At 44.0% G+C, this 110,678-nt stretch overlaps 2 protein-coding genes and 1 long non-coding RNA gene across 3 annotated transcripts in view; 1 reads left to right on the top strand and 2 right to left on the bottom strand.

Moving 5' to 3' along the window:
* LOC142663931 (heparan-alpha-glucosaminide N-acetyltransferase-like) overlaps positions 1 to 33,902 on the bottom strand; it is a 422,230-nt gene extending 388,328 nt beyond the window's left edge. Inside the window, exons 1-4 of the mRNA XM_075842774.1 lie at positions 33,803 to 33,902; positions 32,760 to 32,854; positions 31,117 to 31,253; positions 22,182 to 22,294 (exon numbers count right to left, since the gene is read on the bottom strand). Coding sequence (XP_075698889.1) covers positions 22,182 to 22,294; positions 31,117 to 31,253; positions 32,760 to 32,854; positions 33,803 to 33,869 — 412 coding nt within the window. The 5' untranslated portion in view covers positions 33,870 to 33,902. The remainder of the gene's footprint in view (positions 1 to 22,181; positions 22,295 to 31,116; positions 31,254 to 32,759; positions 32,855 to 33,802) is intronic.
* Positions 33,903 to 48,661: 14,759 nt separating this feature from the next.
* Positions 48,662 to 97,100, bottom strand: BMS1 (BMS1 ribosome biogenesis factor). The gene is made up of 23 exons (XM_075841723.1): positions 96,996 to 97,100; positions 93,774 to 93,977; positions 91,244 to 91,434; positions 89,522 to 89,601; positions 84,447 to 84,635; positions 83,983 to 84,125; positions 80,194 to 80,315; positions 79,827 to 80,023; positions 78,077 to 78,216; positions 69,799 to 70,538; positions 69,095 to 69,196; positions 67,297 to 67,457; positions 65,187 to 65,268; positions 64,974 to 65,050; positions 64,524 to 64,715; positions 61,847 to 62,035; positions 61,491 to 61,671; positions 60,483 to 60,541; positions 57,753 to 57,875; positions 57,415 to 57,562; positions 55,792 to 55,967; positions 55,523 to 55,684; positions 48,662 to 49,745 (listed from the first exon to the last, which is right to left on the bottom strand). The coding sequence occupies exons 2-23, from the start codon at positions 93,947 to 93,949 to the stop codon at positions 49,521 to 49,523; spliced, it is 3,855 nt and encodes a 1,284-aa protein (XP_075697838.1). The 5' UTR covers positions 93,950 to 93,977; positions 96,996 to 97,100; the 3' UTR covers positions 48,662 to 49,520.
* Positions 97,101 to 98,286: 1,186 nt separating this feature from the next.
* Positions 98,287 to 104,327, top strand: LOC142663928 (uncharacterized). The gene is made up of 3 exons (XR_012851166.1): positions 98,287 to 98,500; positions 98,708 to 98,775; positions 104,238 to 104,327. It is a non-coding gene; the product is annotated as an uncharacterized LOC142663928 (long non-coding RNA).
* The last annotated feature ends 6,351 nt before the right edge of the window (positions 104,328 to 110,678 follow it).

Genomic DNA, 110,678 nt, shown 5'->3' with positions numbered 1-110,678 from the left:
GGGTGAGTCAGAGTTCGGTAGGGGGCGTTAGGGGAGGAGAAGGGGTGGGCTTAGGGTAATGAGAGAAGGTATATAGGGGCTGGTTACCTGTAGTGCGGCCTCTTTGAAAGGATTTTTCTTCTGGACATGGATCGCACACAGCTTCTTCAGGCACTGCGCACCACTATCACCGCAGAAGGGAGCGACTGGCTGCAATCCCTGCTGAGGGAGTCAGCTGAGTCTGCTCCTGCTCCTTCGGCCGGGCAGCGTCGTTCGGCGTGGGCCTCTCGTCCGCCGGTCCGGCTCTCTCCCTCCACTTCCGGTGGGGTGTGGCCGGCGACGAGGGCTGTGAGCGCGGCACGTGTGCCGGCCCCTCCCCCGTCGGTAATGCTGCCTCCTCCGGCGCCGGTGCTCCCGGGAACGGGGGTGTCGGCGGCCATTGTGGGGGATGTGGTTCCCCTGACACGGGACCAGGGGAGCCTCGGGTGTGCTGGGCCTTAGGCCCCGCCCACTGGACGGGAGGGGATTCGTGGGGCAGGCCCTGGCGTCGGCTTCTATTTTGGCAGCTGCAGCTGCTTCCCCGGCTGGGAGCGTGCCGCTGCTCCTGGCATCGGAGGGACGGGAGGTGGGGGGTTTTGAAGGGGAGGGGGAGCAGTGGGTGGACGAGTCGAGTGATGATGGCTCCTTTGAGGGGTCGGAGCTCTTCTTTTCGGGCCGGTCAGCTAGGCGGGTGGCACGTCAGGTGGTGGCCCCTCCCACTAATGTGGTGCCGGTGCTGCCTGGGCCGGTGGCGGTGGCAATTGTGTCGGCAGCAAGTATCAGTGAAGAGTGCCGGGATCGGTCTCATAGCAGGCATGGGGCGAGTAGGGCTCGGTCGGGGCGGCGCCACGTGTCCGGTCGCAGTCGGTTGAGGAGATATCGGCATCATCATTATCATCGGTATAGGCGGTCTCCGTCTGACTCCTTGTCGCCCGGGATAGTTGGCGGGCCGCACGGAGCGGTAGCGGGAGTATTCGCGCTGCGTAGGGTCGCGCCCCCTACGCCAGAGGTGGTTTCGGTGGTTCCAGTTGCCACACCGGCTGAAGTGGATCCGTCCGCGCCAGGAGGTGCGTCTGCTGCTGGACACGGTGAGTATGCCTGCCTTCGGGCTTGGAATGCTGATAACATGTCTGCCACTGATTTACTGTCTGCGGTGCCCAGGGGACCGTCGTCGCAGGCCGTGGGGGCGAGGTCCACGGTGGAGGCGTCCACATCTATGTCCACTCCGTCGGTCCCTGCTTTCAGAGATTCTTATTTTTGTAGTGTGTCTCCCTTAGGGGCTCATGTGTCTGTTGAGGTGCGCGAGAAAATTGGGAAGAATGCTTATATTGATATTTGGTCTCTTTTGTCGGTCGATTCGTCGACAGTGGATAAGGAGCGTAGACTTGAAAGGGGTGTAAGCCTAGGGCCGTGCGGGCAGTTGTTTGTGTATTTGCATACGATTTTTAGTGCCTATAAATCGCACGGTGGCACGGCCTGGTGGCGGTACGATGAGGAGTTCCGTCGGCGTCTGGCGCAGAGGCCGGAGGTGGGGTGGGATACGAAAGCGACTGATGTTTGGTTGCGCTTGATGATGGTGCAGCGGCCCTTTCAGCCCGCCGCCCCCGCCTCTTCCCCTTCCGGTGGGGGTGGGGTTGGCAGGGGGTTGGGGGTGTCCGTCGAGCAGGAGCCTGTTGGCTCTTTAACGAGGGACACTGTAGATTTTATGCCTCTTGTACATTCCGGCACGAATGCTCCTCGTGCGGAGGTTCCCATGCAGCGGTCAGGTGCTCCCGTCGAGTGGCGGCGGTCGCCCGCCCTGCGGGTGTTGGTCGAGGGGAGGACGCCGGTGCGCGTGTCCGCGATGCTCCCGTGGTTAAGCCGGTATCCCAAGATGGCGGAAGCCGCCCTGCTTAAGGTGGGTTTTTGTTTTGGGTTCTTTATTCCGTTCACAGCTCAGGCGGACCCGGTTATGTCACGGAATTTGAAGTCGGCGGAGGATTTTCCAGACATCATTAGGGAAAAGGTGGAAAAGGAAGTGGAGCTTGGCCGGATGGCCGGCCCATTTTTTGCATTGCCCTTCCCGAATCTTCGGGTGTCGGCCCTGGCGTTGGTTCCTAAGAAGGAGCCTGTATAGATGTCAGGTGGTATTTTTATTCCTTCCACCAAAGGTTTTTTATAGTATAAATACTCTATTTTAGAAGGGAGAAGGCATAACACTATTTGCCTGGACACACATAAAAGGAAAATAGGAGGTTTCCCAGTCCCCAGCTACAGGATCAAGATGGACTTGGACACACTATAGAATGGGTAGGGGGGTGGATTACCCCAAAATATACCTTTTGAAAAACCTCCTCCTTATGCAGTAATATTTGGAGCTTTGCATTTACTCTGCACAAAACGTACAGAATGTCAGTTTTCTCTCACAAAAGAGAGCACATTTTTAGCTTATAAATTTGTCCTGTGTGTATGTTTTTGCACATTTTTAAACAAATAAGAAGTAAAAGTTATATTTTATAAGCTCTATCTTTATTCCAGTGATTCTTTAAGAAGGAGCCTGGTAAGTTCCGTCTGAGTCACCATCTGTCCCATCCTAAGGGGCGGTCGGTGAATGACGGGATTGACAGTGATTTGGCAACGGTCTCGTATGTTTCGTTTGATGGGGCAGTCGAATTGGTGTGCCGGGCGGGGGCGGGCGCCCTTATAGCCAAGTCGGATATTGCGTCCGCTTTCCGTTTGTTGCCTGTTCATGCGGATTGTTTTAATCTATTTGGCTGTGCGTTTTTGGAGGGGTTTTTCTATTATGACATGTGTTTTCTATTATGACTGTTCGATTTCTCGGGGCAGTGTCAGTTTTTGTTGAGGTCCTTTAAATTTATCGCTCAGCGTTTCGGGGTTCCCCTTTCTGAGGAAAAGACGGAGGGACCGGTGTCGGTGTTGTGTTTTCTGGGCATTGAAATCGACTCGGTTGCTATGGTCTTTCGCCTCCCCGCGGACAAGGTGGTGAAATTGCGTGCCGCATTGGACATGGCTTTGGCTGCGCGGAAGTTGGAGTTGCGGCAGATTCAATCGTTGTTGTGTTTGTTGGTCTTTGCGGGTCATATTATGCCCATGGGGCGGGTGTTTGCCAGGAGGTTGTCCCTAGCTACAGTGGGAGTTTCGGTGCCTTCTCATCATGTTCATATTTCTAGGTCTGTTAAGGCGGATTTGCGCGTCTGGCGCACTTTCTTGGAGGACTACAATGGGCGTACGTGTTGGAGGGCGCCTTCCGTTTCCAGCATGGACTTGGAATGGTTTACGGACGCAGCTGGTGCGGTGGGTTTTTGGGCGTTGCTGGGTTCGGCGTGGTGCGCAGAAGCTTGGCCCGATTCCTGGAGGGACAAGGGTTGGTGAGAAAATTTGATGTTGTTGGAACTTTTTCCCATAGTGGTCGCCGTTGAATTGTGGGGGGTGCGCCTCTCCAACAGGTCTGTGGTGTTTTGGACGGATAATATGAGTGTTGTTTTTGCTGTTAACCAACTTACTTCTTCCTCAGGTCCGGTTTTGGCTTTGCTCCGTCATTTGGTGTTGCAGTGTAACATCAGTTTTCGTGCTCGCCATATTCCAGGTGTTCATAATGTGGTTGCTGACGCCTTATCTCGTTTTCATTGGCAGGTTTTTTGCTTTCTTTGCCCGCAGGCGGAGCAGGAGGGGACCAGCTGCCCGGAGTTTTTGTGGAGGCTGCTGGATCGGAGTTAGTGCCGTTGGTGAGGTCGTTCCTGGCGCCCTCTACCTGGGCTACTTACGGTAATGCGTGGAAGGAATGGTTGAGTACTGCGGGGGATAGACGGGTGGGGGATGGTCCGGTGCTGCACACGACTGTGACATTGGAGTATTTAACAGCTTTGCGCGAGCGTGGTGTTTCGGGGGGGGGGGGGGTAGCTCAGCAGCGTCTGGCCGGGGTTGCTTTCTTTTCCAAGTTAAGGGGGTGGTCGGACGTGTCCAAGTCCTTTTTTATTTTGTAAGCCTTGAAGGGTTGGAAGAAGTTGGCCTCCAGGAGGGAGTTTCATCGTCCGGTGTCCTTTTCTTTATTGCAGGAACTGATAGGGGCGCTGCCGGTGGTTTGTTCTTCTCTGTATGGCTCCGTGTTGTTTTCAGTGGCTTTCTCGTTATGTTTTTTCGGGGCTTTGCGGATTTCGGAGCTAGTTCCAATGGGGGCGGCTCGGCCGGGGGGGTTGCTTTTTGAGGATGTAGTGGTTTCATCGGTGGGGGTTCGCTTGCGTATTCGTCGCTCTAAGACGGATGTGTTTGGTCGGAGTTGTTGGGTTTTGCTTCGGCCTGTTCCGGGTTCGGCTTGTCCGGTGGCGGAGGTGTCGACTTTCTTGGGGGTGTGTAGTGGAGGGGTCCAATTTTTGTCGCATTCGGATGGGCGGCAGCTTACCAGGTTCCAGTTTTCTGCTATTTTCCGTAAGTTGTTGGTCCGGGTCAGTAAACCGCCGGGTGAGTACGGTACTCATTCGTTCCGTATTGGGGCGGCTACGATGGCCAGCAAATTGGGGTTATCAGATGCGGCAGTGAGGCGCATTGGTAGGTGGAAGTCGGACTGTTTTGCTGGTTACTTTCGTCCGGATCTTATTTTGCATTAATTCAGTTTTTGTTTTAGGTTCCAGACCATCGGTGTGTATTGTCAGGCACACCTATGTGTTCTGGGCGGAAAGGAGGGCTGCCATACGCCCTGGTGGAAGATCGTTGGGCTTTGCAAGTGCCGAAATCCATTGGAGGGGCCTCCGGGGCCTGCGCTGGTTGCAGGCACTGCCCGAAGTGGTCGACATCAACCGGCATCGGCTGGTACCAACTGTTTTGGTTGTGCATTTGGGAGGCAATGATCTGTGTTCGGTTAGGTTGGGGGAGTTGATCTCGCTGATACAGTCGGACTTAGAGAGGTTAGCTTCCTTTTTTCCCCGGTTGGTGTTAGTCTGGTCGGAAATAGTTCCTAGGTTGGTGTGGCATGGGGTGCGGGATGTGAATTCCATTGAGCGGGTGAGGCGCCTCTTGAATACCAGGGTGTCCCGGTTCGTACGAGCTAGGGGAGGTGTGGTGGTTCGTCATCGGGAGTTGGAAGGTGACAGCAGGGGATTGTTGCTGCCAGATGGGGTGCACCTGACGGACATTGGGCTCGATATTTTCTTGTCGGGGTTGCAGGATGGATGTAGCTAAGGAGTACACGGTCACCTGGTGGCGGTAGTAGAAGGGGATTTACCTACATGTCCTTGGTTTAGGAAGGCATACAGGTTGTTTATTGTTTTTTTCCCTCCCTCCCTCCCTTAGGTATGGTTATATAAAGGTTTGAGTTGGTTGGTGGGTGGTGGAATTGTGTGTGTATTTAAAAAAAAGGAAAAAAAAAAGAACAAGAGGCCTCAAACTTTACGGTTATTTGGAAGGTGTTGTTTAAAAAAAAAAAAAAACACAAACGAGAGGTGAAAAGATTGTCCTCATGGTGGTCAACAAGTTGGTTACTGGTTTGTTCTGGGCACAATGGTGTCTTGCTGGGATATTTTGTATTATGGTGTTTTATGTCACAGCGGGCGGTAGTAGAAGGGGATTTACCTACATGTCCTTGGTTTAGGCAGGCATACAGGTTGATTATTGACCTATGTTAAGGTCATTGTGTTTATATATTTTGTAAATATGTTATTTACATGTTTATTGTATTTATAAAGCTGTGGCCGATCCCCGGGTCAACCCCACTTTAAAAGAGAATTACGTGTCGGTTGTTGTATTATTTTAGTATGGGAGACGCATGGGTTAAATGGTGCTATATGCATACAGTCTGTTCTTTCCAGGTTCACGCCCCGTGATATGGATCCTCGGGCACTCGTACGTTTTCTGGGAAGAACGAAGAGCAGCCATACGACCGGGAGGTCTCTCGCTGGGTCTGTTGGGAGCTGACGTTCACTGGCGCGGTCTTCGAGACCTGAGATAGTTAGAGCTATTGCCCAAGGTAGTTGCCATCAGTAGGCATCGAGTCGGTACCACGGTGCTAGTGATCCATGTCGAGGGGAACGACCTATGTTCCGCTCGTTTAGGTGAACTGATTGCATTAATTCAGTCCGAGCTGGAAAGGTTTACTTTCTTTTTTCATGAGTAAGGCCTCATGCACACGACCGTGCTCGTAATTACGACTCGTAATTACGAGCACGGCCGGGCACGGCCGGCCACGGGCATCCGGCCGCTTTTGCGAGCCGTGCTCCCATTATAAAGCATAGCAGCACGGCCCGTAAAATGAAAAAATAGAACATGTTCTATTTTTTTAACGGCACGGGCACCTTCCCGTGAGAAAACGGGAAGGTACCCGTGACTAACAGAAGTCTATGGGCCCGTTATTGCGGGTCGTAATTACGATCCGCAATAACGGGTGCTTTTACGGTCTTGTGCATGAGGCCTTAGTTCTAGTTTGGTCTGAGGTGATTCCTAGGGCGGTATGGCAAGGGGCCCGTGATGTAAACGCAATTGAAAGGGGTAGGCATCTGCTAAACACAAGGGTCTCCAGCTACGTCAGGGGCGGTGAAGGTGTGGTTATCAGGCACAGGCAGTTGGAGGGTGACAACAGGTGTCTGCTTTTGCAGGACAGGGTGCACCTCACGGACATAGGTTTGGACATATTTTTATCAGGACTCCAGGATGGTATGGAGGAGGCTTTGTTCCGGTTGACCGGGGGTCGGGGGAGAGGAGGTGTGTGCAGTTGAGGATGCCCACCCTCCTCGTGGCGGTATTGTCTGGTATTGTCTGGTAAAAAGTTTGACCCACATGCCCTTCCTTAGGTGGGCTGGCATTCGGGTAATAATGTAAAACAAATTGTTATGGTTAATTGGTTTATTGGTAAATATGCAAATAAATAAATATTACTAAAGCTGTGGTCGACCCTCGTGTCAAACCACGTTTAATATTCTAATTGGTTTTCGGTCGGGTTATTTACATTAATGGTGTCATAATCCACACTAGCCCGATAATACAGTGTTTGCATGCACACAGTCATGGTGTTACCTTTATCCTGTCCTTGATGACAATGACATGACAGCTGACCCTGCCCCCAGTGTACACAGCACAAGATGAAACTTTGCTGTCACTTCGTGAGTGGTCAGTGTGGAAAATATAGTGAGATGGAAAATGACAAAACATTTTTTTAGATGTGTTGTCATGCCTCAGACCTGTTCCTATTCCTTTGAAAAGTAATCAGATGTACATGATGATATAGATTGCAGAAGTTAGTTAAAAATGAATAAATATTCCTCAAAAGCAAATAAAAATCATGCATATTTGTAATATAGCTTCACGTATTTAAAAGTTTGTTTTTACTCTGCAGTAAATGAATAAAAAATAATTCTACCTGGAAACCATTAACAAGTAGATTTTTATTATGGTATTGAAAAGTCATTCACCACAGTGTCTCCCTCTTGACTTTCATCATTCTTAGCCTTTTACCAGCTGCCATTGTAAGGGTATGTGCACACACACTAATTACGTCCGTAATTGACGGACGTATTTCGGCCGCAAGTCCCGGACCGAACACAGTGCAGGGAGCCGGGCTCCTAGCATCATACTTATGTACGATGCTAGGAGTCTCTGCCTCGCTGCAGGACAGCTGTCCCTTACTGTAATCATGTTTTCAGTACGTGACAGTTGTCCTGCAGCGAGGCAGGGACTCCTAGCATCGTACATAAGTATGATGCTAGGAGCCCGGCTCCCTGCACTGTGTTCGGTCCGGGACTTGCGGCCGAAATACGTCCGTCAATTACGGACGTAATTAGTGTGTGTGCACATACCCTAAGAACTATCCCAAAACGGAGCTAGACAATGCTTAGCAATTTCAAGACACCTTTTCCTGGCTTGTATCCAAAAATAGGGAGGGGGTGAATGCCCCTCCCACATTTATATCAGCAGTAAGTCAGGTTGCTTTGCCTGATTCACCTTGCTGTAATTCAGGGAATTGACCCCTCTAGTGGCCAACATAGGAAAACATGTAAAATTATTATTTAATTTTTAATACATTCCACCTTGTGGAAGAAAAAAAAAAGCTGCAAAAAAACGTAAAAAATTTAATTAATCTAAGTAACTTACTTAAAAAATAAAAATGTTTTCATTCTAGACACATTCCCTTTAATGACCAGCTACATTTTTCTGATTTTGCCTCTCTGCCTTTCAGCAGCCATAACTTTTTTATTTTTTCATTGATGTGTCCGTATGAGGCCCTGTTTTATGAGGGAGAAATTGTATTTTTTTTTCCGCAGCTTGGGAGTAGACAAATATTATTTTTACGACATGAATATAGGAAAAAGCGATTCTCAGCATAGTCTTTCTTCTTTATTTTTTATCTCGTTCATGTTTCACGCTATATAACCTGGTAAATGAATTCTTCAGGTTATTACGGTCGTGTAGATACCGAATACGTGTGGGTTTTTTGTTTTTATGTAATGTAGGGGCAATAAAATACGTTTTATGCAAAATAATGACTTTTTTTTAAAAAAATTATAATTTTTGTTTTTTGTTACTTTTTTTTAAATCCCATTAAGTGAGAACTTTACTTACAACTTTATCTTTTACGTGTAATGTAGTAGCATACTCTTCTTTGTTAATACATTATACTGTGTCACTATGACACAGGCTGCTGTTAGGGCAGCACATAGTGTGCCCTAACAGCAGGCAAACTGAACAGACAGCCCTGGGGTCCTTTCTAGGTCACCAGGGCTGACTGAAGAGGGATTCCCCGGTCTTTGATAGTGTCACCTGGTTTCCGATGACGCGATCAAGGAAGGGAGTTCTCTTTGATCATGCCGACCACAGCTGTATTCAGCAGGCTGCTCTAAGATCAGGAGCTGGAAGTTACAGTTCCTGCTTAGAGAATGAGCTCACATCAGCCTCTTCTACAGCGACACCAAAAGACGTCACTGTAGACGAAGCACCTGCGTCACCTGCCATTCAAAGACGGTGGGCAGTCATTAAGGAGTTAGATTTAATTTAAAAAAAATCAATGTTAATCATAGGTGAGGTTGCACTTTAAAGGGTTCAGCAGAAATAATGTAACTGGCATTTAAACCTCATTCAGTACACAGAAGAGATTTACATGGGACATTTGTAGTGTTTGCAGAGGGTGAGTTGCACTTTATCTGCTATTCACTGTTCTGTCTCTATGTGATTAGGAAAACATTATAAAGCGTGCACATGCAGTACTCATAGCACTCACAGTGTGGTTAGGACTTCATATCCTCATCTTTCTGATTTCCCTGCAGTATGAGATACCCACTACGGGATGGAAAAGTAAGCAAGTGCAAGCTGATGATTCAGACAGAGCAAACAGTAGAACATCCTGTGAGGAGTCCACCGTCCTAGCCACTGAGAATCTGTATTTTCTTAAAAGAACCTTTCAGGTTTATTGTTCATGTACAAATCATGGGCTTTTTAAACTCATAATACACGAGGTATAACAGTAGATCGATATTTGTCACTTTGACTTTAAAGTGCAGCTAAACGTTTAACAAACTTCTGACATGTCATAGTGACATGTCAGAAGTTTTGATTGGTGGGGGTCTGAGCACTGAGACCCCCACCAATCGCTAGAACTTTTCAGCTGAAGCGCTCGTGTGAGCGCTCAGCCGCTTCGTTTCCATTCGGCTTTATCCGGAAAGCCGATGTATCGGCGTATGGCTCATAGACTTTCTATTGAGCCTGTCCTCAAATACAATGATTTTCGGAAAAGCCGAAAAGAAATGAAGCGGCTGAGCACTCACACGAGACCATTAGCTGCTTAGTTTTAGCGATTGGTGGGGGTCTCAGTGCTCGGACCCCCACCAATCAAAACTTCTGACATGTCACTATGACATGTCAGAAGTTTGTTAAACGTTTAGCTACACTTTAAATAGTTTTTCTCTATTGATCGGTGCAACAATTGTTTAATTGGGGGGATTGGAGAGCTAAAAAATATGAACGAGTCAGCTTACAGTGTTATCATTGATCACTAGTCAGTGACAGAGTCATAAGCCTTAAAGAGGCTCTGTCACCAGATTTTGCAACCCCTATCTCCTATTGCAGCAGATAGGCGCTGCAATGTAGATTACAGTAACGTTTTTGTTTTTTTTAAAACGAGCATTTTTGGCCAAGTTATGACCGTTTTTATGTTTATGTAAATGAGGCTTTCTAAAGTACAACTGGGCGTGTTTAAAGTAAAAGTACAACTGGGCGTGTATTATGTGCGTACATCGGGGCGTTTTTACTTATTTTACTAGCTGGGCGTTGTGTATAGAAGTATCATCCACTTCTCTTCAGAACGCCCAGCTCCTGGCAGTGCACAGACACACAGCGTGTTCTCGAGAGATCACGCTGTGACGTCACTTCCTGCCCCAGGTCCTGCATCGTGTCGGACGAGCGAGGACACATCGGCACCAGAGGCTACAGTTGATTCTGGAGCAGCATCAGCGTTTGCAGGTAAGTAGCTACATCGACTTACCTGCAAACGCTGATGCTGCTGCAGAATCAACTGTAGCCTCTGGTGCCGATGTGTCCTCGCTGGTCCGACACGATGCAGGACCTGGGGCAGGAAGTGAGTGATGTCACAGCGTGATCTCTCGAGAACACACTGTCTTTGCACTGCCAGAAGCTGGGCGTTCTGAAGAGAAGTGGATGATACTTCTCGTCAGAACGCCCAGCTAGTAAAAGAAGTAAAAACGCCCCGATGTAACGAACACAATACACGCCCAGTTGTACTTTTACTTTAAACACGCCCAGTTGTACTTTAGAAAGCCTCATTTACATAAATATAAAAACGGTCATAACTTGGCCAAAAATGCTCGTTTTTAAAAAAAACAAAAAACGTTACTCCTATCTCCATTGCAGCGCCGATCTGCTGCAATAGGAGATAGGGGTTGCAAAATCTGGTGACAGAGCCTCTTTAACGGTGTTGTCCCAGAATCAACAATTATCAACTATACATATGATAGTGATTATTGCCTCTTCACTGGGACTCCAACCGATCATGAGAACGAGAGTCCTGATCTCCCAGATCCCTCTCGCTGCATTCCCTGCACTGAGGAGGAGCATGAATGGAGCGGTGGGCCAGCATGCTTCTGCCACTGCATTCACAGTAAATGGGACCGGTGGAAACAGCCGAGCGCTGTACTAGGCACACATTCACAACCACTGCTCCATTCAATGTCCTCCTCGCTTCGGTTCAGCAGTGATAAGATCCAAGGGGGTTCTGGACCCCTGTTCTCACGAACGATGGGGGACCTTGCAATGTGGTCCCCAGCAATCAGAAAATTATCAACTATTTTATGGATAGGTGATAATTGTTGATTCTGGAAAAAACCCTTACTTACTAATATCACTTTGCTTACCTGATCTGATTTCAGTGCTGTAGTGCGAGGCCAGATAGAAACACTTTCTGCTGCTTCATCATAAAAATGGAAGTCACATTATGTACTCATGTTATTCATTTGTCCAGAGCACCCCACAATCATGAATGCTCATATACGTGGAAGAATTTGCTAATTTTTTTCCGTATTTCTGCCAACAAAAGTCTTTGATTCTTTAGCCGTGATTTTGCAATTTTAACTATCGAGCTACAGTTGCAGTCTAGTGGATTACATTGAGTTGCATGCAGTTCAGCGCACTTATGCACTGGGCTCACACGGAACAAAAATGCTGCGGATTTTCCGCTGCATTTCAGCAGCAATTTTGCTTCACATTTCACCCCTTCTACATTGAAAGGGGTCAAATCTGCAGTGAACATACAGAACAGAATGAGCATGATGCAGATTTGAAAAGTCGAACATGCTTTGATTCCGTTCAGCGGAATGTGAATGAGATTTGTTCAAATCCCATCCACATGGCTAGGACTATAATCCACTGTGGATTCTCCGCACCGAAAATCCGCAGCATTTCCACCCTGTGTGGATCATCTAGCCTCACTCTGTAAGGGGTGTAAATTTTGCTCCAATTTGGTATCATGTCCATATGTGTATTTCTTTACACCTGCACATGGATGTGATGTGTACATACACTTCTATATATGCAGCTCATACATAGACTCAATGTATAAATGTGCATATTTAAAGTGTAGCTAAACGTTTGACAAGCCTCTGACATGTCATAGTGACATGTCAGAAGTTTGGATTGGTGGGGGTCCGAGCACTGAGACCCCCACCAATCGCTAGAACGAAGCAGCTGAAGTGCTCGTGTGAGGGCTCAGCCGCTTCGTGTCTGTTCGGCTTTTTTAAGAAATAAATGTATCGGTGTATGGACTCAATAGAAAGTCTATGAGCCCGTACTCCGCTACATCGACTTTCCGAAAAAAGCCGAACAGACACGAAGCGGCTGAGCGCTCACACGAGCGTTTCAGCTGCTTCGTTTAAGCGATTGGTGGGGGTCTCAGTGCTCGGACCCCCACCAATCCAAACTTCTGACATGTTAATCGTTTAGCTACACTTTAAGGTTCTGTCCACACTTGTGTTTATAGGTATCTGTCAAGCTTTCCAGTTTTTTTGTCTGCAAAAATAGCGCAGTCTGATGCAATATTCTTGCCATTCAAGATACCGTAAGTCCGACTGACCCATTATAGTGGATGGGTTCCGTTAGTATCAGTTTGGATATGTATTAGAATGGATCTGTCACAGTGTTGTGGTATCTGTTGGAAACTGAAGCCATGACGTTAGTACGATCAGAAGCTAAACATGCTCAGTGATACTAAACAAAGCAGAAAATGGAAAAGTCAAATAAAGGCCTTTTTTGAGTCCCGGGAAACATTTTACTGATTTATGGATTTATTTAATAAAACACCCTTAGGCTTCATTCACATCTCCGTCAGGGCTCCGTTCAAGGGTTCAGTCGGAGCTTTCCGTCAGGGGAACCCATGAACGGAACCCTGACTGAAACAAACGGAAACCATAGGGTTCCGTTGGCATTACTATTGATTTCAATGGTGACCGATCCGGTGAAAATGGTTTCCGTTTGTCATCGTTGTTTAAGGGTTCCATAGTTTTCACGGAATCAATACTGTAGTCGACTGCGTTATTCATTCCGTCAAAACGGCGGAACCCTTAAACAACGATGACAAACGGAAACCATTTTCACCGGATCCGTCACCATTGAAATCAATGGTGATACAAACAGAAGCAAATGGTTTCCCTTTGTTTCAGACAGGGTTACGTTCATAAGTGCCCCTGATGGAACGCTCTGACGGAACCCTTGAACGGAGCCCCTACGCAGATGTGAACGAAGCCTAATATGGACACTTCTGATCACAATAAACTGGCAGATTTCAGAGGTCGAAGATGTGTTCTTGTGAATTAAATAGTATCATCTGTGACAGGACACTTTTGTACTGTGTCACTGGGCTCTAGATAAATACTACTAAGTAAAGTCTGTTTATCTTGCTTTTGCTGTATCTTCTGACAAGCCTAGTACTAAATCAACACACTCAGCCTGAGCAGAGACTTTCATCCATCCCCGTTACTTGCTCTATGGTTACAGTGACGTAGAAAAGAGCTCAGCGCACATTTTACAGCATCATTTTACATGAGCAGCAAAGGTTATGGCCTGTTATCTCATAGGCAGTAGTCTTCTATTACATTTCATAAAGTTAAATGCTGGGTAGACTAGACCTTTTTACGTAGTTACCTGGAAATATTACATTTTTCGAAGTAGATTACTACTAAGGCCGCATAGGGTACATTCAGGGGACAGTGTAAGATTAGTGGCTCAGCAATAGCACTGCGTCTACATCTTGCCGTGTAGTCCGTGTGTTACTTTTACTTTTAGGGCAGGTGTAATTCTTTATAAGGAATTCTCACCTATGTCTACAAACAAATTGGTTTAATTTTTCTGCTGTCAAGTCCCCTGTCTTTGTTGATTCACTGGTTAGTATGGACTATTGAGTTCTTGCTGGCACAAGCAGCGAGGAGTAGGATCAGGATCACTTTTGCCTAACTTGAAAGACGGGCTGAGCAGCGCACATTGGGAGGTTGTATTTCCATGTCACCAGTGCTGAAATAAATGTGCACAATTAAAAGAGAGTGTGTCCTGATGCAGAATCTGTACCGGTCCCCCCCCCCCCCCTACCCAATCATTAGGTTCCTTCTATATTATAGTGTTGTACTTTGTCGCAGAGACCGATCCAGTGCACCAGGGCCCTCGAATGACTGAAAACGCTGCCCCCTATAGCCCCTGACCGTAAACAGCTACTAGGACCTACTCATAAAATGTTATTTTGAAGCTTGACAAAAACTCTATAATAATATGTTTTTCTCTTTGAACTTTCAGCTGAAAATAACCTATTGCATGTATAGCATGACACATTATTCACGGTTTGTAATACGGTTACATTAGGTTATACTTTGAGCTGAAGGCTGAAATTGCACCTTTCTATATTAGTTGTACCTGTGCATCACATATATGAAAGTAAATATGTTGTACTTCCTATAACAGGCAAGCTATGAGGGGGTCTTCATTATTTTATTAAAAAATAAAATATTAGCAGGCTTTAGTAGACTCCAATCATATATATTCCTAACCTTATATTCATCCCAGTGGGACGGGGCATTGACTTATCTGAAGACTGAAGTAAAAGGATATTTGTCATCTTTAGAACCCTGGTGGAGCTGACTTAGAGATGCCTCGGCATATTGCCCCCCCCCCCCCCTCACCTGTGATAAAGGGTCTCTTAGTAATGCCAGACCCGCATAAACTTGGCTTTTAAATAACATCAATTCTTCAGTTAAGTGGCATCTTAATGCACTTTAAATTATGGTCCAGCCTCTCCGGTACAAGATAAGCAGAAATTGAGTGATATATGCTCATTCCCTTTCCCTCAATCTAGATTATAAACATCATGTCAACAGTTCCTCGCACACCATGTTTGCCGCATACTTCAAGCAAGTGTTTCCTGATCATTATTTACACCTTTTTGTTCCACAACCTGTCTGATACTGAGCTTCATATTTTATCGGTTAGTAACCTGTTGGTCAATCTGTTTGTTGAAAGATTATGTTTTAGAAAAGTAAATATACGGCTGGACGGAGGAAATGAATATTAAATATAACGTCATTATTCCAGAAACCTCCTGGGACAGATGAATTTGGGTAGATGGTATGTATCCAAAGATTGGGATGACGTGGATGATACAGCTCCCTTCCTAAATCACGGAGCGTATTGAAATTCACCCAACCAATGAAAACGTTGCCTGTGCTGACATAGTCCTCTTGGAGACTGTTACTTTGTTACGGATTGAACATGCTAAGGCCCAGTTCACACCGTTTTTTTTTGCAGGCAGAAAAAAATATGCCTCAGAATTCCTTTAGGAATTTTGAGGCAGATTTTGAACTGCCTGCACTTATTTTTCCGCTGCGTTTTTCGCCCATAGCAATTCAAGGTAATGCAAGGACCGCAGGCAAAAAACGCAGTGAAAAACGCTCAGAAACTAGCGCTGCCGTTTTTTTTCTGGCTCCCATTGATTCAATGGGAGGTCAGAGGCGGAAACCGCAGCAAGAAAGAACATGCCGTTCAGTTCTATGCAGGACAGACCCCCGGATGTTTTATTGATACACGTGGGGGGTAATGATTTGGGTATTCTGCCTTCTAGAGAAATCGTTAGGGACATCAAGTTGTATCTGCTGAGGCTTTTTTCTGCTTTCCCAGATGTCATATATTGGTATGGTCTGATATAGTTGCTAGGCGGGCCTGACATCAAGTGTGGTCCGAGACAGTTTGAATAAGGCGCGGGCGAAAATCAATAAAGAGGTTGCCCGCTTTGTTAGAAGGAATGGTGGTTTTGTGGTTCGACATCAGGACCTGGAGAATCCTGCTCCGGAATTCAGGAGGAGCGATTAGTGTGCACCTTAATGTCATCGGCATTGACAAATAAAGTTCTGGTTTGCAGGATGGTCTGGAACTTGCCCTGCAGGCGTGGCGAGATGGACAACAGTAAGGTGTCACGGTAGTCCGTCTGACGGGGAGAAGGGGTCCATGGAGGCAGAAAGTTATGGACAAGTGCACATAAATGGGTCGTGCATCTGAATTGTTGTGAATATACAACAAGTGGAGTTCCTGGGGAGATGGAGTCCACAGGAGCAGTTTTTCATAAAACTGTACTTGGCATTCTTGGGTCAGGTGTGGATGACCAAGGGTAATGTGATTTACCTCACATACCATATTTTTCGGACTATAAGACACAGTTTTTAGCAGGAATAAATCTTGCTAAATAGTCCCTGCGTTTTATAGTCCGCAGTCAAGGGCCCCTGACCGCTTCATTACTTAACCCCTTCCCGACCCATCATGTGCCGGCACATCATGGAGCGGGGGGGGGTGATGTATGTAGCGGGCTCACGCGCTGAGCCCGCCCCATATACTGCAGATGTCAGCAGTGTTTTACAGGGGACACGCTGCTCTAACGGCCAGGAACAGCAATTTCTCTGTTCCTGGACGTTTAAAGGGGTTGTGCCATAAAACACATGTATCCCCTATCCACAGGATAGGGGATACATGTGTGATCGATAAGGAGTACCAAGAGCACTACATGAGAAGCTTTGACTTCCACGTTCTGTGTCTGGCAGTGTCTTCTGCACATGCGCGAGCGACTCTCCATTGATCTCTATGGAGCTGCGGAACAGAAAAGCTGGACACAGAACCCGGAAGTCCAGGCTTCTCATGTAGCAAAAACTTAGAATAGGAAAAGGGGGGGGGGTCCACCAGCTCACCGTTAGTAGTGTCTGTGAACAGACGGCGCCCGGAATTCTGCACGACCAGCGGCAAACAGTAGATTAAGAAGTAGAACCGAAATCCAGCGCTTGAGGTAAGTAAAAGGAACCAATGTTCCACTTTTATTAATAATAAATCAAGTTTAAAAATGAAGAAATAGTGGATGATGTAACAGAGTGATCAAAAAAATCGTATGTACCAAAAAATGGTGCCAATAAAACTACAGCTCGTCCCGCAAAAAATAAGCCCTCACACCTCTCAATCGATGAAAAAAATATAAAAAATGTTGGCGCTCAGAATGTGGTGAAACAGAATAAATTATTTTTTAACAAATATTTTTTTTCCTATTTTCTGTTGTCTAAAACCTGGGCGCGTCTTATGTTCAGGTGCGTCTTATAGTCCGAAAAATATGGTAACAAGTCGGGCGAGAATTTTCCATTTAAGGCCTTCAATGCATATGTTATTTATATGTTATAAATTGTGTTCTAATATTATGGAAATATTGTTTAATAAATGCGGCTGCTATGGCTTTCACCACAACAAGAGTTTGATTTTTATTATATTGAAGAAAGGGTGGTGGGCATGGTAAGCCGAATGACAGTCTTCTATCCTTAAAGTCATGGGCAGTATGGCGAGGTACATTCTAAAACCTTGATCACCGAAAGAGCTTGTGTCGCCCTGTAGACAGGTACATGTCGATCTATATTTTCTAATGTAGGCCAGTAACAATAGGGCATAAACAAGCTGGTATGGAAAACGGAAGATATTTCATCATTTGTTTTCTATTACCTATGTGAGTACAACTAGGACAGTCGCCCAAGTTAATAAGTAAGAGGAATAATTTGTTTGTAGTCCTAAGAAATATCTTTAGTATTTGATGTCTAGACTCCATCATGTGAATTTTATAAATGAAAGGGTCAAATTAGGTCTTCCAAGCCGTTCTCCATTGGGACAGCCCATCTTCATATTTCAGTTTGGTCTGACAGCCTCAGGTTAGGGACAGTGAAAGGCCCCCTACAGAAGTCAGAAGTTTTGGATCATATCACAGACTTGTCATGGTGTTTGACAGTATATTTTGAGTATTGGTATTCAGTCTGCCTTTGCTTTAAAACTCACACCTATCTAATTCAATTCTATTTGTTTTACAAAACTTTATATCTTCATATTTTTCTACAGTTTAAAGTTTACTTAAACCTCTTTATTAAAAAAAAAAAAGAAATTACTCATTTGGATTCATTTTGTCATGATTATTTTCATATAGGAATGTCAGAAGAGGACACTGGTCAAACGTTTTTTTTTTTGGCAGGTTGCTATGGATTGATCGCCGTGGGTCTGACTTCTAAAACCACCAGCAAAAATCTGATATCACAAGGGGAAGGAATATCAACCATACATATATCAACATTATAAATAATCCCAAAATATTTATTTTCATTTGCATGTAATGTTTGTTTTGTCCCTTATTGGAGAAACCAGTACCCAATGAAACTCAATCCATCATCCATATATCTATGCTACATCCTTGGAATATATTATTTTGTGTCTAATGTCAGATTCTGATATGAAGACATTGTAATGTGCTGTCTCCACCTAATGTATTTTGTCTCATTGTTTGTTGCTTCCTCGATAGTAAAGCGCTGCAGATTATGTTGGCGCTATATACATAGACATGATTATACATGTACCATATCACTAGAAATCTTCAATACTTGCCCAATCAACCAGCCATGGGAATACAATGAGAATATCAATTAACTGAGTTCTGCATTTAAACCACAAATAACAGTTAAGAGCATTATGACTCTGTGCATGAGGCGTATATATTTAGTGCCAAGGGTGAGATGGGATACCAGACTGTTAGTTCAAGAAAACCTTTCCCAAAAGAAAAGGCCTTAGGCTTCGTTCACATCTGCGTCAGGGCTCCGTTCATGGGTTCCGTCTGAGCTTTCCGTCAGGGGAACACATGAACGGAAGCCAAACAGAAACGCATCACCATTGATTTCATTGGTGACGGATCCGGTGCAAATGGTTTCCGTTTGTCACTGTTGTGTAAGGGCTGTGTTGTTTTGACGGAATTAATACTATAGTCGACAGCGCTATTCATTCCATCAAAACAACAGAACCCTTACACAAAGGTGAAAAATGGAAACCATTTGCACCGGATCCGTCACCATTGAAATTAATGGTGCTGAAAACGGGAACCTATGGTTTCCATTTCTTTCAGTTTGGAATCCGTTCATGGGTTCCCCTGACAGAACCCATGAACGGAGGAGCCCTGTCACAGATGTGAACGAAGCCTTAGGAAAAGCTTTTCTGATCTAACATGATTCTACTAAATATACGGCTCGCGCATGGAGCCATAATATGGCCATGGGTATGAGCTATTAGAAAAGCTCACATAAGGCAGATTAACTTGGTCATATCTATATGTCACTATTCTTTTCAAGAAGTCAATTAACCCCTTCACAACTGCACTACGGCTATATACGTTCCAACTGCCGATGCCCTGTGTAGTTACCACATGTATAAACGTTGACATCGTTGAACAGGGTTTAATTCGTTAGTGACCGGCCCATAGTGTTTTTACATCGGTCACTAACGGGCCTTATTCCGATGCCATAGACTTTTTACATCGCGGCATCGGAATAAGTAAACAGAGCAGGGAGCTGTCAAATCACCCTGCTCTCAGCTGCCAGAGGCAGCTGAGGGCTGGGAGCGTCCCTGCTCTGCCGGGTGAGATCGATATTAGTATCGATCTCACCCGTTTAACCGCTCAGATGCGGTGCTCAATAGCGTGCAACGCATCTGAGTGGTTTTGGACACAGGGAGGGAGCTCCCTCTCATCCCACTGACACCTGGCGATAAGATCGCTGAGTGTCAGTGTCTCCGATGGCAGCCGGGGGCCTAATAAAGGCCCCCAGGTCTGCCTGTAATGAATGCCTGCTAGATCATGCCGCAGCCATGACCTAGCAGATGCCTGTCCGTTTTAAACGGACAGGCAGTAATACACTGCAATACAGAAGTATATTAAAGTCCCCTAGTGGGACTTGTACAAAAGTTTAAAAAAAAGTTTAATAAAGTTAATTTAAAAAAAAGTGGAAAAAAATGAAAAATCCACTTTTTCCCCTTACAAACTGCTTTACTATTAAAAAAGCAAAATAAAAGTAAAAAAGTTACACATATTTGGTATCACCGCGTCCGTAACAACCCCGACTATAAAGCTATTACATTACTTAACCCGCACGGTGAACGCCGTAAAAAATTAAATAAAAAACGACGGAAAAATTGCTTTTCTGTGAATCCTGACTTTAAAAAATGAGATTAAAAAGTGATCAAAAAATCGCATCTACTCCAAAATGGAACCAATAAAAACTACAAGTCGTCCCGCAAATAAAAAGCCCTCATGCAACTGCATCGGCGAAAAAATAAAAACGTTACGGCTCTTAAAATATGGAGACACAAAAACAAATAATTTTGAAAAAAAAGCGGTTTTACTGTGTAAAAGTAGTAAAACATACAAAAACTATACAAATTTGGTATCGTTGCAATTGTAATAACCCGCTGAATAAAGTTATTGTGTTATTTATACCACACGGTAAACGGTGTAGATTTGGGACGCAAAAAAGTGTGGCGAAATTTCATATTTTTTTCTATTCCCCCCCAAAAAAATGTTAATAAACGTTAATCAATAAATAATATGTACCTCAAAATGGTGCTATTAAAAAATACAACTTGTCCCGCAAAAAACAAGACCTTATACAGCTATGTCGATGCAAAAATAAAAAAGTTATAGCTCTTGGAATGCAATGATGGAAAAACGTAAAAAATAGCTTGGTCATTAAGGCCTAAAATAGGCTGGTCATTAAGGGGTTAATGAGTGCAGTGCTGTTTCAGTGCCACACACAACCCCCTGTAGATAGCCCAAAACCCCCTGCAGAGAGTGCTACCTAAGCTCCCTCTAGGAGCAGAATCCCCGGCCAGATTTCTGGCTGGGGATTCCCCTCCTAAAGGTAGCCCAGTCAACTCTCCATTCCTGCTGTAAACAGTGCCCCCCCCCTGTACATAGCAACGCCTAAACTCTCACTAGGAGCGGAATTCCCGGTGTCAGATCGCTCTGTGTTGGTGATTCCGCTTCTAGAGAGTGCCCCTGATGTCACTGTCCACCGTCTGGGGCTCTCTCTAGGAGCAGACTCCCAGGCCGACACTTTGACCGGGGATTCCGCTACTGGAGAAGCCCCTGGAGTCACTATCCATATATGGATTGTGATGCCAGTGGCTTCTCTAGGAGCAGAATCCCCGGTGTCAGACAGCTCTGTGCTGGGGATTCCGCTTCTAGAGATTGCCCCTGGCGTCACTGTCCATTTGGAATCCCCGGCCAGATGGATTCCGCTGCTACAGGGTGCTACAGTGGTGCTATTTACAGGAAGGGGGAGCCTATTACAGGGGGGGGGGGGCTGGTGCTGATACATACAGGGGGAGTGGCACTATCTACAGGGGAAGTGGAGCTATCTGCAGGGGGTGGCGCTATCAGAGGGGATGTTGCTATCTGCAGGTGGGTGGCCCTATCTGCAGGGGGTGTGGTGCTGTCTACAGGGGTGCTATATACAGGGTGTGTGGCACTATTTACATGGGCACTGTGGCATTACATGGGCACTACCTACAGGGTACACTGTGGCGCTATCTACATGGGCACTGTGTGTGGCACTATGTGGGCACTATCTACTGTGGGATCTGTGGCACTATGTGGGCACTGTGGCACTATTTACAGTGGGCACTATCTATGTGGGCAATGTGGCACTATCTACAGTGGGCAATGTGAAACTATCTACAGTGGTATTGCGTCACTATCTACATGGGCACTGTGGTGTTTTCAGGTGGCTGCGACAAAAAACCCTAACTAATAAAATTCATCCATTTTTTTAACGTCCATGAAGAATAGATGGCAAATGCCGGTGAAAAACGGTCAGACGGCCGGGAAATGGATTCAATTTTTGTGACACATTGTTGCAAAACAGCCATGAAAAACTGACAGTTGATACATTGTTAACAGCCTTTTTTTCCCTCGTCGTGTGAATGTAGTCTTACAGCCCTCTTATCCGCTCACAGTGATCCACACACACACACACACACACACACACACACACACATAATATAGAGAAATATATATAAAAAATTACAAAAGTGTTTTTTTTTAACATTTTTAGTGATTTGTCTGCTCATAATAAAAATTAAAAACATGGAGCTTATTAAACTAATCTAAATCTAGAAAATGAAAGCCTCATAGGTAAAAAAAAAAAAAAAAAAGTTAAAATAGTTGTGATATTCAAAGCGGTTGCAAAGATATTATCATTTAAAGAAGTGCATATCAAAAATGAAAAATTTGACCTGGACACAGAGGCATCAATAACCCTTGGTCATGAAAGGGTTAACTTAGAGATCACGGACAAATCAGACACACTTACGCAAAAGACAGTTTGAGGGAGATCTGCTCACAAGGTTGTGGCACTGCACGGTCCCATTATTCGACTGAACGGAAATGAAGTAGTGGCCGTGTTCTCCATATAACTGCTTCCAGCTGTCAGGTTTAAAACACAAAGGAGTTAATCAGTAATTAAACTAATTAGCAGCAACTTAATGATTTCCCCAAGTTCAGACATATAACGAGAAGCAACTAAGCATGACTTTAATGAGATACAAATCCTTAGAGTAATCAATGATTGTGCGGCCGCCAGGTCAACCACCTAAGATCAAACACACGTGAAATTGCAATATATTGATATACATAGAACAAGAATGTATATAAATTAAAGAAAGTCTCCTGGCCGATAAACTGTGCAGGGCGGGCCTAAGGGGGGGGGGGTGCACGACACAAGGATACTCCCTTTGGTTTTTAGTGTAATGTGCCGCCCCTCAGTGTATCAGTTTTGCTGGAAGTTTTTGTGTATTTATGTCATACAAGCCTAGTCTCCAGGATTGTCTGGGTGTTTCCTAACATAAGGGAGATCTATGGGACTTTTGTGACAGTAGGCAAGTCTCCCACAAAGTCTACTAGCAGCTGTGTGGACGCTGCTCCCATTCACCTCTATGGAAGCCTTATAAATATGTATGCAGTGAGCTCCCACTTGCGGCTGCAGGTATGGAGAATTTGGTGAAGCACTATGCTTGCATCGTTTATGAAATGGCACTTTGCTAGCAGTATTATTTATTGTGCCATTTTATTAGCATGTAGCAATCCTTATCTTTACTATGAGAACTTGCTGCTGTGTGAGAACATCACTTTTCAAGCCATTGAAATAGGTTTCTTGAGACTGTGTATTTACCACATTGAAAGACAAGTTCAATGTAATGACGGGGAAGGGAGACAGACAGGTGAGCCCTAATCTACCCGCCACTCAGTCCCTGCCTACTTGCAATGGCCCGTCCTAGGCGACGGCGTACAACTGGGCGACGGTCCCTACGCTCAATAAGTGCACGACAGACAAACAGACAAGGGTACACAGAAGCTAAGGGAAATGGGGCAGTTGCCCACGGCAACACAGTGAGCAACAAGAGTAGTGAACAAGCCGAGTCAAACAGGAGTGTACGAGGTACCAAACGCAGAGCAGGAGAGTAGTCAGTAAGCCAGGGTCAATATGAAGCAGGGACAAATAGTTCAAGCAGCAGCAGCAGAGCCAGGAAACAGGAGAATCACAGGCAAAGGAGGAGCAGGAAGTGAAGGTATAAATAGACAGAGGGCGGGAGCTAGCTCCGTCTGGCCAGGCTGTGATAGGCTCTCCCACTCCTCAGCCTCCCAGCCTGATTGGTAGAAGGAGGGGGTCACTCGATCAGACTTAGGAGCAGGTGCAGACTGACTAACCACGGACGTCGACACAGAAGCTGTGTCTGGCAGATCCTTTACATTCAATTTGCTGCCTTTGTAGGTAGAATTAAATCAAAATTCAAAAACCATTCATAATCATTAAATTGACGACAGAATATGAAAACAGTGGTGGATAACCCGACAAACTGTGGGCGCTTTATATGGGGTCTTTGAAAAGGCCACATATCATATTCAGCTAGGGTTAGGTCAACGCTACTTTTGCAGATGGGAAAGATACCACATTGCCCGCATAACAGAGGAGCAAACGATGTAGCTCTTGGTTGGGCAGAGCACTCAGAATATAGGAGCCTGAGCACTCTATGGAGTTGCCTCACACTAAGCACATGAGGAACCTGCCGCCCATTGGACATCATTGATCTAGACCAAAGCCAAAACCACAATGCAATGAATGTACTGAAGCACTGATGGATACAATACAATGGGGCCGGCTATTTAAATTAAAAGCAATAGAACATTGATGCTCGGGTATTAATAAGTGTTTTCAGTGAAAAAAATAGTAGATCTTTCCAAATAAATAATGAATAATTGCAAGTCAGAATAAGATGAAAGACTTTTCCAAGGTAATAAAGCTAAACTTAAGAAATAGTTTCTCTCTATATATCAGACGGCAAAAGCAAGTTGAACTCTGAGGCAGCCTCTATTCAATGAACAAAGAGGCCTAGCCTGGGAATAAGTTGCATGCATAGAGGAAGGGGCTCATTGTATGATTATCGCGGGGTGTCCATTGTATTCCATTTTTATTCCTGGGCAGTGACCTTTCACCCGTTTCAGCACAATGGTCCCTTTGAGTTGAGGTTCAACTTTTGAACAGAGAGCCCTATCTAGATCTGTGAAGCCTGGGTCAGTTACGGGCACACTGGCTGACCACCTGCATATTTTTCTTTAAAGAAAATAGCCATGACATCGGTTTTCCAGCTTAAGTCACTAGAGCATAGATGTGTCGTTTCTGAAGAAGGAGGTTTTCATTTTAACATCCATCTACCAGGCCTTGTTGGCATGACCTTGCTTTTTCAACCATAACTGTGGTGACATGAATGTCATGCACCCAAACTCTGAAAACTGGCCAAAATGAGAAGTTATTACCAAATTTACTATATTAAAATGAATGGTTTAGTTGATAATTTTCTTATTAGATGCATTAAATAAAATGGTGTATTCTACAAATTGTTAATACATGGAGCATTATTTTAGCCCAATGAAACAATTGTGCCATTGTACATGGACATGTGCCCTGGTTCTGCCCCGCTTCTCCTTATCACAAATCTAGGGCCCAGCAGGAAGTACCATAACCATGACCGGCGTCAGCACCTGGCGAACCCGGGCAAGTGCCGGGGCCCATTGCTCTTGTAGGGGCCCACTCGGCCGCCGGGGGCTTTACGCCGCCCACCTGCTTAAATTAACTATAGCCATCCGTGGTAGATTGCAGAGAGGAGCAGATAAAAATAATTTAAAAAAAACTCACCTAACCCATTCACACAATCAGCTGAACGGTTCGGTCACTGCCTTCTTACTGGTACTTGGCGCCGCTCGCATCCACAATAATAATGTAATGCGGCGCAGATAACGTAATCATGCCACGCTGACATGATTACGTCATCTGCGCCCACCGCTTTGTTATTGTGGATGCGAGCTGCGCCAAGTACCAGTAAGAAGGCAGTGACGGGACCGTTCAGCTCGTCGTGGGAACGTGATAGGTGAGTTTTTTTAAATTATTTTTATTGGAGCAAAGGCACCAAACTGGGAGATTAGGGGTATTAGCTTTTATATGGGAGCACAGGCAACAGACTAACTTCTGTATAGGGGCATATATGTATGGCCATATATGATACTGTCTAAGCCTACCGCATCTAAGCCTACCACATGTTACGCTTAGATACAGGGCCCCAGCAGACAGTAATCTTATACAGTATAAGATTACTGTCTGCTGGAGCCCTGTATCTAAGCCTAACATGTGGTAGGCTTAGATACATGGCCTAACAGACCGTATCACACATGGGCCATGTATCTAAGCCTACCACATGTGTTAGTAATTGTTGTTTTTTTTACAGGTTCGGTCGGATTTGAGGACCTCTTCGATGACGACTTTTCTATTTTCATTAAAATGGTTAACTTGCGTTGTGTGGGGGGTGTTTATTTCAATAAAATATTTTTTCTATGTCCTTGTATTTTCTTTTAAACTTTTATTACTATCACTTTAGTAATGGCCGCTAGCTGATTGACAGCGGCCATTACTAAGGCGGGGCTAATGTTAGCAAGTAAAAACGTTAACACTAACTAACCCCTATTATTACCCCGGTACACACCACCGTCGGGAAGAGCCGGGTACGATCCAGTACCCGACCATCTGTGGCGATGGTCGGTCATTAGGGCGGCCGCAGGCTGATATCATTAGGCTGCGGAAGCTCAAAAACAGTGGTCCTTCTCACCCTGGTAATGCTAGCCCTCTGCTGCAGTGTTGTATCTGGTTGGTTATGAAAAATAGTGGAGACCCCGCGTCATTTTCTTTCTATTTTTATATTTTTTTATTTTTTTTAAATAATCGGAAAAAACGACGTGGGGTTCCCCCCAATTTTTCATAACCAGGCAGTTACAACACTGCAGCAGTAGGCTAGCATTACCAGGATGGGAAGGGCCCAATGTTTTTGTTTTTTTCCCAGTCTAATAATACCAGCCTGCGGCCGCCCCAGTTCCCAAACCATCGCTACAGCTAGTCGGGTACTGGATCGTACTCGGCTCTTCTCGGCAACCTTGGTGGCGGTGGGTACCGGGGTAAGAATTGGGGTTAGGGTTAGCCTCTGCATTGGCTAACGCTAAGCCCGCCTTAGTAATGGACACTGTCAATCAGTCAGCGGCCATTACTAAGGCGGTAGTAATAAAGTTTAAAAAAATATAAGGACAAGGAAGAAATATTTTATTGAAATAAAACATCCCACACAACCGTCGTTAACTATTTTATTGAGAATAAGAAGACGCCATCAACGAAGTAGTCATCGAATCCGAAGTAGTCCAACATCTGAACCTGTAAAAAAACACACACACAAAAAAAAATTGTAACACATAAAAAAAGCAAAACAATTCTTATACTTACCTTTCTTGGGTCAAGCGCAGGAGTCGCAATATCAGCGAGCTGAGTCCTATATCTAAGCCTATCATGTGTGATACTGTCTGCTGAGCCATTGTATCGAATCCTGTCCATAGCTATAGGGTCGTAGTGCTATAGATATGCTGTCTCATATATATATATATATATATATATATATATATATATATATATATATATATATATATACACACACACATACACACACACGCATATACATACACACAAATTTTTTCAGGGGGTGGACATATGTTAGTGCAAGGATACTTACTGCTGGGGCCCTGTATATAAGTCTATCATGTGTGATACTGTCTGCTGGGCCATGTATCTAAGCCTATCATGTGCGATACGGTCTGCTGGGGCCATGTATCTAAGCCTATCATGTATGATACTGTCTGCTGAGACAATGCATCCAATTCTATCCAGCGGTGTAGCTATAGGAGCCTTAGTCTTATAGATATGCTATCTCCGATATGAATGTAAAATTTTATTTATTTTTCGGGGGGTAAATACATGTCTCAGGGCTTGTGCCCCTAATCATTTAAGACCCTAGCAACGCCCCTGGGTCTAACTAATATAAGGGGGCACAAAGGAGACCTAAAAATATATATAGGGAAACAAGAGGCACCTTACTAATATATAGGGACACAACTAATATATGGGGGCACGAAAGAGAACTACTATACTTTAGGGGCAAAAATGGGACATTACTACTGTGTGGGAGCGCATAGGGAGGTATTACTGTGTAGGGAGTAGAAAGGTGGCCTTTTATGGGGGGTTTGTGCCCTGTAAGGGACAGTATAGGTGGTATTGGTAGAGGCAGTTTATCAACATCACGTTTTCCACTAATTCCTCCAGGTACTGAAATACTCAAGCCTGCAGAAACCAGGTCTTACGAAAATCACAACATCCATGTAACAGGTACATCAAGATTCACACATCGCAGAAACTGCACTATCTGGATTCATTGGCCCATGACTTACATGTGAATGGTAAGTGATCCATGGTTACATCCTTCTGGCATTATGTTTCTGCCTTTATACTGCCGCCGCTCGAGTTGCACCGCAAAGGGGCCCACTAAGGATCTGTCTCCCAAGGGCCCACATAAACATGGAGTCGGGCCTGACCATAACTTATCACCTTGGGGACAAACAGAGTTTAACCTTCTGACCAATATTGGCCAAACGAACGTTGGCCCATATGGCTAGAGCAACTTAAAGGTAAGTTCACAATACTCTGCGTTATGGTACACAGTGCATCTGCCCTGTTGCCCGCAGGGAATTCCGGACGAAAAAACGCACTAAAATTCTGGTGCAGTTTTTCAACGGAATGTCTGCTGCGGAATTGGCTGTGATTGGCTGCAGCGGTCACATGGGATAAAATGTAATGGTGGCGAATTGCTGGAAGCAGGCCGGTGCCGGATCGCTGGAAACAGGCTGGTGCCGGATCGCTGGAAGCAGGCTAGTGGGGGACTACTGGAAGCAGGCTGGTGCCGGATTACTGGCAACGGACACAGGATACAGGATACTGACTGGTCACGGACAAAGGATACCGCCTGGACACAGACACAGGATACCGACTGGTCACGGACACTGGATACAGGATAACGACTGAAAACTGACACAGGATACGGAACTTTCTCAGGATATCACTAGGCTAGTACACCATTGCTCAGGCACTGGGATATAGGACAGACTTCCTTTAATAGTCCAGGATATGCAGGGATAGGCTGGGGGCACTACGGACAGATAGTGCTCTGCCTCACCTAGCTCAGAGCTCGCTGGCGTCCCGAAGGAGGCGGGCGACGGCGAGCACCGTTCAGCTGGCGACTGTCGGCGGAGGGGAACGTCAGGGGTCAGCAGCCACCAGCGCTACAGGCAGTGGACAGGAGAATAGGGGCAAAATACAGGAGGACAGGAGTATAGAGGCAGTTTAAAGGACAGGAGTATAGAGGCAGTTTAAAGGAGGACGGGAGTATAGAGGCCGAATACAGCTAAAAAGCAGCCTAGCGTCCTGGGATGACGTTTTATCCCTTGTGACCACTGTAGCCTGTGATTGGTTACACGGTCACTTGGGATGAACGTCATCTCAGGATGCCGGCCTGGACGAAGAAGCACAGTTCTGGGTAAGTATAAGATATATTTATTTTTACAGCCTTTCAGCCACAATAATCGCAACATCTGCTATTTGTTACGGGTTTAATTTCCCCATTGAATTCAATGGGGAAAACCCGCAACAAAAAAGCAGCGATTACGCAAATATAATTGACATGCTGTGGATTTAAAAAAACGCACCGCAGGTCAAATTGAGTGTTTTTTTTTCCGCTTATGGTTTACGCAGCGTGTGGATAAGATTTTTTCAAAGAAGGGAAAGTGAATGACTAAAATCAGAGAAAACATCACCTGTTGTGATGGTCTACAGAGTTCCTGTGTATAACTGGCATCTACCACTATATGGTCACTACATGGTGGTAATATTGGTCTTTGTTTAGTGGTATTTATTCAGTAACAATATGGTGGTATTATTCAGTCACTATATGGTTGTGGTGTGGAGATGTTATTCAGTAACAGTATACGTGCAATATTTAATCTGATATAGTGGTATATATATATATATATATATATATATATATATATATATATATATATATATGTATATATATATATATATAATTTTTTGGTGTGAGAGGGGGACATATGCTTTGGGTTTTACAACACACAAGTCCTTTCACTATAACACTAAATTTAACTTTTATAAATAAGGAATTCTGAGACTATGTGTATATTTTACCATGAAGGTGGTGGCTAGACTTTGTTGTTCAGTGTAAATCACTATTGTAATACTATGAACAGCAGCTTCAGAGCGCCACCATGTGGTCATTTGCAATAAGGTTATTGGCTTGCTTTGTCTGGTACCCTCTATATCATTTTCTACAGTATATCTGAAACAAATACATTGTATTGATTACCCAGAGAGCATCTAGAAAGTAATCAGTTTGGAGATGGCCCTTTGCAATAATATAATCAATAGTCACTGGAATTGGCTGCAGATTTAATGTAGTAAAGTCAAGTAAAATGTTTGCTTTGAATATTGCTAATATGTTTCATCTGCAGTTCAATCATGCATCTCATTTTAATATCCTTCCATATTAATGATGTTTACAAAGCTTAATAGTACAAATATAACATGCCCAAATGATCTATAACTGGGATAAACTATTAATGATGTGTGAAGATCCAAAAGAAACAATTACATAAACTACACAGTAGTATAACCTGATACACTGACCCACATGCCTTATAGCCTTTTTCTAATGCATCAGATTCTATAGACATATATTCAATACTCATCTTGAACTCACCACTGATATAACTATATATATATACATATATATATATATATATATATATATATATATATATATATATACATATATTATTTTTATATATATATATATATATATATATATATATATATATATGCTCCAAACCAAGGATCCAGGGTTAGATGTCAAGGCATCACTGTCCATATATGGAGAGTGATGTCGGAGGGAGAGAAAGAGTCCCAGGCAGAGAGCTAGCGGCTCTGCTCCGGAACTCTGTCTCTGTGGAAGCCCCTGACATCACTGTCCAAATATGGACAGTGCTGTCAGGGGCAGAGCAGTGTCCCAGGCACTGGCTAGCGCTCTTCCCGGGACTTTGGCTCTGGGGTTGCCCCTGACATCACTAGCCATATATGGACAGTGATGTCAGGAGCTTCCCCAGAGCTGGTGTAGCGCTGGTGTAGCGCTCTGCCTGGGACTTCAGCTCTGCTCCAGACATCACTATCCATATACGGACAGTGATATCAGGAGCAGAGCAGGAGTCCCAGGCAGAGTGCTAGTGGTGCTCTGCCCGGGACTATGGCTCTGGGGTCGCCCCTGAGAACACTGTCCATATATGGACAGTGACGTCAGGGGTTTCTCCTGAAGCAGAATCCGAGAGGGAACCCCAAAGGGCTACCTACAGGGAGGGAGGCTCTGTGGCACTACCAGGGAGGGTGGCTGTGTGGCACTACCAAGGAGGGGGCTTGTGGCACTAATGGGGAGGAGGGGGCTGTGTGGCACTACCTGGGAGGTGGGGGCTGTGTGGCGCTAACTGGGTGGGGGGGCAGTTTGGCACTACCTGGGAGGCGGGCTGTGTGGCACTACCAGGGAGGGGGGGCTGTGTGGCACTATCTACAGTGGGCACTAAATTTATGGGGGTACAAACTGGGGGCCTAACTTCTATATGGGGGCATGAACAAAGTGATGTTTTTTGCCATTTTACTGCCGCCGTGAGTTTCCCCGCAAAGGGGCCTAAGTCTGTGTCAAACCAAGAGCCCACATAAACCTGGAGCCGGCCCTGCAAGGATCAATGACATTTGCTGTGAAAATTACCTGCACACTGGCTCCTCATTTCTATTCCCTCTTAACACATGGAAAGTGAGTGCAAAGCGTGTGTTGATAATGACTGTATGGTTTGTAGGCTGGAGGTTTTGGGCAGCTGGTAGAGTCATAAGTTGCTGTAAAAGACACTGGAAAATAAATCATAAATGGGTTATTTAGGTGGCAAAAAATTATACAGCAAGACATAAAGGGTGAATTTAAGAAGACTGCCATTTCATATGCCAGCTTAAGACTGAAGTGCGCTGCTGTACAATGGGCCAGTCTTATTTAGTATATTTAGTGCATTTTGGCTATCCGGAAACTAAAATCTATGCCTGCTGTGACTGCGCGTAGACTTATGCCATATCTTATCCCGCATTTCTGGCGTAAGTGATGGTAAATCTGTTGGTCTGTGGTCCCCTCCCACTCCTGAGAATACTCTCTCCCATTTCACGCCACTTTCAAAAAGCGGCAAGATGTGTAAAAAATAATTGCAAATTACAGAGCAAATATGGCATGCGCCATAACTTGCAACTTTTCTACGCCATAAAATGGCGTAAAGGCTTTGATCAATTTCCCCCCAAAGTGGGTAAATAAGAAATATATAGGAGTAAAGTATTCACTACTTTTACAATTTAAGCCAGTCTGGAGATCAGCTGATCACCATGGGTCCAACTTCAGAAACCCCCAGCCATCATATATTATCTAGGGGGGGGGGAAGGAAACGATGCAGGTGAATCGACGTATCACATAGCAGCCATTCTGATAAATTACTGACCATGTAATACGAGCGCAATCTGGATTGGACTGAGCAAGAGCCACACTTTGTGAGTAGCTCTTTGCTTAGCCACATAGAAGGGGGTCCTGAGCGATGAAATCCCTCTATGACATCCATATGACCTGTTTCATCTCCACCTACCATAACTCGGCATGATTCCGAATCCCACTGCTACTAATGGAAAAGTAAATACGTGAAAATATATCCGCTCCGCCATGTGCAATGTGATGATGTCATTCTGTACAGGATCTATACATAGTAGCCTTCTGCGCCCCCCTGTCTGTCCTTTCCTCATATAGAGGCCTAGCTGTCAATAAAAGGAAACTGAGTCCTACTGTTCTGGTACTAAACAACGTTGTGTGCGCCTTTTCTGCCTCTTATTTTTTTTCCCTTTGAATAATGTGTAGTCAGCTAAAAGCGTAATGGTGATTTTACTCTGAAAACCTTCCCCCATGTACTGAGTAGGAGCACCCAGGGTGGGTTACACCTGTTATGTCCCTTATTTCAGTTCTACGGATTGTGGGATTCTCAGCACTCTTGGCCTATGTGCATAATTCCACGCATCCTCAAACTACGTTCTTCCATTATTATTATTATTGCCTCATAGAATCGGTTGTGACATAATTCACATTTGCCTTATTTAAAGTAATAGCTTAGGTGCTCTTTAGTTACACTCCATTACCCGCTAATGTTGTATTCTCCGCACCTGTACATGGGTGGAAACGTTTGTTTGGGTCGGTGTAATTGGCAGGTTGTAGGCTACTGATCACATGAAGGCGTTAACATGGATAAACCCACAGTGAGTCATCTTTGTGTGATAGAATATGTGGTGAGATTATAGATGCAATCTGAGGAGCATCACAGTATAATCTCTTACCTTATAGCAGTAATCCGATGCATAAAGCAAAGTTATGGTTTCGAGAACATGATTGTTCACCGTTAATAAGGCTTCATCATACTTCAGTTCATTAGCTATGATAGAGGAGGACAACAAGGTCAGGACATCCACACAACTTTAATACATTCATTTCAATAATTCCCTAAAGGGGTTTTCAACTAATAACAAGCTTAAATGTAAAGAGAGCGTTATTTACATATAGATGGACGCTCTGGCGGTCGGATGCACCATTCCACCCTTTTCTACCGTTATCAGTGCCTGTCACCTGATCATTGAAATCCGTTCTTTCAGGGGGCATTTTCAAAACGGCCGTGTAAAAAAACGCCACGTCGGAACAGAACGCTGTTTTTCCCATTGAAATCAATGGGCAGATGTTTGGAGGCGTTCTGCTTCCAATTATTCAGCCGTTTACGGCCCAAAAACCAGCCGTGTGAACATACCCTAATCGTATATGTTTTTGTACTCTTTGAAGTTTAGAAAAGAAAATTTAACGTATTCATAGACTTGTATTGGTGCAACGTAGACAAGCGTATACCAAAAGATGTCTATGTTTGTCTTTGTTGCACTAGTTTATGTATCGTGTAACGTAATTAACTAAACTATTCTGTATAGCAAAAAAAAGGTATGCGTAAATTTTTACCATACTGTTGACATGTCCGTCACAGGAAAAAAAAAACGGATACATAAAATCTGCGCCCACCCCTTGTTATCACACCCTCTACGGCGGCGCCACAGTTTTTATTCTAAATAGGGGCCATTTTAGACTGACAAATAGATAGGAGGTTCAGCACCAGTCCAGGGAAAAATTGTGCAAATGTCATCAAACTAGGATCAGTATTGTGGAGTTTACTAGTACTAATGCCCTCAGCCACATCCATATACTTCATGTAATTGATTTGCACAAACAATAACTGGTAATATCTTTCACAACGAAGCTTTTCATTAATTACTTGCAGCGTTTGCAGCAACATAAACATTATCTGGGACACATAAATATATGGAGGTAAATGAATAAGCCATACCTGTTGCATGACACAGTGTAGATACCCCAAGAGAGAGAACTATGCTGGCAATGAGTCCGACAGCCATTCTGACATTGACTGAGCTTTGCACCCTCTGCTTCTGCCTTGATCACAGTTATACAAAAAAACTAAATGATCGTCTGGCATATCAAGGGGCAGCTGACGCATGATAATCACTGGTTGAAGTCCAGTAACTAGTGTATGAATACTCTGCCAAGTTCACGTAATATTCTGCATTGTTCCCATATTCACATGGTTTACCATTAGCGGCACAAGTGATTAGTCAATGACCACTACCTGTATCTTTTCCCATAACATATTCCACTCCCCTCCATTCCCCAAGTTGTACCCATGGGGGTCCAGGGAGCTGCGATACTGGGGACTTGCTGGCTAAAGGGGCTGTCACAGAAGAAAAGTCTCTCAGAAAAGGCTTTCTCCTGAAAATGTGGCATGGAAGGAACAAGATGGTCAATATTGAACCAAGGCTAATATTTTTGGAATGTATCATCAAAATATCCTGAAATAAACAGTGCAGCAGTAACGTCCATACATGATTGTATGTAATTAGAAATACATGGCGGACATCTTCAAGAAACAGTGTTGTTTAAGGGCTTTGTGTGATGTTGCAGCCCCCCCCCACCCCAAAATACCAGAAGAAATACTAAAAGAAGGCAGTCGGAATTTTCTAATCTCATACATTGTACTCGTTTGTACCATAAACAAACACTAAATATATTACAGCCGGTACCCGCTGCTAACGGCATCGGCACAACACCTGTGCTATCCACTGGACCGACCATTACCTTTATACATTAGGACATATTGGTCTGTCTATTTGTGGGAAAGGGTTACTGTATAAGTGTTTTATGTAATAAAATGTATTTTATTTAATGTATTTTGTGTATTTATTTTGCTAATTTTTTTATTTTTCATCCCATAAATGAATTTATATTTAACACAATTTTTTTTAAATGACAATATACTGGCATACTTATGTATGCTAGTATATTGTGCCCGAGCATAGATATGCACAGGCATAAGTTAGGATTTTGCAAGAGACCTTGGGTAATGCCAGTAATCACAGGTTTCATCATGGCACTGTATTGGTTAATTACCTTGATCGGTATTACATCCATTCTGTGATCGCGTGGCCACAATAGCAGTGTCTGCACCGTCACTTTGAGGGAGTAGTACATCGAGGTACCTCAGCTTTCTGAGCCCCTTGAAATACTATTACATGAAGGTGCTAGAAGTGGTTAAAAGGGTTTTCCAGTCTAATATAAAAAATATATATAATGGCTATGATCATCTCCGATTCAATTTTTTTAATGAAAATGTATGTAGTGAAAATAAACACTTTTCTAATGTACTTTTTCCTAATGTAATTTTCCTTCATTTCTCTTCTAGTTACTATATATTTCTACTGTACATGAAGCTGTAGAACGACACTGTCAGCCGAATCAATCAATGATATGGACTGTGTGTCCCTGATGCCTCATCTAACCCTAAGGCCTTGTTCATACAGTGCAATGGGCTGCAGATTCTACATGCATTATTTAAGTCCAAACCAATTAAATCCAGGAGAACAGACGTACTGTATAAGGACTTCTTTAATATATTTCTTCTATCTAGGTTCCGTTCCTGGTTTTGGCTTCAAAAATACAGTCAACATCTGCAGCTTATCTGCACTATGTAAGGCCTAATACTGACAAAAATCTGAGTTGATATTTAAAGTCTATATTGAAATATCAGACTGCCTACATACATACGAGCAGATTTATGAAGAGTGGCATTTCCTTGAGCAGTCTAAGGGTATGTTCACACGGCCAAATTTCAGACGTATACGAGGCGTATTATGCCTCGTTTTACGTCTGAAAATAGGGCTGCAATACGTCGGCAAACATCTGCCCATTCATTTGAATGGGTTTGCCGACGTATTGTGCAGACGACCTGTAATTTACGCGTCGTCGTTTGACAGCTGTCAAACGACGACGCGTAAATTTACTGCCTCGGCAAAGAAGTGCAGGGCACTTCTTTGCCACGTAATTTGAGCCGTTCTTCATTGAAATCAATGAAGCACGGCTCAAGGTTTACGAGCGTCTCAGACGCCTCATAAATTACGAGGAGCTTTTACGTGTGAAACGAGGCAGCTGTTAACAGTCTGTCTTTTCACACGTAACTGCCTCTCAGCGTGTGAACATACCCTTAGTATGAAGCCCGTAGGGGTTAGATGCGACTAATTTAATGAGAGGTGCACCCCTCTTAATATATTTGTTTAATCTTCTGCTGTCCACGCACCAGGAAGGGAAATATGCACCAGCTACGCTGGCGTAGATTTGCGCTATAATTTTGCCAAATTTCTGGTGTAAATTATAGTGATGACAATAGGGAACAGGGTAAAGAAAGGGGGGAAAGCTAGGAAAAGATTCTACTGTTTTACTTCCTTCAGGATTGATTGTGTACACCTTGATCTCCCAGTCAGCCATTTGGGATCCAATTGATGAGTCTTTCTCTGATTAAGGCCTCATTTACACGAGCGTATGCGTTTTGCGCGCGCAAAAAACGCTGCGTTTTGCGCGCGTATGCATGGCGTATGCACTGCGTATACGCAGCCTTGTTGCGTTTTAAACGCGCAAAAGGCATTTGACAGCTCCGTGTGTCATGATGCGCGGCTGCGTGATTTTCACGCAGCCGCCATCATAGAGATGAGGTAGTCGAGGCCCGTCACTGTCCAAGGTGCTGAAAGAGCTAACTGATCGGCAGTAACTCTTTCAGCACCCTCGACAGTGAATGCCGATCACAATATACACCAACCTGTGAAAATAAAAAGACTTTCATACTTACCAAGAACTTCCTGCTTCCCCCAGTCCGGGCTCCCGGCCGTTGCCTTGGTGACGCGTCCCTCTCTTGCCATCCGGCCCCACCTCCCAGGATGACACCGCAGTCCATGAGACCGCTGCAGCCTGTGATTGGCTGCAGCCTGTGCTTGGCCTGTGATTGGCTGCAGCCTGTGCTTGGCCTGTGATTGGCTGCAGCTGTCATTTGGACTTAACTGTCATCCCGGGAGGTCGGACCGGAGTTATCGGTAAGTCAGAACGTCTTTTTTTTTTTACAGGTTCATGGATTTTCGGAGCGGAAGTCACTGTGACTGTCTCCTGACGTCGCGTACCCGAACATTTTTTACCGGTTTCGGTCAAAACGAGTTTGGCCGAACCCGGTGAAGTTCGGTGCGCTCATCTCGAATTTGACACTCCGTTTGGATGTTTGTAACCAGAAAAGCACGTGGTGCTTTTCTGTTTACATTCATCCTTTTGACAGCTCTTGCGTGATTTTCGCGCATGCAACGCAGGACCGTCAGTGTGGCATGCGTTGTTTTCACGCACCCATTGAAGTCAATGGGTGCGTGTTGCGTGAAAAACGCAAGAATATAGAACATGTCGTGAGTTTTACGCAACGCACTCACGCAGCGCAAAATTCACGCATCGTCTAAACAGCCCCATAGACTATTATAGGTGCGTACGACACGCGTGAAAAGCACGCGCGTCGCACGCGCGTATAATACGCTCGTGTAAATGAGGCCTTAATGAATTGTTTATAGCGATAATTGATGTACATGACCATAGTTTTCATCCGTAATTACTGATCCGTAATTATGAATGAACTTGTGGACCCATTCATTTCTATGGGCCACGGAAACCTTTCCATATATTTATGGACGGGTGTCTGTGCTGTAGAAATGATCAGCAAATTATAGAATACGTCCTATTTTTGTCCGCAATAGCGGCACGGACTCCTCCATAGAAGTATATGTGGGAGTCTAAATTGCAGATGGCTATGGAGGTGCATCCGAAGCCGTCCGTAATTAAGGTAGTGTTGCTATACAACGTCAGGGGATTTCCCAGGTTGTTTTCAAGCTATCCAGGACCACCCAGTCATATGGGACAAATGGCTAGAAGACTACAAGGACACCTTATTGAAGGACCAGGCATGGACAGAGATGGTCCAAGAACACGCAGAAGAGTGGGAAACTGCGTCAAGAAAGCAGCGGTCCACGTTCTGTAAGTTGACACCCTGCCCCAAACTTTCTAACTTAAACTGATTTTTTTTTTTTTTACACAGGCAATGAGGCAAAATCGCGGTTGAATACCTGCTGCAATCAATATAGGAGGGAGCTAAATATGAAGGGGAAGAGCGGTGATGGAAGTAGAATAAAAAACCTATTTCTACACGGAGCATCTGAGCAGGACCAGCCTTAGGATAGATGGTGCCCCTTGCAAAAAATTATCTTTCGTTGCCTCACCCCATCATAAAAAACATGTCCCATAAAAAAGTATAATGCCCCTTTAGTGCCACCATACAGTATAATAATAATAATAATAAGAATAATAATAATATAATATATTACAACCCCTTCAAGGACACAGTATTTTGTCCTCTAATTGTGCCCAAACTGTATTATGTCCCCTAAGTGCCACACACAGTATATTGCCCCCCTGTAGTGCTCCTACACAGTATAATGTCCGCTTAGTGGCCTCCACACAGTATAATGCTGTCCTCCCCTGGCTGCCACACACAGCCCTCTTGTAGATAGTGCCTTCCTGTAGACAGTGCCATAATCCCCCACCTCCTCCCTGTAGACAGTGCCATAATCCCCCACCTCCCCATGTAGACAGTGACATACAGCCCCCCACCACCCCCATATAAAGCGACGCCACTGGGAGAAGAAGCGTCCGGGCGGAAAGGCAGCTGCTGAGACGCCAGGCCTGGGTGCTTCTGAAACACAAGCAGGGGAAAGGAGCCAGCGCAGCACCCCCTTCCACTTGCTTGAGTTATACGCCCTGTGCAATGGCACAGGTCGCACACCCCTAAGGTGTGTGACATAGAATGATTTGATGTTGATCGCTGTGTAGCTAAGGCTCCTGTGTACACATGGGGCTGTGCTATGTCGCACAGATACCTGCGCGACATAGCATACTCCCATTGGTCACATATGCATAGCAAGGTGTATCACTAGGGCTAGCAATTTTTTTTTTGAGTTGGTAGTAATATTTTCTCTGTATTCAATCATAAAACTAGAAATAGTCTTCATGCTGAGGACGACTCCGATGAGACCCAGATAGATTCTCCAGTTGCTGGACCCTCCCAGTCTGTTCAACAGCCTCTGGCACGGGATCTAGAAGTTCCTGTGGACCCGACAAGTGACCCTAATTCCATGCAGATCCAGGGACCGCAAGTGGGGTCGCAGACAGCAGGAGACGGGGGACCTAATGATTGCCCGGGTGCAGGCACACCTGTCCTGAAGATCTGAGGAGACGGTGTAGGATACTTTTGGACAAGTGGTGGCCATGCACTTGAAGCAGGTGCCCAGTGACCACATATTTCATTGTGAGTTGGCCATAATTGGGGTTCCTGCGCCGATGGAACTCTATAATGCCATAGAGTTCCATCGGAGCAGGCTGGGTGGGCAAAAGCAGTCGACAAAACAGCAAACTCCACCACCACTACAGTACAATTGTTACTACCATTCTTTTCAGCCCCTGTAAAAAGAGAAGCTGGGGGTTTGAAAGATGGGCCTATCCTAATATGCCCATCTTTCAGACCCCCAGCTCCTCTTATTCTGGTAAGCAATTTTTTAATTACCCCCATCAACACAAGGGCAGGGTGGTGACCATCATGGACCTAGTGTTCCTGGTGAAGGATCCCAGGCTTCTGTTTGAAATACATTTACATTTTACAAAAATGTAGTTTGAAAAAATGTTGATAATTTTTTAAAAAATGCTTCTATATAATTTTTTTCTTTTATATGTATGTATACTAGAATGTTTGTTTATATGTGCGCTGTGCATGAAATGTATGGGTACATGTTCTGTATGTATAATGTATGGGTATGTGTGCTGTATGTAGAATGTGTACAGGACATAAAGTGTGTATCCATCTTGGACATTTATGGCATTTGTCCAAGATGGACAAACGAAATTCAACACCACACCACACCACACCGACCACACTAAAAACCATATTTTCAACATATTTTTAAGTGTATTAGAATAGCGTTCAGGGGTGTAGACCTTCAAGTCCTCTAGTGGGACAAAAAAAATAAAAAAAAAGTTAAAGTTAAAAACTTTAAAAAAAAAAAGTTAGAAAAAAAAATCAAATTGCCTTTTTTCCCCTAATAACTATAATTGGAAAAAAACATAAAAAGTAAAAAAAAATAAAAAAAATATATATATAATAATAGGTATCGCCGCGTCCGTAACGACTCAAACTCTAAAAGTATTACGTAATTTATCCTGCATAGTGAACGCCATAAAAGAAAAAGTGAAAAACAAAACGCAAAATCACTGTTTTCAGGTCACATCTCACAAAAAATAGAATAAAAAAATGATCAAAAAGTCACATTTACCCCAAAATGGTACCAATAAAAACGACAGCCCCTCCCCCCCAAAAAAAAAACCTTGATGCAGCTTCGTCGATATTGGTCTTAAAATATGGCGACACAAAAAACAAATGATTTTATTATTTTTTTTAAAAAAGGGATTTTATTGTGCAAAAGCTGCAATACATGAAAAAAAATATATATATATATAAATTTGGTATTGCCGTAATTGTATCAACCCGCAGAATAAAGTTAACTATGGCGCATGATCAATGCAGAAACAAAACAGACAAAAATAATTCCGGAATTGCTAGTTTTTGGTCATTTCCTCTTCCAAAAAATGAAATAAAAAGTAATTAAAAGTCGTATGTGTCCCAAAATGGTACCGATTAAATCTACAGCTTGTCTCACAAAAAACGAGCACACACACTGCTCCATGAAGCGAAAAATAAAAAAGTTATGGCATTAGTAATGCGGTGATGAAAAAGCATCCCGATGTGCAGGCCGGAGGGGAACATTCCCTCAGTTTCAGGGCCCTAGCATTTAGGAACTAGGAAGGGACATAGCACATCTGCTGGAAGCGGGGGCGTCCGTATTATACCAGCGCAAAACTTTCCAAGCAAAATTTCTCAAACTACAAAGGAGAAAAAGTCCCCAAAAGGTGCAGAGCGTTACAAAAGGGGGATAAGAAAGAAAAACGTTTATTAGTGCGACACCGGCCTGCGCATAACGGATTGCTTCACAGCGTACCACACATCTATGTATAATTGTAATATTATACCCTCTTATTATGCCCTGATGTTCGCCGCACAGATTACATATGCCCAGAGGCGTAACTAGGAAAGACTGGGCCCCATAGCAAAGTTTTAACTGGGCCCCCCCTTGTAGATCGTGCCTTTTTTTTACAGCCCCCCCTGTAGATAACGCCATACAGCCCCCTGTAGATAACGGCATACAGCCCCCCCTGTAGATAGCGCCATACAACCCCCCCTGTAGATAGCGCCATACAGCCCCCCCTGTAGATAGCGCCATACAGCCCCCCCTGTAGATCGCGCCATACAGCCCCCCCCTGTAGATAGCGCCATACAGCCCCGTCTGTAGATAGCGCCATACAGCTCCCTCTGTAGTTCGCTCCATACAGCCCCCTTTGTAGGGCTGTATGGCTTTATCTACAGGGGGGACTGTATGGCGTTATCTACAGAGGGGGCTGTATGGCGCTAACGCCATACAGCGACCCCAACCCCCCAAAAAAATGCGACCTACAGTGTGTCCTACAAAAGACATGTATCCCCTATCCACAGGATAGGGGATACATGTGTGATCGCTGGCAGCGATAGGGAGAACGGGGGACCGAAAGTCCCCTGAAGTTCTCCATGACTAACCTCTGACTTCCGGCGTCTGTGCAGCTCAATAAAAATGAAAGGAGCACTGGTCACGCATGCGCACAAGCGCGACCAGCGCTCCATTAATTTCTACGGAGCTGCCGACACAGACCCTAGAAGTCCGAGGTTTGTGATGGAGAACTTCAGGGGACTTTCAGTCCCCCGTTCTCCCTATCAATGCCAGCGATCACACATGTATCGCCTATCCTGTGGCTAGGGGATACATGTCTTTTGTTTAATGGCAGAGCGGGGAGATACCTCCCTGCTCTGCCGTAGTGTCCAGTGGCGTCGCGCTGTAGCAGCCATAGCGGCTGCTAGCGGAGCCTCCGGCCATGGTGGGGGCCCGTGCCGGCGGGCCCCGTAGCAGCCGCTACGGCGGTAGTTACGCCACTGCACATGCCCCCACATTATAAACTGAAATACTAGTAATACTCAAACAAAACCACTACCAAGCAAAATCCATGCTCCAAATGGCGCTCCTTCCATTCTTAGACCTACAGTGTGCCCAAACAGCAGTTTATGTCCACATGTAAGGCATACCCGGGAAAACCCACTTAACAACTTATGGGCTAAGATTCTCCAGTTGCACAAGCTGGGCACAACATATTGTGTGGTAAATAGGCAGATCAGTGGAAAAATTGCAATTTCATTGCGTATTGTCAGGGTAGCTTCCTTCTCCCTGTTATCTTACACCGAATAACCACCTCTAAATTGAAAACTGAAAGCATGCATGCATGGAAAAAGTACACCACACAGACAATTGTTGGTAGACATCTTTCCCTCGGTCAAGTAGGAAGTGAACTGAAACTTTATTTGACCAAAGAAACACAAAGAAATCTTCTCTGTAGGAAGGTGGGACGTGCTTAAGCCCCATTGGCTCTATTCAGCTGTAAGTTCTTCTGTACACTCCTCTTGCATTCCAGGGGCGGTGTCTCCACAGGCGTGCCCCTGATACATTCTCCATTTTATTAGATTCCAGTTCTTTGTGTAATATACTGATATATACATACATATATGAGAGGATAATATATGAGAGGATAATATTTTTGCAAACAATATACATGGTAATGATCCCTGACAGTATTAATTTCTGAAAAACACCTGTGGGGTCTAAATTCTCACTACACCCCTTAATAAATTCCTTTAGGGGTGTAGCTTCTAAAATGGGGTCACTTTTTTTTGGTACATCAGGAGTTTTGCAACTGCTACATGGCGTCGACAAACCATTCCAGCAAAAGAGTGAGGACCCTGCTCGCAAGAGCTTACACTCTATGAGGAAATAAGGGAGACACAAAGTGCCATTTTCATACACATGCTGTGGTAACATAAAGCTGCATGAGCCGGTCACCAGCCAGTATCCGTGTATGACGGACATGAAGAGAAGGAGTGTGAGGGAATCTTATTCTGATGACTAATCTAAAAGGAGGGCCATGGAAAGGAGTCAGATTAGGGAATGTTATAGGCCTGTCTAAATAGATGTGTTTTCAGGGCACGTTTAAAACTGTGGATATTGGGAATTAATCGGATTGTCTGGGGTAGCGCATTCCAGAGGATGGGTGCTGCACGAGAGAAATCTTGGAGATGGGAGTGGGAGGTTCGGATTATGGAGGATTTTAATGTTCATGACCACATATGGGGTGTTACCATACTCGGGAGAGATTGTTTGACAAATGTTGGGGGGCTTTTTCTTCTTCATTCCTTATCAAAATAGTTGATCTAAAACTACATCTTTTTGGAAGAAAAAAAAAAGTCATAACTTACTTCTAACTAATTCAGCAAAAAAAACTTTGGGGTCAAAATTCTCATTATACCCCTAGATGATTCCTCAAGGGGTGTAGTTTCCCAAATGGAGTAACTTTTTGGGCGTTTCCACTAAACTACTACTACAGGGGCCAGGGACGGCGTCAGCACCCGGCGAACCCTGGCAAGTGCCAGACCTATTACCCTTGGGGGGCCCACTTGGCTGACGCTGCAGTCATGGCTCCTCCAGGAGTGGAATCCCCGGCCAGCGCGTTGCCGATGCTCTGGTCGGTAATTCTGCTCCTGGACGAGCCCCAGACAGTGGCATAGCTGAAGCTAGGGGGCCCACAGCCGTTTCCCCACCACACTGGCGCAGTAGCACCATATTAAAGGAAGGACTACAGCAAGAAGTCACTGTGCGCGTGTCTGCTCCTCCCACGCAGTACGAGCCGCAGTGTCCCGCGGTTACAGAGCTCAGGAATCCTACTCCTGCTGCTCTCTGACCCCTACACCAGATGTATGTAAGTAGCAACTAGTAATGCAGCTATTAACTCCTTCATTGTTTATGTCAGTCATGCTGAGCAGTCACCCCAGAGCTGACTGTTTAGCATAACAGAAAAAGTATAAATAAATATCTATCTAATATCTCTCTATCTATCTATCTCATATCTATCAACATATTTATGTATTTATTTTCTATCTTTTTAAATGTGTGTGTGTGTGTATATATATATATATATATATATATATATATATATATATACATATACACACACACATGCACACACATCAATATATCTACAGGACCACGTGTTTAAAAAGAAAAAAAAAAAAAGTACACTGCGCAGTATACGCAGTGGCCAACTATATAGAAAAACCACAACAAACAATGCATTCCTATATAGTGAAGACCGTGGCACCTCCTGGAGCTGAATTCCCAGCCAGAGCGTTGCCGACGCTCTGGCCGGGGATTCCTCTACTGAAGAAGCCCCTGACGTCACTACCCATACATTGACAGTGACATCGGGCTCCTCTTGGAGAGGAATCCCCAGCCAGAGCGTCGGCAATGCTCTGACTGGGCATTCCACTCCTAGAGGAAGCCCCAATGGCGCTATCTACAAGGAGAGGGGGGGGGGGGGTTGTGGAACCACCAAGGAGAGGGGATCTACAGAGGGAACTAAGTATATAGGGGCACAAAATGGGGGCCTAACTTCTATACGGGGGCACAACATTTTCTGCCATTGTACGGCCATGAGTTCCCCTGCAAAGGAGCCCACTAAGTCTGTGTCGCCCAAGGGCCCACATAAACCTGGAGCAGGCCCTGACAGGGGCTCAGTAAATGTGACATGGCGCCCAGAAACCATTCCAAAATCCAAATGGCACTCCTTCCCTTCTTAGCCCTACCATTGTGTCCAAACAGCACTTTATATCCACATATCAGGTACTGTTTTACTCGGGAGAAATTTCTTTACAAATGTTGTGGTGCTTTTTCTCCTTAAGTCCTTGTGGAAATAAATAAAAAAAAATTAGGTAATCCTACATTTTCTTTGAAAAAAATTTAGATTTTCATTTTTACTGCCTACTTTCAATACTTTCTGCAACAAACCTGTGGGGTCAAAATGCACACTATACCCCTAGATAATTTCCTTCAGGGGTGTAGTTTCCAAAATAAAGTCACTTGTGGGTGGTTTCGACTGTTTTGTCCCCTCCGGGGCTTTGCAAATGCGACATGGCCTCCTCAAACCATTCCTGCTAAATTTGAGCTCCAAAAGCCAAATGGTGCTCTCTCTCTCTCTCTATTCTGAGACCTGCCCTGGGTCCAATCAGCCATTTAGGATCACAAGTGGGGTATTGTTGCACTCAGGAGTAATTGCTTTACAAATTTTGTGGTGTTTATTCTCTTTTAGTCCTTGTGAAAATGAAAAAAAAATTGATAAACCACCATTTTCTGTGAAAATTTTTTGATTTTCATTTTCACGGCCTACTCCCAGTAATTTCCGCAAACAAACTGTGGTGTCAAAATTCTCACTATACCCCTAGATAATTTCCTCAAGGGGTTTAGTTTCCAAAATGGAGTCACTTTTGGGGGATTTTCACTGTTTTGGCACAAGACCTCTTCAAGCATGCCTAAAATATATTCTAATAAAAAGGAGGCCCCAAAATCTACTAGGCGCTCCTTTGCTACGGAGGCATGTGTTTCAGTCCATTAGCACACACGGGTCACATGTAGGATATTTCCTAAATCTGCAGAATCTGGGCAATAAATATTAAGTTGTGCTTCTCTGGTAAAACCCGTGTTCCAAATTTTTGTTATGAAAAATTAATTTCTGCAAAAAAAACTGACATTTGTAAATTTCACCTTTAATTTGCTTTAATTCCTGTGAAACGTCGAACGAGTTAAGAAACTTTCTAAATGCTGTTTTGAATACTTTGAGGGGTGCAGTTTTTAAAATGGGGTGACTTATTGGGGGGCTTCTAATATATAAGGCCCTCAAAGCTACTTCACATATGAACTGGCAAACTGTAACAGGCTTTTAAAATTTTCTTGAAAATGTGAGAAATTGCTGCTGAAGTTCTAAGCCTTGAAACGTCCTAGAAAAATAAAAGGATGTTTAAAAAAAATGATGCCAATCTAAAGTACACATATGGGAAATGTTTATTAGGAACTATTTTGTGTGGTATAACTGCCTGTCTTACAAGCAGAAACATTTAAATTTAGAAAAATGCTAAGTTTTGCAATTTATCGCTACATTTTGTTTTTCACAATTAAATACTGAATGTATCAAGCTAATTTTGCCAGTAACATAAAGTCCAATGTGTCACTAGAAAACAATCTTAGAATCGCTTGGATAGGTAAAAGCATTCTGAAGTTATTACCACATACGTGAAACATGTCAGATTTAAAAAATGAGGCTCGGTCAGGAAGGTCAAAAGATGCCACAGCGGGAAGGGGTTATGTTTTATGATCACCCAGAACAGCCAGTGTGTTTGTTTCTCTGCATAGCTTTTTCACCTCATGTGTCTGGCTTATTTGATTAACAGCTGAACGAGCTTAATTAGGCCTAGATGTGAGCATCTTCTCCCCTATAAATTTAGGTGTAGCATAAGGGGAAGGTACTCTTACAGGGGTGGCAGGAGTGCAGAACTGAATCTCTATATAAGGGCTTATTCAGACGAACGGGATATACGCCCATGCAAAGCGCGTGATTTTCACACGCGTCGCACGGACTTATATTAGTCTATGGGGCAGTGCAGACAGTTGCGTTCACAAATTCCAGAAGTCTAGCAAGCAAAATGGGGGAGCTGGAGGCCTTGGTACTGCAGGAACAGATTGATATAGTTGGTGTTGCTGAAACTTGGCTAGACTTCACATGACTGGGCTGTAAATCTACAGGGTTTTACACCGTTTCAGAAAGACAGGACAAATAGGAAAGGCGGTGGTGTATGTCTGTATGTGAGAAGTGATATGGAGGCGGTGGTGTATGTCTGTATGTGAGAAGTGATATGAAGGCGAGTGTGAAAGAGACAGAGGGTGAAGATTGTGAGGAGATTGAAACCTTGTGGGTGGAATTATAAAGGGAGGTAAACACTGAAAAATTTACATTTGGTGTAATCTATAGACCCCGAATATAACTGAGGAGATGGAATATCAGCTATATAAACAGATGGAGCGGGCTGCACAGGCGGGTACAGTAGTGATAATGGGAGATTTTAATTACCGGGATATTATTTGGTACCAAAAACTTAAGGACAACATCCGTATAGCAAAATAGTAAAAGGTTTTTATGAACACATCCCAATAATGAAGTGCTGCGTTTCGACTCCGCAGGAGTCTGTCAAGCATTGGTGTCATGGTTCGGCTTCAACTGCAAAGGGGAGACATTTCCTGAACCTGTTGCAGGAAAATGTTATGGGCCAGTTTGTGGAAGACCCGACTAGAGGTGAAGCTCTGTTGGATATGGTCATATGGATATGGTTGGATATGGTCATTTCTAATAATGCAGAGCTTGTTGGGAACGTCAATGTTCGTGAAAACCTCGGTAACAGTGATCACAATATAGTTATATTTTACCTAAACTGTAAAAAACAAAACACAGGCTGGGAGGGCAAAAACACTTAATTTTAAGGGCAATTTCCCCAGGATGAGGGCTGCAATTCAGGACAGACTGGGAAAAACTAATGTCTAATAATGGTTCAAATGATAAATGCGAGATCTTTAAAATCTACTTTGGGTAATTATAGTGCAAAATTATAACAAAAAGTATAAACGACTAAAATTACACCCCACATGGCTTACACCTTCTGTAAAAAGGGCAATACATGACAAAAAAAGGGCATTTCAAAAATACAAATCTGAGGGTACAGCTGTAGCCTTTGTAAATTATAAAGAGCTTAATAAAATTTGTAAAAAGATAATAAAATTAGCAAAAATACAAAATGAAAGGCAGGTGGCCAAGGATAGTAAAGCAAATCCCCAAAAATTCTTCAAGTATATAAATGCAAAAAAGCCAAGGTCTGAACATGTAGGACCCCTAGATATAACAATTCTAAAAAAAATATTTTGTAGTTCAGGCCGTTACGGATGTGGCAATACCAATTATGTATAGTTTGTTTATTTTTAATCATAAAAGGACCGATAAGGGAAAAAGGGGGATTATTACTGTTAAACTTTTCTTTATCTTTACACAACTTTTTTTTAACTTTTTTATAGTACGGGACTTGAAGGCAGGAGGCCCTGATCGCAATTCTAATACACTGCACTACATGCGTAGTGCAGTGTATTAGAGCCGTCAGATACTCGCAGACAGCAAGCAGTGGGTCCTGAGTTTGTGGGTCCTGACATAGTGCGGCCTAACAATGGCCTCCGGCTATGCCATAGCAACCATCGCCGCCTGCTATCATGTAGCGGGCCATCGATGGTGGCTTAACCCCTAAGAAGCCGCGATCGCTATTGAACGCAGCTTCTAAGGGGGTTAATCAGCGGGGACACCGCGATCGGTACCCGCTGAAGGAGCTGCGGCAACTGCTGTACGAGACCGCGGCTGTCACAGCTCCTGTATGTGTCGGTAGGATGGCCGAAATTGACGATCCTCCGGTGACGTACTATAGTACATCAAGGAGCGGGAAGGGGTTAAACCCAATCATCTGTGCCAAGATGTCTGTCTCTCGTAGAAAAATTATTGTGAGATGTGTAATAGCCCCCTAACACAGCAAAGGCATTAGAGGCTGTCTGATATCTTCTTAGGGTTAGAGCTGCACAAAGAAAAAGTCAAACGTATGTCTTGGTCAAAATACGACGTCTACAATTCCCCATGGGGATAAAAGTCTTTCAGCAAAATGAAGGGGACACAATGCTGAAAATTCAACCATATAACAGCATGTCTTTATTTAATGGTTACAATGGTGGAACAGAGAAACAAGAATACAGGGAGGCTAGAGAGAAGTTTTCTCTCACTGCTGTCCATATGGATCTACAGGTCTTTACAAGTTACGGCTACTTTAAACTATATTGGCCACCTTCCAAGCCTCAAGGACAACTTCAAGAGTTATTTAAAGGGTACCTCCAGTTAGTGAAAAGATTATAGTGCAAGAGTGTGCACAAGTATGTTGTTTTTTCTTTTGTAACTTGCATAGCAGATTTGGTCTCTAAATAGCAGCACTTACCGGCCGCGATCCGTGCTGTGGGCTGCTCATGACTATGCAGTAGAGGGCTGTTTCCGGCTTTATTTCCTTGGCTCTTGTCTTTAATAGAGGAGCTAGCAGTGTAGGATGTATAGTGACTCTACAGAGCTGGCTCCTGTACTACAGACAAGAGCCCAGGAGCAGTGTACTGTGTCCTACTGCATAGTTATGAATAGACCACAGCACGGATCGCAGCCAGTCCATGCTGATTTTTAGAGACAGAATCTTTTTTTTTTTAAAAACAAAAAAAATAAAACAATTATTGTGCACAGTCCAGAATTGTAATAGTTTCTCTACAGAACTGGAGGTACTATTTAACAAAGGCCAAGATACAGATTTTGTTATATACAAACATTATATGCCCAAATACTTTGACACTATCTTGGGTTTAAAAAGTACTTGTATTAAAAACAGAAACGTTAAATACACGGTTTCAGGATGGTCCCAAGCTTTAAAGACTTTGGAGAGAGGTCTAAAATGTCCAAGTAGCGGGCCACCATATTTACATAGATCTGTACACCTCGAGAGATCAAGGTTTTCAATTTGGCTGTGTGCCTCGGAGGCTTGACTTTTGGTTCTTTTTCTCTTTTTGTCCAATTGTACGGAAAAGCTTTTTCCTGGCCACTTTCTGTTTCTTCAGCTTTTTCTCGTCTTCCTTTCCCTTGTGATGCAGAAACTCCTTCCTCTGCAGCTTATTCTTTGTCTTGGCCTTTAGTTTCTTATAATTCGTCACTGTGCCCAGAGCAGACAGAAGGGCCATTATCTGTGGGGGGAAAAGATCATTCACACATTTATTACTTGTTAGCCAAATTCTTTAGTTGAGAGACCGCTTAGTGACCAGACATAGTGCCCACTACAACTATCTAATAAAACACTGAACCGAACATTAAAGAAACACCCTTATGGCATAATCTGGTGATTCACCCCTTACTAGAGTCGTAAAACACCAGATTTTGGATAATACAGTGTGGCTAGATTGGAACAGATGTACTCAGATAGTGTGTTTAGAAACTTAGATCACAATTTGATAACCCCCATACTCTTATCTATGCCTATGCCAGCAGTAGGGGCCGAGAGGAAAATTTCAGCATTATTTAGGTTCATTCACATCTGCGTCGGGACTCAGTTCATGGGTTCCATCTGAGCTTTCCGTCATGGGAACCCATGAACTGAATCCAAATTGAAACAAACTAAAATCATACATTTCCGTTTGCATTACCATTGATTTCAATTGTGACGGATCCGGTGCAAATGTTTTCAGTTTGATACCGTTGTGTAAGGGTTCCGTCGTTTTAATTAATGGAATGAATAGCGAGCGAAGTCACCTACTGTAATGATTCCGTCAAAAAGACGGAACCGTTGCACAACAGCGACAAACGAAAACTATTTGCACCGGATCTGTCACCATTGAAATCTATGGTGATGCAAACGGAAACGTATGGTTTCCTTTTGGATTCCGTTCCGGACGGAAAGGTCCAACGGAATTCATGAACAGAGTCCCGAGGCAGATGTGAACGAAGCCTAACACATCTCATTACTATAGAGCTACAGGAACTGAATTAGCAGTGGAAGATAAATGGAGACACAATGAGTGCACAGGAGTAGTGAGGGTCTGGTCCCATTTATACACTCCAACATTGAAATTGCAAAACCAAGAAGGGCAGGCTGTAAGGTTATGCAAATTGAGGAAGTAGCAGACGTCACTAAGATCTGCATATTATCAAATTTCCAAGTGCCTAGCTCCAATCTGCGGCATGTGGGAGAAGCATAAAAGCCAGATAAAAAGCAACGTTTTTTAGCGACATGAAACCTCAAAAATCGGATCAAGTGGTGTGGGATGATTGAGTGATGACGCGCCAGTTATCGCCACTTGTAAACTAAGAGGGACAGAATTCTTAAACTGAGAGACCCTGGTTTATCCCTCCGGAAGATCACTACCCACCTAGGCTGTGATGTCATCAGCAATGTTCAACGTTGCGTGTCCTAGACTTTGGGAGAACAACACTGAACGGTATGACAGCAAGAGGTGGGCAGAAGCGAACCTCTGCACGGACCGATTTTCTTATAGGAAGAATGGAGCGTAGTGATCCATTCTGTACTGCAAGTGAAATGTGACGTCACATCCCAAGCCTAGGGTGGCAACCAGTGTCGACACAAACCATAAGAATGCCTTTGCACGACATTGGGCTACGAGCCAGACGTCCAGCTACAGGTGTTCCATTGACCACACACGCCACCGCTCTTAAAGACCATGATGGTGCACAGAAAGGTCTATCTTCTTCAGCGATGAGTCCCGCTTTTGTCTCGAATGCAAGGATAGCCGAAAAATTGGTCTGGAGACCACGTGGGCAAAGCCATGAAAAGACCTTCACATGGGAACGTCACAGCGGTCCTACTCCTGGGACTATGGTGTGGGGTGGCATAATGTACAGTAGCCGAACCGCTCTAGTCTTCATTTCAGGTACACTAACAGCTCGGTGTTACATTGATTTGGTTGTGGAACCAGTGGTACAGCCATTTCTCCAGTGTCCCAGAAGCAGTTTTTCAACAGAACAACGCCAGGCCGCACGTTGCTTGTGTTTCTGTAGGCAGCCTGAATGGCCTAAACGTGCTACCATGGCCTGCAGCGTCTCTGAACTTATCTCCCATCAAGCACATCTGGGACGTGATTGGTCGGCAATTGAAAAGGGAGCTGCCAGCAGGCAATCTTGATGATTTGCGTACCCAAATGCATTTAGTGTGGCATAACATGAATCAGACAACCATTAATGACCTTATTGAAAGCATGCCAAGGCGCGTAAGTGTGTGTATTTCTGCGCGTGGCTCTCACTCAATACTGAATAAATCAAGATGTTGGAAATATTTTGTTTCCATTTTTTTTATCATTTGCATGTCTATTGATCCTGTAATTTCCACAATTCCGAAACTATTCCTTCTTGGTGCAGCAATTTCAATGTTGAGGAGTGTATTTATCCCTTGCCGCAAAAATCAAACTTATACAATTATTCATAATCCATCAGTGTAACTTGGCAGCAGTAAGACTGCATAAAAGATCGGTAGGTTGACAGAATTTTTGCCATGTGCAATAGAGCAGATTTTCACCAACTTATGTGATTATTCCCCTCAATTCAGAAATTTTGGGTAAACATTATTGGTAAACTGATGGAGGTCCTCAAAGCTCCTGTTCTATTAATGTTAGAAGTACAGTAGTGTTAAAAAAGAAAAAAAATAGCAGAAAGTTAAAAAAAAACAAAGAACAAATAAAGCGCAAAATCATTCTAATATCTTTCTTTGCCTAAATGCAAATGCACTGGAAACCCTACACATTCAATTTCAAATCAAAACAGCAACAACATTTATCCAGTTTGTGTTAATCCTTTACATAAAAGAAAAAGGATTATTATTAGGCTGTTCCTGACGTAGGTTGCGAAACGCGCGTCAAGGTGTCTCCTCAGGTGCATCCTCCATCTGCCACCATGTCCACCACAGGTAACTAATTAGTCTCATCAACACCTTTTACTTTTGTAATTTGCCACTTGATTGTTTGGAACCAAGGTACAAATAGTAGGATAATCCTAGGTATTTCCTGCCTCCTGTTGTGCTATTAGTTAAATACTACAGTAGTGACTTTGGCATTGACTTTTTGAATGATGTGACTTGTTTTCACCGGAGACCGTTTTTACTTATGTTTTTTAACAGTTTTTGTACTATGTCTAATAATTGTAGGGGGATATCTTTGTCCTCAGAAAGGGGACTAATAAAGTTTATTTTTATATAATTTTTTTAGTTATTTATTATTGATTAGTTTCATTAGACAATATTGGTTTTATGACTATAATTCTTTTGTCTTATGCTATAGATATATGCTCGGGATATATATAAAGGTTATAATTTGTTAAAAAAAATAGCAGTACCAGCATTTTTCTTTAAAAGCTCAAAAAAGTAATGTATGAAAAAATGTTTCAGATTTCACTTTACGGAACTAATGTTTGGTGGCATAACCATTGTTTCTGAGAACCGCTTGACATCTGTGTTGCATGGAGTCGACCAGCTTCTGTCCCCTTTGAGAAGGTATTCCAGTCCAGAAAGATTGGACTACATTCCACAGTTCTTCTACATTTTTGGGTTTTAGCTGATAAACTGTATTTTTGATGTCACCCCACAAGTTCTCTATGGGATTGAGGTCGGGGGATGGGGCAGGCCACTCCATTACCTCAATCCTGTTTGTCTGTAACCAAGATGTTGTTCGCCTACTGGTGTAATTTGGGTCCTTGTCGTGTTGAAACACCCATTTCAAGGGCATTTCTTCTTCGGCATAGGGCAACATGATCTCAATTATTTTGATATAGTCAAACTGATCCATGATCCCTTGTATGCAATAAATAGGCACAACACCATGTTATGAGAAACATCCCCATATCATGATTTTTGCAGCACCATGCTTTACTGTCTTCACAGTTTACTGTGGCTTGTATCAAATGCTCGGGGGTCGTCTGACATACGGTCTGTGGCTGCCAGACCCAAAATGAACAATTGTACTTCCATCAGTCCACAAAATGTTGCATCATTTCTCTTTGGGCCAGTCAATGCGTTCCTTGGCAAATTCTAACCTATTCAGTACAAGTTTTTTTTTAGTTTTTTTAACGGGACATTGCGGGGGGTTCTTGCTGGTAACTAGACTTCACTTAATGGTCTTCTGACTGTAGCAGAACTCACTGGTAACTTCAGATCATCTTTGATCATTCTGGAGGTGATCATTGGCTGAGCCTTTGCCATTTTGGCTATTCTTCAATCCATTCGAACAGTAGTTCCCTGCAGGTTTCCGCACATTTCAGGTTTCGGTTGCCACTTAAAGGCATTTCAGATAATTTTAGCTCAGCAACCTATAATTTTGCTGCACTTCTCTATATGTTTTTCACTCTCCAATCAATTTTTTTAATCAAAGTAAGTTTTTCATCAGAACAATGTCATTTTCCCCAGTATTTCAGAAGGAAATGCAATACACCCAACATTTGCCACCCTCCTACCTACAATAGGGGCCAAACTTGACACCTGTTATTCCACAGAATTAATGACTTCGCCAATTTAACTCCTCACTGCTATCATTTCGAACAAGCCCCTTTCAATTAATGTCTCAATTCCTCAGAATGAGCGGCACGTCCTAATCGTTGGCTCTATTTTTTTACTGCTACTACTCCACTTCACAAGTAAATTAGCTATAGCCATAAGATGGACGGGAGCCCGTCTTAGTGGTAGATTGTGGTCAATACCACCTCACTCTGAGAAAATTATATAGATAGAAACCAGAAATGGCGCGTTAGGTTTCAACACGTTTGGGGTTTATGGTGCTCTTCGGCCCTCACACTTTTCCACCACGCATACAATTCCCCGGAACAATTACCACAACTACAAATGCCTGTTCATCTCACCATTTTTATTTACGGATTTGGAGAAATGTGTTGATATTGTACTGAAAAATAAGGCCATGGATTTTATTTGAGAGAATCTGCTGCTGAAACTTTGATTTCTGCTGTGGATTGGCCACCGGATCCACACTGGAATTAGCCCGCAGGCTTTTCAGTGCAGAATCCACGGCAATAATTAACATGCTTTGGATTGCAAAATCTACTGTGCGTTCATTAGGGCTCATTCAGACGAGCATGTGCTGTCCATGCAAATAACTCACTGCACATGCAAGTCAATAAGGCATTCAGACATGCGTGATTTTTCATGCAGCAAACGTCCGTTGCGAGAAAATCACTGCATGTCCTATTTAGGTCCATTTTTGCGGACCTTGTCGCCCATTGAAGTCAGTGGGTGAACGAAAAACAGACAGCACACGGACGACATCAGTGTGATGTCCATGTCTCACGTATCAGTTGCTGAAGAAATTCAGAGAAATAAAATAAGGAAGTGCTTACCGAGGACAATCATGGACGTGAAAAACGGATGCCACACGCAAAGCACAATGATGCAGAACGCAAAGCACACTGATGGCACACTGACATGAAATACGGTCTGTTTTTTGGACACGCTCGTGGGAACAAAGTCTTATTGCGTTTAGATATTTTTCTGAGTGTGCGAATGGAGTAGAAAATAACTCAATCTGGTGCACTGCTGGCGGAGTTATCCAATTCTGAACAGGAAGTTCTTAACTTTGTGTCCAGTATGATTTCTGGGCGCTTTATTTTGTTTGGAGAAGTTTTTGATGTTCGGCTGCTTGTACATTGTACTTGTACATTGTGGGCTGGAATATTTTTTCCCCGCTGAGTGGATTAGCGCACTCTGCTATTCTATAGCGGCATCCAGTAAATAAATGTATATCGCGCTATATACAATCATTATTTTTTTACATGGGAGCCTTATTGCAATGTAGGCCACTGTAAGCTTGTAGGGAGAAGTGGGGGAAGGATCCTTTAGCAGCCAGTCGTCATCCGGTCATGGGATTTAGAGAAGGGAGAAGGAAATTTGAACATTTTCTGGGACACCTAGAAGAATAGCAGGTTACAGTCCAGCTAAAACAGGAGTCACTGCACTTACCTGCTTCTCATGAGGCTCCCGGATAACTGCCGGCCGCACCTTGTCTCTGGTCACCTTATCCTTCTTTTCGGTTTTCTTGGGCTTACTCTTAAATGGTAGTGCTTTCTGTAAGGCTTTGGGAATGTGGATTGGATTAAAGTGTCTCTCTTTCCTCAGAATGGGCTGTTAAGGAAGAACAATGTAGGTTTACACAAAAAAAGTCTATTAGTAATGAAGACCACAAATAACTCCTGTCTCCAAGCATTGTTTACTAGATATATTGAAAGTACCTTGTAGGCAGAATCTTTACGTGGCTTCTGTTTGATGCCAAGCTCATACCGCAATTGCCCCACAGTTTTCATACCAGTCCATGTCTCCTTTTGACCCACAGGTTTTAACAGTGATGTCACTGGGTTATAGAAGGTGGGCACAGTAACCGGGTACCAGGTGCGCAGAAACACAATATCTAAAAAGGAACCACAAGACGTGTATTGGATAAATATTACAGGGATGAAGGAAACCAACATACTATAAGGGTATGTTCACACGTAGTGCAAATACTGCCGATTTTCCGCAACGGATTTAGTTGTAGAAAATCCACAACATAATAAAGTAGCAGCAGAGCGGGCGAGAACAAATCTCATCCACACGCTGCGTAAATGATGAGCGGAAAAACTGCTCAGAAATTGACCTGCGGTGGAGTTTTTTATTCCGCAGTATGTCAATTGTACTTTTGAATTCAATGGGGAGGTAATACCCGCAGTACAAAGCAGATGTTGCGTACTTTTTTGCGGCGGAAAAGCGATTCAGCCGCAAAAATCGCAACTCGTAAAAAAAAAAAAAAGAAATCCTACTTACCCAGAATTCTGTGCTTGTTCGTCCAGGCTGGCCTCCTGGGATGACTTTTCATCCCATGTGACCACTTCAGCCAATCACAGGCTGCAGCGGTCACATGGGATTAAAGGTCATCCCAGGAGGCCGGTCTGTAGGACGTCAAAGGGTATATGTTTTTTTGGCTTGCTGAAAACTGCACGTTTATAAAAAAAAAAAAAAAAAGTGGACATTCTGGCTGAAAAACTGTACCACAGCAGCCTTACAGTGGGCTTGCTACAAAACTTTATAGGGACATTCGAGCTATATGTGAATAAAAGCTTATTCACTATATCGTGAAAAGTCATACACCTTCCTGATCAACTTTGTGCCTGAATTCCTCGCCATATTCAGGCTCTCTGCTTATTGACAATCAACAGAAACCTATTTCCACTTCGAGGCTGAAAAACCCTTCCCGATCATGTCTGACACAGATGCAAAGCTTTTTACTGACAGATCTCGGACATGCTGTGTGAGTGGGAATAGCTCAGAACTACTTTTCAGCCTAACAAAAGTAACCAGTAAAAAAAAAAGTATGAATTGTGCTGACCGAACAGCAAGAGAAAGGAATCAGATTTTCCCCGTGCTGCTCTCGGCGGTAATGCAATTCACTAATATACGAGCAACAATTTACCAAATGCAAACCTTCAATTAAGAACTCATGCACGAAGACAGAGCCGTTTGCAGATAGCTGATCGGTGGCAATAGGATTTCCCTGGAGCTATGTACCCAATATGCTGCTGTATGGTGCTCCATGGGGGCCATGATGGAGATATTCTCCCCCAAGAAGCCAAAAATACCTTCATAATACAGCGTTCCATAGAACATGACACCATAATTTTCTGTCAGATTCGTTATGCCTGTCTGAAATCGCAGGCAAGGAGGTACATCAGGGCCCCATAGAAGCCTACAGATTCTTTATTACGGCTCTGTCCAACTTGGAGGTTGCACATGGGACAAAATACGACCACCTGCCTAGGCCTTCACGCTTACTTGTGCTTTTTCGAGACACAGACGCACCACCTGAAGGTTTAGAAACTCACCGCTCATTAAGAGTTTGTCCTCAAACGTTGCTCTGAAGCCCCCTTCCGGCATTCGTAAGGCTTTCTTGATCTGCCCGCGGATGCCACTAACTGTTCTCAATGATGCGCCTTCAAACTTGGCCACTTCCAAGACAGAAGAAAACATTCCCTGGAGGCAGAGTTTAAGAGAAGTATACAAATCACTGGGCGTATGTATGAGGAACGTGGATGTGAAAAGCTTATTTCACTGCAGTGTTTATTTCTATTTACCCCAAATTACACTGGTATCCATCTATTTACAACAGATATTGTGTAGAAGGGAAAAAAATAAAATAAAAATAGTGCAAAAAAACAGGTACCTTAATAAAGGCTGTATTCTTGTAGATTTTGCAGGGGTAACCTATCAGTTTTAACTTCTTCACTACTGTGATGGATTTGTCCAGGTCTAGCACAACACCTGTAGCAGCAATGCGAAAGTCTGCCTATGAGAGAATAATAAGAAAAGCCTGTGAGTATGCAAATTATCTAAATGTAATAGACGCATAAAGGCCCTAATAGTTAAAGAGGCTCTGTCACCACATTATAAGTGCCCTGTCTCCTACATAAGGAGATCGGCGCTGTAATGTAGGTGACAGTAATGCTTTTTATTTTGAAAAACGATCTATTTTCACCACTTTATTAGCAATTTTAGATTTATGCTAATGAGTTTCTTAATGCCCAAGTGGGCGTGTTTTTACTTTAGACCAAGTGGGTGTTGTACAGAGGAGTGTATGACGCTGACCAATCAGCGTCATACACTCCTCTCCATTCATTTACACCGCACTAGCGATATAGTTATATCACTATGTGCAGCTACATACACAAACCCTAACATTACTACAGTGTCCTGATAATGAATACACATGACCATCCAGCCTGGACGTCATGTGTACTCAGAATCCTGACACTTCTGACTCTTTTCTGTGAGACTCCAGCAAGGCAAGCGTAATCTCGCGAGATTACGACGTAACCTGTCATTTCAAATGAGATTACGCTTGCCTTGCTGGAATCTCACAGAAAAGAGTCAGAAGTGTCAGGATTCTGAATACACATGACGTCCAGGCTGGTAGTGATGCATATTAATTATCAGGACACTACAGTAATGTTAGTTTGTGTGTATGTGGCTGCACATAGTGCTATAACTATATCGCTAGTGCAGTGTAAATGAATGGAGAGAAGTGTATGAGGCTGATTGGTGACTGATTGGTCAGCGTCATGCACTCCTCTGTACAACGCCCACATGGTCAGGAAGTAAAAACACGCCCACTTGGGCATTAAGAAACTCATTAGAATAAAGCTAAAAATCACTCATAAAGTGGTTTAATATAGATTGTTTTTATAAACAAAAAGCATTACTGTCACCTACATTATAGCGCCGATCTCCGTATGTAGGAGACAGGGCACTTATAATGTGGTGACAGAGACTAACATATCAAAGTGTAAATAGGGGCATAAAGTTAACATTCAATTTTTGAAAGGTTAGGTGTTACCTCCCATCCCTTAAACCTTAATTACCTGGGAACTTGTGCAGCAGAAATCTCAGGGGATCTCTTGCCCTTTTTCCTGCAGAATGTCACAACTTTGGGGCCTAATTTGCATTGTTATGGCTCTCAGAATATGGCAACAAAACTCAAATTATATTTTTAACAATCAGTTTTTACCTTGTAAAAGTAGTAAAACAAAGAAAAATATAAAATTTAGTATCAGTGTAATTGTATTGACCCGCAGAATAAAGTTAACAGGCCGTTTCTACCACACGGTGAACGCCGTAAAAACAAAAACTCCCCAAATGATTGAGGAATTGCAGTTTTTTTCCTATTCCTCCCCACAAATATTTATTTTCCAGTTCCCACTTCATTATATGGTACAATAAATGGGGCCGTGAAAATCTACAACTCGTCCCGCAAAAAAACAAGCCCTCATTAGGCAATTTTGACATAAAAATAAAAAAAGTTATGGCTTTTGGAAGGTGGGGAGGAAAAACTATAAAGTGAAAATCGAAAAAAATGGCTGCGGCGGAAAGGGGTTAAAGCTGTATTTCCATCTCATTGGTCCTATTTTTTTAATTCTGTACCGTTCAGTAGATTGTTTCTCCAGGTCCTTTTCAGAGTTTATTTCCTGCAGAGGAGGCCTCGGTTTGCAGTTGATCCTGTTCCCTTCTACCGGGTTCTCAGGTGCATGCATTTGGAGAGCATGTGCGCTAGCTTCAGATCACCTCTCGCATGCTGAGAAGTGAATAGGATGGCTTTCGAGAATGTACACTGCCCTGGATCCATCCTATACTGCTGCTGTGTGTTGTGTAAGTGGCTAAGCAAAACCAAATAGTTGTGAGGACGCTTCCACACATCAAGGCATTGTAATTCATGTACAGTTTTGCTCATCCCCTCAACATAAAAGAACTTTGCCAGTAGACGAGGATCCGACTACTTAGATCAGTTCAGCCACCTCCGCACTAATACCCCACTGGTGACAGAGAAGAACGGAGCATTACTAGTCATAGCCGGGACACAGGAGGGGATCATGAAACAAGTTGTGATGCAGAAGCGGTTTAAAGGACCTAAAAAGTTGGATCATTGTCTGCTCGACAAAGTTCTTTTATGTTGATGAGGGAGTGAGCACAACTGTACATGACTTACAATGCCGTGATGTGTGGATGGATCCTTCAACTATTTCGTTTAGCTAAGCCGGGAAGACCAAATTCTGTGGACCAGTCCTATACTGCTGCACTCAGAGTGGGCACATTGCGAGAGACTCATCTATATACAGTAGTTAGGGAGAAAGACAGGGACAGATAGGACATATGTAATTCTTGAGCAGGGAGTGGGGCACGAGGTACGGATTACCGTTGTGTGTCACAGAAATGGTCTGTGGTTTGTAAGGGCAGGTCTGAGTAAGGGAAGAGCAGTAGTAGATTTTGGCTTTCTAGGAACATGTTTAGTGAAGAGGTGAAATGGGAATGCCTCTTGAAGATAAAATATTTTTCAATTTTACATGTACTTTACTGTTACCAGAAAATCTACATTAAGGAGCTTCTACAAATATTCACTTACTGTGGTGCTATTAACAGACTGAACAGCCAGGAAGCCTGTTCCTTGAGGAATGATGGGTCCTATAGAAAAAAAAATAATTAGCCACACTGACCAAGTATTTAGGCTCTGCACTTTGAACAAACGTTGCACAAAATCAATAGTATAGGTGATTATAAGAAACTTTGTAATATATCTTATTAGAGAAAAATGTCTCTCTCTCTACTTATTAGCCTCCTTTCCCTCCCCGCCTCCCACCTAAACTGTTCACACACTGAATTTACTGCTTTCAAGATGGACTCTCAGCTCACTGAGGGATCATGTTACAGCTGTCCATAGAAGTCTATGGAGAGGGGAGGGGGATGGAGGAGAGAAAGCGCCGAGTGAGAGAGAGAGGAGAAAGACCCACAGATGCTGCAGCAACTTCCTGGTAAGATTTCTGTCACCCCAGTGATGGAGTCTCAGCTACACTGCTGTATAATCTCCCTGCTGTGAGGCTCCTATATATGTCATAGAAAGAGATAGGAGCAGGATTCTCCCTTCTGTGTGTGCAGTGTATAGGAGACATGATAGCGGTTAGACTCCACCCACTACCTCAGAGAAAACGGACAATTACAGATAGAGCTTGCAGAGGGGAAAACTGCAAATAAAAAATGCAGGCTACAAGTCATATAATGTCCAGAAATAGTGTTATTGTGTGTAGACATATAGATAGTAAAATAAATAAAAAAATAGTATTATTATATGTTATTATATGTACACATATAATTCTGAAAAGCCATCTGAAAGTGTAGGTACACTTTAAAGTGAAGAGCCACCTTTGATTAACATTGGGTGTACAAGCGAATGTAAAATCTTTGCTGAAGCGTCTCCCGATGTCAGTTGTAAACTTTAGCAGAAGAGATGACGTTTTAAGTGACTAGAGATACCGATGATTATCATCTTTAAGTGTATGCAATTGGCAATATTGCAAGTATATGGTCGACCCAGATTTCCTGGCAGTCCAATGTAGATAAAGGCTTAGACACTCACCCCAAATAGTGGCTCCACAATGCATGTGCTCAGGGGAATATTTCAGAAGCCGGTGTCGTCCATTATGATCCTCAATATAATAAAGTGGAACAGTCTGGAATCTTCTCCAGCCCAGTGAAAATATGAGGGGGTCTCGCGTCTTCAATATCCTCTTATGCCAACGATGCTTCTTAAGCCGCATCTAGAGAGAGACAAAAGACATTTAAAGGTGATCTAAGGCCTTATCTTATCTCCTTTTGCTGGGCAGTTGAGTTGAATTCATCATATGCTGGATTTATTAACATGAGTCGGCATATTCTTAATTAGGGCAGCATATTATACGGACTGTTCCACTTGAACCTTCTTAAGCAATTTACCTGGATATAGCCAACATTTCCCTCGCTGTTGCCAAGTCCACCAAGAATCACTGGGTAGTGAGGGTCAAAGTTGAGGACAAACTCACAGGGGACACTTTCAATCTCCATTCGGAGGTACATGCCAGGCCTGAAACCTTCATACTGCACACGCATCTCGTCATCTTGGTCTTCAAATTCTGCACGATTCATCTAGAAAAACGAACTCAATAAATTAGTAACTATAGGGGATGTGAAAAAACCATCTCCGTGCAAACATTTTAAAAAAGTGGCGTTATGTTTCACGCATCCATCATAGAAAGTGGGCATTGAGGAGAGGCAGTCACAGTGGGCTGCTAGGCAAAACAAACGCTGGGGAACCTCCATGGTTGCTGCCTGGGTCTAGCTTGCTCCCTATAAACTAAGGTAATATGCCCAGCACCATTGTGACCATAGCACGCAGCATCTCATGACACTTCCGCTCTTCCACAGCGTCTATAGAGGAACCCCAGGCAACAAGCTGGCAGGCAGAACTAGGCAATGGAAATCAAGAGTATCCTGATCACTGCACGCAAGTCCTGGGTCATCTGTAACAGAGAGCAGAGGCCACAAGCAATCAGGAGTATCCTGATCACTGCACGCGAGTCCTGGGTCATCTGTAACAGAGAGCAGAGGCCACAAGAAATCAGGAGTATCCTGATCACCGCGCGCAAGCCCTGGGTCATCTGTAACAGAGAGCAGAGGCCCCAAGAAATCAGAAGTATCCTGATAACCACGCGCAAGCCCTGGGTCATCTGTAACAGAGAGCAGAGGCCCCAAGAAATCAGGAGTATGCTGATCACCGCGCGCGAGCCCTGGGTCATCTGTAACAGAGAGCAGAGGCCACAAGAAATCAGAAGTATCCTGATCACCGCGCGCAAGCCCTGGGTCATCTGTAACAGAGAGCAGAGGCCCCAAGAAATCAGGAGTATGCTGATCACCGCGCGCGAGCCCTGGGTCATCTGTAACAGAGAGCAGAGGCCACAAGAAATCAGAAGTATCCTGATCACCGCGCGCAAGCCCTGGGTCATCTGTAACAGAGAGCAGAGGCCCCAAGAAATCAGGAGTATGCTGATCACCGCGCGCGAGCCCTGAGTCATCTGTAACAGAGAGCAGAGGCCACAAGAAATCAGAAGTATCCTGATCACCGCGCGCAAGCCCTGGGTCATCTGTAACAGAGAGCAGAGGCCCCAAGAAATCAGGAGTATGCTGATCACCGCGCGCGAGCCCTGGGTCATCTGTAACAGAGAGCAGAGGCCCCAAGAAATCAGGGCCAGCCAGACCCATCGTAGGAACTATCTTATATAAGGTCCAAAAGCATTTGAACGTGGTACAAACGCCACACGCATATAATCAACTAAGAAATCAGCCTAGCAGGAGTCATGCAAACCAAAATACTGAATTCATGAATATATTAAAAAGGTATACATTTTATTGAATACATTTAAAATCTACATAAACAGAAGATAAAGATATAGAACAACATGAAGCCAGTATACAAGCAATGTGCGATGGTACGTGTCACTCTGGTAACCTTATGGTAGGATATAGGAAGATACATCTCATTTTGCACTGCTTTTGCTATTTAGTGGATACATTTATTGCCTCAGTTTCCACTTGTAGGGAACTTATGTCTCTTGTGGCCACCTAGAAGTAACTTTTGTGATAGGGACGCTACAGACTAACTTGATTACGCACCTCAAATATTTAGCTTGATGTATTTTTTGTTTATTTAGCCCACACTGGCTTAATGTTGTTCTATCTTTATATATATTAGGGCCTGTTCACATCACCGTTCGCTTTCCGTCGGATGAACCCCACAACGAAAAGTGAAACCACAGCTTCCGTTTCAGTCACCATTGATATCAATGGTGACGGAAACATTGCAAATGGTTTCCGTTCGTCACCATTCCGGCAGGTTTCCGTTTTAACGATAGAATCAATAGCTATGTGAGTGGTTCCCGGCCACCGACGGTTGGTTGACTGTTTGGCTATGGTCTTATACTTTTGACCTCAGTGTCTGTATCTCTGTATATACATAGTTCGTACGGTTGAAAAAAAGACACATGTCCATCAAGTTCAACCAAGGGATGGGAAAAGGGATGTTCCATCCTTTTTATTCCGTAGTATGTCATTGTGTATTCTCTTCAATAAAGACTTTCTACTTTTGCATATATTTTTGCATATTTTTCTAGGGGGTTTTCTGTATTCCCTTGTGGTTCGTGTTTAGGTTGTCTGCTTGTATAAAAGGGACCCCTGTTTACACCATTTGTAGGTTGTTCATTAATGTTGTTCTATATCTTTATCTTACGTTTATGTCGATTTTAAATGTATTCAATAAAATGTATATTTTAATATATTCATGCATTCAGTATTTGGGTTTGTATAACTCTTGTTAGGCTGATTATAAGTGGATTAGATGCCTCATAGGACCTCACAGGCTGCTGAGACTCCTGAGGGTACCACAGCTTCTGGTCCCTTAGCAGCCTGGGAGACCCCTAGCCTACAAGATATGTGGAGGCGTCTCTTTTTATATACAGGATTCCTGCCGCTAGGGCCTCTCTGATGGTGCTGTCCTCGGAGAAAGGAAATAGTATTTTTTTCCTAAACAAAAAAACCTACTATCGTACTTTTAATAAAAAGTGTTATTGTAAACACCAACCTCTGCTTGCTTCTGCATTTCTTCTTTTAAATCATCAAAATATGTGGCATCAGCATCTCCATCATCATACTCCATGTCAAAGCGTTCCTTGAGATTTCTCTTCTTCACTAGGCGCTGCTTTGACTCGTCTGCCTCTGCTGGAGCAGCATTATCTGCGTTTGCTTCATCTTTCTCCTCATCCTCCCCTTCAGACTGTAAATGAAATATATTAGGGCAAGACCGGATAAACTAGGCCTAGACAAATCTTTATGAGGCAGCAACAAGACCCTGTGGGGCCGAGTTCACACCACCTTGCTGAGCAGTGACGGATAAACATTTTAAATTTTTTAGCCAACATGACTTATGGTTTTGTGACACAGCCAACGCATGAATTGCCCGGCACAAAATTTGGCCCAGAAAAAGGTATATACTGAATGACTGTAATACAACCTTGGGTTACATATCCATTACCTCCTCTTCCTGAGACTCGGGTTTGCCTTTCTGCATCTTCCCTGTCTCCAGATCTTCAAAGTCACCATACAGCTCCTCTAAAAATACATTGGCACCCAACAATTAACCCCATTGGTTCATATTTACCACAAATCACTCAAACAGTACACGGATCATAGAGCGTGCGTTAACCAGTTAGAAAGAGCACTTCAACAGAATAGAATCCATGTTTACCATCTTCCTGTAGCAGCTTCTCAGCATCTTTATCTGCTTCCCATTTTCCAGTCACAAAGCAATCTCGAATGCAGTCCATAACCTGAAAAAAAAATCCTAATTGTGACTTTCATAAAAGATGCAATTGGATTAATCAGGATATTAATGTATACAAGGCTGATCATACATTACATTATTATATTAGACGTCATTTCTATCTGTTTACACAAGAAAATATGGGGAGATATTAACAGGGGTGTTGGTCAGTTTAAAAAACTATTTTCATAAACCCGATTAGGAAATACTGAGATAGAGGGGGGGTGCCATGTTCAGGATCCCTATCTCTTGGGCAGGGAGCGATTGCAAAGATACACCAGCCGGTAAACGGCCGGTGCAGCGAGCGCCGATCAACGACACATCGTTGATCGGCACTCGCTTGCTCCTGTCACACGGAGCTATGGATGGGGACGAGCGGTCGTTACTCCGATAGCTCGTCCCCATAAATTATCATGTCGGAAGCGCATCTCTCTGTTTAGACAGACAACAATAATGTTTAACTTTTTTTGAAACTATACGACCAGCAGATCGAGCGTTTGCTCGTTCATCTGCTGATCGTTCCCATTTACACAGAGCAATAATCAGCAACGGGCGTTATATTAACGCTAGTCTGCCCGATAATTCTCCTGTGTAATTCCCCCTTTACTCTGGAAGACTAGTCCTGTCATGCATTACACAGACAACCCATTTATATGAATGGGCATTGTGTAACGCTAAATTTCCCCTGTGGTGGTGCTGCAAGAAGACCGAACACTTTCCGTTTCCTCACAGATTACAGAGGTTTGCTGGGGGTCCCAGATGGGGGATACTCCGCTTATTGTCATGGAAGCCTAAGGCTACATTCACATGAACGTAGCCAACCTCTGACGTGAAAAACTGCAGTTTCTCACGTCCGAGGTAAACTAGAGTCTATGGAGGGATGTGTGAAGTGCAAAAAAATAGGACATGTCATTATTTTTCATGGACCCTTCACACTAAATCAGCATCTCCATAAAGCTTGTCAGCAGAGGGAAGCCTGAAGTGCTCGAAAATTTCCTGGTAGACACTGCGCTGACTCTGGACTTGATATAACACAGTGGACCAACACCAGCAGATGACATGGCTCCCCAAACCATCACTGACTGTGGAAACTTCACACTGGACCGCAGGCAACTTGGATTGATACCTCTCCACTCTTCCTCCAGACTCTGGGACCTTGATATCCAAATGAAATGCAAAATTTACTTCCTTCTGAAAACAGGACTTTGGACACTGAGCAACAATGTTGGTCCACTGTGTTATATCAAGTCCAGAGTCAGGGCATATGTATGTATGTATATATATATATATGTATATATATATATATATATATATATATATATGCGCCATGCTGATAGACGTCTACAAAGAAAGACAATGCTGTCATACAAGTTAAAGGGTAATTCAAAAAAGTATTAGTTTAAGGGTGTGAATATTTATGCAACCGCATTATTTTTGTTCTTTCTTTTTCCACCCTAAAAGCTTTCAGCTTGTTTTACAATACAATTGTACAGATTGTAGGGGAAATTAAAAGGTGGAAAAAGTTCTGAAATGATTCATCTTGGACTGATTTTGTATTAAGACAAAAACCAGGCATTTTAACAGGGGTGCGTAGACTTTTTATATCCATCTTTGCCCCGACTGTCCGTCTATGTGCACGGCAATTTGACAAGCTTAAAAAAAACGTTGTTATTTTGAATTTATGTTTTATCTACAGTATACAGAAATGCTTACTAGAAAGCTAGACCATCACGGACCATTAGAAACAGAACAGGGTCATAAAACATTTCACCTCTCCTGACACGTCTGTTTTAGTAAATACTTGCCTTCCCCCTAAAATAACAAATCTGGAGCATCTTTGCTTAGAACTCTGCATTGTACCATTCCTTGATCATTGCTCTCACAAACGTATGAATGAACTGACAACTGGGCATTACCATTCCATTGTCAATATGGCATGTCCCAACACTCTCAGGCATTGTCCAAACAGTGCTGACAGTGCCAGGGAGAATGGACTTTTGACTGATGGATACATTAACCTTCTATTCCTAAATACCTCCTCATCATCCCAGTCTTGAAGACTTTCAACGGTGAATTTCGAACAGTCTAGTGCGTTAGACGCCCTCTTAGATTCCTTATCTGGACGACTGACATGGAACAGACCACCGAGTTTTTCTTCATTGTCATCGTCATCTTCATACCCCTCATTCTCAAATACTGGGAGAAACAATCCAAAATTACTACAGTGTGAATAACAATACTACATGAAAGAAGAAAAGAAGAGTGAATGAAGAAATAAACAATTAACATTGTACAACATTTTAGAGTTAAAATAAAAATAATTTCTGCAAAAAAATTGCAACAAGGAACAAGCACTCAAGTTTAATAAATAAGCTAGACAGGCAATTTCTAGTTTAAGAGGTAGTGCACTTCGAACAAACTTTGCACTTATCAGTAGTATAAGCAATTATAAGAAACTGTAAAATATCTTATTAGAGAAAAGTCCCTCTTTCTCCACTTATCAGGCTCCTTACCCCACTCATCCCTGCTAAACTGTTCGCACATTGTTTACTGCTTTCGCCGACTTGTCTTAGACTAGGCAGGCTTCCCAGCTTACTGAGGGATCAAGTTAGGAGAGTTCCCTAAAGTAGTCTATGGAGAGGGGAGGAGGGGGTTCATAGTAGAGCCTGCAAAGGGTAAAACTGCTAAAAAATGCAGACCACAAGTCATATAATGGCAAGAAATAGTGTTACCCCTCATACACGACAGCTAATTCTGAAGAGTCGGTATGTTTTAAATAGCCAAACAGACATTGCAATTTTAATAAGCTGATCGTATTAGTGTGGCTGAAGCCTTAAAAGCTATGTAAAACTTGGAGCCCATTTTTATTTTTTAACCTCTTAAGGACGCAGCCTAGTTTGGGCCTTAAAGAGGCTCTATCACCACATTATAAGTGGTATATCTTCTACTAATGTGATCGGCGCTGTCATGTAGATAAGTGTTTTTTATTTAGAAGTTTATTTTAGAGTTATGACCTATTTTAGATTTATGCTAATGAGTTTCTTAATGGCCAACTGGGCGTGTTTTTACTTCCTGACCATGTGGGCGTTGTACAGAGAAGTGTATGACGCTGACCAATCAGTGACCAACCAGCGTCATACACTTCTCTACATTGATTTATTCAGCACATAGTGATCTTGCCGGATCAGGACGTGCAGTCACATACTCACACATTAACGTTACTGAAGCGTCTTGAGAGTGAATAGACATCACTACCAGCCAGGACGCGATGTCTATTCACAATCCTGACACTTTGGTAACGTTTGTGTGGGACTTAATGACAGCAAGCGTGATCTCGCGAGATCACGCTTGCGGTCATTAAGTCCCACACAAATGTTACTGAAGTGTCAGGATTGTGAATAGACATCGCGTCCTGGCTGGAGGGGATTCAAATCGTAAAAACCGCAAATTTCATACATATTGCTGCGGTTGTGCATATTGACTTCTTATAGTGCTTATAAACAGCAGCCAATTAGAACAAGCAAAACCCTGATGAGACAGGATGCACATTTTCAAATCTTAGATTTGCTTCAGACCCTGATCATTGCAGTTTCCTAACGCAGCTTAAACTATAACTAAAAAAAAAATAAAGCCATCTACCGAAAGACACCAATTTGCATATAATTTTTAAAACCATAAACAGTGTGCAATCACTTTAAGAACTGCATCTTCCTTGTAAGTGATTTTTGAGAAGCAATAAGAAATAGCCTGTTTAGCCACTCCATCCTAGGAGAGAACTCTTCCTGTGCTTGTTTCTGTTGGCCTATAGTAGAAGACTATTTAAACGACATCACCTGTTCCATAGACAAGTTTTCGGAGATTAGGAACAGACGCCTGCTGTCGAAGGAAAACCTCAGCAGCTTTCTTTTTCAGATCTTCCTTCCACTTCAGAGCTCCTAGAAAATGATCAATGTAGAAAACATTCAATACAAAAAATCTAATACATCCAAACCATATGAATATCATTTTTTTCATATAAATTAGACAAAAATTAAATGTTCGCTTGAAACCAATGCCAGTTTTAAGTGATCAGTTTAACAACATAATCAAAGCAGATCATTTTATCAGATGTTCAATTGTCATTGCTTTCTACACAGAAATATTTACGTGAACATTAGGTCAATTGTGTTTTAGTAAGAGAGAAGATTGTATTGTGTATAGTCCGCTTAAATAGGTTCTCCCATGATACTAAGAGATTGCACATTACTAGGATATGCAATCAATTACTAATTGGTGGGGAACCACCTGCAAGGACATCTACCGACCCTCAGAATGAAGGAGCGGCAGCGCTGGTGGAGTGCTGCTGCTCCGTCACAGAAATTCCACGCATATCAATGCTCCTAGCCACACGCTGTACAGGCAATAAACCAAAGGGATCGTGGTCCCTACATTTCTGTGATTAGCAGGGGTCCCATAGCCAACCCAAGTGATATGCCACAACATTGACAGCTGGGAATACCTCTTTAAGAGGATATTCCGGAGTCATTATGTAACTCACCAGCTGTGTCTTCAGAGGCATTATTGTCGTCCATAAAGCCTTCATCTTCTTTTAGCAAGTCTTCTTCATCACCGCTGTCCTCTTCAGACGTTCCCTCAGATTCTTCATCTTTAGCTGGCTCTTCATCTGTATCCATATTTTCTACTTCTTCGTAATCGGAGGATATGCCAGTGCAATTCACATTATCCAACACTGCTGTTGATTTTCTACCTTCATTACTCTTCGGTGCCTGATTCACAGAAGTATCTGTCTTCTTTACTACAACAGTTTTCTCATGACTGTTGCTCTCTTCCTCTTCTTCTTCCTCCTCCTCCTTCTCTTCTTCCTCCTTCTCATCTTCCTCAGCACTTTCATCCCCACTCTGCTCAAGATCATCATCGCTGTCTGCAAAAACTGGCATCTCCAAAGTGTTAGGTTTATGTTGCTCTTCTATTTTCATTTTTGTAACAGCTCTTTGGCTCGAATGTTGAACTTTTTCTTCACAATCACTTTCTTCTTCAGACAAATCAGATTCTTCATCCTCATCATCATCATCCTCTTCTTCTTCTTCTTCTTCCTCCTCCTCGTCGTCGTCGTCGTCGTCGTCGTCGTCATCATCCTCCTCCTCCTCCTCCGTTTCATTTACCTCATCAGCACCTCCTTTATTAGATTTCTCATTTTGGTCTCCTTTAAACATGGCTTTACGGCGCACCCGACCAGTTTCAGCATCTATTACTTTTTCTTCTGTTGGCATTTCAAACCTAATAAATGGAATAACAAAATTAATAACAGGCACTATGAGGCAGGTCTATAAAAATTACCCTCAATACTTTAGGTAATACTTTGTAGCTAGTGAGTGGGGCAGTTAGGTACCTGCTCAAACAAAAAGCACTTTTTTTCCGCCTACCATTGATTCCAATGGAGGTTCAGTAGAGTAACCGCTCGAAGTCAGTCATCACGCCTTTGGCCTGAGACAAAAACTACCCGGGAAAAAAAAAAAAATACCTCTACCTCCCATTGAAATCAATGGAGGGAGATTTGGAGATTTTTTTGGTGCCGATTCCGATGCAGTTTATGCGTCAAAATCAGCGCCAAAAACCATTGGGTGAACTGGGCTTTATTGCGCCATAATAATTAGCTATATATAGAAGCCAGATAAACAGTGTCACATAGCGACTAGGTAAAAGCTTAGAGTCGATTGCATCCATTGACCAGATAAATCAGAAAAGCGCTTACAGTTTCTGGGCCCCCTAGTGGTCTATCGGAGTGAAATTGCTGTGTTTTTTATTCTATTACCGCCCAAATAAGTAAATGAAAGTTAATCAATAAAATAAATGTACCCAAAATGGTGCTATTAAAAAATGGAACTTGTCCCGCAAAAAAAAAAGTCCTTATACAGCTATGTCGACGCAAAAATAAAAAGTTATAGATCTTGGAATGAGACTATGGAAAAAAGGCAAAAACTAGCTTGGTGATTAAGATTTAAAATAGGCTGGTCATTAAGGAATTATCAAAATAACTATCTATTAAAGAACATTCATGGTATAAAAGTGTTTCAAACAGTTTTGAAATAAGCGGTTTAAATCAGGAAAATAATTCTAGTCACCAGGCAGATCAGGATGCACATGGCAGCCTAAGATACTACAGAGAAGAAAACATTGTTGTTATTTATGACATTGTTATGCATGTCAAAATTTAGTGCTGAGAAATACAGAAGATAGATAATATCATGTGATGGTCTAGACGTAGTGAAGCAGTTTAAGTGACGTATATATATATATCCTACTGCTGTAATTATCTGATTGGTTGATGGATTTTAAATGAACTCAGGAAGTTATAAATAAACCTCAAACTCGTGGTTTTGCAGTAAATCTGCATGATACACCAGTGTGTGTATGTGCATATATATATATATATATATATATATATATATATATATATATATATATATTTATATATATTGAGATGCTTTGTTTTAGCGATTGGTGGGGGGCTCAGTGCTCGGACCCCACCAATCCAAACTTCTGACATGTAACTATGACAAGTCAGAAGTTTTTTAAACATTTAGTTGCCCTTTAACCCCTATTCGCACGAGTAAGTAACTGTTCGCACGAGTTTTTCCCGGTGCACACTGTTGCCGACAGCTGACACTCCACTCTTGCCGGCCAGCAGTCCTTTGCCACTGATTTCGGCGAATTAACCACTTAAATTCGGCGATCGGTTGCAATTGCCGAACTTTAGGGGTTTCTAGCATATCGGCAGACCCCGGTCCGAAATCGCGGGGTTTGCCGATAGTTAGTATGGCAAACGGAAGCCAAACAATGGCTTCCGTGTCTGCCATGGACAGAAGCCCATCGGGACCAACCTTCGGCTGGTCCTGATAGGCTTCATGTCAGTGACAGGAAGTCACTGTGTCGTTCACGATGCACACTGTCGGCGACAAGGTGTGCATCGGGAACTTGGAGATCAGCTGATTTCGGCAATTAACCCGTTACATGCGGGGCTCGATTGCGATCTCCGCATGTAGGGAGCACATCAGCAGCCCCCATGCAATTGTGGGGGCTGCTGATGCTTGTGATGACATTCGGAGGCAAGGCAACGGCCCCCGGGTCTGCCATGTATGGAAGCCTATGAGGATCAGCCTCTGCTGATCCTCGTAGACCAACTGTCAGAGTGACTGTGACGTCACACTGACAGTTGGAATACATTACACTACCTAGGTAGTGTAATGTATTCTAGCAGCGATCAGAGCTGCAGGTCAAAAAAATAAAGCGTGAAAAGTAAAAAAAAAGTTAATAAAAATGTTTTATAAAAGTGTAAAAATAAAAGTTTTTGTTTTCCTATAATAAGTAATTTATTATAGGGAAAAAATGAAAACGTTAAAAAAAAGTGCACATATTTGGTATCACCGTGTTCGTAACGACACAAACTATGAAACTATAATGTTCATTTTTCCGCACGGTGAACGCCGCAAACAAAATAAACGGAAAACTGTGAACATCGCTATTTTTTGGTCACCACCCCTCCCAAGATATAAAATAAAAAGTGAACAAAGTCGCATTTACCCCAAAATGGTACCAATAAAAACTACAACCCGTCCCGCAAAAAACAAGACCTCCCACAGCTTTTTTGACAAAAAAATTAAAAAAAGTTACGGCTCAGAAAATAAATTATTTTATAGAAACGTAATTTTATTGCGCAAACGCTGCAAAACTTAAAAAAAACTATACACATATGGTATCGGCGTAATCGTACTGACCGGCAGAATAAAGTAAAACTTAATTTATTGCGCACGGTGAACGCTGTAAGAAATAAAGAATTTAAAGCGCCTGGCGCCCAGCTCCCTGCAGTGTGTTCGGTCCGGGACTTGCGGCCGAAATACGTTCCGTCCATTACGGACGTAACATGCTCGTGTGAATCCAGCCTAAGTCTGCTCTATTTCTGACTTGGTAGGCAAGTTTCCCATAGCGATCAAATACTAGGGGTAGCGATCCCTGTTCTTGATCAATCCGCTATGTAAGATCTGTCAGTTCTGATAAATTACCAGAACCTGTTCCTGGGCTATAAGACACTGCACTGCTTTACGTTCCTGCCTAGCTTTCTTACATATATATCGTTACAAAGATAGGTGAATGCAAACCGCAATGGGGATCCTTTTATTTCTATTACAATGTATTCTTCGTGTATTAGTACAGTACTGGACGAACAACACACCCTGACCCAAGAAGCCCGGACCGGGTTCAGCCTGGGAACTGCAAAGATAATACCCCAAAACGTGGGCGGGGGTGGTTACCCGTCACTTAAACAGCCTCTGGTGAGTTGGTCATACAGAATTCCCGCAGGCCTCAGATGAGCAGAGGTTTTAATCTCTTCTCATCTATTGGACGTCCGGCTTCACAAGGATGACAATACTACACACAGAGAGCATATACAATCACTCCGTCATATGCCAGCAATATTCAAAAACAAAAGTATACAGATCTACCTTGAGATTCCCGATTCCTCCCTGGACTGACAAGGGACTTCCTACTAGGGCTGGGCAATTATGCTCTAAATCAAAATCACGATTAATTGCACACGTAAGCTCGATTATGATTAATGAACTATTTAGGCCTTGCCCTCTTTTACAAGACACGCTTCATTTTTACATGCCACACCCCCTATTTTGCATACCACGCCATTGAATTTTGGTTATTTCTTAATTAATTGACTGGCCCTACCTCATAGTTCACTGACAACAAGGTCGGGTGATGGGTGTGCAGATGCTCAACTATTAACCCCTTGTGGACACAAAGTGATGCGTCAGATTTGAAAAAATCATCTATGTGGTAATAACTCCGGAATGCTTTTACCTATCCAAGCGATTCTGAGATCGTTTTCTCGTGACATATTGTACTTTATGTTAGTGAAAAAATTTGGTCGATAAATTCAATATTTTTGTGAAAAACTTCAAATTTTAGCAAAAATTTGCATTTTTCTAAATTGAAATTTATTTGCTTGTAAAACAGATACTAATACCACACAAAATAGTTACTAGTTAACATCCCCCATATGTCTACTTTATGTTTGCATAATTTTTTTCACATACTTTTATTTTTCTAGGACGTTACGAGGCTTAGAACTTTAGCAGCAATTTCTCATATTTTCAAGAAAATTTCAATAGGCCATTTTTTCAGGGACCAGTTCAGTTCTGAAGTGGCTTTGAGGGCCTTCTATATTAGAAAGTCCCCATAAATCACCCCATTTTGAAAACTGCACCCATCAAGGTATTCAAAACCACATTCAGAAAGTATTTTAACCCTTTAGGCGTTTCACAGGAATTAAGGCAAAGTAGAGGTGAAATTTACAAATTTCATTTTTTTTGCCGAAATTCATTTTTAATGAAAAAAACAAACTGTAACACAGAAGGTTTTACCAGAGAAATACAACTCAATGTTTATTGCCCGGATTCTGCAGATTTTAGAAATATCCAACATGTGGCCCTAGTGTCCTAATGGACTGAAGCACCGGCCTTAGAAGTAAAAGGAGCACCTGGTGGATTTTGTGGCCTCCTTTTTTAAGGAATATATTTTAGGCACCATGTCAGGTTTGAAGAGGTCTTGTGGTACCTAAACAGTCGAAACCAACAAAAAGTGACCCCATTTTGGAAACTACACCCCTCAAGGCATTTTTCTAGGGGTAAAGTTAGTATTTTGACCCCACAGTTTTTTTGCAGAATTTAGTGGAGTTAGTCTGTGAAAATGAAAATCTACTTTTTTTTTGAAATAACAGACATTTTTAATATTTACAAGGAATAAAGAAGAAAATTCACCCCAACATTTGTAAAGCATCTTCTCCCGATTACGGAAATACCCCATATGTGGTAATAAACTGATGTTTGGACCCACAGCAGGGCTCAGAAGGGAGGGAGCACCATTTGGATTTTGGAGCACAGATTTTGCTGGATTGGTTTTTAGTGCCATGTCGCGATTGCAACCCCCTGGAGGGAACAAAATAGTGGAAACACCCCAAAAGTGACCCCATTTTGGAAACTAGACCCCTCAAGGAATTGTTCTAGGGGTTTAGTAAGCATTTATACCACACAGGTCTTTTGCAGAATTTTGTAGAATTAGGGGGTGAAAATGAATATAAACATTTTTGTCCACTAAAATGTTGCATTTTTTCATTTTCACAAGGGATAAAGGAGAAAAAGTCGCCCTAAATTTGTTACGTAATCTCTCCCGAGTACGACAATACCCCACAAGTGGTAATAATTTATTTTTTTAATAGAAATTAAATTAGCCTTTGCAGGACTGATCCTTTTTTGCTTTTCCATTTTCGTTTTTCACTCCCCGCCTTCCAAACGCCATGACTTTTTTATTTTTCCATTAATTGAGCGGTGTGAGGGCTTATTTTTGGCAGGACGAGCTGTAGTTTTTATTGGTACCATTTTTTGGTAGATGCAAATTTTTTATCACTTTTTATTACATTTTATTTAGAGCTTTGGTGGCCAAAAACAGTGATTTTGGTGTTTTAAATTCTTTATTTCTTACGGCGTTCATAATGCGCTATAAATTACAATTTTACTTTATTCTTCGGGTCGGTACGATTTCGGCGATACCATATGTATATAGGTTTTTTATGTTTTGCAGCGTTTTGCACAATAAAATCACTTCTATATAAAAATAATTTATTTTTTGTGTCACCATATTCTGAGCCGTAACTTTTTTTATTTTTCAGTCAAAAAAGTGGTGTAAGGGCTTTTTTTTTGCGAGACGGGTTTTAGTTTTTATTGGTACTATTTTCGGGTACATGCGACTTTTTGATCACTTTTTATTCTATATTTTGGGAGGGGTGGTGACCAAAAAAATAGTGATTCTGGCACAGTTCTTACAGTAAAGAAGGCTTGTCGTCTCTGCAGGTTGAACATTTTTTCTCCAGACAGAGGGAGTGCCTCCTTGTTTTTTGAGGGGGTTTTACATGGAACAAAATTTCACAATATTTTTTGTATGTGCCATTGATATATTTATATAAGTTAAGATATCCAAAACTTTAGGGACCTGGCCACGCATGTAGCCGCAATACTAGCTACATGCGCCTGTAGAGGCTTTCCAGATTCTTTTTAAATAGTAGTCCGCCCTTCTATCCATTGGATCAGGGAATGAACCTAGATCTTCAGAGGGCAATGCATTCTTTCTGCATATTTTTGATATTGGGGAATCCAGCCTAGGAAAACTATCCCAGTCCTTGCTCACTTCCTCCTCAAAAGGATATGTCCTCTTTAAAAGGGGATGCCTAACTTCCTATCATGGTTTTTCCACTCCCTTTTAATGTGGCTAGCAACATTCTTATGGATAGGGAAAGTTCTCCGTTTTCTAGGACCTAGGACCTCAATCTCCTGGACGGAACAGGGTTCTTTGGGGTCATCGACGTTCATAGTGGCTCGGACTGTTTTAAGGAGCTGATCCACGTCCTCAGCTGGAAAAAGGTTCTTTCCACCCCTGTCCTCTTCAGAGGAGCCTCGCTCCCCCTCTTCCTCAAACTTATAAACATCTTCACTAGAAGAGTCAGATACCGTTGTTTTACCAGACGAGGTACTAGGCAAGTCGCGCATTCTTTTAAAAGATTTAAAGGAGTTCCTAACTTCGGTTCGTACCATATTCTTAATGCTAGTGGCGAGGCTGGTGGACTCCTCTGCCAAGACTTTACCTAAACATGGCTGGCATAACCATTTCGGAAACGAAGCCGCCAGTTTCTTGCTACACATAGCACATTCTCTGTTACGAGATTTGTCCAACCTTTTCCTGGAACCCTCTCTGACCTAAGAAACATGTAATATACCACGGAGGGTCAAGATTAATAATTAAAAAAAAAGGCTATTTGTCCTACCATGTTCCTATAAGATTCCATGCCATTTCAAAGTACCAGACTGGAGGATCTTACGGAGTCTGATCGCTCAGCACCTCCTGCTGCTTGTCCTGGTGCTTTCATGCGGTTTGCTTTGTGGAGAAGACGCCATCTTTGTTCAAGCTTACAATTGCCTGGGCAGGTCCTCTGGCTTTGTCACGCTGTAGCTACCCCTCCCCGCTGGGGGCCGCTGGTCTACTGTTTCCTGGGATGTAGAACGCGTCAGTTCCGGCGGAAGTGACGTACAGCCGTGACCAGAAGTAGTCAATGGAGGGAGCCCAGACGCTTTTGCAACATGGAGCCGGGCCTGACCGCAGGAGAAACATCTCCCCACAGAGGAGACCCCACCTGCGGTGGGACCATACCACCTATGTAGAGGGAAGCGGTGCCCGGGAGAGGAGGCAGTGACCAGCCTCAGGCTTAAGGTTGGTCCCTAAGAGTCTTACACAATCCTGGAGAGAGTGTCTCTTGACCACAGGACAATCCCATCCGGAGGACAGGAGACCTGACTGGGTGTGTGGAGAGGTGTGCCCTTTTTTTTATATCATGAGGCTTCCTGTCCAGTGAATGGGATGTCTCTCCAGGGGTGCAGTCATAGGTGAAAGGGTAAAAAGAATTAATCAATTGTCCCATGAATTACATGGTCGACCTTACATTAAAGAATAGCTACCTCCGGAAAGAACAGAGGATTGCAGGGGGTTAAAGAAGCCGGACCTGCGGTGATCAGGCTGGCTTCACTTTAGTAGTTCACATTCGCAAATTACACCAAAAAAAAAAGTAAAAAAAAAAGGCCTAAAATTTCAAGAAAAGCAGCAGAGACCCTTTATAGTCTAACTAAAAAAAAAAAACCTGTTCTTTACAAACATAACAATTTCCGCTATAAAACCAAGCAGACAGACAACATAAAACATACTCTTTGCTCCCAACATCCTCCATGCCCAGAGGTTTGGAGTCGGTAAATAAAGACACTTTACTGGTGGACATCTTGGAATCGATGGTGACATTAGTGGAAATGAGACTCTGGACCAGTTCACGTGAAGGCTTTGCAGCTCTCTGTAAGGAGGGGGAAAAAAAGCAGTCGTTCAGATCCATTATTTTAGTCCCTATGCAATAAAGCTTCAGAAGGCAAGATCTATCTATTATAGAATGGTGCAAGCATCTATTTACCCGAATTATAATATCACACTACACCCACTGAAAGCCTTTAAGGGGTATTCTGGTCACAAGAAGCCATCACCTATCAAATGGTAGGTAATAACTGGGGATCTGAGCACTAGGATCTCCACCGATAGCCAGAACAAGGGTGCGGTGCCCCCCTGTTCCTCCAAGTCAGCGCAAACACGCTGCAAGAGGGCGTTAAATGGAGTGCAGGTTGGGCATGCGCCCTGCTGCTCCATTCAAAGTCTATTGCACTAACGGAAACGCCAAGCGTTCAGCAGTTTTCGTCTGTGCCATAGAATATGAATGATCGATGTGCCCGGAATACCCCTTTAAGAAATGGTCACCAGGACTCAGCAATCACTATAATCCTTTGTTTATAATCATAGATTTTCAGAACTTTGAATGACCAACTGGGCGTTGTGGAGAGGAGTGTATGAGGCTGACCAATCAGTGACCAAAACGCGTCATACACTTCTCATTGTTCCAGCCCAGCTTCTTTCACTGCACAATCACACTGTGCTATGGATCATGCTGGGCTGGAACAATGAGAAGTGTATGACACTGAGTTGTCGCTGATTGGTCACTGATTGGTCAGTCATACACTCCTCTGTACAACGCCCAGTTGGTAAAAAGTAAAAACACGCCCAGTTGTCTATTAAGAAACTAATTAGCATAAATCTAAAATTGCTCATAACTTGCTCAAAAATGATCGTTTTTCAAAATAAAAAAAAAAGTTATCTACATTCCAGCGCGGATCACATTATGTAGGAGACAGGGCATTTATAATCTGGTGACAGAGCCTCTTTAAACTGTCAGTTTTTTCCTTGTAGCAAAACTTGGTATTGCTGTAATCGTATTGACCCGCAGAATAAAGTTAACATCATTTTTACCGCACGGTGAACGCCGTAAAAACAAAACCCCAAAAAGTTTGAGGAATCACTGTTTTTTTTCCAATTCCACACTACAAATATTTTTTTCCCCGGTTTCCCAATATGATACAATAAATTGTGCTGTGAAAATCAACAAGTCGTCCGGCAAAAAACAAGCCCTCATACGGCAATTTTTATGGAAAAATAAAAAAAAGTTATGGCTTTTGGGAAATGGGGAGGAAAAAACGAAAGTGAAAATACGAAAAATGGCTGCGGTGTGAAGGACTTAAAAGGCTCTTTGAGCCACCACATTCTCCCCAATACACCATTCTAACGAGGGAAAAAAGCAAAAGCCCGTGCTTCTGGATAATCGGAGACACATGGAGGCACGGTATTGGGCCCATAGATTTCACTGGGTGCGGTATTCAGGATCTGTGTGACATAGAAGTCAAATACGACGGTATGCGTGAGGCCATAAGGACAGAATGCAGCTAAAACTATAGAATTTCAAAAAAAATGCTAGCAAATAGTGGAGATAAAGGCTTAATAGCCAAATTTAACAAACCCATTCAGATAGTGAATATTTAGAACGATTTCCCTTATGTCAGTTAGTCGTGGTCTTTTTGGTCATACCTGCTGCTCCTGCTGAAAGTAGTTTGGTCCCAGGTCAATGTAAACAGCATCTTTATCATATACAACGCCTCCGACACCCGAGAGGGGAGCATAAATGGTCTTTTCCTTCTCATTCAGACAACGCTTTTTTAGCTGGTCTGGGAGTGGACATGGGTCCGGCAAGAAGCTTACCTCAGAGAGGGCAAAATCCCCAACACCTAAAAAGAGACAGCTCAATAAAATCTATGGGTCTCACATTACTTTACCAAAGAATGAAAAGCAGAAAAAAACAAAAAAAAAAAAAAAACAAACATGAAAAAAGTTAGATATAAAAAAAAAAAAAAAAGAAGAATAATTGATAATATAAGCCAAGAAATGGAGCAGTAACCTGGTAGGTGAACTTGGCACTTATTTTTCAAATGGACCCCTCGCAGGTAACCATACAATGACACTTTACGGTCTATCTTTGGATTCAGCCTAATATCTTCTGGATTAGTCAGATCTTCCATCCTAAGAGACAAAAATTTGGAGGTGGACAGTTTTTAGACAACTTAAGTGATTAAAAATATGCAAATGTTCAAAATTTATAATAAATGCAAATCTACTGAAACACTTAACCCCTTAATGACCAGGCCATTTTTTACGTTTTTCCATCGTCGCATTCCAAGAGCTATAATGTTTTTATTTTTGCGTCGACATAGCTGTATAAGGTCTTGTTTTTTGCGGGACAAGTTGTACTTTTCAATAGCACCATTTTGGGGGACATATTATTTATTGATTAACTTTTATTAACTTTTATTTGGGGGGGAAATAGAAAAAAACCTGAAATTTTGCCACTCTTTTTCGCGTCTTAAATCTACGCCGTTTACCGTGTGATATAAATAACACAATAAGTTTATTCAGTGGGTTGTTACTATTGCAACGATACCAAATTTGTATCGTTTTTGAATGTTTTACTACTTTAAAAGTAAAAACGCTTTTTTTTCAAAATTATTTGTTTTTGTGTCTCCATATTTGAAGAGCCGTCACTGTTTTATTTTTTCGCCGATGCGGTTGTGTGAGGGCTTTTTTTTGCGGGTCGACTTGTAGTTTTTATTGGTACCATTTTGGAGTAGATGCGACTTTTTGATCACTTTTTATCACATTTTTTTAAATCAGGATTCACAGAAAACAGCAATTTTTCCATTGTTTTTTATTTTATTTTTTACGGCGTTCACCGTGCGGGTTAAATAATGTAATACATTTATAGTTGGGGTCGTTACGGATGCGGCGATACCAAATATGTGTAACTTTTTAACCTTATTTTGTTTTTTTTTAATAGTAAAGCATTTTGTAAGGGGAAAAGCTGTGTTTTTCATTTTTTTTCAAATTAACTTTGTTAAACTTTTTTTTCACTCTTTTACTAGTCCCACTAGGGGACTATAATATGCGATTCTGCGATCGCATTTATAATACACTGCAATACTTTTGTATTGCAGTGTATTACTGCCTGTCCGTTTAACACGGACAGGCATCTGCTAGGTCATGCCTCCGGCATGATCGAGCAGGCATTCACTCCAGGCAGCCTGGGGGCCTTTAATAGACCCCCAGCTGCCATTGGAGACACAGACACTCGGCGATCGTATCGCCGGGTGTCGGTGGGGGAGAGAGGGAGCTCCCTCCCTCTCTCCAAAACCACTCAGATGCGGTGCTCGCTATTGTGCACCGCATCTGAGGGGTTAAACGGGTGAGATCGATACGAATATCGATCTCACCCGGCAGAGCAGGGACGCTCCCAGCCCTCAGCTGCCTCTAGCAGCTGAGAGCAGGGAGATCTGACAGCTCCCTGCTCTGTAAACTTATTCCGATGCCGCAACGTAAAAAGTCTATGGCATCGGAATAAGGCCAGTTAGTGACCGACGCAGAAACACGATGGGCCGGTCACTAACGGGTTAAACAATTTATCAGAGAGCCAGGCCCTGGGGCGGCAGGCCAGCTTGCCTGATAAATAAAACAGAACCTGTCCCCTCTCCTGACACGCACTTGTATTCCCCCAAGTAATAAGCAATGCTGGAACACCTTTTCTTACAACTCTGCATTGTGCTATTGCTCTCGTCAACAGGATCAGCACTGAGAAGAGTGTTAAAGGGTGTATTGATAACCCATTGTAAAGAAGAGTCGTGTCACCCAATTATCAATTAATAGAATGTACTGACATATGGTTTGCACTAATCTGTATTAAGTGGAGCGCCCAATTACAATTGATGAAGTCCAGCAATCCACTCAGAGATACATATATAAAAATGATAAGCTTTTATCCTTTGCAGAACCACTTTATGTGAAGGCTGGGAGACCCGGCAGTAGAAAAATGATACTTCACCTACCACACCTAACCTCCCTGATATTGGGGATGGTGAGGAACTTGTCCTGGAGTCAGTGCGTTACATTTTTATCCGGCTATACAGTTATCAATTAACCAGTTCAGGACCGGGCTATTTTGCGCCTTCAGGACCAGACACTGTTTAGCCCTTTTTAGCACGTGTTCGTTAAATGGCTATAACTTTTTTATTTGTTGGGCTAACGACGTGATTTTTGCGACGTTTTTTCCGTAGATAATGCAGGTTTCTATTTTTAGCATTTTTATACACATCCTTTTTTGCGATTTTAGAATTTTTATTCATAAAGTTTGAAAATAGTAAAAAAAATAAGCTTTTTTACGTTTCAGATATTTTTTTTTGGTAATAACATAGTTTTACCCTAAAATAGACCTTTTATTTGTGATCGTCATTGTCTACCATAAATTTTAATATATTACATGTCTAGATTAGGGTAATTGGGTCAGCGCTACAACAATGATTGGCGGGGGGAATGTTTTTTTTTGGGGTGGGTATTTTATGTGTATTTATTATTTAAAAATTTTTTGCTCTTTACTTTATTATTTTTTTATTACTATGGTCTGTGCCTCAAAGGTCAAAGAAGACCTTTGGGGAACTTTATATATTTTTTTTCTTTCTTTTACACCTGGCTTTCCCCCTGTAACTGGAGCTGCACAGCAGCCCCAGTTACAGGGGAAATCAGCCCTCTCATAGTGACGATTGTCACTAATAGGGCTGTGCTGGGTCTAGTAAGACCCAGCAGCAGTCTGTAAGTAACGGCACCCAGCGATCATGTGACCAGTCACATGATCACCGGGAGGAATAGAGACAGCGCCGCTGCTGCGGTCTCTATTCCTGTACACATGTTCATTGAACGCTGTGTAAGAAGACATCGGAGAAGACAGAAGCAGCGAAAGCTGCTCCTATCATCTCCTCAGGGTCCCCGGCAGTCACTGACAGCCGGAGACCCGACATTCAGCTGCCCGATCGCGCGGGCAGCAAGTTAAAACCCGAGCCGTAAAAAGTCTATGGCTCTGGTTTTAAGGACTCTGACCGCTGGCCGTAAATATACAGCCAGCGGCCGGGAACCAGTTAAGTCACATTTCCAGGAGGAATTAGAGGAACAGCACAATCCACAGCTTTAGGCCTTATTCACACGAACGTCTATTACGTTTGTCTCACGGACCTATGTTAGTTTATGGGGCCGTTCAGACAGTCCGTGATTTTCATGCAGCGTGTGTCCGCTGTGTAAAACTCACGTCATGTCCTATACTTGGCCGTTTGTCGCGCATCACGTACCCATTCAAGTCAATGGGTGCGAGAAAATTGCGCACGGCACACGGAAGTACTTCCGTGTGCCACGCGTGATTTGTGCTACAGTAGTAAAATAAATGAAAACATAAAAGCACCTCCTGCTTTTGTGTTTGTAAACCTAAAAACCGCGTGTCATAAGGATGGCATATGCGTGAAAATCACGCAGCCATGCAGCACATACGGATGACACGCGCAACTGCAACACGCAAAAAACGCACACGTTCGTGTGAATAAGGCCTTAAGAAAAGTTTTTCCAGCATTGTCACCTTATGGGGAATGAATCGGCTAAAACAGACACGTATGAAGAGATGACAGGTACTGGACAATTTCTCTATATATAGCCACTCCTAATAGAGCATACGGACGAGGGATATGCATTTGGCAAAACGTTGTCAGGTTTTTACAAAGAACGAGGAATATAGTCTTGGATATTTCCAGCACGCTGAGCATGTCATGGAGTGATCTTCAACGTGCATTTTCTTGCCTGCAATCTAATCAAAAAAACTTGCCTGTCCGCAAGAACATAAGGATGCGATGTCTGCCAGACCAGAGGACGGAATTTCATCACTGAGATGAACCTCCCTAGATTTCGTATTTCTTGCTTCTGATATTCAGAATACACCATTCCAGACAGGTAGAAGAGCTTCGCACCCTGCAAAAGGAAGGAGGAGAAAAATGTATAGAAAAATAGGACATTAAAGGTGATGGAAGATTTAGACCAAGCACAGAAAAAGTAAAAAAGTATATAAAATAAAACTTCCACATCCCTCACACATTGTAATTCCTGTGTTTGTTCAGTGGGCCAATATACCAATACAATATTATTACTAGTTTACACACCGTAGACCTATTCCTCCTAATTCAGGGGGTTACCAAACACATGGGCAGTTGGAGAACAAAAAAAGAAAAAAAAAAAAAGACGAACGCTTCAACTCTAAAGACATGACAGTGAAGGATTCTATAGATCGAGCACCTGATAGACTTCTGTCCAGAACCGGTTCTTCATCCTCTTCTTGACCTTGCGCAGTTGCTTGTTATTCTTGAAGGAGTCCAGGTGGGTCAAGACCCCCATAATTTTTGGAAAGCCGTGGACCTGGCAGATATTCAGGAACTCAAATGTCTCCATTTCAAATCCGAAGCTAGCATCTATGAGCATGAGAACCTGGACGAGAAGAAAGCCGGTCAGTGTGGAGACCTAGCAAGGGACGACAGCATGACTGACCAAGAGTTCATCACCACGCCGGTCACCGTCTTACTACAACTCCGGGTCACACATGGATTACTTATTATCACAGATGGACACTTTCCCCTAATTTTATGCCACACACAGCTCCTAGACCGCAGTGTTCTTGTATGGGGTGCGCAATCCAAAATATTAGCACATTGAAAGAGATGCTGAGCCTTAAGAAATAGCAATGTAAGGAAGTCGAGCAGAGTCGGCGTGGGATTTAACAGTACGTTATTTGTGACTTTCCATGGGACTGCAGAGAAATAAGCTAATTCAGAGCATTCACTTAAACCAAGGTGGCTGTAGATATTACTCTATGAGCGAACCACAAACGCACTCCAAATAATTACCTACCCACAGGAAAAGTGATAAATGTTTCATGGCAGGGGGCCCCCGGTACTGGGTCCTAAGTCCCCTGTTATTCCTTACCAAAATAATCACAGTGCGGAGGAGATTGCATGGAGCAGCGGTGGAGCATGCGTGCACATACAAACTTTTTGGGTGACCGTGCCCACAAAGACAGTGCCACAGTTCTCTATATAGATAGTTCCAGTGCCTACGTAGATAGTACCACACGCCACCACCGTATAGCGCCACCCCACGTACATAGTGCCACCCGCCACCACAGGTACATAGCACCACCCGACACCTACTGTACATAACACCACCCACCGCCACCCTTCCCCCACCCACCGTACATAGCAGCACCCGACACCTACTGTACATACCACCCACCGCCACCCCCTCCAACCCACCGTACATAGCACCACCCGACACCTACTGTACATAACCCCCCCACCCACCGTACATAGCACCACCCGACACCTACAGTACAGGGAGGCAGGGATAATTATTTCCGCATTTTATGGGCTAGATGAGTGAGTGGCTATATGAGCTGTTCCTCAGAGCACCAGGTGAGTTTAAATGGCGGTCTTTTTAACATCTGTTTGTGCCCCCAACACACACAAACCAGTGCCCTCACTGTATCCCTGCTGCACCTCACCACCTTATACTTTGCTGTTCCGGCTACTAGCATAGCCTCAGGTTATCTTAAAGGCTATGTGCACCTTTGACATATATATATATATAATGTGTATCAGTGTGTTTTGTGCAACTTTCAAAATACTTTGTATCTGAAAAAGTAAGAAATATTTTTTAATAAAGTCACTTTGTATTCTGTATATAAAGCAGGTGTATCAGTCGCTAAGACCTGAATCCGTCAGGTCAGCGGGACTGACCGGTTCAGTGTCAGCGGGTCCTGCAGGATCGAGCGGTCACCGATCACATCTAAGTTCATAACTTGTGATCCATTACAGGTGGATCACGCAGGACCCGCTGACATTGAACCCGTCTGTCCCACGGACCTGACTGATTCAGTTCTTCACAAACGATACAGCTGCTCTGTACACAGGACACAAAGCAGCTGTATCTGAAAAAGTAAAAAATAATTTTTAATAAAAAGTATTTTGAAAGTTGTACGACACACACCGATACACATTTTTATGAAAATAAACTTGTATTTCTGATAGAAACCAGTATTTGCAGAGGTTAAAAGTTGTGAAGTTCCGTACAATTATTGTAGTAATACATGTTAAAAAGTTTTTTTATATATAGAAAATAATTGAAGAAGCACTCACATAAAATTTTTTATTGCTTTGCCCGTGTATAATGGCCATCTTGTACACATATATGATCTTTATTTCCTCGCCGAGCGTCTAGCTGTCAATACATAGACTCCGTTCAGCTCTCCTGTGCGGTCACGTGATCTCTAAACGGACTTGCCACTTTCTCGGAATCTCATAGACTTGCATAGAGAAACTGGCTTCCGGGCTACACATAAAACGCTGTGCAAATCAGTTTAGAGATCACGTAAGCGCACATGGGGAGCCAAACAGAGCCTATGTATGGAAAGCTAGACGCTCGGTGAGGAAATAAATATCATATACGTGTACAAGATGGCCATTACAAACAGGCAGAGCAATAAAAATTAAAATCGAAAATCACCCATAAAAATCTAGATTTAATTTTTGGGCAAAATCGCCCAGACCTACGCCACACACCACCATCCCATAAATAGCATCACGCGCCACCCCACCCCCCGTACACAGTGTCACACTCCACCCCTCCGTACACAGCGTCACACACCGCCACCCCCCCCCCCCGAGACACAGCGACAGCGTCACTCGACACGTCACACGCCGCCACCGCAGCTGCCCCCCTCGTACACAGCGTCACACGCCGCCTCCCCCCGGACCACAGCGTCACACGACGCCACCGCAGCCGCCCCCCTCGTACACAGCGTCACACGCCGCCTCCCCCCGGACCACAGCGTCACACGACGCCACCGCAGCTGCCCCCCTCGTACACAGCGTCACTCGACACCTCCCCCGGAACACTGCGTCACACGACACCACCGCAGCTGCCCCCCTCGTACACAGCATCACACGCCGCCTCCTCCCGGACCACAGCGTCACACGCCGCCTCCCCCCGGACCACAGCGTCACACGCCGCCTCCCCCCGGACCACAGCGTCACACGCCGCCTCCCCCCGGACCACAGCGTCACACGCCGCCTCCCCCCGGACCACAGAGTCACACGCCGCCTCCCCCCGGACCACAGCGTCACACGCCGCCTCCCCCCGGACCACAGCGTCACACGCCGCCACCGTAGCCGCCCCCCTCGTACACAGCGTCACACGCCGCCTCCCCCCGGACCACAGCGTCACACGACCACCGCAGCTGCCCCCCTCGTACACAGCGTCACACGCCTCCACCGCAGCTGCCCCCCTCGTACACAGCGTCACACGCCGCCGCCCCCCTCGTACACAGCGTCACACGCCGCCTCCCCCCGGACCACAGCGTCACACGACGCCACCGCAGCCACCCCCCCTCGTACACAGCGTCACACGCCGCCTCCCCCCGGACCACAGCGTCACACGACGCCACCGCAGCCGCCCCACCTCGTACACAGCGTCACACGCCGCCTCCCCCCGGACCACAGCGTCACACGCCGCCACCGCAGCAGCCTCCCCTCGTACACAGCGTCACACGCCACCTCCCCCCCGGACCACAGCGTCACACGACGCCATCGCCCCCCTCGTACACAGCGTCACACGCCGCCTCCCCCCGGACCACAGCGTCACACGCCGCCTCCCCCCGGACCACAGCGTCACACGCCGCCACCGTAGCCGCCCCCCTCGTACACAGCGTGACACGCCGCCTCCCCCCGGACCACAGCGTCACACGACGCCACCGCAGCCGCCCCCCCTCGTACACAGCGTCACACGCCGCCTCCCCCCGGACCACAGCGTCACACGCCGCCACCGCAGCAGCCTCCCCTCGTACACAGCGTCACACGCCGCCTCCCCCCCGGACCACAGCGTCACACGACGCCATCGCCCCCCTCGTACACAGCGTCACACGCCGCCTCCCCCCAGACCACAGCGTCACACGACGCCACCGCAGCTGCCCCCCTCGTACACAGCGTCACACGCCGCCTCCCCCCGGACCACAGCGTCACACGCCGCCTCCCCCCGGACCACAGCGTCACACGCCGCCTCCCCCCGGACCACAGCGTCACACGCCGCCTCCCCCCGGACCACAGCGTCACACGCCGCCTCCCCCCGGACCACAGCGTCACACGCCGCCTCCCCCCGGACCACAGCGTCACACGCCGCCACCGTAGCCGCCCCCCTCGTACACAGCGTCACACGCCGCCTCCCCCCGGACCACAGCGTCACACGCCGCCTCCCCCCGGACCACAGCGTCACACGACGCCACCGCAGCCGCCCCCCTCGTACACAGCGTCACACGCCGCCCCCCATACACAGCGTCATATGCAGCCGCCACCGCTCCTACACAGCGTTACACGCTGCCACCCTCCCCCCCCCCCCGTACATAGCGTCACACAGCGGGGAAGGGAACCAAAAACTGATCTATTGACTTCTTTGCGAGCCGTGAAAACGGCCGAAATTAGAAGATGTTCTATCTTTGACGGTCAGTATTCCCGGGCCATTGAAAAAAACGGCCGTGTGAATACACCCATAGAACTTCACTGTTCTGAAAACGGATGTGCGACGTTCTCTGAATATAGCCTAAGGGTCAGTTCACACAGAGTTTGATACGTTTTTTTGACACGGAAACCCTGTCAGAAAACGCGCCAAAAAATGGCCGAAAATGCCTTTGATTGATTTCAATGGGAGGCGGAGAGGTTTTTTCCCACGAGCGGAAAAAACGGCTCGCAGGAAAAAGCGACATTCCCTACCTTCGAGCGTTTACGTCTCTGACCTCCCATTGACATCAATGGGAGGCAAAGAAAGCGTACTTCGCGGGCAAAGAACACCGTGAAAAATGCAGCGAAAAATCGGCATACAGGCAGAGCAAAATCTGCCTCAAAATTCCAAATGGAATTTTGAGGCAGATTTTCTGCCTGCAAAAAACTCAGTGTGAACCCAGCCTTACTTTGCAGCACTATCAAAAAGGATCCTGCAAAGCTGGGGTAGTGAACCGCTCAGACCACAGTATTTTAGTGAAATATTTATCTCTTATACCATCCAGCAACAGTTTACTTGAGAAGCGCAAGCTCTGCCATGTCTATAGCTTCTCAGACCCCAACATTACCAATGACAGGAGAGCCCAGTGACTGCCAACTAAGATACTGATCAAAGGTGCAGGAGACTAACGAAAGGAGCACAGGGAAAAACAACTCCCCAAAGTTAGATTACAGTTATAGCAATAGGAAAAAAACAAGAAATATTTCACCCAAAAATGCTGAATCACTGGTGGATCAAACTTACAAAAATCTTCCACAGAAATCACTTACCAGGTCTGCAACTTTAGCCAAATCAATCATTGTATTGATGTCACAGCCACATTCGATGATGGTGAGGCGTCTCTTCTTTCCTAAGAATCATTTTTTAAAAAGTATTATAAAAACTACAGGTCACCCAAAATTGAAAGAGATCACTGCCACCTAGTGGCCAAAACAAACACTTATTTGCCCACAGGCAAAACAAAAACTAATGGTCAATACAATTTAACCCCTTCCCCTGGACGCATTTTGGGCTCTAACGACCAAGCAATTTTTTTTCCTTTTTGCATCGTGACATGTGACATTCAAAGAGCTATGACTTTTCTATTTTCACGTGGACACGGCTGTATGTGGACTTGTTTTTTGCGGGATGAGTTGTAATTTAGATTGTGAGCCCCAATAGGGACAGTAAAATAGGACCTCTGTACAGCGCTGCGTAATATGTTGGCGCTATAAAAGTAACTGAAATAAATAAATAATACATACATTTTTCTTCAGGGGCTTTGCAAATGTGACACGGCCTCCGCAAACCATTAGTGCTAAATTTGAGCCAAATAGCGCTCTTTCCCTTCTAAGCCCTGCTGTGTGTCCAAACGGAGAAATTGCTTTACAGATTTTGCGGTACTTTTTCTCCTTTAGTCCTTGTGGAAATTAGAAAAAATTAGCGAAACCTACATTTTCTTTGAAAGAATGCAGATTTCCATTTTCTCGGCCTAATTCCAATAATTTATGCAATAAACCTGTGGTGTCAAAATCTTCACTATACCCCTAGATAATTTCCTTGAGGTGTGTAGTTTCCCTAATGGTGTCACTTTTGGGGTGTTTCCACTGTTTTGGCCCTACAAGACCTCTTCAAAGCTGACATGGTGCCTAAAATATGTTCTAAAAAGGAGGCCCCAAAATCCAGTAGGTGCTCCTTTGCTTCGGAGGCCGGTGCTTCAGTCCATGACCGCACTAGGGCCACATCTGGGATATTTCTAAAAACTTCAGAATCTGGGCAATAAATATTCAGTTGTGTTTCTCTGGTAAAACTTTGTGTTACAAAAAAAAATGGATTACAAATGAATTTTGGCAAAAAAAAAAATGAAATTTGTTAATTTCACCTCTACTTAGCTTTAATTCCTGTGAAACGTCTAAAGGGTTAAAAACTTTCTAAATGCCGTTTTGAACACTTTTGAAAGGTGAAATTTATAAAATTGGGTGGTTTCTAATTTATAAGGCCGTAAAAGTCACTTCACAACTGAACTGGTCCCTGTAAAAATACATTGAAAATGTGGGAAATTTCTTCTGAAGTTCTAAGCCTTGTAACATCCTAGAAAAATAAAAGCATGTTCAAAAAACTATGGCAATCTAAAGTAGACGTATGGAGGATGTTAATTAGCAACTATTTTGTGTGGTATAACGGCCTGTCTTATAAGCAGATACATTCAAATTGATAAAAATGCTAATTTTTCGCTACATTTTGGTATTTTTCACAATTAAATACTGAATGTATTGAGCAAATTTTGCCAGTAACATAAGGTACAATGTGTCACGAGAAAATCTAAGAATCGCTTGGATAGGTAAAAGCATTCCAAAGTTATTACCACATAAAGTGAAACATGTCAGATTTGAAAAATGAGGCTCTGTCAGGAAGGTCAAAAGTGGCTAAAGGCGGTCATTAAGGGGTTAAGCTATAATTTTATTAATCAAAACATTCTTCAGCATATCCCATATTAAAACATTAACTCTTACCAGACACGATAGTAACAGGTCCACGGATCTCAGTGAGTTTCTGCTTTGTAAAGTTTTTAATCAAGCAACGGATCAGGGTACTCTTCCCAACTTTTGGGGGCCCCACAACTACCACGACGACAGGAGGCGGCTCTAAGGGTGTGCGATCCACCACCGGTATATGATGTTTCTTTGTCTTTAGATCCTGGGTCCTGTGATAAGAAACTTACGTCAATACTACAAAGCTACTTTAGAGGTGTGAGATAGATATATATATATATATATATATATATACACACACACGTACGTACGTACGTACGTACGTACGTACGTACGTACGTACAGTGCAATCAGAAAGCCTTCAGACCTTTTCACTTTTTATGTTGATGCCTTGCGCTAAAATAGAAAATCAAGTTTTTCCCCCATCATTCTGCACTCAATACCCCATAATGACAAAGTGAAAACAGAATGTTAGAAACTTTTGCAAATTTATTAAGAATTAAAAACTCTAATTTCGCATGGACATAAGTATTCAGACCCTTTACTATGACACTTGAAATTTAGCTCAGGGATCCTCCCATTTCTCTAGATCACATTTGAATTGTTTCTACATCTTGATTGGAGTCACCTGTGGTAAATTCATTGATTGGACATGATTTGGAAACACACCCCTGTCTATATAAGGTCTCACAGCTGACAATGCATATCAGAGCAAAAACCAAGCCATGAGGGGGAAAGAACTATCTGCAGAGCTCAGAGACCGGATTGTACGGAGGCACAGATATGCAGAAGGGTACAAAAAAAATGTCCGCTGCACTGAAAGCTCCCAGGAGCACAGTGGCCTCCATAATTCTTAAATTTGGAACAATTTGAAGACATTTGGAACAACCAGGACTCTTGATAGAGCTGGCCACCCCACCAAACTAAGTAATCGGGGAGAAGGGTCTTGGTAAGAGGTGACCAAGAACCCAATGATCACCCTGGCTGAGCTTCAAAGATCCTGTATGCAGCTGGGAGAAACTTCCAGAAGGTCAAACATCACTGCAGCGCCCCACCAATCTGGGCTTTATGGCAGAGGGGCCAGAAAGAAGCCTCTCCTCAGTAAGAGACACATGAAAGCCGCCTGGAGTTTGCATAAAAGCACCTAAAGGACTCTCAGACTGTGAGAAACAAGATTCTGTCATCTGATGAAACCAAGATTGAAGTTCTTGGCCTTAATTCTAAGCATCATGTCTTGAGAAAACCAGGCACCACTCATCACCTGCCCAATACCATCCCTACAGTGGAGCATGGTGGTGGCAGCGTCATGCTGTGGAGGTGTTTTTCAGCGGCTGGGACAAGGAGACTGGTCAGGGTTAAGGGAAAGATGAATGGAGCAAAGTACAAAGATATTCCTAATGAAAACCTGATCCAGAGTGCTCTGGACCTGAGATTGGACCGAAGGTTCATCTTCCAACAAGACAATGACCCTAAGCGACCTACTAGAACACAGGAGAGTCTCAGGGGCAACTCGGTGAACGGTCCTTGAGTGGCCCAGACAGAACCCTGACTTGAACCCAATCGAACATCTCTGGAGAGACCTGAAGATGGCTGTCCACCGCCTGTCCCCATCCAACCTGACAGAGCTGGAGAGGATCTGCAGATAAGAATGGCAGAAAATCCCCACATCCAAGTGTGCAAACCTTGTGGCATCATACCCAAGAAGCGTGGAGACTGTTATCACTGCCAAAGGGGCTTCAACTAAGTACTGAGTGAAGGGTCTGAATATTTATGTCAATGCAATATTTTAGTTTTTCCTTTTCAATAAATTAGCAAAGAGACTAACATTCTGATCTCACTTTATCATTATGGGGGTTTTGAGTGCAGATTGATGGGGAAAACGTGAATTTTTTTATCTTAGCACAAGGTCTCAACATAACAAAATGTGAAAGGGTCTGAAGATTTTCCCAAAGGCAGAGTCTGTGTGTGTGTGTGTGTGTGTGTGTGTGTATGTTTGTTTGTTTTTTATAACAAACACGAAAGCAATAGACATGGGACGCTATAGAATTTAGCTACAATTAAGCCATACTACTAAAACAATTTGGCTGCGATAGGATCAGGCAATCCCAAATCTGCCCCTTAGAAATTGCATATGCCAAAATAGGGTCTGAGCTGTGCACATGCGCCTTGAAAATGACCGCGGAGTGGATAACTTTTTGCTCCGCTGAGGCCCCTGAACACACAGCAGATTATCATGACTGCATGGTGACAGCGATAAATAATCAGCAGGGTACTAGTAAATGGACAGCTATTCCAAGCATTTTAAAGGTATATTCACACCCAGATTTTTTTGCAGAAATTTCTGATTGGGATTCCAGGGACCTATGCACAAGCTACAAAAAGAACCCATTTTAGACGTATGGAACTGAATTTCAGTTGCAGAAATTTCTGCCGCATGTGAACGCACCCTTTTTCATCTCCACTGCTACCCCCACACAAAACCTGCAACGGAGGCCAAGGGAGTAAAATCACAGGAAGCTGCGCGGTGTCCTGATCGCATCTATTCCTTTACCTGTGGAAGTTTCTGGCCATGCGCACCGCAGACTGCACGGCAAATGCTTTGGGGTTTCTCTTCCTGGCATCTTCCTCAGTGCCAGTTCCATCCTCTGCTTGCTGTCGCTTACGCTTCTTGTTAGCTTTTGGTCCGCTGTTTTTCTTGCGATGTTTCTTTTGCTCTTTTTCATCCATCTTGCTATATTAATCTGCGTTTAGATCTCTGTGGAATATAAAGAAGATTTAAAAACAAAAATGTGTACCCCGTTCAGAAGGGAATTCGAGTTTTCCAGCATTTATAAATATTTTTTTTATCTCCGCAAATCAGGTTTTTTTTTTTATAATTTTTTTGTACGTCGTTCACTGTGCAAGATAAATAATGTGATAATTTTATAGTATGGGTCTTTACAAACGCTGTAAAGCTCATTTCCATGACAGACGTAAGGGCTTATGTTAGGCCCCCTGTTTCCATGGCAACACATCAGCACCACGCGGCATCTAAGGGGTTAAATGCCCAGTATCAGCACTAAATCCAATCCCAGCCATTACAGCTGGTGGTACAGGCTACGCTTCTGCCATCGCCACACCTTAAAATATACAGAAATAAAAGAGTACACAACATGCCAGCGCCGTAAACGTACAGCAAAGTGTGGGAACGGGCTGATAAGCCTAAAATGCACTGTTTCCGCACCACTAATTCCTGCTGGTTTACAATTCTTTTTGTTTTCAACTGTGCAAAGTGACATGAGCTTCACACGATTATGGCAGCCAATTGAGCCGCGCCGCTGTGATATTCCGTCCATGTGACATCACACGGTGGCGATTAGCAAGCTTTGCACTTTGCTATGGCATAGAGGTGTAGATTTCACATATTCGACTAAAAATAGGAAATTGTGTAATGAACATGTTCTACATGTCTTAATCAACCATCAGCGTTAGACTAGAGCTTCACAGCAACTTTGACCGCAACGCATGTCCCTGCCGAAGATCACGGTCTCACTGCCAGCATCACGTTACTGGGAGCACGATACAACAGTTAGGGGCCATTCACATATGTCCGTTTCAGTTTCCCTCTGGCGTGTTGCAGAAAAGCTAGAGGGACACTGATGTTAGAACGGATCCCATAGCTTTCTATGGGATCTGTTCTGGCACAGGGGACATCAGTTGTGGCGCCGTACGGCGCTGGACCGGAGGAGCCAGATCCAAAAGTGTTAACGGCAGCACCCAGCGGGAAGGTGGATGTGAGTAAGAGTGGAATTTAGTGCCCCCCTCCACCCGTAGATAGTGCCACTGTAGCTGTGCCCGGAGATTCCCTCCAGGAGGAGCCCCTGACGCTACTGTCCATAGCGGAACCACCGTTCGTAGAATTGCCGCAAATTCCTTTCCAGGGCGGTCCCTGACATCCCTGTCCATATGTGGACAGTGACGTCAGGGGCTACTCCCTGAATGGAATTCTCTGCCACAGCATCGGCAACACTGTGCTTGGAGATTCCACTCCTAGCAGTAACCCCTGACATCACGGTCCATACATGGACAGTGGTGTCAGGGGATCATCCTAGGGAGAATCCCCGGCCACAGCTTTGGCAATTCTGTGGCCGGGGATTCCGCTCAGGGAGTAGCCCCTGACGTCACTGTCCAGATATGGACAGGGATGTCAGGGACCCCCCCATGGAGTGGAATTACTGGCAATGATAGGATCGGTGATTCCGCTACTAGCGGTAACCCCTGACATCACTGTCCATATATGGACAGTAGTGTCAGGGGCTCCTCCTGGAGGGAATCCCCGACCACAGCGTAAGCAATGCTCTGGCCGGGGATTGCACTGCTAGAGAGCGCTTCAGTGGCGCTATCTACAGGGGGAGTAGCGTTATATACAGTGGGGTGGCACCACCTACAGGGGGGCACTGTGTGGTGCCATATTCAGGCGTAGCTCTGTATTATATAGAGAGCACTGCGGCATTATCCACAGGGGGTGTGTGGCACTATATACAGAGGGCACTGCGGCACTATATACAGAGGGCACTGCGGCATTATCTACACATGAAGTTCATCGGTTTTTAAAAATTCATAAAAAACGGAAAACAGGGACAAGGAACGGATACAAAACTGCAATAAAAAAACGGACCTAGACGGCCGTTCATAATGGCGACAACCGGACCCTGTTGTGAATATAAATAGAAACAACAGTAATCCCAGCATGGTGTGGGGTGGGTAGCTGTAAAGACGCCAAAAACTAGCTACTCCCTGAAGTTAGGGCTCACAAGGCTGCTTCTAAGACCTGAGGTGAGTGGACAGCTCCTGCCTTTGGGCCTCTCTCTCTTGGCGCCACACTAAATATGACACAGGTGACATTACAACCATTATAGCGCCAGGGCCGGAGCAGAGAAGGAGAGCCCTGACATGGTACAGAACAAGTATCTAATCTATCATGTATCCAATCACAAACTATGCACCACTCATAAAATTGCCACATTTTCAGACCCTAGACTGCCTTTTTGGTGGACAGTTGTGATAAAAACTGATGACAACTAATGGTTTTGTAGTAAAGATTGTAAAAAAAGCCTGATGGCAAGCGTCTACTGCGCTATCGATTCCGTCGTTAAAACGGAAACCTACCGGAATGGTGACGAACGGAAACCATTAGCAATGGTTTCGTCACCATTGATATCAGTGGTGACTGAAACGGAAGCTGTGGTTTCAGTTTGACTTTCCGTTGCAGGGTTCACCCGACAGAAACCTCCGACAAAACCCCGGAACGGAAAGCCAACGCTGATGTGAACAGGCCCTTACAAAATAGCTGTGTCTGGCTGCCAGCACCACAACAGTTGTCCAAACCCGCTGGTTTTTTTTTGCGACGATCGTGTTGCGTTCACTTTCATTACTTGCTATGCAGGAAGCTGACAGTGATCCTTGGCAGTGCCACGTGTGTTGCAGCCTGATCGCAACACATACACGGGGACCTGAAGAGCCTGCAGCAGGGATGCCTTTAACACATCCCGACCGTGGATATCAATTCACAATGTTGCCATTGCTTTATTTATGGAGCAGAATTCTGAATTGATAAAGAAAACCGTGCATCCCTGTTGGAGTTACAGATGTCATCTACTGCCCAGCGCAACGCAAGCTATCCCTCTATTATAAAGCTATGCTTTCTAAAGGCCAATAATAAACGCTGCGACTTGTAGCACATCAGCCGGAGCACGGCATTCCTATGCGGTTATCTGTTTATAACTTTACTTACATCAACTGTGAGCGTCTCCGGCTGCGATCCACTCTAGTCTTCACTTACACAGTCCACATGGTCGCGACTTCCGCCGGAAGTGTCCGCCTACGTTCTGGCACGTCAGGAAACAGCTCCAAACGGAACCAAAGTGCTCAAGCTAGAATGCGCAGCAGGGTGCTGTGCGTATGTGCTGTGCGTATTGTCAGAGCTCCGTCGCCACAAATGGGCAAGTGCGGAGCATTTAGAACTAAAATAAAAAAAATTACCTGATACCTCTCTGTTTTAGGGAAAGCTGGGTTACGATCGATAGAGCTGCCATTACCTGAGATTAACCCCCTGGTATCCCAGTCTATTAACGTACTCATCTCATATACTTATATAAAGCACATTTGCCGTTCAGGATTCCTGGAAATGTGAGTGACCACTCATAAGTTGGCACATACATAAAGAAGTAGCTGAAAATTACGGAGCTGTTTTGGGGGAAAGCGGCCTCTGATTTCAAGCTGTTTTTGAACCTGACAGCCCTGTTCACACTGAGTAGTTTGCAGGCAGGAAAAAAAAAAAACTGCACTTTCTTGCCGCGGTTTTGGCAGCATTTTTCGTCCGCAGCCATTGAGCACGTCTGTCAAAAAAAACCCGCTTTCTCTGCCTCCCATTGATTTCAAAGGGAGGTCAGAGACGGAACCGTGGGCAGAAAGAGCATGTTGCTTTTTTTTCCTGAGCGGCTAAAACCGTGAACAGGAAAAAAAGACTTCCAACTCCCATTGAAATCAATTGTAGGATGTTTTGGGCGTTTTTTGGCACTGATTCCGACACGGTTTCCCCATCAAAATCAGCACCAATATACCCCGTGTGAACAGGGCCGAAAATGAAGATTCTTTTAATTTGAAGCTTCCTTTGAGGCGTTTTTCATAGTGTCAATGGAAAATCAGCTCCAAAGACACCTCGAGAAGTGACATGCTACTTCTTTTCATGAGGCGTTTTTTTAATTCAGTGGTGTAAAAATAAGGGTATGATCACACAACCTATTTCCGGCCGTTTTTCATGCCGTAAACGCCTGGAAAATGGACGAAAAATTATTATTATTATTATTTTTAAGGCCCTGTTCACACGGAGTTTTTTGACACGTTTTTTGACGCGGAAAACGCGTCGGAAAACGCGCCAAAAACGACCCAAAATGACTCCCATTGATTTCAATGGGAGACGGAGGCGTTTTTTTACCGCGAGTAAAAAAAACGCCTCGCGGCAAAAAGAAGGGACATGACCCTTCTTGATGCGGTTTCCGCGTCCAAAACCGCATTGAAAGCAATGGGGACACGTCAAAAAACACCTCAAACTAGTGAGGTGTTTTCTGACGAGTATATTGCCGAGTGTTTTGGAGGAGTTTCTTGCAGGACTCGTCTCCTGCTGCTAGTCCAGCCCAGCAAGGGGCTGTCATTTCCTGTCTGCTCGTGGAGCCAGAAAAACACATCGTGGACAGAACTCAGGGATACAGAAAACCGAAGTCCTGCATCCAAATACAAGTAAGTGCACTTGCTCCTATGTTCCATACATGCTATACATGTATGGAGCTGTGCATTTTTTTTTTTTAGATTTTTTTTTTTTAATCTTTTTTTTCAATTTTTTTTTTAGATTTTTTTTTTCAATTTTTTTATTTTTAATTTTTTAATTTTGTTATGCAGTTGTTCATGTATGTCATCTCTTTTTTATTTATTTTTTTAACATTTCAGGAACAGAAATGACGACAGCAGAGGTGTACCACCGAATGGACATTGATGTTGGGAAATTGATTCAAGAAGTAAGTATACTTTTTTTTTTTTTAATGTGGGCATGTTCACATCAGCGTGGTTTCCGCTGAGGGGTTCCGTCGGTGCTTTCAGTCAGGGGAACCCCTCAACGGAAAGGCAAGTGTGAAGTGGTGACAGATCCGTTGCTAATGGTTTCTGTTTGTCCCCGTTGTGCAAAGGGTTCTGTCGTTTCGACTGAACCAATACCGCAGTGTAGGGAATCCCATTAGCAACGGATCCATCAGCATTGAAGTCAATGATGATGCAAACAGAAAACAATGTTTTTTTTAATGTGGGCCTGTTCACATCAGCGTGGTTTCTGCTGAGGGGTTCCGTCGGTGCTTTCAGTCAGGGGAACCCCTCAACGGAAAGGCAAGTGTGAAGTAAGTTCCGTTTGCATCACCATTCATTTCAATGACAGAAGGATGTCAGGCTGGGTTCACACGACCATGTTACGTCCGTAATGTACGGAACGTATTTCAGCCGGAAGACCCGGACCGAAGACAGTGCAGGGAGCCGGGCTCCTAGCATCATAGTGATGTACGACGCTAGGAGTCCCTGCCTCGCTGCAGGACAACTGTCCCGTACTGTAATCATGATTACAGTACGGGACAGTAGTTCCACGCAGAGGCAGGGACTCCTAGCGTCGTACATCACTATGATGCTAGGAGCCCGGCTCCCTGCACTGTCTTCGGTCCGGGTCTTCCGTTTCGTACATTATGGACGTAACATGGTTGTGTGAACCCAGCCTCATGCGTGTGAAAACCTCTGCAAAAACAGCCTGAAAAACCGCCTGGAAAACCGCCTCAAAAACCACGTCAAAAACCACATCAAACATGAAAACCTCCAGGGTCAGTTTTTACAGGAGGAATTTTCCTCCTGCAAAAAACTCAGTGTGAACAGGGCCTAACATTCTTTTATTTATATTTTCAGCAGAATTTTTATACATCAAAACAGAAAATATAAACATCCATCATACATATATAGCAATAGAAAGCAAGAAGAGAACAAAATAAAGATAAAATAAAGGTATTATGCAGATCACACTTCCGAACACAATGCACTGCAGTCTTCTGTCCAGCAGAAGAGAAGATAATATTATAGACAAAATCCATGGATATCAGGAACACACATCAATACAAAATAAGCAATACTGACAGTGCATTCAGGACAGTGGGCACCACGGCAATCGGCATCACAATGACCTTATATTTACACCCTGCATCAGAGAGAGGATAAAATGTGTAAGCAGATGAAGAGAACCCACACACCATCTAACGGATCAGACCAAGCAAGTCCCCCCTCCTCCCCCTCAATACAGTGCATGTGCTCCCCCTGCTGTCAGCTAACGAACTTCTCCCTCAAGCTGCCAGGAGATTGAAACGTTTTCAGGAGAAAACAGCACCGTAATTTCAGCCGTAATGGCATGTTGAGGCGCTATTTCGCTGCGTCCATTACGGACGTAAATGGAGCTGTTTTTCCATGGAGTCAATGGAAAACGGCTCCATTTACGTCTGAAGAATTGACAGGCACTTCTTTGACGCGGGCGTCTTTTTTAGGGGTCTCAAACTCGGCCGGGTAAGTGGGCCGCATATAGAAAAAATGGGAAGTTGACGGGTCGCATTACTTTCAAATTTGATACAATACAAAATTATTGTTAATCAATTAGTTATTTGAACTACTATAACACTACATTACTATAATAATACCGCTAGGTTTAAAATTTGAGATATTTCTCCACGTGCTTATTTCAACAATCCAGCTTTCCAGTTTAAGTGTCGCTAAATGCAGTCCGGAGGCTCAGTTAGCAGCGTTTGGCAGACAAACATGTCAAGATTGGGCAGCCCCTTTTTAGATAGTGCCACAGTGCCCTCGGTGGATGCTGCCGCAGTGCCCTCTGTGGATGCTGCCGCAGTGCCCTCTGTGGATGCTGCCGCAGTGCCCTCTGTAGATGCTGCCGCTGTCCCCTCTGTAGATGCTGCCACTGTGCCCTCTGTAGATGCTGCCACAGTGTCCTCTGTAGATGCTGCCACAGTGCCCACTGTATATAATGCAACACACCCCTAGATAAGGCCACAGTGCCCTCTGTAGATAAGGCCACAGTGCCCTCTGTAGATAAGGCCACAGTGCCCTCTGTAGATAATGCCACAGTGCCCTCTGTAGATAATGCAACACACCCCTAGATAATGCCACAGTGTCCTCTGCAGATACTGCCACACACCCACTTGTAGATAATGCCACAGTGGCCTCCGCAGATGCTGCCACAGTGCCCTTCGCAGATGCTGCCACAGTGCCCTCCGCAGATGCTACCACAGTGATGTCAGGGGCTTGCCCAGAGCTGGAGTCCCGGAGCAGAGCCGCTTCTAGCACTCTGCCTGGAATTCCAGCTCTGCTCCTGACATCACTGTCCATATATGGACAGAGATATCAGGGGCAACCCTAGAGCTGGAGTCCCGGGCAGAGCGCTAGTATACTCTTCTTGGGACTCCAGCTGTGCTCCTGACATCACTGGGACTCCTGCTCTGGGGAAGCCCCTGACATCATTGTCGATGTATGGACAGCAAAGTCAGAGGCTTCCCCAGAGTCCCAGAGCAGAGCCTAAACTAGCGCTCTGCCGGGACTCCGGTCTGGGGAAGACCCTGACACACTGTCCATATATGGACTACGATGTCAGGGAATTCCACAGAGTCCCGGAGCAGAGCCTCTACTAGCGCTCTGCACGGGACTCCGGCTCTGGGGCAGACCCTGACACACTGTCCATATGTTGACAGCGATGTCAGGGAATTCCACAGAGTCCCGGAGCAGAGCCTGTACTAGCGCTCTGCCCGGGACTCCGACTCTGGGGAAGCCCCAGACATCGCGTGTCCAAACATGGACAGCGATGTCAGGGAATTCCTCAGAGTCCCGGAGCAGAGCCGATACTAGCGCTCTGCACGGGACTCCGGCTCTGGGGAAGCCCCAGACATCGCTGTTCATATGTTGACAGCGATGTCAGGGAATTCCACAGAGTCCCGGAGCTGAGCCTGTACTAGCACTTTGCCCGGGACTCCGGCTCTGGGGAATCCCCACACATCGCTGTTCATATGTGGACAGCGATGTCAGGGAATTCCAGAGTCTCGGAGCAGAGCCGATACTAGCGGCTCTGTGTCCCGCGGGCCGCAGATGACAGCCCCAGGGGCCGCATACGTTCACATGCTGTGTTTTCAGGCGTATTTCAGGACGTAAACCAGGGGGCTGGGCGGCACTACCTACCATTGTGCTGTGTATCACCACCTATCAGGAGGCTGTGTGGCACTACCTACGAGGGGGCTGTGTGGCACTACCTACAAGGGGGCTGTGTATCACTACCTACCAGGGGGCTGTGTGGCACTACCTACGAGGGGGCTGTGTGGCACTACCTACAGGGTGCTGTGTGGCACTACCTACAAGGGGGCAGTGTGGCACTACCTACAAAGGGCAGTGTGGCACTACCTACTAGGGGGCTGTGTGGCTCTACCTATCAGGAGGCTGTGTATCACTACCTACCAGGGGGCTGTGTGGCACTACCTACAGGGTGCTGTGTGGCACTACCTAAAAGGGGCTGTGTGGCATTACCTAAAAGGGGCTGTGTGGCACTACCTACAAGGGGGCTGTGTGGCACTACCTACAGGGTGCTGTGTGGCACTACCTACAAGGGGCTGTGTGGCATTACCTAAAAGGGGCTGTGTGGCACTACCTACAAGGGGGCTGTGTGGCACTACCTACAAGGGGCTGTGTGGCACTACCTACAAAGGGCAGTGTGACACTACCTACGATGGGGCTGTGTGGCACTACCTATCAGGAGGCTGTGTATCACTACCTACCAGGGGGCTGTGTGGCACTACCTACAGGGTGCTGTGTGGCACTACCTATAAGGGACTGTGTGGCATTACCTAAAAGGGGCTGTGTGGCACTACCTACAAGGGGGCTGTGTGGTAATACCGACAAGGGGGCTGTGTGGCACTACCCTCCAGGGGGCTGTGTGGCACTACCTACAAAGGGGCTGTGTGGAACTATCTACAAGGGGAATGTGTGAGTGGCGGGCTGATGGTCATTTTAGTGAGAGTGGGGGGGTTGATGGTTATTTTACTGTGAGTGGCGGGCTGATGGTCATATTACTGTGAGTGGTCGGCTTATGGTCATTTTACTGTGAGTGGTGGGCTTATGGTTATTTTACTGTGAGTGGTGGGCTGATGGTTATTGTTAGGGTCATCAATTTAGGCAGGTCATCAACTGGACCTCGTAGTCTCTTCTCTGGTTTCAAATATGTGGGAGAGCTTGACGATGCATCGGAGAGAAACTACACACTTCACACATTTTGTAAGTGCAATCAGATTCTCTAGTTTATTAGGAAACAATACATAGATGATATATCATTAAAAGGGTTGTTGGCCATGTCTTCCTTTCCAATCACATAAGAGGGGCCATGGCCTTCAGTCTATCTAATCAATATTGACCATGTCTCCTCCTTCTCTAAATCACAAGGGATTTTGTCCTGGAGTCATCAGAAAAGAACACGTATACATTATGTCACATTGTATCACATGTTTTGTTATAGTCAGTGGCGTAGCTATAGGGGTCGCAGCGGTCGCAATTGCGACCGGGCCCCGAAGCCAGGGGGGCCCGCGGCCCCCCGCACCACATTAATAAAAAGTTACTATAGTAACTCGGGCCGCGGGCGCTGCATCGCATGACGTCACAACGCTATGCGCCGCGCACAACATCGTGATCCTGGATAGAGTCAGGACAGAACTTCTGCCGCGGCTGAAGAGGAGGGTAGGATTAATATCCCTGTCTGCTGAAGCTGATTGGCGGGTCCGACTCCCGGGAGCCGGCCAATCTGCTGTTTTGAAGGGGCCACAGCACTCGTATGAGAGCTGCTTCCCATTCATTCCAGTCACTTGCTCACACTGAATCCATGTCGGCGATTCACAGTGTGAGCGAGTAAGGGAAATGAAGGGGAAGCAGCTCTCGTACGAGTTCTGCGGCCCCTTCAAGACAGCTGATTGGCCGGCTCCCGGGAGACGGACCCCGACACATCAGCTATTGATGGCCTATTCTGAGGATAGGCCATCAATGTTTACGGACTGGATAACCCCTTTAAGCCTACGATGTAGCAGGCTTAGAGGGCGCATGAGACAGGATCACAGATTGTGTCATGCTGTCTGCTGGGCCCTGTATCTAAGCCAATCACATGGTAGGCAGAGATACATGGCCCATGTGTAATCCTGTCTGATGGGCCCTGTATATAAGCCTACCACACGGTAGGTTTAGATACGGGGCCCCAGCACACAGTAATCTTATACTGTATAAGATTATTGTCTGCTGGACCCTGTATCTAAGCCTACCTTATGGTAGGCTTAGATACAGGGTCCCACAGACAGTATCACACATGGGCCCTGTATCTAAGCCTAACACATGTGTTACTAATCGTTTTTTGTGTGTTTTCTTACAGGATCGGTCATTGGACTACGGCAGATTCGAGGACTACTTCGATGATGGCTTTTTTTATTATCAATAAAATGGTTAATGAGGGTTGTGTGGGTTTTTTATTTTATTTCAATAAAATATTTTTTCTATGTCTTTGTGTTTTTTTTAACTATATTAGTACCGCCTTAGTAATGGCTGCCGGCTGATTAACAGCATCCATTGCTAAGGCGGGGCTCAATGTTAGCCGGTCCAGAGGCTAACACTAACCCCCATTATTACCCCGGTACCCACCGCCACCAGGGGTGCTGGGAAGAGCTGGGTATGAACCAGTACCTGTAATACCGGCCACAGGCTGTTATTATCAGGCAGAAAGAGGCCTTTCCCACCCTGGTGATGCTAGGCTGCTGTTGCTGCTTTATTGTATCTGGCTGGTTATAAAAATGGGGGGGGGCCCACGTCTTTTAAAAAAAATATAAAAAAAAATAATTGGAAAGAGCGATGTGGGGTCCCACCCAATTTTCATAACCAGCCAGATACAACACAGCAGCAGCAGCCTAGCATTACCAGGGTGGGAAGGGCCACTGTTTTTGGCCTTCCCCAGCCTAAGGCTGGATTCACACGAGCACATTACGTCCGTAATGGATGGAATGTATTTCGGCCGCTAATCCCGGACTGAACACTGCAGGGAGCCAGGCTCCTAGCATCATAGTTATGTACGACGCTAGGAGTCCCTGCCTCTCCGTGGAACTACTGTCCCGTACTGAAAACATGATTACAGACAAGACCCTAGTATGAACATAGGAGCAATTATTGACACTTGCTGAATATTGTATACAGATATATGGGCTATAAATCATGTATAAACCCACAAGGGGAGGCTACCCCATTAATCATTGGTGAACCCTATATACAGTGGAGGAAATAAGTATTTGATCCCTTGTTGATTTTGTAAGTTTGCCCACAGTCAAAGTCATGAACAGTTTCGAATTTTTAGGCTAGGTTAATTTTACCAGTGAGAGATAGATTATATATATATATATATAAAAAAAAAAAGAAAATCACATAGTCAAAATTATATATATTTATTTGCATTGTGCACAGAGAAATAAGTATTTGATCCCCTACCAACCATTAAGAGTTCAGCCTCCTCCAGACCAGTTACACACTCCAAATCAACTTGGTGCCTGCATTAAAGACAGCTGTCTTACATGGTCACCTGTATAAAAGACTCCTGTCCACAGACTCAATGAATCAGTCTGACTCTAACCTCTACAACATGGGCAAGACCAAAGAGCTTTCTAAGGATGTCAGGGACAAGATCATAGACCTGCACAAGGCTGGAATGGGCTACAAAACCATAAGTAAGATGCTGGGTGAGAAGGAGACAACTGTTGGTGCAATAGTAAGAAAATGGAAGACATACAAAATGACTGTCAATCGACATCGATCTGGGGCTCCATGCAAAATCTCACCTCGTGGGGTATCCTTGATCCTGAGGAAGGTGAGAGCTCAGCCGAAAACTACACGGGGGGAACTTGTTAATGATCTCAAGGCAGCTGGGACCACAGTCACCAAGAAAACCATTGGTAACACATTACGCCGTAATGGTTTAAAATCCTGCAGTGCCCGCAAGGTCCCCCTGCTCAAGAAGGCACATGTACAGGCCCGTCTGAAGTTTGCAAATGAACATCTGGATGATTCTGAGAGTGATTGGGAGAAGGTGCTGTGGTCAGATGAAACTAAAATTGAGCTCTTTGGCATTAACTCAACTCGCCGTTTTTGGAGAAAGAGAAATGCTGCCTATGACCCAAAGAACACTGTCCCAACTGTCAAGCATGGAGGTGGAAACATTATGTTTTGGGGGTGTTTCTCTGCTAAGGGCACAGGACTACTTCACCGCATCAATGGGAGAATGGATGGAGCCATGTACCGTCAAATCCTGAGTGACAATATCCTTCCCTCCACCAGGACATTAAAAATGGCTCGTGGCTGGGTCTTCCAGCACGACAATTACCCGAAACATACAGCCAAGGCAACAAAGGAGTGGCTCAAAAAGAAGCACATTAAGGTCATGGAGTGGCCTAGCCAGTCTCCAGACCTTAATCCCATCGAAAACTTATGGAGGGAGCTGAAGATCCGAGTTGCCAAGCGACAGCCTGAAATCTTAATGATTTACAGATGATCTGCAAAGAGGAGTGGGCCAAAATTCCATCTAACATGTGTGCAAACCTCATCATCAACTACTAAAAATGTCTGACTGCTGTGCTTGCCAACAAGGGTTTTGCCACCAAGTATTAAGTTTTGTTTGCCAAAGGGATCAAATACTTATTTCTCTGTGCACAATGCAAATAAATATATATAATTTTGACAATGTGATTTTTTTTTTATATAATCTATCTCTCACTGGTAAAATTAAACTAGCCTAAAAATTCTAGACTGTTCATGTATTTGACAGTGGGCAAACTTACAAAATCAGCAAGGGATCAAATACTTATTTCCTTCACTGTATATGTTCAATCAGTAATAGAGAAAGGGGGGGGGGGAGAACAACTGGAGTAAAGTGCTAGTGCATCAATGTACCAATTGGATCAAACAGCCTTACCCATAGCAGCAAGAAAGAAAGGTAGTAGTCAGCGCTCGCTCCTTCACATGGACCCATGTCATGGGCATGGATAGATAGATAGATAGATAGATAGATAGATAGATAGATAGATAGATAGATAGATAGATAGATAGATAGATAGATAGATAGATAGATAGATCCACCATTTCAGCGTTTTTATTCCCTTACCAGCGTTATTTCCCTTATTAGTGGATGTTACCACATATTGTCACCTTATTCCTAATCTCTGTTGGCCTGAGTCTCATTTACTTATACAAGGGTTTTTTCCGCTTGTCAGTGTCCTGTTCACTAAGATAGCGTCTTGTAACTATGGTTACCAGGGGCTCGACAGATTTGCCGACACCTGGTTGGCTGGCTCCCAACTTATTATGGAACTAGCGTCCCGGCACTATGGCAACAGGGGCTTGGCCATCTGCCGGCTTCTGATTGGCTGTCTGTCTCCATACTGCTATCAATGATACGATTATATGTCCGTCTCTGCGCTGCCTGATATACTCATTTCAAGGTTGAGATACGGTTTTAACCACTGTGTGCACCTTAATACCAGGCCCCCCTGCTGCCTCCGCACCGCTGCCCCCCCCTTATTTCTCGCCATTTATTATGTCCGAATCAGCACCATTGCGCCGGACAGTTCTCTGTAGCCGGCGCAACAGTGCAATAACCATTCCCTTCCATATACCGCTTATTACTTTTGTATTTCACTATATACATATATATATATTTTTTTTTTCTTAATCACCTCCTTAGCTGCCACCATACAGTATAATGCCCCCTTAGTGCCAGTGCCCTCATAGTACCACAGTGTCCCCTGTAGATAGTGCCCATATAGTGCCACAGTGCAGATAGTGCCACCCCCTTGAAGATAGCACCGCTCTGCCTCTAGATAGCGCTACCCCCTGTAAATAGTGCCATTGGGGCTTCCTCTAGGAGTGGAAGCCCCATCCAGGGTGTCGGCCACGCTGTGGCCGGGGATTCCACTCCAAGAGGAGCTCCTGACGTCACTGTCCATATGTACAGTGATGTCAGGGGCTACCTCTAGGAGCAAAATGCCCGGCCAGAGTGTCGGCAACGCTCAGGCCAGGGATTTCGCTCTTGGATAAACCCTTGAGCTCACTGTCCATATATGGACTGTGACGTCAGGGGCTCCCTCTAGGAGCGGAATCCTTGGCCAGAGCGTGGGCAATTCTGGCATTGCTCTGGCCGGGTACTCTATAGTTAAAAGCCGGACATCACTGTCCATATATAAACAGTGATGTTAAGGGCTTCCCCGGGATTAACGCTTGAAGTGAATGCTGAAGCAGGGAGCTGACAGTTCCTTGCTTCAGCATTGGATTCAACTGTATCTGCATCCTGAGGACGCAGATACAGTTGACACCGGAACATACCACTGGCAGCCCGGGACAGCGGGACACCCCCCGGAATCTTATGCTTATGAGCAGGGCCGGCCTTAGGGGTGTGCGACCTGTGCCTTCGCACGATGCAGGACCTGGGGCAGGAAGTGAGTGACGTCACAGCGTGATCTCTCGAGATCACGCTGTGTGTCTGCACTGCCAGAAGCTGGGTGTTAAGGAACAGAAGTGGATGATGCTGATTCGTCAGCATCATACACTCCCATTCCTAACGCCCAGCTAGTAAAAACGCCCCGATGTAACACACATAATACACGCCCAGTTGTACTTTTACTGTAAACACGCCCGGTTGTACTTTTGCAAGCCTCATTTGCATAAATACAAAAATGGTCATAACTTGGCCAAAAATGCTCGTTTTTTAAAAATAAAAACGTTACTGTTATCTACATTGCAGCGCCTATCTGCTGCAATAGCAGATAGGGGTTGCAAAATCTGGTGACAGAGCCTCTTTAACAATTGTTGGCTTGTCCTGGTTTATACAGGCATAGCGGTGCATCTGTACGGGTGGTAATGCCCGGTACTGTATCACAGTTTATTTTAAGTAAATGGGACTGAGGCGCAGTACCAGGCACTGAAACACTTGTATGTGTGATGCTGTAAACAATAAAGTGGTCCTTCATTCTGCTTATCAGCTGGGGTCCCAGTGATTTGACCCTCATTGAGCAGGCATTGATGGCCTGTCCTAAGCATAGACCCGCAATGTTTAATTTCTTCAAAAAGCCCTTTAATATTTAGTCACATATAGCCAGATTTGGGGACTTTTCAAAGTTTTGATGAACATCAGAACCAGTTGACATTTTTCCCAGCATACTTTAGGCCAATTTCAGACAGCAATAATATGGCCACATTATTTCCAGCTTACTATCGCCACAAGAACCTGACCCTCACGGTTCTACTGAACTTAGATCACCATAAAGTTTTATGCTCAGTAGAACCGCAGGGGTATGGTGACCTTTATACAGATGTCAAAATGGCACTGTAATATGGCCATAATTATGTCTCATGCTCATGCTGTATGGAGCTGTAATAATTCACCCGCCGACAACTATAGGGTCATATTGTGCCTCATACAAAGACAAATACAGGTTTCTCCTTCAGATTCCATATAAATCCGACACCATTTTTTTTTACAAAAATTATGAGTAGGGAATAGGAGGGGAGGAAATCCTCCAGCTCACCATTGGTTGTGTCTGGGGACAGACAGCGCCCGGATTCCCGCATGGCCAGCTGCGAACAACAGGAGAAAAATAGGATCTTCAATTACTAGCCACACCAGGTAATACAATTCAAACTAAAACATATCACAAACCAACTTCAGGAAACACTATCTTACATGCCAAAAGCAGTCACCCAAAACACACCATTTCAGCCATACCAGTAGGAGAAATGGTTAGGGCAAAAAGGAACTGTAGTCAAAAATTACATTTCCATAAAGAACAAACACAGATATGTCAAAGATTACGTAGCAGGGGATACCAACAGTGGACCTTAGACAGAGCCATGGCAATAGTAGATACCAAACCAAGGGAACAATTACTTTACAAAAATAAAAATAAAAACAACCTCACAAACAAGAGTCCCAATATTCCTAATAAATTACAAGAAAGGGATAATTTTGACAGCAACTTTAGTGCTAGAATATAGCAACCAATTTACAGAGATCAAAAACATCATACAGAGATACCTTCCCATCCTCTACGAAGACGACAAATGAAACAAAATCTTGAAGGATGGGTACCGCATAGTTTCACGGAGGGCACCTACATTGGGGAACACACTATCTCCCTCCTTATTTTCATCGCATACAATTAAGCCCACCTGGCTACAACACAAAGGTTTTTTCAAATGTGGTTCACACCCCTGTAAGACATGCTGTTTTGCCCACCCTACTAAAAATTGTAAAGATTCAGAAAGGGCTAACACCTTCCCAATTAAATCCTACATCAACTGCAATAGTGACCATGTCACATATATCATTGAATGAACAGAGTGCAACCTTAAATACGTGGGTTGTACAACTAAGAAACTAAAAACCAGAGTCCTGGAGCATCTAGGATACATCAGGAATCCAAACATTATCAGCATCTCCAATGCGGCCAGGCATTTTATCATAAGTCATAATCGGTCCATCAAAACATTTTAAATATACGCCATTGAAAAAGTGATATGTTCCATACGAGGTGGAAACAAAAAATAACTATTATTAGACAGAGAAGCATTCTGGATTTTTAGGTTGAAAACCAGATTTCCCAATGGACTTAATCTAAGACGGGAACTCATGTTCCACTATTAAAAAATTAATTTACTTTACTTTTTTCTCATTCCCCGTATTTTTACACTAGACCTAGATATTTATAACTATTCAAATATATAGATTATAATTCATAACCTTGGAAACGCCTAATGTAATCAACGTTTGTCATTCACTAATGCC

The sequence above is a fragment of the Rhinoderma darwinii genome, chromosome 11, assembly GCF_050947455.1.
Source record: "Rhinoderma darwinii isolate aRhiDar2 chromosome 11, aRhiDar2.hap1, whole genome shotgun sequence".
NCBI lineage: Eukaryota > Metazoa > Chordata > Amphibia > Anura > Rhinodermatidae > Rhinoderma > Rhinoderma darwinii.
Note: the sequence above shows the minus strand (reverse complement) of the source record. Positions and strands in the feature narration are given on the sequence as shown.

Coding starts and splice junctions, on each gene's coding strand:
- BMS1 (XM_075841723.1), bottom strand. CDS start 93,949: ATGGATGAAAAAGAGCAAAAGAAACATCGCAAGAAAAACAGCGGACCA. Junction 80,024..80,193: donor GTGCCAAGTTCACCTACCAG/GTTACTGCTCCA, acceptor GTCTCTTTTTAG/GTGTTGGGGATTTTGCCCTC. Junction 49,746..55,522: donor GGGAGCCTCATGAGAAGCAG/GTAAGTGCAGTG, acceptor TTCCCCCCACAG/ATAATGGCCCTTCTGTCTGC.